The 144,179-nt window shown below is 44.6% G+C and overlaps 1 protein-coding gene across 1 annotated transcript; it reads right to left on the bottom strand.

Annotated features, from left to right (window-relative positions):
• Window positions 1-56,079: 56,079 nt before the first annotated feature.
• LOC134575708 (pulmonary surfactant-associated protein D-like) lies at window positions 56,080-119,442 on the bottom strand. Its single transcript, XM_063435080.1, has 2 exons — window positions 118,992-119,442; window positions 56,080-56,645 (listed from the first exon to the last, which is right to left on the bottom strand). The coding sequence occupies exons 1-2, from the start codon at window positions 119,089-119,091 to the stop codon at window positions 56,266-56,268; spliced, it is 480 nt and encodes a 159-aa protein (XP_063291150.1). The 5' UTR covers window positions 119,092-119,442; the 3' UTR covers window positions 56,080-56,265.
• Window positions 119,443-144,179: the final 24,737 nt, after the last annotated feature.

Genomic DNA, 144,179 nt, shown 5'->3' with positions numbered 1-144,179 from the left:
GGGGCTTTTGGGTCTTGATAGTGAAATATAATATAGGTGGCGCTTAGGGATGTACAAATGTGGTGCTGCTAAATCACCCAAGTATATAGTCACTTCAAACAAAGATAGAGTCAAAAAAATATAAGGTGAAAGCGCACACAAAATAAAGGAAAATTATTACCTGAAATGTATAATACACTTGGTAAATGATAGTAGATTTTCCTTATATATATATATATGGAGAATACACTTGGTAACAGATGGTACAATTTACCTATACAGAGATATAAACAAAACACAACATAGTGTAATCTGTATGTATTTTTTTTTTTTTTAAAAAGGGGGAGATTGTGAGCTTGAAACACTAACAATTTTTTGAGCAGATTAAAGTCTGCTCTGAATTTATAGAGCATGTATGTCTCCTTTAAGGACAGCCTTTCCCTATTGGATGAGTCCCCCAATCGGTATTTTTTCCAGATAGTGGAAAGTTGGAATCAGGAACCAGGAGTTGGAGATATTTTAAAAGTAATGTTATTACTAAATTGTTAAAAACAAATAAAAAATGCACAACGCGTTTCAACCATGAGCATATGGTCTTCCTCAGGTGCTGCTGAACATTGTAATGCAGATAAAGCTGTTTATATATGCTGCAACATCAATAAAACATAATTACATAATTAATCACACATGTTAAAAACAACGGATTGTTTTCCTGGCACTGGAGAGTCCTTTTAACCCCTTAAGGACTGGACTGTTTTTGCGATGTTGTACATTTGCGACCAGGCCTCTTTTTACACTTTTGTGGTGTTTGTGTTTAGCTGTAATTTTCCGCTCTCTCATTTACTGTTCCTATACAAATTATATATTGTTTTTTTAAGGACAAAAAAGGCTTTCTTTACTTACCATTATTTATATAATCTCATGTAATTTAATTTAAAAAAAATAAAAAAATATGATGAAAAAAATACATGTTTTTTGACTTTTACTTGAAAAATCTTTTACTCATCTACAAAAGCGAATAAAAAAAACTGCTAAATAGATTCGAAATTTTGTCCTGAGTTTTAAAATACCCAGTGTTTACATGCTTTTTTGCTTTTTTTTGCACGTTATAGGGCTATAGGTACAAGTAGGATATTGTGGTTTCAAAACATACATTTTTTCAAATTTATCAATAGTGACATTGTAATTATAACACTATTATCTGTCAAAATTCTCTGAATAACACCCCACATGTACATATTTTTTTTAAAGTAGACAACCCAGGGTATTCAATATGGGGTATGTCCAGTCTTTTTTAGTAGCCACCTAGTTGCAAACACTGGCCAAAGTTAGCGTTCATATTTGTTTGTGTGTGAAAAAGCAAAAAACTAAATTGAACGCTAATTTTGGCCAGTGTTTGTGACTAAGTGGCTACTAAAAAAGACTGGACATACCCCATTTGCAATACCTTGGGTTGTCTTCTTTTGCAAATGGTATGCCATCATGGGGGTAATTCTCATTCCTGGGCTACCATACGCTCTCAAAGGCAACGTAACCAACCTGGCCATTTTCAATGTAAAAATATTTGACCCATATATTTGACCCTGTAACTTTCAAAATGCTATAAAATCTGTACATGGGGGTACTGTTAAACTCGGGAGACTTTGCTGAACACAAATATTAGTGTTTCAAAACAGGAAAACGTATCACAACAATTATATCATCAGTAAAAGTGCTGTTTGTGTGTGAAAAATTGGAAAAAAGTCACTTTCACTGACAATATCATCGCTGTGATAGGTTTTACTGTTTGGAATCACTAATATTTGTGTTCAGCAAAGTCTCCCGAGTAAAACGGTACCCCCCATGTACAGGTTTTAGGGTGTCATAGAAAGTTACAGGGTAAAATACAGTGCTAGCAAATTAAATTTTCTGCAATTTCGGCCTGGGTTGGCAGGCAGGTCCCTCAAATTGCAATTAATAAAATTATTTAATTATGTAAAAATATTACATAAATACGCACGTAGAATTTAAATATATATGCACATTTATATATTTGAAGTCTACGTGTATATTTATATAATTATTTATGTAATTTTGTATTTAAACAAATGTATATTTCGTATTATTTTTATTTATTTATATATACATAGATATATATACAATTTCATTCTAAGTGTACAGGGAGTGCAGAATTATTAGGCAAGTTGTATTTTTGAGGATTAATTTTATTATTGAACAACAACCATTTTCTCAATGAACCCAAAAAACTCATTAATATCAAAGCTGAATATTTTTGGAAGTAGTTTTTAGTTTGTTTTTAGTTTTAGCTATTTTAGGGGGATATCTGTGTGTGCAGGTGACTATTACTGTGCATAATTATTAGGCAACTTAACAAAAAACAAATATATACCCATTTCAATTATTTATTTTTACCAGTGAAACCAATATAACATCTCAACATTCACAAATATACATTTCTGACATTCAAAAACAAAACAAAAACAAATCAGTGACCAATATAGCCACCTTTCTTTGCAAGGACACTCAAAAGCCTGCCATCCATGGATTCTGTCAGTGTTTTGATCTGTTCACCATCAACATTGCGTGCAGCAGCAAACACAGCCTCCCAGACACTGTTCAGAGAGGTGTACTGTTTTCCCTCCTTGTAAATCTCACATTTGATGATGGACCACAGGTTCTCAATGGGGTTCAGATCAGGTGAACAAGGAGGCCATGTCATTAGATTTTCTTCTTTTATACCCTTTCTTGCCAGCCCCGCTGTGGAGTACTTGGACGTGTGTGATGGAGCATTGTCCTGCATGAAAATCATGTTTTTCTTGAAGGATGCAGACTTCTTCCTGTACCACTGCTTGAAGAAGGTGTCTTCCAGAAACTGGCAGTAGGACTGGGAGTTGATCTTGACTCCATCCTCAACCCGAAAAGGCCCCACAAGCTCATCTTTGATGATACCAGCCCAAACCAGTACTCCACCTCCACCTTGCTGGCGTCTGAGTCGGACTGGAGCTCTCTGCCCTTTACCAATCCAGCCACAGGCCCATCCATCTGGCCCATCAAGACTCACTCTCATTTCATCAGTCCATAAAACCTTAGAAAAATCAGTCTTGAGATATTTCTTGGCCCAGTCTTGACGTTTCAGCTTGTGTGTCTTGTTCAGTGGTGGTCGTCTTTCAGCCTTTCTTACCTTGGCCATGTCTCTGAGTATTGCACACCTTGTGCTTTTGGGCACTCCAGTGATGTTGCAGCTCTGAAATATGGCCAAACTGGTGGCAAGTGGCATCTTGGCAGCTGCACGCTTGACTTTTCTCAGTTCATGGGCAGTTATTTTGCGCCTTGGTTTTTCCACACGCTTCTTGCGACCCTGTTGATTATTTTGAATGAAACGCTTGATTGTTCGATGATCACGCTTCAGAAGCTTTGCAATTTTAAGAGTGCTGCATCCCTCTGCAAGATATCTCACTATTTTTGACTTTTCTGAGCCTGTCAAGTCCTTCTTTTGACCCATTTTGCCAAAGGAAAGGAAGTTGCCTAATAATTATGCACACCTGATATAGGGTGTTGATGTCATTAGACCACACCCCTTCTCATTACAGAGATGCACATCACCTAATATGCTTAATTGGTAGTAGGCTTTCGAGCCTATACAGCTTGGAGTAAGACAACATGCATAAAGAGGATGATGTGGTCAAAATACTCATTTACCTAATAATTCTGCACTCCTTGTATTTTGATATAAATGTATATATTTTAATATCAAAATACAGTTGGAATAAAATTTCATATAGATATAATTTTTTTTAAATTATTTATTATTTGAAAAAAAATTCATTTCATTTACTTATTATTTGTATTTTATAATAATAATAATATATATATATATATATATATATATATATATATATATACACACATACATATATATATATATATATATATATATATATACACAATATATATAGTTATTATATATATTATATATTGTGGCAGGATGGCCAGGCTCTTCACAATAAACTTCAAATGCAACAGTCAGGATAAAATAGTACTGCAGTTTATTGTCACTTTCCACAATTTATACAAGGTTGTGCTCTCCCACAAAATAAAACAAAAAAGAAAATAAATCCTACTCCAACTTGGAGACTTACTAAACTAACTATCCAACTGGCCAGCTAATCTGGTTGCCAGTTTTAAACAAAATGAAATACAGCACTTTAAGCAGGTTTCACACAGTACCTTTGTCTCAGAGTCTCAGGCTTAACTACTTCCTCTCTCCCAGCTGTTAGACTCCTGATGTCCTCAGAGGCTAACCTTTTAAAACCCTAGTGCTGGTTAATTACATTCACCTGGTTGATAACATTCAAGGGGTGACTCCCCCCAATTAACCCCATCATGCTGGGAATAGAGAGCGCTCCCATCTATTACTAACATAGAAAGCATCTCTGACCTTGCCACATTCGGCCTTAGCCGAAAAGTCATGCACTCTAGATAATGCATCCGCATTAGCATGCAGTAGACCAGCCCTGTGCTTTACAAATAATTTAAACGGTTGCAGAGAGAGGAACCAATGGGTGACCTTAGCATTCTTGTCTTTATTGTTCTGCATCCACCGTAGTGGAGCATGGTCCGTGATAAGGGTGAAAGATCTGCCCAACAGATAATATTTCAATGTTTCTTTTGCCCATTTAATGGCTAGACACTCTTTTTCTACTGTCGCATAGTTTTGCTCTCTTGGCAGTAACTTGCGACTTAGAAATAGCACTGGGTGTTCTTCATCACCAATCATCTGAGATAGTACCGCCCCCAGGCCTACATCGGAAGCATCGGTTTGCAAAAAGAAATGCTTCTTAAAATCTGGGGCTTCCAAAACGGGGTGCATGCATAGAGCTGTACGCAAATCTGTAAAAGACGTTTCTGCATTATCATTCCATTTTACTGTATCTGGCGCCTTTGCTTTAACAAATCAGTGAGAGGGGCAGCTCGGGTTGCAAAGTGGGGAATGAAGCGTCTATAATAGCCAACTAATCCTAAGAAAGCTTTAACCTGTTTCTTTCTTAGAGGGCGTGGCCAATTTTCAATTGCCTCAACTTTAGTCATTTGCGGCTTTACCAGTCCTCTCCCTACAGTATAGCCAAGATATTTGGCTTCCATACAACCAATGGAACATTTGGAGGGATTAGCAGTAAGACCAGCTTTCCTTATGCTGTTTAATACTGCTTCTACCTTTTCCAAATGGGAGACCCAGTCTTGGCTATAGATGACTACTGTCAGGATCGGGACAGGGATCCAACACGCAGAGTACAAAGAGGTACAGGGTACGTATACCGGACCTTAGAATGGCCGGACTAACGTAAGGAGTAAGCAAAGAATGGTCTAGAGACAAGCCGAGGTCGAGGGAACGAGAGAGCAGGTAAGCGAGAGACAAGCCGGGTCAAAAGGAGTAATAGAGGTAAACAGAGTAGACAAAATACAAGCCGGGTCAAAACCAAAGAGACAAATAGAAATAAAGCGCTGAGTGACTAGACTAGCTAGAACCACGACAGGGCAATGAACCAATAGACAGAATCCTGTTATATACCCTGGTTCTAACTAGATGATCCTGCCTCCGACGAGTCCTGATTCGAGCTCAGAACTGATTGATAGGTCGAGCGGCCAGTCGTCATGACGTCGGCTACTAGAGCCGCGTCATAAAAGAAGGCGGATCAGGAGCGTCCGGCGTGTAAACGATCGGAAGGACTCAGAGGAACGAGCGATTCAACCCGTCTGGGAGGACGAAGTTCTAAATGTCTCACCTCCTCTGAGGTAGAGACAACAGGTACCCTGACAGTACCCCCCCTCTCAGAAACGCCCACCGGGCGGAAGGAGCCGGGACGGGACGGAAAACGGGAATGAAAAGCCCTGCGCAGGCGAGGAGCATGCACCTCCTCCTGAACCACCCAAGACCTTTCCTCAGGACCATAACCCTTCCAGTCCACAAGATATTGTAACTTCCCCCGAGAAATTCGGGAATCGAGGATGGAGTTGATCTCATACTCCTCCTGGCCCTCAACCTGAACTGAGCGAGGGAGGGACGCACTGGTGGAAAACCTGTTACAAACTAGAGGTTTTAACAAGGACACGTGAAAGGAGTTAGGAATGCGCAAGCTAGGCGGAAGAGCAAGACGATACGCCACTTCGTTAATTCGAGTCAGCACCCTGTAAGGACCAATGTAACGAGGCTCAAATTTCATAGAAGGAACCTTCAAGCGAATGTTCCTGGTACTCAACCATACCCTGTCCCCAGGAACAAAAACCGGAGCCGCCCTTCTACGTTTGTCTGCGTGTTGTTTGACCAACGTGGAATTATGAAGGAGGATTTGTCGAGTCTGATCCCACAACTTCCTCAAATTGGCAACATGAGCATCAACCGACGGTAACCCTTGGGAGGGGGAAACCGAGGGAAGAATAGGAGGATGAAAGCCATAATTCATGAAAAAGGGGCTAGAGCGAGTAGAATCGCAAACGAGATTGTTGTGTGCAAACTCCGCCCAAGGAATCAGACCGACCCAATCGTCCTGGTGTTCGGAAACAAAACAACGCAAATATTGTTCAATTTTTTGGTTGGTGCGTTCAGCAGCTCCGTTAGACTGAGGATGGTAAGCAGAAGAGAAATTCAATTTGATACCCAATTGAGAACAAAAGGATTTCCAAAAACGGGAAACAAATTGGGAACCTCTATCAGAAACAATTTCGGAGGGTATACCGTGTAAACGAAAAATTTCTCTCGCGAATATCTCAGCTAGTTCGGGAGAAGATGGAAGTTTAGGTAAGGGTACGAAATGAGCCATTTTAGTAAACCTGTCGACCACCGTGAGAATAACAGTCTGTTTTTTTAGAAACAGGCAAATCGACAATGAAGTCCATAGCCAAACAGGACCATGGTCTCTCAGGAATTTCCAAGGGGTGCAAGAGTCCACATGGAAGCGTATGAGGTAGCTTAGTCTTCATACAGATCTCACATGCCCCGACGAAATCCCTAACATCTTTACGTAATGAAGGCCACCAGAAATCCTTAGAAATCAAGGAATACGTTTTGCGTATGCCCGGATGTCCGGCCACCTTGCTGTTATGAAAACACTGCAAGAGTTCCAGTTGGAGTGCAGGAGGAACGAAGTGCCGTGCCCCGGGTCCCTGTGTAGGAGCCAGATGCTGTGCTTTCATGATCTCGGCAAGTAACGGAGAGTGTATCCTGATATTAGTGTTGGCGACAATCTTGCTTTTGGGAACTATAGAGGACAAAACCGTATCAGATACAGTAGAGGGTTCATGTTGGCGAGACAAAGCATCGGCCTTAGAATTCTTAGACCCAGGCCTATAAGTAAGCACGTAATTGAAATGAGTGAGGAATAGGGACCAACGAGCCTGCCTGGCGGACAAGCGCTTGGCGTCCCCAATATAGGACAAGTTCTTGTGATCTGTCAAAATGGTGACAGGATGTAGGGTCCCCTCCAATAAGTGTCTCCACTCCTTTAAAGCCATAATAACCGCTAGTAGTTCTCTGTCACCAATATCATATCTGCTTTCAGGCCCAGACAATTTCTTGGAAAAAAACCCACATGGATGTAACGGTTTATCCACACCTAATCTTTGAGACAAGATGGCACCTATACCCGTCTCCGAGGCATCTACCTCGAGTAGAAAAGGCAAGGACGTATCAGGATGGACTAAAATCGGTGCTGAAGCAAAAAGATCTTTGAGTGTTCTGAAAGCCACGAGAGCTTCAGTAGACCAAGTCTTAGTGTCAGCCCCCTGTCTAGTCATATTGGTGATAGGCGCAATAATGGATGAGTAACCTTTAATGAAGCGCCTATAATAATTGGAGAATCCAATAAACCTCTGAATGGCCTTGAGTCCCCTGGGTAATGGCCACTCTAATATAGACTGAAGTTTAACCGGATCCATCTTAAACCCGTCTCCAGAAATAACGTACCCCAGAAAATTTATCTGAGATTGGTCAAAACTACATTTCTCCAATTTGCAGTATAATCCATGTTGTAGAAGTTTGCGCAATACCATTCTAACTTGTCTGTGGTGAGTCTCAATCTCTCTAGAGTGTATAAGTATATCATCTAGATAAACAATAATGCAATCATGTTAAAACTCCCTAACAACCTCATTTATCAGATCCTGAAATACAGCTGGTGCATTACAGAGACCAAAAGGCATTACCGTGTACTCATAGTGCCCATAACGGGTATTGAAAGCTGTTTTCCACTCATCTCCCTGTTGAATTCTCACCAAGTTATACGCCCCTCTGAGATCTAACTTGGTGAAAATTTTGGAGCCTTTTAAACGATCAAAGAGCTCAGTAATCAAAGGAATCGGGTAGGCGTTTCTAATAGTTATCTTATTCAATCCCCGATAATCAATACAAGGCCTTAGTGTACCGTCCTTCTTATTTACAAAAAAGAACCCGGCCCCGTCAGGAGAGGAGGACCTCCTAATGAATCCCTTGTCCAGGTTCTCACGAATATATTCCTCTAAGACTAAGTTCTCCTTAGTAGATAGAGGGTATACCGTACCCCTAGGAGGCATGGTACCAGGCAAGAGTCTGATCTTGCAGTCAAAGGGCCTGTGTGAAGGTAAAGTGTCAGCATTCTTCTTGTCAAAGACTGCCTTTAAATCCAGGTATAGGGGCGGTATTTGTAGGTCTGTGGATTGGGTAGCATTAACCAGTGTGTCAATTAAGCAAACCGGTGAGACTTTCTGTAAGCACTTGCTCTGACAAGACTGACCCCAAGAAACTATTTCACCCAGTTCCCAATCAATAATAGGGTTATGTTTTTTAAGCCAAGGATACCCTAGGATTATAGGAACAGAAGGGGATGAAATAAGCAAAAAATATGTACTCTCCTCGTGTAAGATACCCACAGTGAGTTTAACAGGTAAGGTTTCACGAAGGATGACAGGTTCAGATAAAGGTCTACCATCTATGGCCTCAACGGCCAAGGGTGTATCCCTTAGCTGGGATGGGATAGATTGTTTATTGACGAATACTTGGTCAATAAAGCTCTCAGCAGCTCCGGAGTCTATCAACGCCATAGTATTCAATACTCCCTTCTCCCAAGCTAAAGAAATAGGTAGTAGAAGCCTATGATCTTTATAGTCATGTATAGAGGACAAGATAGAAACACCCAAGGCCTGTCCTCTGGAGGGACTTAGGTGCGAGCATTTCCCGGGCGGTTAGGACAGTTTAGGCGTAGGTGGCCTCTTGTTCCACAATACATGCACAGCCCTTCCCTTCTCCTGAACTGTCTCTCCTCTTCTGAGAGACGAGTATTGCCTATCTGCATAGGTTCTGGAAGAGTTAAAGTTGTAGATTCAGGGCTTTGGAATGAGGGGGCTAGTCTCAAGGAAGGTCTACGGGTTCTATCACGAGTGTTCTGTCTCTGTCTTAAACGTTCATCAATTCGAGAAATAAAATAAATTAAATCCTCTAAATTTTCAGGAAGCTCTCTAGTGGCAATCTCATCTAGAATTTCGTCTGATAGTCCGTTTAGAAATACGTCCATATATGCCTGTTCATTCCACTTAACTTCTGCTGCCAAGGACCTGAACTCTAAGGCATAATCAACAAGAGTTTGGTTATGTTGTCTAAGACGTAACAGTAGTCTAGCAGCATTAACTTTTCTACCTGGGGGATCAAAAGTCCTTCTAAAAGCAGTGACAAAGGCATTATAATTATAGACTAACGGATTATCATTCTCCCATAGAGGATTAGCCCATCTCAAAGCTTTATCAATGAGTAGAGTTATTATGAATCCAACCTTCGCCCTATCTGTAGGGTAGGAGCGGGGTTGTAATTCGAAATGAATACCTATCTGGTTTAAAAAACCTCGACACGTATCCAGAGAGCCACCATAACGTACAGGGGGAGTAATACGAGATGAAGCACCTACTGTGGCTACCTCTAGGCCTGAGCCTACAGGAGAGATGGAAGCAGTACGCATCTCCTCCGACTGGTTATTAGAACGAGACAGTAAAGCTTGGAACGCTAGAGCCATCTGGTCCATTCTATGGTCCATGGCCTCAAATCTAGAGTCAGGAGAACCGACCAAAGTGTTTGTACCTGCAGGATCCATGGCCCTGTCGTAATGTCAGGATCGGGACAGGGATCCAACACGCAGAGTACAAAGAGGTACAGGGTACGTATACCGGACCTTAGAATGGCCGGACTAACGTAAGGAGTAAGCAAAGAATGGTCTAGAGACAAGCCGAGGTCGAGGGAACGAGAGAGCAGGTAAGCGAGAGACAAGCCGGGTCAAAAGGAGTAATAGAGGTAAACAGAGTAGACAAAATACAAGCCGGGTCAAAACCAAAGAGACAAATAGAAATAAAGCGCTGAGTGACTAGACTAGCTAGAACCACGACAGGGCAATGAACCAATAGACAGAATCCTGTTATATACCCTGGTTCTAACTAGATGATCCTGCCTCCGACGAGTCCTGATTCGAGCTCAGAACTGATTGATAGGTCGAGCGGCCAGTCGTCATGACGTCGGCTACTAGAGCCGCGTCATAAAAGAAGGCGGATCAGGAGCGTCCGGCGTGTAAACGATCGGAAGGACTCAGAGGAACGAGCAATTCAACCCGTCTGGGAGGACGAAGTTCTAAATGTCTCACCTCCTCTGAGGTAGAGACAACAGGTACCCTGACAACTACATCATCTAAGTATGCTGAAGCATACTTGGAGTGAGGTCTTAGCAGTTTGTTCATTAACCTCTGAAAGGTTGCTGGGGCTCCATGAAGCCCGAATGGTAAGACCGTATACTGGTATAGACCCTCAGGGGTCACAAACGCAGTTTTCTCTTTAGCTGATTTTGTCAGCGGGATCTGCCAATATCCTTTTGTTAGGTCTAGAACACTTAGAAACCTGGCCTGTGCCAGTTTCTCAATAAGCTCGTCCACTCGGGGCATAGGATAGGCATCAAATTTAGAGTGTTCATTAAGTTTTCTAAAATCATTACAAAAACGTACTGACCCATCTGGTTTAGGTACTAAAACTATGGGGCTAGACCACTGGCTATGTGACTCCTCAATGACTCCTAGTTCAAGCATTTTTGCTACTTCCGTTTGTATCGCTCCCCTTGTTGCCTCAGGAATTCTATAGGGCTTTAATTTTACTCTAATTCCTGGTTCTGTGATAATGTCATGGCAGATTTCGCTAGTTCTGCCAGGAATGCTAGAAAATACATCTTTATTTCTGGATATCATTTCTTTGGCTTCCATCTGCTGTTCAGGGGTGAGATCAGCGCATATACTAACGTCAACAATTGGGGATTCATCTACAGCAATCATACAGCTTTCCCTATCCTTCAAGGGCTTTAATAAGTTTATATGGTAAACTTGTTCAACTTTCCTACGATTAGGCTGTCTAATTTTATAGTTTACTGGCCCTACTTGTTCAATAACCTCGTACGGGCCTTGCCAATGAGACAGGAGTTTGCTCTCAGCTGTGGGAACAAGTACCATCACTCGGTCCCCAGGTTGGAAGGACCTTACTACTGCCTGACGGTTGTAGATAACCTGTTGGCTCCTTTGAGCTTCTTCCAGGTATTGCCTGACTATTGGAGAAATTTGTGTAATGCGCTCTTTGAGTTGATCTACATAGTGAATCACATTCTTTCCAGGTACTGTTTGTTCTTCCCATTCTTCCTTTGCTATATCTAATAGACCCCTTGGGTGTCTACCATAAAGGAGCTCAAAAGGGGAAAACCCTACAGAAGATTGGGGAACCTCCCGAATAGCAAACAGCAAGTATGGTAAGAGAGTGTCCCAATTTTTCCCATCTCGACCTACAACCTTGCGCAACATATGTTTTAGGGTTCTATTGAATCTTTCTACTAAGCCATCGGTTTGAGGATGGTACACTGATGTCCTCAAGGCTTTTATTTGCAATAATTGGCATAGCTCTTTCATTAGTCGGGACATAAAAGGGGTACCTTGGTCAGTTAAAATCTCTTTTGGTAACCCTACCCGAGAAAATACCTGGAGCAATTCCTTTGCTATGGTTTTGGAAGCAGTATTGCGAAGCGGAATAGCTTCTGGATAGCGTGTGGCATAATCCAATACAACCAGAATGTACTGATTACCCTTAGCTGACTTTTCCAATGGTCCCACCAAATCCATAGCAATTCGCTCAAAAGGGGTTTCAATTATAGGCAATGGGATTAGGGGTGCTCTTAATTGAGGTTTTGGGGCTGCTAGTTGGCAGTCTGGGCATGAGGCACAGTACCTCTTGACCTCTTCATATACCCCAGGCCAGAAAAATCTCCTTAGAATCCTTTCCTGAGTTTTTTCAACCCCCAGGTGCCCCCCAAATAAGTGAGAATGAGCCAGATCTAACACCTTCCTTCTGAAAGATCTGGGTACCAAAAGCTGTTCAATCTCTAGCCCCTCATCTTTGATCACTCTATAAAGCAAGTCATTTCTAAGAATGAAACGGGGATACATCTCTCTGGATTTCCCATCAACCATAGTACCATTAATTTCTATAACTTGGTTACGGGCATTTTGCAATGTTAAGTCATTAACTTGTTCCCTTCCAAATTTACCTGAACCAATGCCCAAGTCCTCAATATCAACCTGTTGTAGGGTTTGGACATGGGGTTCAATCAATATTTCAGTTGAAGGTGTGAAATTAGTACTTGGACTAGGTAAGACCACACCTTCATTACTCTTAGCTTCATTAATCAAAGCCATTTGTAAATTCATAGTTCCCCTATGCTTATCTTCCCTTCGTTCACGCCTTGACTTGCGCCTTTTACATTGATCATAAAACAAGTCAGGGTGTGTAAATGGAAAAATACATAGAGGGCTCTCACTTATGGATTCACACTGGGTCTGAATAAGGCTTTCAAAGCCTGGGAAATTGCGCCCGAGAATAAGAGCATGTGGCAATTTAGGCACAACTGCTGCCAATACTGGGTATGTTTGGCCAAGACAGACTATTTTTATAGAGGTAGTAGGGTATGATACAGTACAGCCATGCACACAAAGTACCTTAACCTTCTTTTCTGGGATCAATTGAGAAGGCTGAATCAAACTGCTTGTCACTAGGGTAATGTCACTACCTGAATCCACAAGAGCCATGGTTGCCTTCCCATTTAACAAAACAGTTTTATTATATATGCATGTTTCAGTATGTTTCCCCACCAAAACAGATCAGTCCACAAAAGTCCTCATTTACAGAATTATACCCACATTCCATAGGTTCTTGCAAATGTGGACACACAGCCTTTATGTGTCCTAGCTCCCCACACTCAAAGCAGGTAACTGGGGTTCTCCTGGTCTGTATCAAAGGCTTTTGAATTGTGCCATAGTTCAAGGTCTTTGAGCCTGGAATCAGTCCTTGGTTATGTTGTACTGCAGGTGGTGCTGTAGATTTTAACTCTCTCACTGCTGTATATCTTTCAACCAGCGCCACCATTGAATCATAAGTGGTAGGGCTACCCTGTCCTGCCCACTGTCGCAGACCATGGGGTAATCCTCGCAAGAACCGATCCAAAACTAATGTCTCAATTATTTGTGCAGGTGTTGAACTCTCTGGTTTTAACCATCTCGTTGCCAGATGAATCAAGTCAAACATTTGTGACCTGGGTGCCTTCTGTTCGTGGAATTTCCAATTGTAGAACCTTTGGGCCCGGATCACTGGAGTCACGCCAGTCCTTGCAAGAATCTCTGCTTTAAGAACCTCATAGCTTGCAGCTGCCTCTTCCTCTAGGTCAAAGTAAGCTTTTTGAGCATCACCAAGCAGAAAAGGTGCAACTATGCCAGCCCATTGAGCATGAGGCCATTGCTCTCTGATAGCAGTTCACTCAAAAGCAATGAGATATGCTTCCACATCATCTTGCGGCGTCATCTTTTGCAGATACTGATTTGCACGTATTGGCTTTGAACCGCTTCTTTGCTCCTCTCTGGTAGTTTTTGAGAGTTGCTGCACAATCTCCTTCAGGACAGTCCTGTCCTCTTGCTGTGCCTGCAACACAGCCCCCGTTTGAGCAGTTATCAGCCGGTTAGCTTCCTGTTGCACTGTGGTAGCATGCAGCAAGGCCTTTAACATATCCTCCATGTTAATACAGGGTTCAAACAGCTAATCCCACTTCTGACACCACTTGTGGCAGGATGGCCAGGCTCTTCACAATAAACTTCAAATGCAACAGTCAGGATAAAATAGTACTGCAGTTTATTGTCACTTTCCACACTTTATACAAGGTTGTGCTCTCCCACAAAATAAAACAAAAAAGAAAATAAATCCTACTCCAACTTGGAGACTTACTAAACAACAGTGTTACTAACTATCCAACTGGCCAGCTAATCTGGTTCCCAGTTTTAAACAAAATGAAATACAGCACTTTAAGCAGGTTTCACACAGTACCTTTGTCTCAGAGTCTCAGGCTTAACTACCTCCTCTCTCCCAGCTGTTAGACTCCTGATGTCCTCAGAGGCTAACCTTTTAAAACCCTAGTGCTGGTTAATTACATTCACCTGGTTGATAACATACAAGGGGTGACTCCCCCCAATTAACCCCATCATGCTGGGAATAGAGAGCGCTCCAATCTATTACTAACATAGAAAGCCTCTCTGACCTTGCCACAATATATATGTGTGTAATTTAATTATAAGTGTATTTTTATATTAATATATGTACATATTAATATAAAAATACACTTAGCATGACATTATATATGATATATAGACATATATTATATAAATATAATATATAATTATTATTTTTTTTTTATTAACATTAATTTTATTTTATTTTTAGATTTTACACTAGCAGGGAGACTGCCTGTCAGCACAGACAGTCCCCCTGCAGGCAGACACATGGACACCTATTGTGACCATGTGGTCACCCTGTTGAGCGACCACATGGCCCCAGGGTCCTAATTCGCCATGGGGAGACTGTCTGGGTAAGTACATCTTAAAGTTAGGACGGTTCCGGACCGTCATCGGTCGGCAACGCAAAAATGCCGATGACGGTCCTGAACCGTCCTAAGTCCTTAAGGGGTTAAATAAAACTAAAAACCCACTAATATAAAAGATACAAATATATAAAAGGTACCTTCATAAAAAAAAAAAAAAAAAAAAATTATAAAATATTATTAATCTCGAAATCGTTATTCAATCCTTTGGCTGTTAATGTGTGCAGCTCAAATATCCATTTGGCTTATTTTATACTAAGGGCCTTGGCAATGTCCCCTCCTCTCCAATTTATGCTTTTGGGTCTTACTGGGGTTACATGTTAATGTTGAATTAGGCCATTTATATAAGCTGTTTATAGGGATTTCAACAATAACCTTGTATTAACTATTAGAGCATGGATTAGTGCTCTCTGTCAGGACTGTGGCCTGCCCTCAAGGGGTGAGCCCCCTACTATTTTTACTGCACCGTGCTGCTGAATGGAGACATGATGTTGCAGCCTCTGTTAACCCCCATAACCTTGTATTAACTATTAGAGCATGGATTAGTGCTCTCTGTCAGGGCTGTGGCCTACACTCAAGGGGTAAACACCGTGATGGAGACATGCTGCTGCACCCTCTGTTAACTGCTGGACAGGATTTCCAGGCCACACTGCTTAACTCCTTAAGGACCAAACTTCTGGAATAAAAGGGAATCATAACATGTCACATATGTCATGTGTCCTTAAGGGGTTAAAGGACAGAGTTTTACTCTTCTCCATTAATTTATATTTATATTGCCTTTTTTTGGGATTCTATTTTAATAGGTATTGCTTTTTATTTTGCTGTACTTCTATGGGAATCTGGGGGGTCTTTCTTTATTATTAATTTACTTTTGCCTTATTCACCCTTGAACTTCTGCATGGACCTCCCTTCGTCTCGGCGCCACTGGTCTGTTGTCCAGGAGATCATCGACCTCTACGTAGTAAGTGCTGGGGTGTCCCTGTCGATGAGTGTGAACTCAGGTTCAGGAACGAGGAGGTAAGACGACTACTGTTTTAGACGGTGGACCAACTAGGGGTATTGGATACCGATTGTGCGGTAGGCCCATAAGGGGTTATTTGTGTATGGAATCTGCCCCCTCCAGTGGAGGGAAGGAGCGAAGGCGCACCGCTCAATTAAACGCCCTGTAGTCAGCCCGTTTAATTTGGTTTGGAGTTAGGCTGGGTTCTGTGTAAATAGCCCAAGCCGGACACCGGTGTCTTGTCTAGACTAGCGTTCTAGGGTGTATATTACGTTCGCTAGGTCGGAGGGACCGGGAGACTAAGCAGACTCTGGTGTACATTATCGTTTGCTAGATCTCAACCTATCTTGGCTAAGTGGGAAGGCGTGTAAATTTGGAACCCACTAGACTTTTGATAGAGTATATAGACTAAAAGGGTGCTGTTGTAAATTCCGCCCTCTAGTTCGCTATATGTGGTGCTTGGGCAGTGTGGCTAACCAAAACAGATGTAAATAGTTTTAGGTAGTCCATCAAGGTACTGGCCAATAGATTAGTTGGGAATTGTAAATGTGTTAAAGATTGTTGTAGTAGCGTGTATATCTTGCTAGATAGCGTGAGCTCTGCCGTCTAGCGAGAGTGTGAATAGTGTGTAACTGTATTATAGCGCATGGTACCATAACCATGTATAATAACTACTGATATTGTAAATAACTACTAATAACTGTCGTCTATGTTGTATGTTTAATACCATAACCACTACTAATTGAACTGTGACTTTAAATTGTACTCTAACCAATGCTAACCGTACTATAACTGCTGTTTGTAAAGATGATGTTACTGGGGTGTGTTATAGACGGGTAATTCAGATATAGGGAATTATAGCGTGGGTGACTGTATAGTTTCGCCAAAAGGCACAGTATTAGTTATTTAGTGACTGGTGTAACAGCTGTGTGCGTACGGGAATTGCCTGAGTGTTTTGTTGTGTGCCTTTCGCCTAGTAACTGTACCACGTGGTGCTGTTGCCAAGGGAACGGGTGTGACCGTTGGAAGTGTGTTTGTTTAGTTTCTGTTGGAGACGACGCTTCATTGTTAGTATGGGTGCGTCAGATTCAACGGTTATGGATCCCTTAGGATGTATGTTGAAAAACTTTCAAAAGGGATACAATGTATATGATTAGTGATGTACCGAACTGTCCGCTGGCGAACAGTTCCCGGCGAACTTAGCGTGTTCGCGTTCGCCGCTGCGGGCGGACACATGCGCAGTTCGATCCGCCCCCTATTCGTCATCATTGGGCAAACTTTGACCCTGTGCCTCTCGGTCAGCAGACACATTCCAGCCAATCAGCAGCACTCCCTCCCTTCCACACCCTCCAACCTCCCTCCCAGCATCCATTTTCGATTCATTCGGAAGATGCATGCTTAGTGAGAGGAGGGAAAGTTTAGCTGCTGCTGATTAGATAGGGAAATTGATAGCTAGGCTAGGGTATTCAGTGTCCACTACAATCCTGAAGGACTCATCTGATCTCTGCTGTAAGGACAGCACCCCAAAAAGCCCTTTTTAGGGCTATAACATCAGGCTGCTTTTTTTTTTTTTTTTCCTGTGTAATGTAATTGCAGGTGCCTGCCTGCCAGCTTCTGTGTGAGGTTCACATTGGATACTGTGCCTATTTGCCCAGTGCCACCACTCATATCTGTTTTAACAATAGGTTAAGCTTTACATTTAAAATAAATATATTTTTTTCACTGTAATAGAAGAGCAGTTGCCTGCCTGCCAGCTTCTGTGTGAGGTTCACATTGGATACTGTGCCTATTTGCCCAGTGCCACCACTCATATCTGTTTTAACAATAGGTTAAGCTTTACATTTAAAATAAATATTTTTTTTTCACTGTAATAGAAGAAGAGCAGTTAGTTGTCTGCAAGCGTCTGTGTTTCAGGCCTACTTCAGCGTGTGCTCTGCAGACCTGTGTCAGCGTGCTTTGACAGTTGCCACTCATATTTTGTGTCTCTATAGCGTGCTTTTACAACCAAAATTTTGTTTCCACTGTAATAGAAGAGCAGTTGCCTGCCTGCCAGCTTCTGTGTGAGGTTCACATTGGATACTGTGCCTATTTGCCCAGTGCCACCACTCATATCTGTTTTAACAATAGGTTAAGCTTTACATTTAAAATAATTTTTTTTTTCACTGTAATAGAAGAAGAGCAGTTAGTTGTCTGCAAGCGTCTGTGTTTCAGGCCTACTTCAGCGTGTGCTCTGCAGACCTGTGCCAGCGTGCTTTGACAGTTGCCACTCATATCTTGTGTCTCTATAGCGTGCTTTTACAACCAAAATTTTGTTTCCACTGTAATAGAAGAGCAGTTGCCTGCCTTCCAGCTTCTGTGTGAGGTTCACATTGGATACTGTGCCTATTTGCCCAGTGCCACCACTCATATCTGTTTTAACAATAGGTTAAGCTTTACATTTAAAATAAATATTTTTTTTTCACTGTAATAGAAGAAGAGCAGTTAGTTGTCTGCAAGCGTCTGTGTTTCAGGCCTACTTCAGCGTGTGCTCTGCAGACCTGTGCCAGCGTGCTTTGACAGTTGCCACTCATATCTTGTGTCTCTATAGCGTGCTTTTACAACCAAAATTTTGTTTCCACTGTAATAGAAGAGCAGTTGCCTGCCTGCCAGCTTCTGTGTGAGGTTCACATTGGATACTGTGCCTATTTGCCCAGTGCCACCACTCATATCTGTTTTAACAATAGGTTAAGCTTTACATTTAAAATAAATATTTTTTTTTCACTGTAATAGAAGAAGAGCAGTTAGTTGTCTGCAAGCGTCTGGGTGTCAGGCCTACTTCAGCGTGTGCTCTGTAGACCTGTTCCAGCGTGCTTTGACAGTTGCCAATCATATTTGGTGTCTCTATAGCGTGCTTTTAAAACCAAAATTTGTTTTTCACTGTTATAGATTGAATAGCAGTTACTTGTCTTCAAGCGGGTGTCTCAGGCCTACAGTGTGTGCTCTGCAGAACTGTTCCAGTGCACATTGCCAATCATATCTGGTGTCTCTATAGCGTGCTTTTAAAAGCAAAATTTGTTTTTCACTGTTATAGATTGAATAGCAGTTACTTGTCTTCAAGCGGCTCTGTCAGTCCTTCCTTCAGCGTGTGCTCTGCAGAACTGTTCCAGTGCACATTGCCAATCATATCTGGTCTCACAGTAGCTTGCACGCATAGTACCACTAATCCCCCAAAAAATGACAGGCAGAGGCAGGCCACCCCGCAGGGGCCGTCGTGGTCGTGGTGCTGTGATTCCCTTTTGCCCTAGAATAATGCCCAGTTTTCAGAAGCCACGTACCCTGAACTTGAAAAGTTCTGAGGACTTAGTTGACTGGCTAACACAGGACACCCAATCTTGTACATCCTCCGCTCGGAACCTTGACGCACCATCCTCCTCCAGCTTAGCTTCAGGCACCTCTCAAGATAGCACTCACCCGCCTGCCGCCACCACCAAAACTAGCACCACAGCCGCTTTACTTGGTATGTCAGAGGAGTTATTCACACACCCGTTTGAAGAAATGAGTGATGCGCAACCATTATTGCTAGAGGATGTAGATAACAGGGATATGTCTCAGGCAGGCAGCATTAAACACATGGAGGTACGGTGTGATGATGATGATGTTGTACCCGCTGCTGCTTCCTTTTCTGAGTTGTCAGATACAAGCGAAGCGGTTGATGATGACGATGCGTCCGTGGATGTCACGTGGGTGCCCGCTAGAAGAGAAGAAGAACAGGGGGAAAGTTCAGATGGGGAGACAGAGAGGAGGAGGAGACGAGTTGGAAGCAGGGGGAGGTCGTCGCAAGGAGCTAGTGGCACAGTCAGACAGCATGCATCGGCACCCGGGGTCAGTCAGACAGCACGCCAATCAACGCATGCTGTTGCCACCACCAGAATGCCGTCATTGCAGAGCTCAGCAGTGTGGCATTTTTTGTGTGTGTCTGCTTCTGACAACAGCGATGCCATTTGCAACCTGTGCCAAAGGAAACTGAGTGGTGGGAGGTCCAACACCCACCTAGGTACAACTGCTTTGCGTAGGCACATGATCTCACATCACAAACACCTATGGGATCAACACATGAGTACAAGCAGCACGCCTACTCTAAGCCGCCATCCTCCTCCTGGTCCAGCATCTTCAGCCACGTCAACCACTGCTGTCCTTCTTGCCCCCTCTCAACCATCCGCCACTCCGTCTCCCGCCTTGAGCAGTTCCCGCTCATCTGCCCACAGTCATGTGTCTGTCAAGGACATGTCTGAGCGTAAGAAGCCAATGTCACCAAGTCACCCCCTTGCCCAGCGTCTGACAGCTGGCTTGTCCGAACTATTAGCCCGCCAGCTTTTACCATACAATCTGGTTGAGTCTGAGGCGTTCAAAAAATTTGTAGCTATTGGGACACCGCAGTGGAAGGTACCCGGCCGGAATTTCTTTTCACAAAAGGCAATCCCCAACTTGTACTCGATTGTGCAAAAGGAAGTCATGGCATGTCTGGCACACAGTGTTGGGGCAAGGGTCCATCTGACCACTGATACCTGGTCTGCAAAGCATGGTCAGGGCAGGTATATCACCTACACTGCGCATTGGGTAAACCTGCTGACGGCTGACAAGCAAGGAATGCGTGGCATTGCAGAGGAGTTGGTGACACCGCCACGAATTGCAGGCAGTCCTGCTGCCACCTCCTCTACTCCTCCTACTCCATCCTCTTCCATAACCTCCTCGGCTGAGTCCTCTTGTGCCGCTGCTTCTTGCTCCACATCAACGGCACCCCCCCAGCTCCCCAGGTACTATTCCACATCCCGGATACGGCAGTGTCACGCCATCTTGGGTTTGACTTGCTTGAAAGCAGAGAGTCACACCGGGCAAGCACTCCTGTCCGCCCTGAATGCACAGGTGGAAAAGTGGCTGACTCCGCAGCAACTGGATATCGGCAAAGTGGTGTGTGACAACGGAAAAAATTTGATAGCGGCATTGAAGTTGGGCAAGTTGACACATGTGCCGTGCATGGCACATGTGTGTAATCTGATCGTACAACGCTTTGTACATAAGTACACAGGCTTACAGGACGTCCTGAAGCAGGCCAGGAAGGTGTGTGGCCATTTCAGGCGTTCCTACACGGCCATGGCTCACTTTGCCGATATCCAGCGGCGAAACAACATGCCAGTGAGGCGCTTGATTTGCGACAGCCCTACACGTTGGAATTAAACACTCCTAATGTTCGACCGCCTGCTCCAACAAGAAATAGCTGTTAATGAATATTTGTATGACCGGGGTGCTAGGACAGCCTCTGGGGAGCTGGGAATTTTTTTGCCACGTTACTGGATGCTCATGCGCAATGCCTGTAGGCTCATGCGTCCTTTTGAGGAGGTGACAAACCTAGTCAGTCGCACCGAAGGCACCATCAGCGACATCATACCATTTGTTTTCTTCCTGGAGCGTGCCCTGCGAAGAGTGCTGGATCAGGCTGTAGATGAGCGTGAAGAGGAAGAGGAAGAGTTGTGGTCACCATCACCACCAGAAACAGCCTTATCAGCATCGCTTGCTGGACCTGCGGCAACGCTGGAAGAGGATTGTGAGGAAGAGGAGTCAGAGGAGGATTGTAGCTTTGAGGAGGAGGAGGAGGAGCAAGACCAAACACAACAGACATCCCAGGGTGCTCGTTGTCACCTATCTGGTACCCGTGGTGTTGTACGTGGCTGGGTGGAAGAACATACCTTCAATGACATCAGTGAGGAGGAGGAACGGGAAATGAGTAGCTCGGCATCCAACCTTGTGCAAATGGGGTCTTTCATGCTGTCCTGCCTGTTGAGGGACCCTCGTATAAAAAGGCTGAAGGAGAACGACCTGTACTGGGTGTCCACGCTACTAGACCCCCGGTATAAGCAGAAAGTGGCGGAAATGTTACCCAATTACAACAAGTCGGAAAGGATGCAGCATTTGCAAAATAAATTAAAAAGTATGCTTTACACAGCGTATAAGGGTGATGTCACAGCACAACGGGAATCTAACAGGGGGAGAGGTGGAAGTCATCCCCCTCCTCCTCCTCCCACGACCACGCCGGCAAGGACAGGACGCTTTAAAGACGTGTTGTTGATGGAGGACATGCGGACCTTTTTAAGTCCTATGCATCGCCACAGCCCTTCGGGATCCACCCTCAGAGAGCGACTCGACCGACAGGTAGCAGACTACCTCGCCTTAACTGCAGATATCGACACTCTGAGGAGCGATGAACCCCTTGACTACTGGGTGTGCAGGCTTGACCTGTGGCCTGAGCTATCCCAATTTGCGATAGAACTTCTGGCCTGCCCCGCTTCAAGTGTCCTGTCATAAAGGACCTTCAGTGCAGCAGGAGGTATTGTCACTGAGAAGAGAAGTCGCCTAGGTCAAAAAAGTCTAGATTACCTCACCTTTATTAAGATGAATGAGGGATGGATCCCGAAGGGACTGACACTGGGCGATACATTCGATTAAAAAAGGCCTGATGAGATGAGCTGCCTTGGGCTAAAAATGGTCCACACGCTGCTGTATTTTAGCTCTGAATGACGTTTGACTTGCGTGACTTATCCGCCACCAACTAGGGTTCAAGCCGCCATGTTTTAGGGCACTTTCTGCCTGTGAAACAAACATCAATTTTTCTGGCCGCTGCTACAGCAGCGGCTGCAACAATACCACATTTTTCAGGCATGTGTACATGCCTAATTTTTAGGCCCACTGGTGCAGCACTGTGGCTTCAAAAACCAAACCAAAAATTAAAATCCTCCAAGATGGCACCAATATACCAGTGGTCTAAGCATCTTCCCACCTTGGCCTAAAAAGGGGAGGTGATTCAACAATTAAAAATCTCTGCCATTTACACGTCCACTGATAGGAGACGCGGAAGGTATTAAACTGATATGAACAATACTCCACTCCTATCAGTAGGTCCGTCCCATTGTGATTTATGCCCCCCACCCACCGCGCAGGGATGGGGGCCGGGGGGGAGGAAAGTAGGTCACCCCATTGTGATTTATGGCCCCCACCCACCGCGCAGGGGTTGGGGAGGACAGTAGCTCCCCCCAGTGTGTATCAGGGGCTTTGAGGACAGGTGTCAATCCATACCTGCCAAGTGACCCTATGTAGGGGGAACAGTCTCTATTCTGCTCTGTTTCAGTGTGTATCATGGTCTCTGTGGATGGTGAACAGTCTCTATTCTGCTCTGTGTCAGTGTGTATCAGGGGTTTTGAGGACAGGTGTCAATCCATATCTGCCAAGTGACCCTATGTAGGGGTAACAGTCCCTATTCTGCTCTGTGTCAGTGTGTATCAGGGGTTTTGAGGACAGGTGTCAATCCATATCTGCCAAGTGACCCTATGTAGGGGTAACAGTCCCTATTCTGCTCTGTGTCAGTGTGTATCAGGGGTTTTGAGGACAGGTGTCAATCCATATCTGCCAAGTGACCCTATGTAGGGGGAACAGTCTCTATTCTGCTCTGTGTCAGTGTGTATCAGGGATCATTAGGATAGGTGTCAATCCATATCTGCCAAGTGTCCCTATGTAGGGGGAACAGTCCCTATTCTGCTCTGTGTCAGTGTGTATCATGGTCTCTGTGGACGGTGAACAGTCCCTATTCTGCTCTGTGTCAGTGTGTATCAGGGGTTTTGAGGACAGGTGTCAATCCATATCTGCCAAGTGACCCTATGTAGGGGGAACAGTCTCTATTCTGCTCTGTGTCAGTGTGTATCAGGGATCATTAGGATAGGTGTCAATCCATATCTGCCAAGTGACCCTATGTAGGGGGAACAGTCCCTAATCTGCTCTGTGTCAGTGTGTATCATGGTCTCTGTGGACGGTGAACAGTCCCTATTCTGCTCTGTGTCAGTGTGTATCAGGGGTTTTGAGGACAGGTGTCAATCCATATCTGCCAAGTGACCCTATGTAGGGGGAACAGTCTCTATTCTGCTCTGTGTCAGTGTGTATCAGGGATCATTAGGATAGGTGTCAATCCATATCTGCCAAGTGACCCTATGTAGGGGGAACAGTCCCTATTCTGCTCTGTGTCAGTGTGTATCATGGTCTCTGTGGACGGTGAACAGTCCCTATTCTGCTCTGTGTCAGTGTGTATCAGGGGTTTTGAGGACAGGTGTCAATCCATATCTGCCAAGTGACCCTATGTAGGGGGAACAGTCTCTATTCTGCTCTGTGTCAGTGTGTATCAGGGGTTTTGAGGACAGGTGTCAATCCATATCTGCCAAGTGACCCTATGTCGGGGTAATAGTACCTATTCTGCTCTGTGTCAGTGTGTATCATGGGTTTTGAGGACAGGTGTCAATCCATATCTGCCAAGTGACCCTATGTAGGGGGAACAGTCTCTATTCTGCTCTGTGTCAGTGTGTATCAGGGCTGGGCTTTGAGGACAGGTGTCAATGTTAGGAAATTTCTGCCCTTTATGGATTAAAAGCAGACTCTGCATCAACTGTGCAATTTTCCATGGGAGTTTTGCCATGGATCCCCCTCTGGCATGCCACAGTCCAGGTGTTAGTCCCCTTGAAACAACTTTTCCATCACTATTGTGGCCAGAAAGAGTCCCTGTTGTTTTTAAAATTCGCCTGCCCATTGAAGTCAATGGCGGTTTGCGCGGTTCGCCGGTTCGCGAACATTTGCGGAAGTTCGCGTTCGCCGTTCGCGAACCGAAAATTCCGGGTTCGCGACAACACTATATATGATTTTGGGGTAAAGATGTCTCCAACACGCCTGACTACTTTATGTAGTAGGGAATGGCCTACTTTGGTTGCCGCATGGCCACCACGTGGCAGTTTGGATCCTAATCTGGTACAGCGTGTACACGTGGCTGTATCAGGTAGGCCTGAACTTTACGGCCAGTTTCCATATATTGATTGTTGGAAGCAGGCCGTAAATTACTTGCCAAAATGGATCCGGGTATGCCACGAGGAACAATGTCGCCTCATGGTGGCCAGAACTCGCTTGTCCTCTAAGCCGTAATTACGCCCATTTTGGACACGCCTCCTGAGTCCGATATCCCCATGCCGCCCCCATACTCCTCCACTGGAAGAGGAAGAGGAGGTGCTGTTGGTAACGCTAATCCCCTTGCCCCGTTGTCCCCTCCTACCCCCTCCTCTAGCTCAGAGCCCAACCCACTTGATTTAAACCCTCCCCTTCCGATACCTACCTCTGTTAACTCCACCTACCCAGATTTGGCACCATTTCTAGTTCCTGGTCAGGCTCCTCCTAGCCCGGCCCGGAATATTTTACTCACTGACCTCCCCCTCAGTAAAGCGTCCCCTTCCCCTCGTCTTACTACCCCTCGACCGGAACCCCTAACTGACATTTCTAAACGAAGCCCCATACTAACCTGACAACTGACAGGTACCCTCCAACCCCGACATTATCAAATGCTTCTCCAATTGACACCTGGCCCGACACACATAAATGGTGAAGGCTAATTACAACACGCAGATCCAGTATTCGTCTATGTTCCCTTCACTACTACTGATCTATTTAACAAGGAAGACCCATAACTCCTCATACACCGATAAGCCTCAAGCCATGACGGATTTGTTTACCTCCATAGTCCAGACACATAATCCCACTTGGGCTGATTGCCAGAAATTGCTTATGACATTGTTTAACAACGAGGAAAGGACACGGATAAACCAAGCGGCAATTAAAGCGCTGGAAGAAGTGGCCCGTACACAAAACCAGGCCAACCCGGCAGCATGGGCCGCAGCCCATTATCCAAATACTGATCCGGAGTGGAATGTCAATGGAGCAGATATGGCCCATTTAAAAGCATACAGGGACGCTATTATTGCTGGCATGAAAGCCGGAGGGAAAAAGGCGATTAATATGTCTAAGACGGCTGAGGTATTGCAGAAATGTGATGAATCGCCCAGTGCCTTTTATGACCGATTATTGGAGGCATACCGATTGTATACCCCCTTTAATCCAGAGACTCCTGAGAATTCCCGGATGGTTAACTCTGCCTTTGTCAGCCAAGCCTACGGAGATATAAAGCGCAAGCTACAGAAGTTAGAACGGTTCGTAGGGATGTCTATAACCCAACTAATGGAGACAGCAAATAAGGTCTATATGAATAGGGAGACAGAGACGAAAAAGGAGGAAGAGCGCAAGATGCGAAGGAAAGCAGATATGCTAGCGGTAGCTATCGCAGGCGTAGATAGAAGGGAAAAGGAAGTGTATAGGGGAACGGATAAAGGCGAGAGTAAGTGGAATAGGGAGCCTTTAAGTAGGAACCAATGCGCGTATTGTAGGGAAGAAGGGCATTGGAGAAGTGAGTGTCCACGGAGGGAACTAAATGAGAGAGATAGACCTGGGGCAGGATATAGCAATAATTATAGAGGTAGAGCAAGAGGTAGAGGAGGTCCTGGAGGAAATAGTGGGAATAATAGCGGAAGTGTTAGTGGAGATAGATATTACCCAGCAGCGCAGAGACCCCGCGAGAGAGAGGATAGGGACTTTGTGGGTTTGGCTGACACTGTCATGGAAGACTATTGATACCAACCGGGCTCTATCCCCCTTGGCCGAGCGGAGCCTATGGTCGATGTAGCAATAGGGGGAAAAAGGAGTTCCTTCATGATTGACACTGGTGCTGAACATTCGGTGGTGACTGACCTAGTCGCTCCTCCTTCAGGAAGAACTATTACCGTAATAGGAGCAACTGGAAGGAGTGACGCTAAACCGGTTCTTAAAAGTCGACTCTGTACATTGGGAGGCCATGTAGTAAAACACCAGTTCCTTTATATGCCTGAATGTCCAGTCCAACTGTTAGGACGTGATTTGTTGTCGAAATTACAAGCACAGAAAACATTTCTGCCTAACGGAACAACATCTTTGAAGTTCAATGGACCTTCAGGTATAATGACAATATCTGTACCAAAGGAAGAAGAGTGGCGACTTTGTACAGTGTTGACCAGCCAAAACCCTAAGAGTGATGAATTCTTGTTCAATATACCAGGAGTGTGGGCAGAGAATAACCCACCAGGACTTGCTCGCAATATCCCACCAATTCGTATTGAACTAAAGCTTGGGGTTTATCCAGTGAGCCTGAGACAATATCACATTTCACAAAAGGCCAAGAAGAATATACAATCTTATTTGGATAAGTTCATAAGGTATGGTATCCTAAAATTCTGTACTTCCCACTGGAACACCCCATTGCTGCCTGTTCAAAAGCCCGGTACAGATGAGTTTCGCCCTGTGCAGGACTTGAGAGCAGTCAATGATGCAGTAATAAGTATACACCCAGTTGTGCCCAATCCATATAACCTGCTTGCTTTAATTCCGGGCGGGGCTACCTACTTCACAGTTTTGGATCTCAAAGATGCCTTCTTTTGCCTATGAATTGCTGCGGAAAGTCAGTGTATCTTTGCATTCCAATGGGAAAATGCTGTAACGGGCTCGAAACGCCAGATGACTTGACAAGACTGCCCCAAGGGTTTAAAAATTCACCTACCCTATTTGGATCAGCTTTAAGTCAAGATATACTGGATTTCAAGTCCATCCCAGGAGAATGTGTACTACTACAATATGTAGATGATTTGTTGATAGCGGCAGTTACAAGAGAGATATGTCAGCAAGCAACACATGATTTACTGCACATTCTTTGGAAGGCAGGATACAAGGTGGAAGAAAGCCCAGTTGTGTCAGCCAACTGTCAAGTATCTGGGATTCCATATCTCTGAAGGTCAAAGGATAATGGGGCCAGAAAGAAAAGAAGCTGTATGCCAAATACCAACACCCAAGAATAGAAGACAAGTGCGTTCTTGGGGGCAGCAGGCTTCTGTAGGATATGGATTCCCAGTTATGCGATATTGGCGAAACCCCTTTATGCAGCTATAAAAGGCACAGAACACGATCCCTTCCTGTGGACTATCGAACAGCAGAAAGCATTTGAAGATGTTAAGAAGGCATTGATGAGCGCCCCAGCATTAGGTCTACCTGATCATACACGTCCATTCTACTTATATGTACACAAGCAAAGAAGAATGGCTGTGGGAGTATTGACACAGTACTTGGGATCATGGCAACGACCTGTTGCATATATGTCCAAACAACTGGATGCAGTGGCCAGTGGTCTTCCACCATGTCTAAGAGCCGTAGCTGCCGCAGCCCTGCTGGTAGCCGAAGCTGATAAGCTCACTCTGGGTCAGGAACTCTACGTACGAGTCCCGCACGCAGTACAGACGTTGCTAGACTATAAAGGCAATCATTGGTTTAGTTAAAAGAAAATAATACACTCTGTGGGAAAGATAAAAGGTAAGCAGCTCTAAACACCTAATATGTGGTATCCCCTACACCACCATAAAAACAATAACATACATACAAAGCAATAGGTGGAACCGCTTGAGTCTTTGGTAATCTGTAAAACAGAGATTTGTGCAAAATAGCGTAGTATGTCTATACAATAAAATATAATGGGAGAAGTAAATAGTAGTTGCACTCACAAGGTTGGAGTCATACCCTCATATGACTCTCTTTGTATGCTCCTTTGGACCATTCAAAGGTTGTCCAGACCTTATGCAGCCAGAATCCTGGTTATCCTTCTGTACTTGTACTTAGTGTCTCGAAATGAAGTAGTAGGATATCCAGATATATTCTCAAAGGTAGGTTTATTCTTAAAAAATTTTTTAAAAAACAAATATACTTTACCAGAAACAGCTGGTTAAAGTGCAAAAGTGTCCAAGACTAATCCAAAATAAGAGTCTTTATTGAAGGACACTTTTTAAAGACTCTTACTTTGGATTAGTCTTGGTCCGACCCCCCATATAATGTGGTCATTATCTGTATCCTTTTGTCTTTTATAAATTGCCAGCACGCCTAAATTGTGCCACGGCGTCGCTCCCGGCGCAGGTTCATAAGTTAATGTAGGTAGTGTAACACTTTACTTACTCTTATATTTCATATTGTATTGCTCTGTACTTCACATGTCGACCTTCCTCACTGCCGCACACCGAAAGAACACCCTGGTGATACGCACGCTGCGCCCAATACCCTAGTCTCTATGCACCCGGCGCAGGTTGCGAGGTCACTGTAGGTAGTGTGACACATTGCTTGATATAGGTAGTATTACTTTGTACTTAAACTGTCGACTTTTCTCATTGCCTCTTACCATATGTTCACCCGGGAGAAACATGCAATGGGCTCGTTATTCTTGTATATATAACTGTTTGGGGTGCCCGAATTATGAATGTGTTTTGTCGATGTCGTGGGTTGCAATGTTAACGTAAAGAGTATAGCGTTTTAATTGGAATATGTTGCTTTAACCTGCACTTAAAATGCCGACAACTCCGACTGCGCTGACACATAGCCATACCCCTGCCTAGTAAGATAGCGCACGCACAGGTCATGGTAACGGGGACCGACCCCCCCATATAATGATAATAATGACCACTATCTATATTCTTTCGCCTTTTATAAGTTGCTGACACGCCTAAATTATGCCAAGGCGTCGCCCCCGGCGTAGGTTCATACGTTAATGTAGGTAGTACTACACTTTACTTATTATTATATTGCATATTGTATTGCTCGGTACTTAACATGTCGACTCTCCCCACTGCCGCACACCGAATGAACACCCTGGTGATACGCACGCTGAGCCCAATACCCTAGTTTCTGCTATGCATCCAGCGCAAGTAGCGAGGCTACTGTAGGTAGTGTGACACATTGCTTGATATAGGTAGTATAAATTTGTACTTAAACTGTCAAATTTTCTCATTGCCCTTACCAAATGCTCACCCGGGAGAAACATGCACTGAACTCGTTATACTTGTGTATATAATTGTTTGGGGTGCCTGAATTATGACTGAGTTTTGCCAATGTCGTAGGTTGCAATGTTAACGTAAAGAGTATAGCATTTTAATTGGAATGTGTTGTATTAACCTGTACTTAAAATGCCGACAACTCCGACTGCCACCCGCCGCAGGTTTGTCCTGTGGGCCCACCCCCACCCCCCACCCACCCATGACGGACTCACACCCATCGCGCAAACAGGCGCCCTTACGCACCTGACTGACTCTGGCCCCCTTTCCCTTCTCCCCCCCCTCCTCCCCCGAACTTGCAAGGACCACGACAGCCATCCCTCAGGGCAGGTCGGGTGCCGAGGGACACAGGTGCTGACGACATCCCTTCCTGTGACACAAACTTCGTAGGCGGCCCTCCCCGCACCTCACACAACTGACCTCCCTTGTACATAGGACTGGAGTTCGACGAGACTTTCCTGACCCACAGTCTCCTGAACGTTGTCAACCGGTCTAGGTTCAAATGTTGCATTGACCTTCCCCCCCACCCTCCCCACTCCATGATGGACCCCCCCTTCAGGCATCCGCCGTGCGGTGGTCGGGACGGGATTCGACCCGGCCTTGCTTACATACTGGTCCAATAACACTGGGGGCCTTAACCAGCCGGAGAAGCGCTCCCACCTACTCCGCCGTCTTTGGGCGGAGAGGGTGTCCGTGGCGTTCCTGCAGGAGACGCACTTCCGGGGCCCAAACGCTCCTAAACTGGAGAACAAACGCTTCCCTCTGGCTTACTACGCCAATCATCCAGATTCTAAGAGAGCAGGTGTAGCAATACTGTTCGCGCACTTCACACCCTTCAGCCATACCGAGACCCACATAGACCCAGGAGGGAGATACCTCTTTGTCAAGGGTCAGATAGCCGATCACACATACACGTTTGCATGCATATACAGTCCTAACCGTGGCCAACACACCTTTCTCTCTCGCACCTTAAGCAGGCTTAATAAATTCAGAGAGGGCCTTCTGACCTGAACATGCCACTTGACCCACTCCTGGACACGTCTCGCGGAACTAGCACACACCCGCCACACTGCTTACGAACAGCCACCAGGGCACTAAACAACCTGGGTCTTGTGGACTGCTGGAGAACCGCACACCCAGATGACAGAGATTATACACACTTCTCCCATGTCCACCGCCACTATAGCTGTATTGACTACATATTCATGCCCCAGGAGTACCTCTCCCTATTACACAACGCACATATTGGACTCACGACCCACTCTGACCACGCCCTGGTTAAAGTCCGCACAAGCTCACCCCTCTACAAACCCAAGGACAGACAATGGAAGCTTAACGTGTCCTTGCTGAACGACCCGGTTACCCGCGCATCCACACATCAGACGCTCACACAATATTTCGACACCAATGACAGTCCGGACACGCCCCCCCCTGATGGTCTGGGAGGCACATAAATGTGTCGTGAGGGGCCACTACATCGCCATTTGCACTCAGCGAAAAAGAGACAGACACAGACACTTCACCGACCTCACCACCAAAGTAGCCACCTTGGAAACCGCACACAAACAAACTCTAGACGACAACACCTACCTGCAACTGACCGAAGCTCGGAGAGAACTCAGAGACCACCTCTCTCAAGGACTGTTACACACCCTGACAAAATCGGCCAGGTATTTCTACGAACACTAACAAGAGTGGTCGACTCCTAGCAAAGATGCTCCAGGCAAAGAGACGGACACAACATATTCACAAAATAAACACACCAAACCACCATAGCACTAGACACCCGGAAGGAATTCTCGATGCCTTTCAGACTTATTACACCGACCTATACAACCAAACACAGGCCGCACACAGGTCGACCCCTCAGACACACCAACGGAAAATCACAGACTACCTATCTCAGCACATAGCCAAAACACTCTCCCAGGAACAATCGGAGGACCTGGAGCTACCCCTGACCCTTGACGAACTCAAAGGTGCTCTGAAGAGCATGAAACCACACAAGGCACCCGGCCCTGACAGGCTGCCGGTCTCATACCTTCACGCATTCAGCGACACCCTCTTGCCCAAACTTCTATCAGGACTGAACTCGATTCGCAAGGGGGGGCAGTTCACAACAGACACATTAGCCGCCACCATCACAATAATCCCCAAAGAAGGTAAAGACCCGACTAATTGCTCGAGCTACCGCCCGATTTCGCTCCTGAACTCAGATCTCAAGCTCTTTCCTAAAGCCCTGGCCCGGAGGATCTCCCCGATCCTCCCGGACCTAATCCACCCAGACCAGGTCGGGTTTATCCCGGGTAGGGAGGCCCGAGATGACACGATCCGGGCACTCAACATCATACATACTGCGAAATCCAAGAAACGCGAGGCCGTCCTACTATCGACGGACGCCGAAAAAGCGTTCGACCGAGTGGATTGGACGTACCTCGCGTCCACTCTCCACCACTACAGATTTGGCCCACAGCTGTGCACCTGGGTGGCGGCTCTGTACACGACGCCGACAGCACGTATCCGCGTCAATGGAACACTTACACAATCTTTCCCCATCAGCAACGGCACACGCCAGGGATGTCCCCTGTCCCCCCTCCTGTTTGCCCTCTCCCTAGAACCATTTCTGGAGGCGGTCAGACAGGACGGGGGCATTACGGGGGTGACCCTAGGTGCAGAAGTGCACAAACTTGCTGCTTATGTGGATGACATGTTGTTCTTCCTGGAACAACCCCTAATCTCAATCCCTAACCTCCTCAAGGCGTTTAACGACTACCACCAAGTTTCCAATCTGAAACTGAATATGAACAAATCGGAGGCCATGCCTCTACTAGAAAACGCAGAGTTGGCTGACCACCTGAGCACAAAGTTCACCTTCTCCTGGCGACCGGACAGGTTACGGTACCTGGGCACGTGGTTACCACAAGATCTCACACAACTCTATCAAATGAATTTTCCCCCCCTCCTCGCGAATATCCAAAAAGACCTCCTCCGTTGGTCCCCGCAACACCTCACCTGGTTCGGCCGTATACAAGCCCTGAAGATGAACGTCCTCCCCAGACTATTGTACCTATTCGCAACACTGCCCGTTATGATCCCGCAATCATTTTTCCGTACCCTGACAAGAGACATCCGTAGCTTTGTATGGAACCGCTCCGCTTCCCGCATACGCAGGACCACCCTGGAACACCCAAAGACGGCGGGGGGTGCCGGACTACCCTCCGTACAACAATACTACCAGGCCACACATCTGCAAAGGGTGGTGGACTGGCATACACGCACGGGTGCCAGACGTTGGGTGTCCATGGAGGTCCAGCAGTCACGCGGGGCGATCCCAGCCAGACTTTGGCTTGGCTCCCTCACCTACTCGGAGCTCCGAACCCAAAATCCACTTATCGACGCCACCCTTAGGGTATGGTGCTCACTACGCTTCGCGTGCCGGCTCACCACATCACCTAACCCGCTCACCCCGATCACACATAACCCGAACCTAGCAGGAGGCCTCCCCCCTGCGGCATTTCGGAACTTCCACCAGACGGACTGGCTCTACCTGCATCAATGGACTGCCGACAGAGCCCTCAAACCACTACCTGACGTCGTATCGACTCAGCGACCGACCCCACTAGACATGTACCATTACCACCAGGTGAAAACATACTACACAAACATACTAAGAGTATAATTATTGTCCATATTGGTCTTGTGTAGGGTGGGCAACTTGGGGACAGACAGTAGATAAGGATATGATTGTTACTAAGTTGCCTACCAAACCATATTGTAAGTCTATGGCGTGTAACCCAGTCCATATACTTATTAATAACCCAGAACAGTTTATAGATAGGTTCGGAAACTTATTTGGGTTTCAGATATATGGGACAGGTTTGGATCCTGGGACAATATTATTTATAGGGATAGAGACCGATACTGTAGCAGCCCAAACTCATCAGGTTTTCCATTCTTTCTACGAGGAGATAAGTGTAGAAAATAAGATCCCCAATAATGCTAAGAACTTGTTTATTGATCTAGCCGAGAGTATTGCTGGTAGTCTTAATGTAACCAACTGCTATGTGTGTGGAGGTACTAATATGGGAGACCAATGGCCCTGGGAAGCAAAGGAGGTAATGTATCCCGGTTCTGAGACAATTGAACAGATAACATCTTCTCAAGCTGATTATCAAATGAGTGTTAGAGGTAAATCTGAGTGGCGATTAAAGACCTCCATTATAGGTTATGTTTGCATAGCAAGGAAAGGAATAATGTCTAATACATCTGCAGGAGAATTGACTTGTCTAGGGCAAAAAGCTTATGATGATGATACAAAGAATACAACTTGGTGGTCAGCTTCAAATGTCTCAGAACCACCTAACCCTTTTGCAAGTTATACCAATTTAAAGGATGTGTGGTTTGACTTATCTGTTACATCTAGTTGGAAAGCCCCAGCAAATTTGTACTGGATCTGTGGTAAGAAAGCCTATTCGGAGTTACCACAGGACTGGGAAGGGGCATGTGTGTTAGGTATGCTCAAACCATCCTTCTTCTTGTTGCCTATTGAAACAGGAGAGACTTTGGGAGTTAAGGTATATGATGTGAATCATAGAAAGAAAAGAGGACCCCTAGAGATAGGTACCTGGGAAGATAATGAGTGGCCTCCCCAGCGTATTATAGATTATTATGGGCCAGCTACGTGGGCAGAGATTGGTCCTTTTGGATATAGAACCCCAATATATATGCTCAACCGTATTATAAGGTTACAGGCAGTGGTTGAGATAATTACCAATGAGACATTGCAAGCGCTCAATCTCCTAGCGAAACATAATACTAGGATGAGGACAGCCGTTTACCAAAATAGATTAGCCTTGGATTATTTATTGGCAGTAGAGGGAGGTGTATGTGGGAAGTTTAACCTAAGCAATTGTTGTCTTCAAATAGATGATGAAGGGCAAGCAATAGCTGAGCTTACTAGCCATATGGTTAAATTAGTGCATGTGCCTACTCAGGTATGGAAAGGGTATAATCCAAGTAGTTGGTTTGGTAATTGGTATGAGCAGTTTGGAGGAATCAAGGCATTGGTAGGTGGAGTCATGCTAATCTTGATGCTGTGCCTTCTCCTACCATGTCTTATTCCTTTGGTAGTTAGGTCTGTGCAGAGCATTATAGAGAATATAGCAGAGAGAAAGGCTGCTGCACTGATAATGGCTATTTATAGACATGAGGCTCTAAATCAAGGAGAACTAGTACAGGAAGAGGAATGTTGAGGGATTCATATCTTAGGGAGTCGCAAAGTCTGGTCTGGTTCATGGCAACTTGAGGTGTAAGCAAACTATGGTTAAGTGATGCATCTGGAATTGTGAAATATCAGAAGCATCACAGGGGGGAATGTGGTGGAATCTCGGTAAAAATAAATTTAGTAGGCCGAGATTGCCACGTGGTACGTGTACGTGCATATACTGATGTATCGGTCGGTTGGTTGCACGTGGCAAAGATACAATCAGTAGTGTACGGAGCATGTGCAAGGATACAGGATATAGTATTCCCCTCCTCCATTGTGCTGGGCAAGCCATGTGGTCAAACAGGAAGTTAGTCTTTGTTCGGTTGATTGGGTAAGAATATGTGTGGGTGGAGCTTATTATGGGTGGAGTTATATGCCTATATAAGGGACCAACACTGTTGTTCGGGGCTCAGATCTTGTTGTATTTTGGTGACATTAGTCCCTCTGAGTCCGGGTCGGTGAATCGAATAAAGAATCTCTTCCTTCCTGAAGAAACCTGTGTCCATCGCTCTGTGCTCGGCTTCCGTCAGTTTCTCTGGTATCACTAGGGCTTTATCCCTACCCTCCCGCTGGTTCCGCCGGCTCCCAGGCATTTGTTCCCCTTCCCTCTGGTCCCCTTCCCCCAGTATATCCCGATATGACTGCAACCTTTTTTCCACAGCCACGCCGCACTCTCCAGTTTGGCGCCGACCGGACTTGCGGCCCCTCGGCCTTTAATCTCGCAAGATTTCGAACGGTCATCTTTCTTCACCCACGAACTGCAGCGGCCATCTTTAATCTCACATCTCGCAAGATTGAAGGTGGCCATCTTGCTGCACCCACACACCGCGATTTCCGCGTTTGGGAAATCCCATGGTCCCAAGTTTGAATTCAGGTACAAGTGTAGTATTCTAATCTGTTCTATTAATACATGTTAATGTTGTATTACTTCAGTTGCATTTGAGGTTTAAAGGGATCACCCTTAACCTCAGATTAACTGTTAGAGCATGGTTCTGTGCTCTATATCAGGAAGGTGCTACACCTTATGTGGAATTACTTCATTACTGTTTAAGGGATACCTCCCATTAACCTCAGATTACTGTTAGAACATGAATTAGTGCTCTCTATCAGGACAGTGACATGCACACTCTAAAGTTCATATGTTGTACACCTGCGTTTACCCTGGCTAGGTCATTCTACTTAGTCCTACTGTATGGAGTCAGGCTATTGCAACAGGATTCCCAGGTCATACGTCTGTTTGCACACAGATTGTTGCACTCTATAGGGCCGTACCCCACACTTGAAGGATTCATACTTTGTGCACCCTGTTATGTATATGCTACTCTATACTGCTGAATGGAGGCAGGCTATGATAACCTCTTTTAGCTACTGGACAGAAATTTCAACATTTACGGCTTAGCAGGACATCTCCCATGACAGCACATTAATTATTGGAAGAGCTGAGGGAGGCTCTCTATGAGGCTGATGGCCAGCACTTAAGGGTTCATATCATGTGCACCCGGGGTGAGGCCCCTATTAGATGTACACTGCACTGCTGCAGGGAGGCATGCTGTTACAGACTATGTCAACTGCTGGGCAGGATTTTCAGCACTCTCTGCTTACAGGAATTTCTACCTCGACAACAAATTTAATTGATTGATGCACTGTAATGAAAATATACCCCAACTCGCAGGATTCAACTCAACAAAAGACAACAGAGGAGAGATACGTCTACCGGACCTTAGAATGGCCGGACTCGACGTATATGAGAGGAAACAGAGTCAGGAACGATCCGAGGTCAAGGGCACAAAGTGACAGCGTAAACTAGGACTAGCCGGGGTCTGGTATACAGTAAACAGCTAGCCGGCAAACAGAACAGATAAGGATAAAGAGATAACGTAGTCAGAAACAAAGCCAAGGTCAATACGAAGGAGCACAACTGAACACAACAAGCGCTAAAGGGAACTGCAACAGAAACCACGATAGGGCAAGGACTAAGGGAAAAAGGTGAGTATAAGTACCTTCTAAATTAATGTGATTGGCTCCTGTCATATCCACACCCCCAAAAGGTAAGTGTATGGGGAGTGTGGCATGACAGGGGCCAATGGGAGCCTTTTGCCAATGTAGGCTCCCACTGTTTCTTTAAGAGCGCGCCCGAGACCCACGGCGCACTCTTAGATTCAGGCGGGACATGTGACCGCTTCTCGCGGTCACTGCCCGCCTTCCTGTTGCAGCTGTCAGATGAGCCGCGCGCGGCTCGTGCAGCAGCAGGACCGCGCGCGGCTCGAAGAGAGGACCGTGTCCGGCCCCTGGATAAGGTAAGTAACGCTACAGTACCCCCCCTGAGGACACGCCCTCCGGGCGGGCAGGGCCAGGTCTGAAAGGGAAAACGAGAGTGGAAAGAACGCACAAGGCGAGGAGCGCGATCAGCATCAGCTGAAATCCAACTTCGCTCCTCAGGCCCATAGCCCTTCCAATGCACCAAGTACTGAAGTCGACCCCTAAGGAAACGAGAGTCAAGAACAGCAGAAACTTTGAATTCCTCATGACCCTCCACAGAGACAGGAGGGGGAGGAGGAGCATGCCGGGTATAGCGGTTGCGTACGAAAGGCTTCAACAATGAGGTGTGAAAGACATTAGGAATACGCAAATTCTTAGGAAGGCTTAAGGCATACGAAACAGGATTAACCTTATGTAGAATATGATAAGGACCAATGAAGCGGGGAGCCAGTTTCATATAAGGCACCCGGAGGCGAATATTCCGCGTGGAAAGCACAACCCTGTCCCCCACAACATAAGAAGGAGCCGCCCTGTGATGCTTGTCAGCCTGAGCCTTCTGGCGAGCAGCGGAATCCACCAAAGAACGCTGAACCTGCTCCCAAGTATTACGTAAACCAGCCAAATGCTCATCCAGAACTGGCATGCCCTGTGAGGAGAATGCAGCCGGAAGAACAACGGGATGCTGGCCATAGACAACGTAAAAAGAGCTTTTGCCGGAAGAATCATGAGTGGCATTATTTCGAGCAAACTCAGCCCAAGGAAGAAGGTCAGACCAATTGTCCTGATGGTGGGACACAAAACAACGAAGGTACTGCTCCAGAGACTGGTTGGCACGTTCTGCAGCTCCATTAGACTGGGGATGGTAAGCGGAAGAAAATGAGAGAGAAATACCCATTTCTGAACAAAAGGCTTTCCAGAACCTGGGAATAAATTGGCTACAGCTATCGGACACAATAGATACGGGAATCCATGTAACCGGAATACCTCTCTAGCGAAGATAAGAGCTAGTTCCCTGGATGTGGGCAACTTGTGAAGAGGCACAAAGTGAGCCATTTTGGAAAACCGATCTACTATCATCAGGATAACTGTGTAACCATTCGAAGGGGGTAATTCAACAATAAAATCCATGGATAGGTTAGACCGATCTACTATCATCAGGATAACTGTGTAACCATTCGAAGGGGGTAATTCAACAATAAAATCCATGGATAGGTTAGACCAAGGTCTCTCGGGAACGGGTAACGGATGCAGAAGCCCACAAGGAACTCTACGAGAAGATTTCATACAGGCACAAGTAGTACAAGCACCTATATAGTCAGTGACATCCTTGCGTAAGGAATCCCACCAAAAATACAGAGAAACAGCTGACATCGTTTTGGAAATACCAGGATGTCCAGCAGTCTTAGTATCATGATATAACGACAGAATATCCCATCTCTCGGGAACATCAACGAACAATTTATCAATAGGCCTCTCGCTAGGTGCCATGCTTTGTTTCGCCTGTATGGCCTGCAAGAGGGATGAAGAAATAGACAAAATAGTAGTAGCTATTATGCTGTCTGGGGGAATGACAGGAGTAACATCAATCTCCTGTTTGTCAGCAGTTTCGAACTGTCTGGACAGAGCGTCTGCTTTAGTGTTGCGATCACCTGGTCTATAGGTGATAATATAATTGAAACGGAAAAAAAACAGTGACCACCTAACCTGCCTAGAAGATAATCTTTTAGCGTCACCAAGGTAGGATAGGTTCTTGTGATCCGTAAAAATGAGGATAGGATCCTTAGTTCCTTCTAACAAGTGTCTCCATTCTTTAAGAGCTAAGATAATAGCAAGGAGTTCGCGATTACCCACATCATAATTCTTTTCAGCTTTGGACATTTGTCTAGAAAAGAATCCACAAGGATGCAATGGCTTTTCAGGCGACTCTCTTTGGGACAAAACAGCACCTACCCAGATATCAGAAGCATCAACTACAAGAATATAAGGCAGTGAGGGGATAGGATGCTGTAAAATAGGTTCAGAGGCGAATGTAGTTTTAAGAAATTCAAAAGCCTGAAGTGCCTTGGGAGACCAGACACGAGTATTACCACCTTTTGTCATACGGGTGATAGGCTCTACAATAGAAGAAAAACCCTTAATAAAGCATCTATAATAGTTTGAGAAACCAAGAAAAAGCTGAATGGCTTTCAAACCTTGTGGTAGAGGCCACTCTATGAAAGCAGAAAGCTTCTGGGGATCCATACGAAAACCTTTAGCGGAAATCAAATACCCCAAAAACTGGACTTCGGATTGGTCAAATAAACATTTTTCTAGTTTACAATAAAGACCATTAGCAAGAAGGGTCTTCCGGACTGTTGTAACATGTCTGTGATGAGTGTGTAAATCTGTAGAATATATTAGTATGTTGTCCAAGTACACGATTACGAATGTGTGAATAAAGTCTCTTAAGACGTCATTAATAAATTCTTGAAATACTGCTGGGGCATTGCAAAGACCAAATGGCATAACAGTATACTCATAATGACCGGATCTAGTGTTGAATGCCGTCTTCCATTCGTGGTCTTTCTTAATACGTATTAAATTGTATGCACCTGTGGCTTTTTAGCCTCTAGATCAAATGTCCGTAAATTCTTGGGGTCGGATGACCCATGCCCTCCCCTCCCAGACGGAGTGGCACAGACGGCTGCGTTTGACAAGTGGATGATGTCCTTCATGGCTCTGGGCGATCGCAACTCCGCAAGGGAGCCAGGAGAGGTATCAGAGACACCCAAGACTAACTGCTGGACCCTATCATGGGTATAATACCAGAAAACGCCAACATAGGAATGGGCTCCCAATGTTCGTGAATGAACTCAGATGTGTCCGTTCGTCAGAAACCCCAGTGTTCGCCTCTCCTATGGGAAGCGCAAAGCAGCACTCCTCCGTATTGACGGATGGTTGGCGGATCTGGGCGCCAAATCATTGGGGACCTGACGGGGTTCTGTACTTCGTGCCTCCTTCCTATCTGCAGCCCCATCACTTGAGTAATTGGGCAACCAGGCCGCTCTAACATGTGACCTCATGCACGCAGTGCCGCTCGAGGGTGAGCCTCCTGTCTTTCCAAGTGTTTCAGGCACTCTGAGAACATAGTCCCACCCTCCGCTCTCATGGCACTTGTAGCCGCAGTCCCGTCGCTTGTATATTGATGCGAGCAAGCTGCATAAGACCAGGGCTTGGTAGAAGGGCGGGAAGGTGCTGGGAGACTCTGTGGGTAGACAGGGCATCTAAATAGGCTGTGGAGATGGCAGAGAGGAGGGAGAGTGGGCCTGCATGCTTTACTAACTCCTGTAGAAAACTTCTCCAATTCCTTCATTAAAGGCACAGTTATTTTTTTTTTTTTTATCTCTGCATAATGAGCAGAGTTTCTTAAAGCTGTATTAAAGTTCCAAATTGTTAGATTAAAGCCATAAATTGTAATTCTGGGTCATTTAAGTCTTGATGTCCCCAGAGTCTCTTTAAAAGGTGGCCATCTAAGATGGTGGACAAGACACGCCTCACCTTTTTGTCATTGGCTGCAGTCTTATAAACCTTAGACATAGAGTATGGTGGTTTCTCAAACTGTATAAAAAAAGTTTTTGACTGTAATATAATAGCAGTCAGTGTCCTTCATAAGTGTGTGTCAGGCCTACAGCGTGTACTCTGCCAACCTCTGCCAGTGCACAGTGCCACTCTTATCTGGTGTCGCAATAGATTGCATTTAAAAACCCAAAAACTTTTTTCACTGTAATAGATTGAATAGCAGTTAGTTGTCTGCAAGCGTCTGTGTGTCAGGCCTATACGTGTACTCTGCCAATCTCTGCCAGTGCACATTGCCACTCATATCTGGTGTCACAAAAGCGTGCATTTAAAAACAATTTTTTTTTTCACTGTTATATATTGAATAGCAGTTAGTTGTCTTCAAGCGTGTGTGTCAGGCCTACAGTGTCTACTCTGCCAACCTCTGCCAGTTCACAGTGCCACTCATATCTGGTGTTACAATAGCGTGCATTTAAAAACAAAAAAAATGTTTTCACTGTAATAGATTGAATAGCAGTTAGTTGTCTGCAAGCGTCTGTGTGTCAGGCCTTCAGCATCTACTCTGCCAACCTCTGCCAGTGCACAGTACCACTCATATCTGATGTCACAATAGCGTGCATTTAAAAACAAAAAAAGTTTTTGACTGTAATATAATAGCAGTCAGTGTCCTTCAAGCGGGTGTGAGGCCTACACCGTGTACTCTGCCAACCTCTGCCAGTGCACAGTGTCACTCATATCTGGTGTCACAATAGAGTGCATTTAAAAACAAAAAAAGTTTTTGACTGTAATATAATAGCAGTCAGTGTCCTTCATAAGTGTGTGTCAGGCCTACAGCGTGTACTCTGCCACCTTGGTCAGTGCACAATGCCACTCTTATCTGGTGTCGCAATAGATTGCATTTAAAAACCCAAAAACTTTTTTCACTGTAATAGATTGAATAGCAGTTAGTTGTCTGCAAGCGTCTGTGTGTCAGGCCTACAGCGTGTACTCAGCCAACCTCTGACAGTGCACAGTGCCACTCATATTTGGTGTCACAAGAGCGTGCATTTAAAAACCAAAAAAAGTTTTTCACTGTAATATAATAGCAGTCAGTGTCCTTCATAAGTGTATGTCAGGCCTACAGCGTGTACTCTGCCAACCTCTGCCAGTGCACAATGCCACTCATATCTGGTGTCACAATAGCATGCATTTAAAAACAAAAAAGTTTTTGACTGTAATATAATAGCAGTCAGTGTCCTTCATAAGTGTGTGTCAGGCCTACAGCGTGTACTCTGCCAACCTCTGCCAGTGCACAATGCCACTCATGTCTGGTGTCACAATAGCTTGCATTTAAAAACAAAAAACATTTTTGACTGTAATATAATAGCAGTCAGTGTCCTTCATAAGTGTGTGTCAGGCGTACAGCGTGTAGTCTGCCAACCTCTGCCAGTGCACAGTGCCACTCATATCTGGTGTCACAATAGCGTGCATTTAAAAACCAAAAAGGTTTTTGACTGTAATCTAATAGCAGTCAGTGTTCTTCAAGCGGGTGTCAGGCCTACAGCGTGTACTCTGCCAACCTCTGCCAGTGCACAGTGCCACTCATATCTGGTGTCGCAATAGATTGCATTTAAAAACCAAAAAAGTTTTTGACTGTAATATAATAGAAGTTAGTTGTCTTCAAGTGGGTGTCAGGCCTACAGCGTCTACTCTGCCAACCTCTGCCAATGCACAGTGCCACTCTTATCTGGTGTCACAATAGCGTGCATTTAAAAACAAAAAACCTTTTTTCACTGTTATAGATTGAATAGCAGATAGTTGTCTTCAAGCGGGTATGTCAGGCCTACAGCGTCTACTCTGCCAACCTCTGCCAGTGCCCAGTGCCACTCATATCTGGTGTCACAATAGCGTGTATTTAAAAACCCAAAACTTTTTTCACTGTTATAGATTGAATAGCAGTTAGTTGTCTTCAAGCGGGTGTGTCAGGCCTACAGCGTCTACTCTGGCCACCTCTGCCAGTGCACATTGCCACTCATATCTAGTGTCACAATAACGTGCATTTACAAACAAATTTATTTTTTTCACTGTTATAGATTGAATAGCAGTTAGTTGTCTGCAAGCGTGTGTCAGGCCTACAGCGTGTACTCAGCCAACCTCTGACAGTGCACAGTGCCACTCATATTTGGTGTCACAAGAGCGTGCATTTAAAAACCAAAAAAAGTTTTTCACTGTAATATAATAGCAGTCAGTGTCCTTCATAAGTGTATGTCAGGCCTACAGCGTGTACTCTGCCAACCTCTGCCAGTGCACAATGCCACTCATATCTGGTGTCACAATAGCATGCATTTAAAAACAAAAAAAGTTTTTAACTGTTATATAATAGCAGTCAGTGTCCTTCATAAGTGTGTGTCAGGCCTACAGCGTGTACTCTGCCAACCTTTGCCATTGCACAGTGCCACTCATATCTGGTGTCACAATAGCGTGCATTTAAAAACAAAAACGTTTTTGACTTTAATCTAATAGCAGTCAGTGTCCTTCAAGCGGGTGTCAGGCCTACAGCGTGTACTCTGCCAACCTCTGCCAGTGCACAGTGCCACTCATATCTGGTGTCACAATAGCGTGCATTTAAAAACAAAAAAGTTTTTGACTGTAATCTAATAGCAGTCAGTGTCCTTCATAAGTGTGTGTCAGGCCTACAGCGTGTACTCAGCCAACCTCTGACAGTGCACAGTGCCACTCATATTTGGTGTCACAAGAGCGTGCATTTAAAAACCCAAAACTTTTTTCACTGTTATAGATTGAATAGCAGTTAGTTGTCTTCAAGCGGGTGTGTCAGGCCTACAGCGTCTACTCTGGCCACCTCTGCCAGTGCACATTGCCACTCGTATCTGGTGTCACAATAGCGTGCATTTAAAAACCCAAAAACTTTTTTCACTGTTATAGATTGAATAGCAGTTAGTTGTCTGCAAGCGGGTGTCAGGCCTACAGCGTGTACTCTGCCAAACTCTGCCAGTGCACAGTGCCACTCTTATCTGGTGTCGCAATAGATTGCATTTAAAAACCAAAAAACTTTTTTCACTGTTATAGATTGAATAGCATTTAGTTTTCTGCAAGCGTCTGTGTGTCAGGCCTACAGCGCGTACTCTGCCAACCTCTGACAGTGCACAGTGCCACTCATATCTGGTGTCACAATAGCTTGCATTTAAAAACAAAAAAAGTTTTTGACTGTAATATAATAGCAGTCAGTGTCCTTCATAAGTGTGTGTCAGGCATACAGCGTGTACTCTGCCAACCTCTGCCAGTGCACAGTGCCACTCTTATCTGGTGTCGCAATAGATTGCATTTAAAAACCAAAAAACTTTTTTCACTGTTATAGATTGAATAGCAGTTAATTGTCTGCAAGCGGGTGTCAGGCCTACAGCGTGTACTCTGCCAACCTCTGCCAGTGCACAATGACATTCTTATCTGGTGTCACAGTAGCTTGCACGCATAGTACCACTAATCCAAAAAAAAATGACAGGCAGAGGCAGGCCACCCTGCAGGGGCCGTCGTGATCGTGATGCTATGATTCCCTTTTGCCCTAGAATAATGCCCAGTTTTCAGAGGCCAAGTACCCTGAACTTGAAACGTTCTGAGGACATAGTTGACTGGCTAACACAGGACACCCAATCTTCTACAGCTTCCGCTTGGAAATTTGACGCAACATCCTCCTCCAGCTTAGCTTCGGGAACCTCTCAAGTTACCACTCACCCGCCTGCCGCCACCACCAACACTAGCACCACAGCCGCTTCACTTTATCTGTCAGAGGAGTTATTTACACATCCGTTTGAAGAAATGAGTGATGCGCAAGGGATATGTCTCAGTCAAGCAGCATTACGCACATGGACATACGGTGTGATGATGATGTTGTACCAGCTGCTGCTTCCTTTGCTGAGTTGTCAGATACAAGTGAAGCGGTTGATGATGACGATGCGTCCATGGATGTCACGTGGGTGCCCGCTCGGCAAGAAGAACAGGGCGAAAGTTCAGATTGGGAGACAGAGAGGAGGAGGAGACGAGTTGGAAGCAGGGGGAGGTCGTCGCAAGGAGCTAGTGGCACAGTCAGACAGCATGCATCGGCACCCGGGGTCAGCCCGACAGCGCGCCAATCAACGCATGCTGTTTGTAGCTATTGGGACATCGCAGTGGAAGGTACTCGGACAAAATTTCTTTTCACAAAAGGCAATCCCCAACCTGTACTCGATTGTGCAAAAGGAAGTAATGGCATGTCTGGCACACAGTGTTGGGGCAAGGGTCCATCTGACCACTGATACCTGGTCTGCAAAGCATGGTCAGGGCAAGTATATCACCTACACTGCGCATTGGGTAAACCTGCTGACGGCTGCCAAGCATGGAATGCGTGGCTCTGCAGAGGAGTTGGTGACACCGCCACAACTTGCAGGCAGGCCTGCTGCCACCTCCTCTACTCCTCCTACTCCATCCTCTTCCATAACCTCCTCGGCTGAGTCCTCTTCTGCTGCTGCGTCTTGCTCCACATCAACGGCACCCCCCAGCTCCCCAGGTACTATTCCACATCCTGGATACGGCAGTGTCACGCCGTCTTGGGTTTGACTTGCTTGAAAGCAGAGAGTCACACCGGACCAGCACTCCTGTCCACCCTGAACGCACAGGTGGGAAAGTGGCTGACTCCGCACCAACTGGAGATCGACAGCCCGACACGTTGGAATTCAACACTCCTAATGTTCGACCGCCTAGTCCAACAAGAAAAAGCCATAAATGAATATTTGTATGACCGGGGTGCTAGGACAGCCTCTGGGGAGCTGGGATTTTTTTTGCCACGTTACTGGACGCTCATGCGCAATGCCTGTAGGCTCATGCGTCCTTTTGAGGAGCTGACAAACCTAGTCAGTCGCACCGAAGGCACCATCAGCAACATCATACCATTTGTTTTCTTCCTGGAGCGTGCCCTGCAAAGAGTGCTGGATCAGGTTGTAGATGAGCGTGAAGAGGAAGAGTTGTGGTCACCATCACCACCAGAAACAGCCTTATCAGCATCGCTTGCTGGACCTGCGGCAACGCTGGAAGAGGATTGTGAGGAAGAGGAGTCAGAGGAGGAATGTGGCTTTGAGGAGGAGGAGGAAGACCAACCACAACAGGCATCCCAGGGTGCTTGTTGTCACCTATCTGGTACCCGTGGTGTTGTACGTGGCTGGGGGGAAGAACATACCTTCATTGAGATCACTGAGGAGGAGGAATGGGAAATGAGTAGCTCGGCATCCAACCTTGTGCAAATGGGGTATTTCATGCTGTCGTGCCTGTTGAGGGACCCTCGTATAAAAAGGCTGAAGGAGAACGACCTGTACTGGGTGTCCACGCTACTAGACCCCTGATATAAGCAGAAAGTGGCTGAAATGTTACCAAATTACAACAAGTCGGAAAGGATGCAGCATTTGCAAAATAAATTAACAAGTATGCTTTACACAGCGTATAAGACTGATGTCACAGCACAACGGGAATATAACAGGGGAAGAGGTGAAAGTAATCCTCCTCCTCCCACGACCACGCCAGCAAGGACAGGACGCTTTACAGACGTGTTGTTGATGGAGGACATGCAGAGCTTTTTAAGTCCTACGAATCGCCACAGCCCTACCCGATCCACCCTCAGAGAACGACTCGACCGACAGGTAGCAGGCTACCTCGCCTTAACTGCAGATATCGACACTCTGAGGAGCGATGAACCCCTTCACTACTGGGTGTGCAGGCTTGACCTGTGGCCTGAGCTATCCCAATTTGCGATAGAACTTCTGGCCTGCCCCGCTTCAAGTGTCCTGTCAGAAAGGACCTTCAGTTCAGCAGGAGGTATTGTCACTGAGAAGAGAAGTCGCCTAGGTCAAAAAATTCTAGATTACCTCACCTTTATTAAGATGAATGAGGGATGGATCCCGAAGGGACTGACAGTGGGCAATACATTCGACTAAAAAAGGCCTGATGAGATGAGCTGCCTTGGGCTAAAAATGGTCCACACGCTGCTGTATTTTAGCTCTGAATGCCGGTTGACTTGCGTGACTTATCCGCCACCAACTAGGGTTCAAGCCGCAATGTTTTAGGGCACTTTCTGCCTGGGAAACAAACATCAATTTTTATGGCAACAATACCTAATTTTTCAGGCATGTGTACATGCCTTATTTTTCGGGCCTCTGGTGCTGCACTGTGGCTTCAAAAACCAAACCAAAAAAAAGGCACAAGGATTAAACTGCTAGGAATAGTACTACTTAACACACCACTCCTATCTGGTGGCACATTAGATTGCACGCGCAGTGCCCCAAATTTGAAGTAGGAGGACCGACCAAGCATCTTTTTCCATCTCCCGGTTCCTAAAATCGATGCCATATACACGTCCCCTGATAGTGCGACTGCTTGTTATTCTCTTGGGCGTCAGCTCGTTATTCTATTTTTCACTTCATTAGGGACACTTTACTGCACTATGGGCACTTAGACCCACTCTTTGTCTTGCACAGTGTTATTCCTAGCCAGCATCTGTGATGGGAAATCAGGCAGTCATCTAAATGTTTAGATTGAGCTTTAGCTTAGAACACCCTTGAAGGTGTTTAAGGAGATTCGGGCTAGTTTAGAGGATTCTTCTTAGACCTCTCTGAGTCTTTATAGCCCTTCTACCTATCCAGCATTTCTGGAAACTAGCTAAGAGAAAGGGTGACTGTGTGTCTGTGATACATTTAACTTTATATCACCTTATTGACACTTTTTGACAGCATCACTCCGGTCTCCATACTCTCTGCCTATACCCATCTATTTAGAGGGAATTTCCTTGCCCCTGGCAATATTATATAATAGGTAATAGTATTACCATTATTACACAATTAGCCACTATAGGAGAATGAGTATAGTATCCCTTTGTTATTTATAAATGATACAATAAAGACTTTTGTCCATTACTCAATTTACTTTAACAAAGGGTACTAACCACGGTATTAGGAAGCATTACTCTGCTTTCCCTTTCTCCCTCTATTATACACTTATGCTCACTAGGATTTGTAGGTATCACTTTATTATGGTTGTCTAACCTTTTCCTATGCCAGTTTTAGATTTCCTTCTTGGGAGATTTTTTCTTTTTTCAGTTTATTAGCATATCTGGGTACAAGCCCTCGGTGGGGCTGGCACCACCACCTGACCACATTTTCTCGTTTCTTCCACTCATACCGCTTTTTCCATCTTTAAAGGGGTTTGGCGAAATAAGGAAATAGTCCTCTACTCGTAACAGGGATTAAACTGATAAGAATAGTATTACTTAACACACCTTATAATAACGCAGAGAGAGGTAACGCAGAGAGAGGAGTCTGAAGAAGAGGAGTCAGAGGAGGAAGGTGGCTTTGAGGAGGTGGAAGACCAAACACAGCAGGCGTCCCAGGGGGCTTGTTGTCACCTTTCGGGGACCCTTGGTGTTGTACATGGCTGGGTGGAGGAAGAGACCTTCAATGACATCAGTGAGGACAAGGAACGGGACATGGCTAGCTTGGTATCCAACCTTGTACAAATGAGGAATTTGCGGTTGTGCAAATGGACTGTTTGCAGTTGTTTGCGGTGCGTTAAACGGGGAGTTTGGTCTGTCACTGTGAAGCGGGCGTAACCCTTACACTACCTGATCGATACAACATCATACAGTAGGTACCCCCCTCATTATTTTTATGGCCCCAACCCTGCTCACGGGTGGGGGTGGGGGGGAGGACAGAAGGTCCCCCCATTGTGATTTATGGCCCCCACCCACCGTGCAGGGGTGGGGGCCGGGTGGGAGGACAGTAGCCCCCCCCCCCCCCTTATCCTTATTTACTGAATATTCCCCTGTATAACAATGTTTGGCATTTAGTGAATATTCCCTATTCTGCTCTGTGTCAGTGTGTATCAGGGTCTCTGAGGACAGGTGCCAATCCACATATGCCAAGTGACCCTATGTAGGAGGAACAGTCCCTATTCTGCTCTGTGTCAGTGTGTATCAGGGTCTTTGAGGACATGTGTCAATCCAAATCTGCCAAGTGACCCTATGTAGGGGGAACAGTCCCTATTCTGCTCTGTGTCAGTGTGTATCAGGGTCTCCGAGGACAGGTGTCAATACATATCTGCCAAGTGACCCTATGTAGGGGAACAGTCCCTATTCTGCTCTGTGTCAGTGTGTATCACGGTCCCTGAGGACAGGTGTCAATCCATATCTGCCAAGTGACCCTATGTAGGGGGGAACAGTCCCTATTCTGCTCTGTGTCAGTGTATCAGGGTCTCTGAGGACAGGTGTCAATCCATATGTCAAGGTGTCAATATTTCATATGTCAGGTGTCAATCCATATCCATTGTGATTTAGGAATGTTAGGTGATTTATGCCCTTTATGGATTAAAACCAGACTCTGCATCAACTGTGTAATTTTCCATTGGAGTTTTGCCATGGATCCCCCTCTGGAATGCCACAGTCCAGGTGTTAGTCCCCTTGAAACAACTTTTCCATCACTATTGTGGGCAGAAAGAGTCCCTGTGGGTTTTAAAATTTGCCTGCCCATTGAAGTCTATGGCGGTTCGCCCGGTTCGCCGGTTCGTGAACATTTGCATTAGTTCGCGTTCGCCATTCGCGAACCGAAAATGTTATGTTCGCGACATCTCTATCCATAACACTCTGAAAGCACTGAAAATGTATTATGTACAGACACATTATGTGCAATATGCCTTTTATCCACAACTTTAAGTCTACCAGATTCTACAGTTATCCATCTGCCATTCTTAGCAAGCTGCAGTGGCTTTGCAACAGTCCCAGCCTGAGTTTGTTTAACAGAGAATTTACAAATCTCAGACTTCAAAAATATAATCTCCTTCAGCAATATAGAGAACTGTCTAAAGATTAGACAGCTTCCAAAACTCCAAAATAGTGGAACATATGCATAACCACTATTACACTGACCAAAGTCTGCCATTTTAACGAGGTAAATAACTTAAACAAATCTTACTGATTACCTCAGACTACCTCCAGAGTATTTCCAGGTATTGTCCAGAATACTCACACAGGAAAAACAGTAGATAGCAGTAAGTATTACCAGACCTTAGAGTGGCTGGGCCTAACATACAAAGAACAAAAGATATAAATGTTCAATCATGGGGCAAGGGCAATTGTCCAATCCAATCGAAGACCAGGGATAGAGAACAGAATAGTCGAGAAAGGCCAAGATCAACAACCAGGAATCGGAGTATAGAAAAAATGTGCACTGAGATAACCATTCTGGAAACCACAACAGTGCACTGAGCAGATGTAAAGCTCAAGTGTAGTTGGAAGACCTTTGTTGTTTTGTATATATTTAATCAATTTTATAAATGTGAGTGGGCATCGGCAATGGAGAGATGCGGTTATGACGTAGTTGCGACTCAATGACATCATAAAAAGTGGAAGGCTATAGTGTCTGGCTTTTGAATTGCTGGCAAAGGTGTCTGAGGGTGTGAAACTGATGTGGTGCCTACATGGGCAGGTAAGGGAACCAGGTGAGTGCCATAGCGCAAGGGTATGTAATCATTGCATAATTCCATTGTTATAAAAATCACACAGCCCAGACAAACACAGCTTTTATAGATGCTTAGGCTGTGCCACTTGCAGCCACATGGACCCTTCTAAAAACTTCCAACATCCCCATATTGGAAAAAAGATTTTTAATAAAACATATGATTACATGTACTATGCAATTTGTAGTTTACAATTTTACTTGCCCATGTGGCTTGGTCTACATTGTCCAACAGATTCTACTTTAAGAGATCAGATCAGAGGATATTGCTCTTTGACTAGAACAGCATACTGTGATGGAAATTGCGATAGACCAGCGACCAAACACTTTTTGGAACATAACCACCAACTACCTATGCTCAAATTTGTGGCCATTGACCACATTTCCCCTTAAAAAGAGGAGTTAACCATTCAAATGTCCTATTGCAATGTAAAGCATTCTAGATAAGAAAATTGGAAACTATAGCCCCCAGTGGCTTGAATGATATAATGTGTTTTGTACTCTTTATTTCATAAATATAGGAGGGGGACTCTGAGTTGGAATTTGTGGCCTTTTCCTACATTTTCCTGTATCACAATGTTAAAAATGGTTGTCTGGTCATGGTCTACATATATTTATTGTGGATTTTCTTTTGTGTTGGGGACATCCACCGATGATCTCTTTACTTTTTTGCTTTTAGGAATTGGTTTTCCAACCTCCTACCTAGTACTGTTAGCACACTAGACAGGAATAATTTTTCCTTATTTATTTTCTTTGTAAATATTTTTGTGGAAAAAAACTTTCCTTGTTACAAATTTTGCCTGGGGAGTCACACTTTTTTTTTTTATGGGCACATTGGACTTTTCCCAATGGTCAGCAAAAAGTATACTCCTTAGTGGATGAACCCCATTTTTATAAAGGCACTAGTGCAGGGGTAGGCAACCTACGGCACTAGTGCCATGCACGGCACTCGAGGTGTCTTTGTAGGCACTCAAGGCTGCTAGAGCCAAACGCACTATGGCCTATCAGGAGTCCCAGTAAAACTTCAGATATTTGCTAATACGAAGAGGTGGTGAAGGACAATCCTCAATTTATGCATTGCAGCACATAGAGTAACTGATCTCAGATCACTGCCTCCCAGCACTTGTGAATGGGAATCCACACTTTAGTAGAGCAGCCCTCGACAGCTATCGCAGCTCCTGTCCTTGACCTGTACCTAGCCAGCCTGGTCCCCACTGGAACCCAGGGAGCCCACCCACACTGCTAGATATACACAGAAATGCAGAATAATCCTCCCCTCATACAAATAATATGAACAGCCCACAAACAAACATACACACAATCCACACAAACGCAACACCACTAACAATACACATACATGCACACAACCCCACATGCAGCCTCTCACATGCAATACCCCAAACAGCCCTCACACACTACCAAACACACAATGTGACATATCCATCCACACACAATTCTACAAGCAGCCATACACAGCCCACATTCATATGTATCATACACGATACCATAAACTACTAATGAACATATACAATATAATAGCTCATATACGCACAAATACAACGAAACAAAGTAATTACAGTAAAAATAACATAAGCAGAAAACGGCAGCATACACACCTCAATTTTAAAAAATAGGATCGGCACTCTACGGGACATCACAATCCTATATCGGCACAGTGCTGCTAAAAGGTTGCCTACCCCTGCACTAGTGTTTCTTTGAGATTGTATTCTAATACACACTGGGGCTTGTCCAATGGGCCCCTCCCACTTTTTTACTTGCTCCTTGCCTTCTGGTAGCTTGTTAGTAGACAGTTCTGTGGTGTAGGTGGCAAACCCAGGCTTAGGAAATGTAGTTTTTTTCAGTTAAGTTTTAATTTATATTTATAGTTTGGGAATGGAGGTATATTGGCTATAACTCACTGATGATGCCTAACAAGGTTGAAACAATCATCTGGGGTTGCTGTATCTCTTGTGCAGAGAGAGCAGACCTGTATTTGGGATCTGTTCTGCCCTTTTGGGTGAAATCAGTCTGAGATGCATGGCTTAGTTCTCTCTGTAATGGCACAAGATAATCTAAAATCAGATTGAGAACTGAGTGGGGACCCACCGAAGAGCCGACTAATTGAGCTGTTGTGCGTTTTCAGCAATCTCTGGTGACTTGTTTTTTGCTCTTTATATATATATATATATATATATATATACATACAGGGCCGGACTGGGAACTAAAATCAGCCCTGGAAAAAAATTCTATACCAGCCCAATAATGCGTCGCGCCAGCATAGTGTGCTGATATAGAGGGTGAAAAAATAACTTAAAATTGAAAACTCTTACTCCAACGAAGGAACGCATATAGGGCTTCAAAATAAACAAAAGAGCGCCTTTATTTTAAGTAGACGTACATTTGCATGTAATCAATGTTTCAGTACAACTACTTTGGCCTATTAAGGACATTTTAGTAATGATACTGAAATGCTGAATGTCTGCAGTTGCACAACTAAAAAAAATGAAGTGATCTGGTTAATTTTGAAGTTCTATGGGTGCGCTCTTCACTTTGAATATGTTATTGTGCATCATTATGCAACTAGCAACAAGACAGGGCCAATACGTGCTCATTACACACATACACACATACATACATATATGACATTTATGTGTGTATTATGCATATATAAATGTATATTACTATATGTGTAAATATTATAGGCTTAATTATATGTTACTAATACACACATCAATATACATGCATATATATATATGTGTGTGTGTGTGTGTGTATTACTGTCAGGATCACATCAATTTACGTCTATTACCTTTACCTTGTTTAGTGTATCTTGTCTCCAATTGTCTCCTTTTTTTTCCTCTTACAGCAACCCTTGTGCATCTTTTACTTCATCCTAGTCCCTGTGTGTTTCATTTTACCCTTCTCCAGCCTCTGTATTTCTCTTTCCCCCAGCCCCTTTTATGTTGTTTTTAGCCCCAGCCACTTTGTCTCTTTCTCCCCTTCCAAATCTCATCTGTGTGTCTCTTTCTAACTCCAGACTCTGTGTGCCTCTTTCTCTTCTCCCAGCCACTCTCGGTCTCTTTTTCCCCAGCCCAGCGTTGCCTCCCACAAATCTTGTGTCACTTTGTTCCCCTTCCCTACTGTATGTCTCTTCGTCCCCCCAACAAACCTCCAGTGTGTCTCTCTTCCCCATCTCATCCCTGTGTCTCTCTTCCCCATCTCCTCTCTGTGTCTCTCTCTTACCCATCTGTCTCTTTGTACCCCCATCCCCTGTGTCTCTCTATTACCCCATATGTCTCTTTGTCCCCCCAACCCCTATGTCTCTCTATTACCCCTCTGTCTCTATTACCCCTCTTTGACCCCCCCCATCCCCTGTCTCTCTATTACCCCTCTGTCTCTTTGTCGTCATCCCCCAACCTGGTGTCTTTCTATTACCCCTCAGTCTCTGTGTCCCCCCTTTCCCTGTGTTTCTATTACCCCTCTATTTGTCTCTCCCCTTCCCCTCTATTTGTCTCCCGCCCTTCCCCTCTATTTGCCCCCCTTTCCCCTCTATTTGTCCCCCTCCTTCCCCTCTATTATTTGCCCCCCCTTCCTCTTTATTTGCCCCCTTTCCCCTCTATTTGTCTCCCCCCATCCCCTCTATTTGTCTCCCCCCTTCCCCTCTATTTGCCTCCCCCTTCCCCTCTATTTGCCTCCCCCTTCCCCTTTATTTGCTCCCCCTTCCCCTCTATTTGTCCCCCCCCATTCCCTCTATTTGTCTCCCCCCTTCCCCTCTATTTGCCTCCCCCTTCCCCTCTATTTGCCCCCCTTCCCTTCTATTTGTCCCCCCGTCCCCTCTATTTGCCCCCTTCCCCTCTATTTGCCCCCCTTTCCCTCTATTTGTCTCTCCCACCTTCCCCTCTATTTGTTTTCCCCCCCTTCCCCTCTATTTGTCTCTCCCCCATCCCCTCTATTTGCCTCCCCCTCCCCTCTATTTGCCCCTCCTTCCCCTCTATTTGTCTCTCCCCTTCCCCTCTATTTGTCTTCCCCCCTCCCCCCTATTTGCCCCCCTCCCCTCTATTTGTCCCCCCCTTCCCCTCTATTTGCCTCCCCCTTCCCCTCTATTTGCCTCCCCCTTCCCCTCTATTTGCCTCCCCTTTCCCCTCTTTGTCCCCCCATCCCCCTCTAATTGCCCCCCTCCTCTCTATTTGTCCCCCCCCCTTCCCCTTCTGACCTTTTTACAAGAGGACTGAGGGAGGGGGCGGAGCTAACTACCAAGCTCCCTCGCGGTTCCCATAATTCCCAGCATCTACACATCATAGAGTAATCCCTACTCTATGATGTGTAGATGCTGGGAATTATGGGAACCGCGAGGGAGCTTGGTAGTTAGCTCCGCCCCCTCCCTCATTCCTCCTGTACTGATAGCTGTACGGCTGTCAGTATCAGTGAGTGTGCCGCCGGACCGGTTAGGCGGCCGCCCGGCACACTCACTGATACTGACAGCAGCATAGCTGTCAGCAGAGGAGATGGGGCCGCCGGCCGCAAGTAATCACCTCATAGTGTGCCGCCGGACCGGCCACCCGGCGGCACCGACATGCGGCTGGCGGCCGCGATATTCTTGTGCAGCAGGGCTCCCTCTCTATCTCCAGCCCCCCAGGTGCCGCGGCCCACCAGGAAATTTCCCGGTATCCCGGTGGGCCAGTCCGGCCCTGTATATATATATATATCTATATATATATATATATATATATATATATATATATATATAGAGCGAGAGAGGTTTGTCTTGCCAAGGAACCTCCTCTTTTTCTGCATCCTCTACCTGTTGAAGTCTCCCTTAGCAGTTCATCTTCGTGATGTACATGTGGATGCTCTGTGTTTCATCCACTTTGGCCTTGAGTGCAAGGGTTTTATATATATAGCACTTCTCTAGTCCAAACCACATTCCGATGTCCTTGCTGTATATGGATCAGTGAGTCAATGTCCTACCCATTCTTGAACGACATTTTTACATTGCAGCTCTAAGTCTGCCCTCTGTGGCTGTCTAACAGACAGCCACAGAATCCAAACTGACTTTTAGTCCGTTATCTGACGCTGCACATCCTCACGGACCTCCAGCATCCGATTTTCCCTTTAGGAAAGCATTGAATAATGGTTTTCCTATGGGGAGGTCTAATGCGCGCGTGGCCATTACTGCGCATGCGCAGTAGGTCTCCCCTGCCGGCTGAGGCAGGGGAGGAGCGTGGGCTGAGCCTGAGACAGGTTTTAACCCCTTCAGCTCTGCAGGAGTGCAGCCCCGAGGGAGGGGGGGACCTACACATGTTTTCCTGGCACTATAGGATCCCTTTAATAAAACGGAACTCCTGTGTGCGTGCAATTGCTTACTGCAGTGAAACTGATTTTCTTTTGCTTACCCAAGGGACTGACACACTAGCCACAAATGTGATATGTCACTTCGCAGTAAGTGATATTATCTAGTGGAGATTCCTGACCTGTAAGATCGTTAAATGAACCTTATCTGTTTTATAAATATAAGAGACCTTAATGGACATCCCAATGTAACTGGATCAAGACAAAGTAGCAGTGTTGTATAACTTTAATAATATCAGCTGTAGCAGAAAATAGAAAATTTAAATTAAAAAAAAATCACTCTCAATAAAAGTTAAAACCCATTGATGTATTTGAAATATATGTAAAAATATTCATATTATATTACTATGGATACAATATGGAGCAGAGCAACTCTACCACTGTTCACAAATTATTGTTTAAATATAGATGCTTTAAATGTATTTATTCGAAAGGCTGGTAACATTAGTCAAAGGGCAAATGACAAACCATATTTCCTTGGAATTTATTTTAACCAGGGTATGATTCAAGCGCACCAGTTTGATTTCCATTATGATTATATTTCTACATCCTAAAAATGTAAATGTTTATAAACAAAAGAAAAAAATAAAATTTTAAAAAAATTCACAAATGACAAGTCGTTTTTCTGTACAGATCGTATCATTCCATAATCCTGAGTCATGCATTTCCACACAGTCCTCAATCCCGTATAGATCATTGGGTTCACGAACTTTCCAGTTTGAGTAGCTGATTCTCTCTCCATTTGGGTATCTAAACGTTCCCTCAGTCTGAATGTCATTAATACCAAAAAATGGAATCTTCTTATTTTGTTGAGCTACGGCTAGTATAACTCGGTTCTCTTCTGCATTAGTTGGTGAAGCAAGCTGTCCTCCAGCTGAAGAGCAAATTGCTTTTCCTTCATTGTACGTTGCTTCCTGGCCATTTGTAATATAGATTTTGTCATGACTGTTTGCTCCTTTAGAGAACACCAGGGCTTAAAACAAATAAAACATCAGCTTAAATTTTTAGCTTTATAAAATAATATTATACAGCAATAAAAATGTTTCTAGTGTTCTGTGACATTATTTAGAAAACTATTAAATTTCAAATAAGAAATTAAATACTGAAGAAATTAAGCCTTCTGGCACATATTGCAGGTATTTCCAATATTTCTGTTACTTTTGCTAAAAAATGTCATGGGAAATGTCAAATCTATCGGTGACTACATATCTGAAATTGTAATTTGATAATTAATTTTAAAATATAAATAAACAATATGTCACGAGCATGAAGTGACACTTAGTTATCTCTTCCCTCTTTCTAGATAAGGTGATGAGATATCAAAAGCAAGCACCACTTGAAACACCGGAAAGGGACAGGAAAAAGGTCATGATGATGAGTTGCATTAACAATGAAGCAGCTGTCCGGGAGTTGTTCACTGTCTTTGCTCATCTTGCTGAGTTGTGTTTCAAAGCCATTGTATACAGCAGACACATACTCCAAGGAACATACTCCATACGCCAGCAACATTACCAATCTGACAAATTTCAATGAAAAAAATTAAACCTTATATTTGACCCTGTAACTTTCAAAAGCACTATAAAACCTCTACATGTGGGGTACTGTTATACTCAGGAGACTTCGCTGAACACAAAAAAATAGTGTTTCAGAACAGTAAAACCTATCACAGCAATAATATCATCGGTGAAAGAGCGGTTTGTGTGTGCAAAATGCAAAAAACTTCACTTTCACTGACCATATCATCGCTGTGATATGTTTTACTGTTTTGACAGACTCATTTTTGTGTTAAGCAAAGTCTCCCAAGTAAAACCGTACCCCCATGTACAGGTTTTAGGGTATCATAGAAAGTTACAGAGTTAAACATAGTGCTAGCAAATTAAATTCTCTGGACTTTCGGCCTGGGTTCTCAGGCATGTCCCTCAAATTACAATCATTAAAATTACTTAATTATGTAATAATATTACATAAATATGCAAGTAGAATTTAAATATATATACATTTGAAGTCTACGTGTATATTTATTAAATAATTTATGTAATTATGTATATGGACATATGTATATTTCGTATTATTTGTATTTATTTTTTTATACATAGATATATATATATATATATATAATTTTATTCTAAGTGTATTTTGATATATATATATATATATATATATATATATATATGTTAATATAAAAATACAGTTAGAATAAAATTACATGTATATATATATATATATATTTTTTTTTTTTTTTGAAATTATTAAAAAAAAATTTTTAAATTTTTTAATTTATTTTTATATACGTATAATTTATATTTTATAATAATAATGTATATATACAATATATATATATATAATTATATATATATATATATTGTATATATACGTATGTAATTTAATTATACATGTATTTTTATATTAATATATGTATATATAAATATAAAAATACACTTAGTATGACATTTTATATATATATATATATGATATATATACATGTATTATATATAGATATAAAAAATAAAGAAGAGACTGGAACGGGTTAACTAAACAAGTGCTCCCAAATCCAGTCTCTATACCCAAGATGTAAACTGCTCCACCAGTATACAACGAAACGTTGCTAATTAGAGAGCCTTATTGGAACTACCAAAATAATAAATCTTTATTAGTCCCTCTTGAGGGTTAAATGACTCATGGAAAAGGGGTGTGTGGCAAACCTAGCCACTTCAGACTACGAGAATAGTTCCCTAAAGGTTGTCCTACAAACTGCTAGTATATTGTAATTACACGTATTGTGTATTCTGCCTGTAAATGTATGATTGCATGTTGTCTATGGTATTCCCATGTTAGCAGCCGAAAGCCGCTAGCATTTGAATGGTCATTTCACGAACCGCCACTTTACCGGCTGTTCGTGAAACGAATTATGTACCGAACGCAAGCCCACACACTTAGAGGCGTGTGGCACCAATTACCCGGTTGCAACATTGTTGCAATCGGTAATTAAGTGGATTCTTAGGTGGCCGTCATTCGGCTACCGACCACTGCTTGACCCTCAACACGGAGCCTTGTCTCGTTCTTGGGGGATTCACTGTATGCTGATAGGGACTGACTGCCAGGAGTGTAAGCCGCTTGGGAGCTTTTCCTGTTCGTCTGCTAGCAGCTATTCGTGAGGTTCCAGTTCGGGAGTTTGGAGTGCTACCTTATTCCTTTGTATGCAGTTCGGGAGTTTGGTGCATTCAGTTATATCCAATTCGTGAGTTTTGGTGATTTTACAGTAGCTGTGCCTGTCTGTGAAAAGGGGATTATCGCCTAAATGATTTTAACCCCTTGTCTGCTGAAACGGTCCGTTACAATTGGTGGCAAGCGACGGGATCCAACCTTACAGCCGAAAAGCGTTGTTCGTATAAATTGAAACTACCGAACAAGGAAAGTGAAGGCAATTCGTATGGAACAAAGAACCGAACAACGAGGTGAATGGAGATTGATTATGCTGCATTGAAACGGCAGACATTAAAGGAGCTACTGGAAGCCAGGGGTAAAGTAGCCAGCAATAAATCCAAGGCTGTGCTGATCGCTGAACTGATGGAGGGAGACAGAGCCGCAGCGCTACACCTCCACCAGCCATGGAAGAGACCCCATACCAGAGAGAGCTGAGAACCAGGATGGAGTTTTTGCCACAGCCAGTATCCATGGAAATAATGACTGTGCTGATGTCAGATGTGCATGATTATCTGATGGCAAACCACACACCGGAGACACCGTCCAGGGCAGAATCCATTGCTGCCTCCATTTACGGACAGGTAAAGCCCCAAATCCCATATCACGCATTTAAAGTGTTTTGTGAAGAAAAGGATGAGATTGACGGGTATTTGCAAGATTTTGAAAGGCCATGTGATTTACATGACTTGGAACCAGCAGTATGGGTACCACTACTGGCAGGCAAACTGTCGGGTAGGGCAGCGGAAGCCTACTGCGCTGTACCTCGAGAGGACAGCAAGGATTATACAAAAGTAAAGAGAGCGATTCTAGAAAGGTATGCCATTACCCCAGAGGCATACCGGCGCAAGTTCAGAGGCTTATGCAAACCAGACAAAGATTCTCATGCAGAGTGGGCGCAGAAGCTGGACCAAGCATCACAAGGATGGATACAAGCCAGCCACGCCACCACTATGGAGGAACTGAGACAGCTAGAACAATTCTTTAATGGCTTGTCCCCAGAAACACAAGAATGGGTAAGGGATCGAAAGCCCCTCACCCTAACCGAAGCGGCCCGACTAACCGATCAGCATTTCGATGCCAGGAGACATCACGGGCCCTCAACCAGGACTTATCCTCGACCCGCCGTACAACCGAGTACCTTCACACCGACCGGCCCAACAGCACCTCCGTATAGACCAGCTCAGGGTAATCAGCCACCTCCCTCCCGGTATAATGGCCGGGCTAACATCCAGTGTCACACATGCAAACAGTGGGGACATATTTCTCAAGAGTGCACTCAGAACCGGAGCCGACAAGCATGGAACCAAGTCCGCCAGAATCTGGCACCCAGGGCCGCTGCGCATCACTATCAAGTAGCCCCAGTCACCCAAGAAATATTGAGCGCTCAAGCAGAGGAACCTCTAGGGATTCTACACGAGGTGATGTCAGTTCGAGCCACCGACAACAGGCAGCATCATCGCCAGCTAGTGACTCTGGAGGGGAAAGAAGTACAAGGGCTCCGAGATTCAGGAGCCACTCTCACCTTGATCGCACCCCATCTAGTTCCAGATTCCGCACACACTGGCGGATCAGTGGCAGTACGAGTAGCAGGGGGAGCAGTGTACCGACTGCCAACTGCTAAAGTGCATTTGGATTGGGGTGTGGGGGAGGGGGTTGTAGAAGTGGGCCTCATGCAAAACTTACCGGCAGATGTTGTGCTGGGGAATGACTTGGGCCAGATGACCTCTGCTTTTATACCCCAGGCTCCACACCAGGAAGCCCATCCAGTGACCACACGGCAACAGGCTCGCACCACAGCTCCACAAGCACACTCTAAGGCTCAGGTAAGAGACCATGACCCCCACACGACACGTATGTCCTGGAATACCCCAACTAAATTTGTGGCAGAGGTTAAGTTAGACCCCACCCTACAGGTATATAGGGACAGAGTACACACCGACCAGGCTGGGTTAGAGGGGGAGCGGTACACATGGGAGAAGGGGCTACTATACCGCATTGCTGAAAGAGGAGTGGGAGGGTCAGTCACAGTGACAACCAAACAGTTAGTGGTTCCCCAGAAGTATCGGCAAGAGCTACTTAGGATTGCTCACGATATTCCCTTGTCTGGGCATCTAGGGATGACCCGTACCCGATACAGGTTAACCCATGCATTTTTCTGGCCTGGGATTTCTAAAGATGTGAGACAGTACTGCACCTCCTGTGACATCTGCCAACGAGTAGGCAAGCGAGGTGACCGCCACAAAGCCGAATTATGTCCCCTCCCTATTATTGCAGAACCTTTCAGTAGGGTGGCCGTAGACATAGTAGGACCCTTACCCAAACCCAGTCCCTCTGGGAAAAGATATATCCTAACTGTAGTGGACTATGCCACCCGGTACCCCGAGGCCGTAGCCCTCACTAATATTCATGCCGAAACTGTGGCCGAGGCTTTAATGAAGATATTTTCCCGGGTGGGGTTTCCTCAAGAAATAATATCCGATAGGGGCACCCAATTCACCGCCGAGGTCACCCAACAATTGTGGAAGATATGTGGCATTAAGCCAATAGTAAATTCTGCGTACCACCCCCAGTCCAATGGTCTATGTGAAAGATATAATGGTACGCTGATGCAGATGCTCCGTACGTTTGGAGAAGCGAATAAAGACTGGGAGTGGTTTTTACCCCATCTGCTCTTCGCATATAGGGAGGTACCCCAAGAATCGACAGGGTTTTCCCCTTTTGAATTACTGTTCGGAAGGAGGGTACGAGGGCCGTTAGATCTAATTAGGGAGCATTGGAAGGGAGAGAGTAGCCCAGATGGAACCCCTATTGTATCTTACGTACTGGAGTTCCGGGACCGTCTGGAGGCGCTGACTCAGACTGTGCGCACCAACCTCCAGGCAGCCCAGGGACGCCAGTGCCGCTGGTACGATAAGGGAGCCAGAGACCGCAGCTTTCAAGTGGGACAGAAGGTTTTGATTTTAAAACCCGTCCGCACAGACAAGCTGCAGGCCATCTGGCAAGGCCCATACCAGGTGGTGGAACAGAGATGTGACACCACCTATGTAATTGGCCCCTGCTCAGGGGTTGGGAAGAGACGGATGCTCCATGTGAACATGCTCAAACCTTACCATGAGAGGATAGAGGACGTGGCGGTGATATGCGCCTCAGCCTCGGAGGATCAGGAGAATCTGCCACTACCTGACCTATTAGAGCCAGAAGAACAGATAGAGCCATCCCGGGGGGTTCAGCTGGGGGAGCGGCTAAGCCCTCAGGAGCGTGCTCAGGTACAAGAGCTGATCGTAGCTAAAGGGGCTACCTTCTCCAATTTGCCTGGGTACACTCCGCTAGCCACCCACCGAGTCGAAAGCCCGGGACAGCTACCTATGCGACAGGCTCCATATCGTGTCCCTGAATCAGTCAGGACTCATATGAAGACTGAGCTGGATGAAATGTTGCAGCTAGGGGTTATCGAGCCTTCCGATAGCCCCTGGGCATCGCCGGTAGTGCTGGTACCTAAGAAGGACGGCACGACACGGTTCTGTGTCGACTACCGGAGGCTAAACGACAAAACAGTGTCAGATGCCTACCCGATGCCCCGGATAGACGAGCTGCTGGATAAGATGGCACGTGGCCAGTATCTCACTACCATAGATTTGTGTAAGGGATACTGGCAGATTCCACTAGCCGAAGATGCCATCCCCAAGTCGCCCTTTGTCACCCCGTTTGGCCTGTACCAATTTTGGGTCATGCCCTTCGGGATGAAAAACGCCCCGGCTACCTTTCAGCGGATGGTAGATCGGCTACTGGACGGTTTCCAAGGTTATGCATGTGCGTACTTAGACGACATTGCCATATTTAGCCAGACCTGGGAAGAGCACCTACAACATATAGGGGCCATTCTAGATCGTATTGGAGAGGCAGGGTTAACGCTGAAACCCAGCAAGTGTCATATAGGGATGGCAGAAGTGCAGTACTTGGGCCACCGGGTGGGGTGTGGGCAACAGAAACCGGAACCAGCCAAAATCGAAGCCGTAGCCAAATGGCCCACCCCGCGGACAAAAACCCAAGTGCTAGCCTTTCTGGGTACTGCGGGGTATTATAGAAAATTCGTGCCCAATTACAGTGCCCTGGCCAAACCCCTGACTGACTTGACCCGCAAGAACCTTCCTCGACAGGTTGTCTGGGCCCCAGAGTGTGAACAGGCATTTAAACAACTAAAGACTGCTTTAACTAATGCTCCTGTACTTGCCGCTCCTGATCCAACTAAAAGATTTCTTGTCCACACAGACGCTTCAATGTTTGGATTGGGAGCAGTGCTGAGCCAAGTAGGAGCAGATGGCGGAGAACATCCCGTAGCTTACTTGAGATGAAAGTTGTTGCCCCGTGAAGTAAGCTACGCCGCCATTGAGAAAGAATGCCTGGCCGTGGTGTGGGCCCTCAAAAAGTTACAGCCGTATTTGTATGGACAACCTTTTTCCCTACTCACAGATCACAACCCGTTGGTGTGGCTGAAGCTTGTGGCCGGGGACAACGCCAGGCTGCTGCGCTGGAGTTTGGCGCTGCAGCCCTTTGACTTTACTATTCATTACCGGCCAGGGAAGCAAAATGGTAACGCCGACGGGTTATCCAGACAGACTGAACTTGAGAAGTGATCTGTGGGTACTCCTCCGGACATCCCCAAGCCGATCCGTTGGGATCAGACTGTGTATGCCGGCTTGGTTCTGGGGGAGCATTGTGGCAAACCTAGCCACTTCAGACTACGAGAATAGTTCCCTAAAGGTTGTCCTACAAACTGCTAGTATATTGTAATTACATGTATTGTGTATTCTGCCTGTAAATGTAAGATTGCATGTTGTCTATGGTATTCCCATGCTAGCAGCCGAAAGCCGCTAGCATTTGAATGGTCGTTTCACGAACCGCCACTTTACCGGCTGTTCGTGAAACAAATTATGTACCGAACGCAAGCCCACACACTTAGAGGCATGTGGCACCAATTACCCGGTTGCAACATTGTTGCAATCGGTAATTAAGTGGATTCTTAGGTGGCCATCGTTCGGCTACCGACCACTGCTTGACCCTCAACACGGAGCCTTGTCTCGTTCTTCGGGGGATTCACTGTATGCTGATAGGGACTGACTGCCAGGAGTGTAAGCCGCTTGGGAGCTTTTTCCTGTTCGTCTGCTAGCAGCTATTTGTGAGGTTCCAGTTCGGGAGTTTGGAGTGCTACCTTATTCCCTTGTATGCAGTTCGGAAGTTTGGTGCATTCACTTATATCCAATTCGTGTGTTTTGGTGATTTTACAGTAGCTGTGCCTGTCTGTGAAAAGGGGATTATCGCCTAAACGATTTTAACCCCTTGTCTGCTGAAACGGTCCGTTACAGGGTGTATATACAATGTAAAGTGAAAAGTACAAAAAGGTAGTTAAAAAAATATATAAATAAAGACCTACAGCTATCGTGCTAACTATATATATTACACATCATCTCGGCTAAACACTGAGACGATGTTGTTAATATTTTCAGCAACAGTGTATCAATGTATCAGTAGCCGATATTAGTGAGGTGTAAAGTTAGGAATTAGAGGATATCCTATTACAATAGATAATTACAAAGAATATTTATGACCCACATATGATTACAACAAGTGTATTTCAGTAAAGGTGGGAAAAATAGAGAAATTAAATATCTTTGAAATAAAATAAAAAGGGAGTATAAAGTCGTCAGGAGAATATGGAGATATAACAGAGTATTGGGGAGAGAAAACAGCAGCGTTTTTCAAACCAAAAAGTATGGTTGAGATGCTAGCCTATCTCTGATCATCATAGCCACTATGGCAGGATTTCTGGCAAACAAACCAGATAGTTCCCTTTGGTGTAGGGATGCTGAAAATGTTTTTTCTAACAAACAATTAAACATTACAGATACACCGTCAGATATTAACCAAACATTCAATATGTTAAACAAATTATATAGACAACAGATAAGAGCTAGTTGCGAAATTTCCTCACTTGACAACTATATAAAAAAAGAAATGATCCCAAGAGCTTTGAGGGTTAATAATATTCCCTCCTCCCATGCCGACAATTCTGAGCTGGTTAAAGAGTGGGAAGCAGCAGCAGGAACCTGTTCTAACACTTTTATGAAAATAATATGTAAATTTGAAAAAATTAAGCTTGAGGAGATTGATAAAAAGTTGGAACAAGAAATTGATAAAACTAATTTGTTCCAATCAGATCCTTTATTCAATCAACTTGAGATTAAACATAAACAAAACTTAAACAAATTTCAACAGTCCATCAAGTTTAGGAAACATTATAAATGTATTCGCGATCTGAAGGATTATGAAACAGGCCACATTTATGGCTCTTTTTCACATAGAATTAGAACCAATTCAGATAACACAATGACTTCAGACTATGATTCGTCTGAAACAGACAACGAGAACAGACAATCCAACCGACCATTATCGACTCCCACTACTTCAAACCAGGCCAACACCAGAGGAATTCTTAAAAAGGGTGTTAATTTTTTAGAATTGGATCAGGTGAACGACCCACCCCGACAAACATACCAGACTCGAAACAGGGGGAGAGGGGGAGGAAGATACACAAGGAGGAAACGATACTAACCAATGAGACTCAAATTATTAACCTCTCTGACCGTATTTTAAATCCCCATCAAACGAAGGTACTCAAAAAAGGTTTATCTTTTGTGCCAGTTCCTGCATACAATAAATGTGTATGGATCAAAGATCTACATTTGTTTGTCAGGAAACTGGCACTTTGTAAATATCACCAACTTCAGGCTGAAAAGAAAATTAAAGATCTTGGACTTTCTGACAGAGATTACGAGGGCTTAATGGCTTTAGTATCTCTTTTGGAAGAAAATGACCCTACTATTATTCCTATTCAGACTAACCTAAGACCAAAGAGTCGATTTACACCTCATATAGGCAGCTTCAGGAACATTGAATTGTTCCTAGAGGCAGTCAAATTTGAAATAGAGAGCATTAGTAATGTGGATCTTGACTTACATCCAAATAATAATTTAACTAAACATGAGTCCAAAGCCCTGCACTCCCTTAAAGATGACATGACTATTACCATCAAGCCGGCAGATAAGGGAGGCAACATAGTTATCATGAATTCAACTAACTTTGTAAGAATGGCCCTGAAGATTCTGGATGACAGAAACACGTATTGTGTTCTCCAGGCAGACCCTACTAATGCATTCCTGAAGGAGTTGCAACAGATTTTGGACAAAGGTTGCAGTGGAGGGTTGCTATCCAAGAATGAATATGAATTCATCCGTAATAAGAATCCTAGGATAGCAACCTTCTACTGCTTACCAAAGATTCATAAAAATAAACTTGACCCTTCTGGACGCCCGATTGTATCGGGAGTCAATAACCTTACACAAAATGGTAGTATTTATTTAGATAAAATTTTACGCCCTTTTGTGGAATCATTACCGTCCTTTATTCAGGACACTAAGCAAACCCTGGCACTCCTTTCGAACCTCAAACTCCCTGCACCTGTGAGTTTATGTAGTCTTGATGTGGAAGCTCTTTATTCCTTCATACCACATGAGGGAGGTATCCAACACATCAAACACTATTTGGACAAAAGAGGAACTAATTACTCAAAACACTCTGAGTTCACGTTGGAATTGTTGAGATTCGTCTTAAAACACAACTATTTCCTCTTTAATGACAGGTTCTACCACCAGGTGCAGGGAACAGCGATGGGGACAGCTTGTGCCCCGTCCTATGTCAATCTGCACCTGGGGTGGTGGGAGGAAACTGTCATTGGATCAGCCATTTTTTCATCTTTTACTTCTATGATACATCTATGGACAAGATACATAGATGATATCTTAATAGTATGGACTGGCAAATCCAATGACTTTGATTTATTCGTGACTCTTCTTAATGATAATAATCTCAACTTAAGGTTTACTGCAGAATTTGGTGGGAAATCTCTTAATTTCCTAGATTTGACTGTCTCAATTGACAGTCAAAAGTCCATCCAGACTACACTCTTTAAAAAGCCTACAGCATCCAACAGCCTCTTGACCTGGGATAGCTTTCACCCCAAATCCTTGAAACAAGGTATACCCATTGGTCAATACCTAAGGGCCCGCAGGAATTGCAGCACTATTCAGGAATTTAAAACCCATGCTGACATTCTGCGACAACAATTCAAGGATAAAGGCTATCCCAATCGATGCATTAAAAAAGCATACAGGGGGCGGGGCCGGACCGCCGAGCTGGACGGTCGCACTCGACACCAGCTCCTGCAAACTAGGCCCAAAAGAGCACCAAAACTGCAATTTTGGGCAGAAAACTATCCAGCACTGGTGACCCTCAGCGGGCAGAGAGCCCTGGATCTAGGGAGAGGCTGGCCAAACAGGCTTCAGTCCCCAGGAGGAGGGTTCCTCATCGGCACCTCAAGGCCTACTCAGACGGGTGTGGGGTGGACGGCCGCTGCCCCACTGCCTGCCGATCAGCGCTTAGCCATGAGTCGGACCCGCGGGGAACTGGCCCCAAACCCCCCCCCCTTGGACCGGGGGGGTGATCCCGGTCCTCACACTCGGGACCCGAGCACCACGAAGCACCTGAGGCGCAGTAACTGGGCCGCCAAAACCCGCTACCCAAGCACTGCAATCAAAATGGCGGAGGCCATGTGCGAGGACATGAAGACCATAAGCAAACCGAGACCGCATGCACACACCACCGAACCCAAACATGTTACCGCTATGGCCGGAATCTCGGTGGCCTCCTTCCTCCTCTGGGCAAAGCACAGAACGACTCACTGATTTGCCGACTGCCCGCAACCGCTACTACGCCACGGGGCCCACCGACACCTGGTGAAGCAGCAGTCAGGCAATCACCTAAACCCCTGCTGCCAGGGAGTGTCTCACATGCTGCAAACACCCACCAGAATACCAGCCTAGTGAATAACACCCAGCGACTGGAAGCAGACCCTGGTGCGCCAAACCCATGGCTGACAGAGATCTACTCACCATAGGCTCCAAACGGCACCGGCTACACGGGGCACCTCTTGAGCGGAGACTCTCCATCGGCAGGGGACTCCGAATCGCGAGACGCGCACCTCTACCCCCGAAACAGCATTAGATGAATCAACTCAAGTCGCATTCATCTCCGCACAGCATGACTGCAAACCGGAGAGCTGACTCGCAGACCAACGTACTCCTATGAGACCCAGGGATGTCAGGCGCCCGCACACCAGGGAGACCGTGCCAACTGCACCGACCGACGCAGAGGGCACACGCTCAGCCCCAACACGGCATCGGCTGATCCAACAGGGACTTGGACTCAATAGCAGGCATAGTACTCACTGTAAACCCAACAGTGTACATTCACCTGTGTGTAGATAGCAAACACACTTAATGGGTATTGGGTGAAACACACACACAAATTACCCTTAAATTAACTGTATTGTAGACAAAGGATTCCTCTTATATCCTCAAGGCAATAACAACAAAGTACCAAAGAAATGGCAATCTACAATACAGAAATAATAGAGAAGGACATAGCGCAATATTGTTGCAAAAAAATAATAAAATTGTGGTTTAAAGGATTGCACTCACAAAAGGCAGTTTGATTGAAGGCACATCAAATATACTGCTCTGACGAGTTCAGGACTTGTAGACCATCAAAATCATGCATAGGAGGGAAGAAATAAGAAATATAGTGCAGAGTATCCAAGTAAAAAAAGACACAATTTATTCACAAACGCACTTACAGAATTGCAGTGTCAAATAGGCACATCAAGGTTTCAGATGAAATGATACATCCCAGTGGAGAAATCCAAAGGAGCAAAAAAACCAGGTGCATAAATAAAATCAACAATATAATAAAAATTAAAAAACTCTAGCACTAAAGGAAAAAGCCCTACGCGTTTCGTTCATAGAATGAACTTCCTCAGGGGCATCAGATATGAAGTCCTCCAAATGCAGGCATGAAAACAAGTCCAGGGACCTTCCTTTTAAATCCGTCCGGTTTGGCGCGAAAACAGCCGACTCCGCCGCTTACTTCCGGGTTCGGACTACTTCCGGTTGCATCATGCGTTCCGGAAATGCTGTCCAAGCCTCAGTTTCGTTCCGTTAATCAGTTCGGAGTTAGGACAAAGGGAAAGTCCCATTATACTTAGGCATTTAAACCCACAAATCCATAATAGAAGAAACATATATATTAGATAAAATAGCAGCATATCCTCTTATACCAGGAACAATAGACAATGAAAATACAAAGCTGATACTAATGTAAGGAACCATTGTGGAACCCATAATTGGTGTAAAAAACCTTTGGGGGAGAAAGTAAAAATAATAATAAAGTATAAAAGAGTATCTAATAAAAATAATAAAAAAAATAATAAAATATATATAAATTAATGGTTCCTTACATTAGTATCAGCTTTGTATTTTCATTGTCTTAACGGAACGAAACTGAGGCTTGGACAGCATTTCCGGAACGCATGATGCAACCGGAAGTAGTCCGAACCCGGAAGTAAGCGGCGGAGTCGGCTGTTTTCGCGCCAAACCGGACGGATTTAAAAGGAAGGTCCCTGGACTTGTTTTCATGCCTGCATTTGGAGGACTTCATATCTGATGCCCCTGAGGAAGTTCATTCTATGAACGAAACGCGTAGGGCTTTTTCCTTTAGTGCTAGAGTTTTTTAATTTTTATTATATTGTTGATTTTATTTATGCACCTGGTTTTTTTGCTCCTTTGGATTTCTCCACTGGGATGTATCATTTCATCTGAAACCTTGATGTGCCTATTTGACACTGCAATTCTGTAAGTGCGTTTGTGAATAAATTGTGTCTTTTTTTACTTGGATACTCTGCACTATATTTCTTATTTCTTCCCTCCTATGCATGATTTTGATGGTCTACAAGTCCTGAACTCGTCAGAGCAGTATATTTGATGTGCCTTCAATCAAACTGCCTTTTGTGAGTGCAATCCTTTAAACCACAATTTTATTATTTTTTTGCAACAATATTGCGCTATGTCCTTCTCTATTATTTCTGTATTGTAGATTGCCATTTCTTTGGTACTTTGTTGTCACTGTAAACCCAGTCTCATATACCCCAAATGAACTCCCACGAATCTTAGCCGACAACGTTATTATTGTGTTTCCACCACTGTTTGTTTTTCTGTTACTGCCGGCACTGCTATAAGTCCATGGTCAAACCACCTATATCACTGTACCATTTGAAGAGATTGTTTTAAGCTAAGTATCTGCCAGCTAGCTATACCAGCACAACCAGTAACACTAATATAATGCTATAACGTAGGAAAGCTTCAGCACTGTTAAGCCTTATACGATGCCTTATAGCCTGTATACTCCTAGCATAATGTTAATATGTAATATCGCACAACTAGAATCTGCTATGCCATGAAACATGCCCACACTATATTATCTTTGCATAGACGAACTAGCGAGACAATGTAGCCAGCACCTTTATCATCCTTTGTTTTTTACTTAATTTTTATCCTACTTGTATACCCAGCGTAAAGTTTGAACGTGGACAGTCTTGACATAAATAACTAAAAAATGTGCACGGATTTATGGTAACCCCATTGTTAAAATGTTAATTCTAAGCGTGAGGAATGCTATTGGGGCACCACACGCCTGCTGTTATGTTTCTTCTTTGCACTGCAAAAATAAAGAAATTAAAAAAAAAAAAAAAAGCATACAAGAGAGCTCTTGAATCAGATAGCGAGACCCTTCTGACTAATAAATGATCTCTGCCTACCAACCCTCCTCCATGAATGATCGCAACATTCGATGCAGGATGGGATAAAGTGAAGTTTGGCATTCAGAGATTTTTGGCCTCTCTTGACTGGTGACATCCATCTTAAAAAGTTTCTAGGTCCTAAAGTGGAAATGATGGCACGAAGGGGAAAAAACCTTAGAGATCTCCTAGTCCCTAGTCACTTCCAATCAAAATGTACTAATATTAAGACCTGGTTGAATAGACCTATTTTTGGCTCCTTTCAATGCGGACGCTGTGTCGCCTGTAAATACATTAAACGGGATTCTAAAATAGTATCTGATAGTGAAAGCAAACAAACTTTTACAATCACTTCATTATTTAATTGCAACACCACAGGTTTAGTGTATTTGCTCACTTGTGAATGTGATTGTAAATATGTGGGCAAAACTTTTTGCCCTTTCAAAGAAAGGATTAAGGAACACGTAAGGTCGCCCAAACTTAGTATCGAAACTCCAATTGCTCGCCACTTGAAGGAACATCACTCAGGCAAATCACATGGCCTACGATTCTGTGGCCTAGAATTGGTGAAACGAGATAAAAGAAGAGGTGACTATGACAGGTTCCTAAGACAGCGCGAAAGCTTTTGGATTTATCGCCTCAAAACACTACAACCCAATGGGTTGAATGAAGGCTTCTCATTTGCACCATTTATTTAAATCTAAATATGTATATACCTTATCATTTTTGTAATTGGAAAGGTTCTAATTGAAGGATCTTTTAAATCCTTGGACAGCTCAGACTTTTAATTTATTATTATTTAATTATTTTTTATTATAGCTTGTATATATGTATCACTATTGTTGTGTTAGGATCATACTTTATATTCTACATCATAATTTATCACACTTTAAAGCTGAACTTCTCCTTCAATTTTATTTATCATGGGGGTTCCCATAATATGGCGGAGAATGATAGGCTTTATTCATCTATTCATATTTCTAGCCAACAGCTATCTAATTATGTATTTATTTATATTTTTTCTGTCTTATTCCAATTTAGTCTTCTTCTTTGGTTTGAAGATCACCACTTGATTATTCTGTCCTAATATTGACCTTCAGTTTTTTTTCCTTCATATCTACTTTATAACTATCTTTTTTGGTATATACTTCCTTTAATGTATGATCAGTTCAATTTAATTTAATTTAATTTCATAGATGAACTACATACATTCTATTCATCTCTTGTCAGGGATATTTTCTGGCATTATAGGGATTAATTTCCCCATGGTGTAATCTCATTATCGTCACTTCCTTAGTCCCGTCCTTTTACAGTGCGTTCGTAATACACTTATGACGTCACAAAATAGGCGGTTACATTTGGGTTTAAAATGTGGCGCTATTTCCACATTCGGTTAGCTCTTGACAAAGGTGCCTGTGTGCACCGAAACACGCTTTGGGCATACCGACATATTAATGTAGGCTTTCTGCATTCTAACTAATTAGAGGACAAGGGGGGTTAGATCTTAGATTTCTTTATCGATCAGGTCTCTGATCTTTAGCGGGGACCTGGGAGGTCCGTTGTTATATCGGACAGATATTTTTAGATAGCCTATCATTTATTATTTATTTTAGGGAGTACGCTCTAGATAAATAGCATTTAGCTAGCTGGGCTGTGCTGTGCTCTATCGTTACTAGATGAGCTCTGTCTATACATGAGGAGCGATCTCTCTGTATGTTTAGGTCCGGGCTATCTCTCACTACCGCCTGTTCTAAGACCACTGTGTGAAGGGGGGGATTAACTGAGTGTTGTCATTGGGGTTTGGTCTATATCGGCTAGCATCTCAACCATACTTTTTGGTTTGAAAAACGCTGCTGTTTTCTCTCCCCAATACTCTGTTATATCTCCATATTCTCCTGACGACTTTATACTCCCTTTTTATTTTATTTCAAAGATATTCGATTTCTCTATTTTTCCCACCTTTACTGAAATACACTTGTTGTAATCATATGTGGGTCATAAATATTCTTTGTAATTATCTATTGTAATAGGATATCCTCTAATTCCTAACTTTACACCTCACTAATATCGGCTACTGATACATTGATACACTGTTGCTGAAAATATTAACAACAGTTTACAAGTACACTGTCTCAGTGTTTAGCCGAGATGATGTGTAATATATATATATATATATATATATATATATATATAGTTAGCACGATAGCTGTAGGTCTTTATTTATATATTTTTTTAACTACCTTTTTGTACATTTCACTTTACATTGTATATACACCCCTTTACCATGAGTCATTTAACCCTCAAGAGGGACCAATAAAGATTTATGATTTTGGTAGTTCCAATAAGGCTCTCTAATTAGCAATGTTTCGTTGTATACTGGTGGAGCAGTTTACATCTTGGGTATAGAGACTGGATTTGGGAGCACTTGTTTAGTTAACCCGTTCCAGTCTCTTCTTTATTTGTTAACAATACAACTTGGTATGTGCACAATATGGAAGTTAATAAGAGAAAGTGCTCAAACACATAAAAAGTGGTATCCCCTACACCACTTAAAAATACATAGTTATACATACATATAAAAAGGTGGAGCTTTTAAATGTTCAGTCAATGTTCTGTAAAACAAAATAGTACAACAAATAGTGCAACACAGTAAATATAAAGGTTCAAGGGTAAATAATAAGGTATTATAACTCACAAGCCTAGAGTCATACCCTCATATGACTCAGGTGGTATGCGTTTCTGGACCATTCAAGGATGTCCAAATCCTTTTTCTTTCTTTTAGGGCTTGGTGCTTTCTTTAAGAAGTGCTTTCCTCTTTAAAGTGCTCAGTGCTCCCTTCCTCCCTTTGGCCGGTTTAAAGCATACAAAAATGCCAGGTCCAGAGGGATGGGTTCCAAAAAGGTGCTTTATTAGTAAAAATCTACACATCAAATCAAAATTAAAAGAATGTTACCAGATAGATGTCTGGATAGACTTATAGTCCTTAACAGTAGTCCAATACGCGTTTCGCCCTTTCAATAGGCTTCCTCAGTTGGCTGTCATCGGTTTTCCATCTTCTTGCTTCAGATTTAAATCACCCGCTCGTCGGAATCAATCTGAATCTCTTCCGCTTCCGGGTTGCGTTCCGGAACGTGACGTGCGTTCCAGCGTGCGCGTAGACTTCCGCGTTCCAGCATGCATGGGGATTTACGCATTCGTCACTTCGTTGGAACGCACCGTGCGTTCCACCGTCGTAGCATTTCATTTAGTGGACATGCTAAACTTTATTGGCAAAATACAAGTCATTAAAAAACAGCCACATAATACAAGTGAATATCTTGATGAATAACATCAAAGAGCAGGCTATATTGGTCCTGCATATTGCATTTATTTAAGTCCTCTTAAAATTGGGGTATTCCCTCATAAAATTAGAATATTAAAACCAATTAATTAATACACAGCTCAATGTAGCCTCATTTAAAGTTCCATTTACACAATAACATATAAGTAAAAAAGGGACCAAGGCTCATAATCTAAAAGGCAAAGTGAGAGTAAAAAATAGCAGAATTTAAGACATCTTTTTGATAATAAATAAATATGGTTAATCAATAAAGGGAGGTATCATTAAAAAAGGGAATGATGTTAATTCATAAAATGGCATAATTCGAAATCATTATTTAATCCATGTGGTGACATTGTGTTGAAATTATAAATACATTTCATCTCCTCCCTTCCTATTTTTTTGATATAATCTCCCCCTCTCCAATCTTTTTTTACTAACTGAGAGACAAATCCCAAATACAGCGACTAGCATAGCGTTACACGGGACATCAGCTCGCAAAAGCACCCCAGTCATCGAGGGTACACCCCGACATTATGGCACAAAGATCTACAACAACAAAAAAAAACGAGAGAAACACCTACGCTCCAGATAGCAGCGATGACATCGCCGCCGCGAGGCACTAAAGATGGCGCGGATAGGCCGCACTCACCGGCCTCGAGTTCCGGCAGGAGCGACATCACTACTAGAGAAAATCTAGCCACAGAAGCATCAATACAAAAAATGCTAATACATTTACAACTATCAATGCAGGCAGATTTTGCCAATCTGGCCAAAGAAATCAGAGCAGACGTCAGAGCACTGGGAGAAAGAACGGATTACCTAGAATGCAAGACAGAAGAGATTATCACAGCTCACAACAATATGGTGGCGTCCTATGAAAACATAGATGCAAAAATATCCTCCATCCTTACCAAGCTCACGGATCATGAGGATAGAGATAGAAGAAACAATGTCCGCATCCGCGGCATCCCTGAGGACGTCGGCCCTGCCGACCTTAACGCATATGTCACCACTCTATTCCATCACTTGGTGCCAGACCTCCCAGAGTCGCAGCTCTTGTTAGACAGAACACATCGCTTGCCCAGGCCCAGACATCTGCCGGCAACCGCGCCTAGGGATACCATCACCAGACTGCACTACTATACTGCCAAATAACTGATCATGGTGGCCTCAAGAAAGCGACCAATCCTTCCTGAAAGGTACAATAAAGTTCAATTATATGTGGACCTGTCGGCAACGACGCTGGCGGCGAGAAGAACCTTCACTCCCATCACCCGAGCACTAAGAGCGACGGAAATACCATATAAGTGGGGATTCCCGACCCGGCTTATTGTCAAAAAGAACGGCATAGAAAAGCATCTCACCACCCCAGCCGAGGGGAAGTCCGCCATGGAAGAATGGAATATTCCGATATTAGAAGATCTATCTGAGCCCTCGGGGGGGAAGACCGACGGCTAAGTCTCCATTGCAGATCACACATGGATGGGAAAAAAGCCCAAACGCCACATGAACTGGTAACAACTTCTGTCGCGGAGCTTTGATACCCCCATAGACGATCACAGATGTGAACACAGAGTCTTTTATCAGTGGTGACATGCAAGTAGACAAAATGTGATATTGTTATTATTTGGTTAAAAGTATATTATTTTGCCAATAGTTTATTGATATAGGCCTGGGAAGTGGCTAGACCGCGGGACAAATGACTTAGATCCCATATATTTCAGGTATTGCATGTCGGAATGTGATAGGCCTGGGGAATACCATAATACCCGCTTTATAGATCAAGGGAAGGCCGAACTACCCTGCCCAAAAGTAAAAAGATGACTGCGTCTAGTGAGTTACATTAACCATATCAGTAGGACAAAGGGGACATACAGACCACACATAGGTGGATTGCTTATATCTCTCCCAAGCAAGAGAGCGTAAGGGAAACCGAGTGCAACCACACATACCCCGCCCCCTATGACGATTACAGTAACATGCACTTAGACACGATACAAAACTGACCAGGCATACCTCGCCCCAAACTGGAAACCTAATGATAGGTGCTCTCCCCTCCACAACTGGGATCTCTCTACCCCCAAAAGGGCTCTAGTGCCCGAGTAATCCCGTTAACACGGGCCTCACCTAGGGACCTGTACCCATATATAGAGTTGGTACGAGCCAACTTATGACCAAGTCTCACGTTAGAGACATTTTGGTCGTTGTACATAGTTTGTTCTTGGTTGTATACTTTCCCACCCCCCCTCCTTCCTTTCCCGCAGGACTGCAATTCAACTGGATAGACAACGCTCGGCTCTTATTACCTAATCAGTGCACTTACGCAACCACCCCCACTACAGGAAAACACTTGGGGGCCGTTAAAGAAGTCAACGTATACACTAAACATATTGACACCACCCACTCACATAAGAAGACAATAGGCAACCCATATATGAACGATCATATGAAGCTAGGCAACCCTAGGACCACACAAGGATATGATGGCACTTAACATTTTATCATTGAATGCGAAAGGGTTAAATACACCCCACAAACGGAGACTAGCTCTCCAAGAGGCAAAAAAGTATAAAGCGCATGTCGCATTTTATCAGGAGACCCACTTTCAAACCGGACATCATCCAAAATTTGCCTCTAAAAACTTCCCCTTGGGATTTCATAGTACATTTAAGTCGAAAAAACGGGGAGTCACCATTCTAATCAGTAGGGAAGTTTCCTTCCAACTTGTAAAGCAGCTAAATGACAAAGAGGGCACATACCTCCTCTTACAGTGCATCATAAATAACACACAGATTACCCTGGTTAACATATATGGGCCACATAATGACCAACATTCCTTTCTAGATAAAATCTTCACTCTTACAGAGGCCCATAAATATGAGGACGCAATTATAGGAGGGGACACCAACTGCCTGCTTGATGCTAATTTAGACACTACATCTACTCACACTGTCAATCAAAGAACCATACGTAACAGAATACGATCCACTAAACTCCTGGACAAAACACTTACAGATCACGAGTTCTTAGATGCCTGGAGGACAACTAATCCCATTCATAAGGACTATACTTACCATTCAGTAAGCCATACATCATATTCGAGAATAGACAGATTTCTAATCCCCAAAACACTAATAATGAAAATAGCCAACACACACATTGGAGACATCACATGGTCGGACCATGCCCCAATCACTTTAGCGTTTACAATGCAACACCCCACACAAGGCAGGAGACCGTGGCGCCTCAATGAAACACTGCTATCGGACCATAATCTGGTCACACAAATTAAGGAAGAACTTGAAACATATTTCTCACTTAATAACAATGGTGAGATTAGTACAGAAAGTCTATGGCAGGCGCATAAAGCAGTCCTTAGAGGGCAATTCATTAAACACTCTAGCTACAATAAGAAACAGAGGCTTTTGAAATACACAAATATACTTACAGAACTCAACACCCTCTCCACCAAAAACAAACACACGCCATCTCACGAAACCACATCGACCATCCTTCGACTCCAGGCACGACTAAATGATCTAGAAACGGCAAAGACGACTTATCTACTCACAAAAATGAAACATAATTTTTTCAAAGAAGGCAATAGGGCTGGAAAGATCCTAAACGAAAGAACTTAAAATGAGAATGGCGGCCTCCAAGATAGCATACCTTCAATCGGAAGGGGGTAGCAAGATCACAAACCCGCAAAACATAGTAAATGAGTTTAGTAAATACTACAGCAAATTATATAACCTAGCTGATGACGCCTCCTCTCCTACCCCCAAACAAGAAGACATTGATGACTTTTTACGAGATGTCGACCTCCCACAAATCTCCAGAGAAGAATTTCAGCTTCTAACTCAACCTATTTCAATAGAAGAAACGCTGCAAACCATAGCCCAACTGCCGGCCCACAAATCACCGTTCCCGGATGGTTTCTCGAATCTATATTACCGCACCTTTGGCACTATACTCGCCCCCCATATCACAAACCTATACAATCACTGCTTTCGGACGGGAAGAATGCCCACTGAAATGTTACAAGCGCACATCTCTACACTTCCGAAACCAGGGAAACCCCCCATCCATTGCTCCAATTTTAGACCCATATCTTTGCACAATTGTGATACGAAAATCTATGCCAAAATTATAGCTAACAGATTGGCTTCGATACTTCCTAGAATAGTTCATAATGACCAATCAGGCTTTATCCGCGGCAGACAGGGCTGTGACAACACCAGAAAAATCTTAAACATCCTGACACATATAGAGAAGCAGGGTACGGAAAGCCTCCTACTGGCCTTAGACGCAGAGAAGGCCTTCGACCGACTCAATTGGAAGTACATGTCAACAGTTCTAACCAAATTCAATTTTCCCTCAGAATTCATTCAGGGAATCATGGCACTTTATGGCAATCCCTCAGCACAAGTGTCAAATTCGGGCTTCATCTCCACCCCCTTCAATCTTACTAATGGCACGAGGCAGGGCTGCCCGCTGTCTCCCCTCCTATTCATTTTATCATTAGAACCATTGGCGCATAAAATTAGGCGAGACCCGCTGATCACGGGCATACAGATCCAACCACACAATTACCGTCTGGCGATGTTCGCAGATGACATCTTTCTCTCCTTGAGCAAACCAGACTCTTCGCTACCACAACTATTACACCTGTTGAACACCTACGGACAAATATCCTATTATAAACTAAACACATCGAAAACCCAAGCGTTACCAATTCATCTGAAACCACGTCAACTGCAAACCCTGCAAAACTCCTACCAATTTGAATGGAGACAAGATCATATTACATATCTCGCAGTCAAACTAGCTCTACACAAACAGAAGATGATATCCCTAAACTATACACCATTTGTTAACGTGTGCAGTTCAAGCTTTCAAAAGTGGAAGGATGTCCGAATTTCTTGGATGGGGCGACTACAAGCTATCAAAATGATGATACTCCCGAAAGCCCTTTACATATTTAGGATGTTGCCGCTTCCAATCTCAATATTATGGTTTAAGAACATTCAACGCACATTGAATAAGTTTGTGTGGGGTAAAATGAAACCACGCTTGCCCCTCTCTCTCCTACAGATGAACCCGAAGGAAGGCGGACTGGGCTTGCCTAAGCTCATAACGTATTACAAAGCAGCTCTACTTGAGGCGGCAGTTCGGCTTCACGCACCTAGCAACACCTTCCAATGGGTAGATATGGAAAGAGCAGCCACGGAGACGAAATCATTGACAAATGACCTATGGACAACAAAACATTACAGAAAACAGGGGACTACACTATACCCTACAACTACTCTTACCATGAGAATCTGGGACAGCCTCCATGCAAGACACCCATTAGATAAACGCTTCAGCTTACAAGCCCCTCTGACAGCATTAGAGGCAATCTCACCGTGGCTATCACTCAAACCATGGACAGACTTCGGTGCCCATCGCATTAAAGACCTATGCTATCGTTCAAAAATATTACCGTTTCCTGATCTACAAAAGAAATTTAACCTACCACACTCCTTCATCTTTCCATATCTCCAATTGAAAAGCATCATCAACACTAAAGTCGATCTCTCAACCAATACGCTTGTCCACGGACAGATGTACCAGAAACGAATCATTAATAGATGTTTTTCAGCACCGACAAAACCAAAAACGTTAACTCTATGTTACCAAACCCTACTAGATAGACATCCACCACGCCACTTTAAATATGTTCCACAATGGGAACTAGAAGGAATGCCTGAGCTCACAGATGAGCAGTGGCTGGGGTCCTTGAATGCATTACGAGGCACCACATCCTGCTTCTCCCATATAGAAGCCCACAAAAAATTAGTGTATCGCTGGTACCTCACACCACATAGACTGCATAAGATATATCCAACGGTGGGACCCAATTGTTTGAGATGCAACGCCAAGATTGGACATATGACACATATATGGTGGGATTGCGAACGGATCAAGCCATTGTGGTCCCGAGTTAAAACCCTGATAGCACTAGGTACGGGAGATAACGCTTCCCTCACCCCCACAATTGCCCTACTACTGCTGTTTCCAGACACATGGTCACGGAAAGATAGACAGTTAGCTACTATAAAAATCCTAGCGGCCAGGAACCTTCTAGCACTCCACTGGAAGTCTGCATATTGTCCGACAAATAAAGAGTTGAAAGAAAAAGTGTATCAATACTATCGATATGAAATCCTCTCCTCAGATTCTCATATTAAAGTAAAGAAACTAGAAGAGATATGGAGACCTTGGCTGGAAGCCACACATCTAATCAATCCCACAAGGACACTAAGATCTTTATGAATTTCCATTTACACAACAGTGAGAGCAGCCGGGAGGCTATGTCTCAAGATGCTGCTTCTCCAGACCTCTCAGTATGCATACCTGTCCAAAATACACAACACTGTGCAATCACAGCTTTAGTGATAGGTTGTTAATATATTGGGGGAAGGGAAGACTGAGGACATAACATGAGGACTACATATCAATATACTCCGTATCACATATATTAATATCGAACAGGCCATACTTTATACACCTTGCAAGATATACCTTCGCGGCTATAGCTCATAAGGGATATCATCTCATACAGACCGTGGCTTAGGCAATCATGCTCGCCCCAACGAAATTTTAAATTTTTTTAACAACTTAGTTGACCCGCTTAAACGCAGTGGTCCCAATTGCTGCACTACAAAACAGGAGACCATATACTGACAAGGACAGTGCATTAGCGGGAGGAAGACTTGGAGATACATTGTGCTACATTGTACTATTATCTGTAATTCATGTAATGATGCCTACTATTTTTGTCTGAATTATTGCAGTGTTCCCCCCCCCTCCCTGTTTCCTTTCTGTACCCCATTATTTTCCGAAAAATAAAACAATTTATGGAAAAAAAATAAATGCCTTCTAAGATGTATAAAACCTGTTCCTCTTTAAAATTATGTTTGTTTAAAAAATATTGCACTGCCTCTAGTCCTTTTATGTGCGGTATGATGCTGTAAAGTGAAGTTACATCGCATGTTACTAAAAAAATTACCTTCTTTCCAGACAATCTTTTCAATTAGCTGTAGAATGTGGATGGTATCTTTCAGATACAACCCTTAGTGGTTCAAAATCCAGCGTAACAGGTGGTCAAGATACACTTTTGCTGATATAGAATCTATCCCAGATATAATGGGTCTCCCTGGTGGGTTTTCTTTATTCTTATGTATTTTTGGGAGATGATAATATACTGGTGTTTTGGGATATGGTGTAGATAAATATTTGGCTTCCTTACTGGTTAAGATTCCCTTTTCTAATCCTTTCTCGATGTAATCATCAAATTTCTTCTTTATATTATCAATTGGATTTTTATCCAATTTTTGTGTGTGGATCTGAAAGGATCCGTTCTGCTTCCTATAAGTACTTACTATTTGGCATGACTACTACACCTCCCCCTTTGTCTGCCGGTTTTATCACAATTTCTTTATTTTGTTTTAATTCTTTTACTGATCTTTTCTCCTTATTTGACATATTTTGTTGGTAATTATTTAATGGTTTAATTCTCTTTATCTCATTCATTACCATTATTTCAAAAGCTTTTATTTCGTCTGAAATAAGGTGTTTGGGGAAGAAATCTGATTTTAATTTGAGATCCATATGTACATATTCTAGTGTTGATCCATCCTCTGGTCTATCTTCCTTGTCATAAACATTTTTTTTTAAGACAGAGATTCCTAGAGATTTTTAAGACAGAGATTCCTAATAAACTTATTAATGTCTATAAAAAAATCAAACTTATTAAGGTCTGAAGTTGACGCTTAAAATTCGCTCCAACTTCAGACCTTAATAAGTTTGATTTTTTTATAGACATTAATAAGTTTATTAGGAATCTCTGTCTTAAAAAAAAATTATGACAAGGAAGATAGACCAGAGGATGGATGAGACTTTTTATCTACAAACTAGAGGAACGGCGATGGGCACCAAGTTTGCCCCTAGCTATGCCAACCTATTTATGGCCTATTGGGAGGAACAATTTGTATACCAAGGGCACCCATGGGGGGCGAACTTGGTGAGCTACCGCCGTTTTATAGATGATATATTTTTTATTTGGACAGGTACTAATTCAGACCTTAATGATTTTATTACACATTTGAACAACAACCAATGGAACATTGTTTTAACTGCACAGATCAGCATGGACACCATAAATGTTTTAGACTTGGAGATCAATATAGAAAATAACAAGATGGTCACAAAGAACCATTTTAAGGAAGTCGATGCAAATGGATACATCAGCAAGGAAAGCTGCCATCACGCCCCCTGGCTATTAAATGCCCCGAGGGGCCAGTTCCTAAGAATTAGACGCAACTGCACAAACGACCAGGACTACATAACACAGGCTAATAAAATTAAAATGCAGTTCTTACAAAAGGGATATGAAGAAACAAAACTCCAAACAGCCCTAGAAGATGTTCTTAAGATCCCCAGAGAAAATACTTTGATTTATAAGGATAAAAAGAAGAACCAAAAATGGGATAGCAAGAATATTCCATTTATATGCAGTTTTAACGGAAATAATAAAAGAATAAACAAAATCATTAACAGACATTGGCACATTTTGAAAGATGACCCTGTCCTGAGAAATATCTTACCAGACAAACCCAAAATAGTTTACAGAGGGGCTAGGAATTTAAAAAGCACCTTAGTACAGAGCTGTAACAGAAATAAAACTTCAACTACTAAATCTTTTCTTAATATGAGTAAAGGTTTCTACGGATGTGGACAATGCCTGGCATGTAAAAACACTAAAAGTAAGAAAAGACACATCGTAGATATGGAACCTATTATAAATAAAAAATTCCAAATAAGAGACCACTTAACTTGTCACTCAAAGGGAGTTATCTATATTCTAAAATGCCCATGCTACCTCCTATATGTAGGTCGAACAATCCGCAGCCTAAACATAAGAGTGGCAGAACATGTAAGAAATATCAGAAATGGTGTAGAGACACATAGTGTCTCAAACCACTTTAAGAGGGTCCACAACTCAAACCCTGAGGGAATGTTCTTCAGTGCGATTAAGTTAGTAAAAAAAAGATTGGAGAGGGGGAGATTATATCAAAAAAATAGGAAGGGAGGAGATGAAATTTATTTATAATTTTAACACAATGTCACCACATGGATTAAATAATGATTTTGAATTATGCCATTTTATGAATTAACCTCATTCCCTTTTTTAATGATACCTCCTGTGAAGGACTTTTATGCAATTGCCTGTATGCTTCAGTTTAATTCTCTCCCTGCTATTTTAAGGTCTATATTGTTCAGTTCCAAATGTCTGTGTGTTATGTGTAAAAGGGTACTTTATGTATTTTAAAGTGTTTTATGTCTTTTTGCAACCATGCGCTCAATGGAGTCTGCCTCTAGCCCTGCATAATTTGATTACTTTCCCCTTTGTCTCCAGGATAGAGGCCTCTGTAAAACCTGCTTAAACCAGATTGCCATGCTACCAGCCAGGGACCAAAATATACTTTTACTAGTTATGAATGTTAGGTAAAAAGTATGTTAAACTGTAAATGTTCTGGCCAGCAGATAATTGAGCTATGTATATTGCTAAAACTCAATTATCTAGCCTGGTCCAGAGGAGGAGTTTTGTGTTGCATAAATTGTGAGTTCTGTGTGCCAGTAAATCCGTCTTGTTCCAGCATTAAACCTTGGATCATGTGTGGATTATTTGGCGATACCAGCAAGTTATTACTCTGTGGATTACTTGGTGATTTTATTTTATGGGAAGAAGGGAATGCTTGACGGAGTAACGGATTGTACCGTCACAACTGGTTGGCAGCGGCGGGATTTTCCCTTCTACTTTCCTTTACACCAGGATTCCAAGCAGACACTGGGAACAGTGAATGGAAGGCTGGTACACCCTGCTTAAAAGAAATACACTGAAAGAACTACTGGAAGTCCGTGGAAGGATTGCTAGCAACAAAACCAAGCGGGTCATCATAGCAGAGTTAATGGAGCTAGACCAGGAGAACTTGGCTGCAGCAACGCCAGCAGTACAAGAGATGGAGACACCAGTGATTCAGGAGGAGGAATCACCAGCCAACAAGGCAATGAGAGAGAAGCTAGCATGGTTCGGTCCAAACCCAACGGCGGATGTGGTGCTGAAAGTGATGAACCTGTTAGCGGAGGAGGCTAAACAAATAAGAGACGCAAAGCTACAGTTAAAACTGGCAGCAGTCCAAAAAGCAGCCACACATTCTCCAAACAGTGAGTACAGCACAGCAGACACAAGGAAGATTCCGTTTAGCGCTTTTAAAGCTTTTGATGAAAAAGACTGTGAAATTGATAATTACCTAGCAGATTCTGAGCGACAATGTAACCTGCACCGAATAGATAGAGGAGAGTGGGTTTCAATATTGTCCGGCAAACTGTCAGGCAAAGCTTCTGATGCTTTCCGGACCGTGCCAGAACAGGAGATCCATAGCTACGCCAGGGTTAAAGAAGTGCTCCTGGCTCGTTATGCAGTAACCCCAGAGTCCTACCGACAAAAGTTCAGGGACTCACGCAAAACCACAAAAGACTCTTACGTGGAATGGGCATGCCAGTTATCCCTGTCGGCCTCTAACTGGGTTAACAGCAGCCAGGCCACCACCGCAGAGGACATTTTGCAACTAATGCTCCTGGAGCAATTTTACGATAACATCCAGACGGATGTCAAAGACTGGGTGAGAGATCGCAGGCCCATGACTCTACCAGAGGCCGCTAAGTTGGCGGATGAATATGCGGATACCCGCAAGACAAACCCAGTCACACCACGGGTACAACCTCCACGACCAACGGTGCCCTCCCACCCACCAGCCGCTAGATACCAACCTCCTAACAGACCGGTGACATCTAACCCTCGCTATCCACGCCAGGAGGACAAGGAACAACGCTGCTTCCGGTGCAAACAGCTGGGTCACATCAAGCAGAATTGCTCCATGGACAACAACACCAGGTCAAATTGGTCTCGACATGGGTACCGCCCACCAGCAGCAGCCCATTGTGTTGACTCTGCTTGGGATCCCCAGGAGCTGGGTCAGGAAGAACCATTGGGCACCCTTTACGAAGCCCTCATGGTACAATCTGTTATCACGGACAACAGGAAACACCATTGTCAGCTGGTCATGGTTAACGGAAAAACCGCCCGGGAGACAGTGGGGCGACCATCACGTTGGTACAAAGACACCTTATTAAGGCATCAGAGAGACCGGGGAAATCAATTGCTGTGAGAGTGGCAGGGGGGGCAGTATACCGTATTCCTACTGCACAGGTACACCTAGACTGGGGTGCAGGAGCTGGCAATGTTCATGTGGGCGTCATGAAAGACTTACCTTCTGAAGTCATCTTGGGCAACGACATTGGCCCCCTGACTTCGGCGTTCGCCTCTACCCCCACTCAGGATGCCCATGCAGTAACCACCAGAGCACAAAATTGCACTGCCGAGAGCCATCCGCTTCCTACTGAGACCCAGGTAAGCCAACCCAACCTACCCTTAACTGTAGAACCCCTACCCACCCTGGGACACCCCAGAAGACTTTGGGCGGGAGGTGACCAGAGACCCTTCCCTCAGAAAGTATCGAGAGAAAGCCAGGAAGGGCCAAGGGGGGTTAGAGAAGGAGCAATTTATCTGGGAGAAAGGCCGCTTGTACAGGCTCACCGAGACCCGGGGTAATGCACCAGGGCCTAAGCAAAAACGCCAGCTGGTAGTTCCCCGGAAATACCGGCAGGAGTTATTGAGGATTGGGCACGACGTACCCTTGGCAGGCCATTTGGGAATACGCAAGACAGGGTATCGGATAACCCAGAACTTCTTCTGGCCTGGGGTATCCGACGACGTCAGGGCGTATTGTCAAACGTGCGAGGTATGCCAACGTATAGGTAAAAAGGGAGACCACCCAAAGGCCAAACTAGTTTCCATGCCCATTATTGAAGAACCGTTCACAAGGGTAGCCGTGGATATTATAGGGCCCCTGGCCCAACCTAGCCGTTCCGGCAAGCGGTATATACTCACCATAGTAGACTATGCCACCCGTTACCCCAAATCGGTAGCTCTCTCGAACATACAGGCTGAGACCGTAGCAGAGGCCCTAGTAAAAGTATTTTCCCGAGTAGGCTTTCCCAAGGAGGTTCTGTCCGACCAAGGTACCCAATTCACAGCCGAGATAACCCAGCAGATATGGAAAACCTGTGGAGTTAAATCCCTGACTAGCTCCCCATACCACCCCCAGACTAACGGCCTGTGCAAGCGCTTCAACGGAACGCTAAAGCAAATGTTGAAGTCGTTCACGGGGGCGTACAAGGATTGGGAGCGATTCCTGCCACACCTTCTCTTTGCCTACCGAGAGGTGCCGCAGGAATCAACCGGATTCTCACCCTTCGAACTTCTCTATGGGAGGCGGGTGAGGGGGCCCTTAGATCTCATCAAGGATCACTGGGAGGGGCGGACAGAGATTGAGGGGACCCCGGTTGTACCTTATGTCCTGGAGCTGAGGGACCGCATGGAGGAATTAGCCCAGACAGTGCGAGAGAACCTCCAGGCGGCCCAACAGCGCCAGAAGGTATGGTATGACCGACGGGCTAGGCACCGGAGCTTTCAGATAGGCCAAAAGGTCATGGTATTAAGGCCGGTCCGAACAGACAAGCATGTCTCCTGGCAGGGCCCCTATAAAGTTATAGGACAGATATGCGACACTACCTACACGATAGCCAGCTGCTCAAGGCCTATCAGGAACGGGCAGAGGAGGTAGCCGCTATCTGTGCACCAGCAGGAGAAGACAGAGACCCTACCCCTTCCCGACCTATTGGGCAGTAACAAAGGGATGACCCAGATAGAGAAAGTCCAACTAGGTGAACAGCTGGAGCCGCAAGAGCGGGCTCAAGCTGTCCGCTTACTAAAAACAAAACAGGCCACATTCTCTCAGGAGCCTGGATACACACTCCTAGCCATACACAAGGTAGAGACTCCAGGACAGGCACCCCTGAGACAGCCTCCCTACCGTATCCCCGAAGCAGTCCGGGAAGGGATGCGGAAGGAAATAGATGAGATGCTTCGGCTAGGCGTAATCGAACCCTCAGAAAGTCCTTGGGCCTCGCCGGTAGTCTTAGTGCCAAAGAAGGATGGGACAAGCCGCTTCTGTGTAGACTACCGGCGCCTCAACGACAAGACAGTTACGGACGCCTATCCGATGCCACGGATGGACGATTTGCTTGACCGTATCTCTGCAGGGAAGTATCTGACCACAATAGACATATGCAAGGGATATTGGCAGATTCCCCTAGCAGAAGATGCCATACCCAAGTCGGCCTTCATCACCCCGTTCGGTCTATACCAATTCCGGGTTATGCCGTTCGGGATGAAGAACGCCCCAGCCACCTTCCAACGGATGGTGGATCAGTTACTTGGGGGTCTCCAGAGCTTCGCATGCGCTTACCTGGATGACATCGCCATCCACAGCGATACATGGGAAGCGCACCTAGAGCACGTAGGGGTAGTATTAGATAGGATCAGGGGGGGCCGGGCTGACCCTGAAACCCGACAAATGTCATTTGGGTATGGCGGAGGTACAATATTTGGGCCACCGAGTAGGATGTGGTAAGCAACGGCCGGATCCGGCTAAGATCGAGGCCGTTGCCAATTGGCCCACTCCCCACACCAAGACACAAGTCATGGCTTTCTTGGGCACAGCCGGCTATTACAGATGCTTTGTACCTGACTATAGCGCCCTGGCCAAACCTCTGACCGACTTGACCAAAAAGAAGCTACCCCGACAAGTCCTGTGGTCCCCGGAATGCGAGGTGGCTTTCCAAGCACTAAAGGCTGCTCTGGTTAATGCTCCGGTGTTGGTTACCCCGGATCCTAACAAAAGATTTATTGTCCACACAGACGCTTCAATGTTTGGACTGGGGGCAGTACTAAGCCAGATCGGGGAGGATGGAGGAGAGCACCCGGTGGCATACCTGAGTCGGAAGCTGTTACCAAGGGAGGTCAGTTATGCCACCATTGAAAAAGTGTGTTTGGCCTTAGTATAGGCACTCAAAAAACTCACACCTTACCTTTATGGCCGGGCTTTCACTCTCATCACCGATCACAACCCCTTGGTGTGGCTTAACCGGGTTTCAGGGGACAACGCCCGGTTGCTACGCTGGAGCTTGGCCTTACAGCCCTATGACTTTACGATTCATTATCGCCCAGGCAAGCAAAACGGGAATGCCGATGGATTGTCACGCCAAATGGATTTAACTTCGGACTAAAAGCTCTGAACCTGTCAACCCTACTGGACCAGGAAAGGTCCAACCGAGTTGCCGGAGCAGGGAGAAAAAGGGGGGCCATTGTGAAGGACTTTTATGCAATTGCCTATATGCTTCAGTTTAATTCTCTCCCTGCTATTTTAAGGTCTATATTGTTCGGTTACAAATGTCTGTGTGTTATGTGTAAAAGGGTACTTTATGTATTTTAAAGTGTTTTCTGTCTTTCCCCTTTGTCTCCAGGATAGAGGCCTCTGTAAAACCTGCTTAAACCAGATTGCCATGCTACCAGCCAGGGACCAAAATATACTTTTACTAACTTTTTTTTTTTTTTTTAATTCTTTATTTTTGTTGTGCACAATAGTAACAGTAATCCTTGGTGGGCCACAACGGCGACCTCAAGGTATGGTAATAAACATTAGCAATACAGGTTGTGGCAATCGATAGTCAGGCACAATTTTTAAAGCGAAGAGCAAGCACATTTTAAGGTTTTGACAGTATACAAGTGGAAAACATTCGCTTTTGTGTATAGCGTTAAGATTAAATAAGTAGGCTAGATCTGCGCTTTGGCTACGCTCGTGGTAGGCAAGAGCAACATCATTATAACAGACAAAAATTACCATGCGTTTGTCTACGCCGAGGCGTAACTCTATAGAAAGGTATGACAGCAAGTTGTCGAGAACACTAGGAGGGATCAGTGTTACCATAGTAGCGGTGACTATATCCACTATTCTCCGCTGGTGATTAGAAATTGAATGAGGATGGTTTCGTGTGTAGTGGGATTCTAAGGTCCCTTAGGTAGGGGTGTTATGTCATATGGAGGTATGCGCAGGGAGATATGTGCGTGTGTACGATAATAATATAGGTATTTGAAGGGTTAACAGAATGAAAACCGATATCCGTGGTTCCTTGTGCGGTGTCAGTAGTGGTTTGTTTGTTGTCCCCTTCTCTTGTCTCTCTCCCCGTGTTTAATTATACAGTTGTGAAGTCCCATAGCGGTTGTGCCACTATTAAGGTACGTGAGCCTGGGGGGATAGTCTGAGTGCAAAGGTTCAGGATAATGAACTGAGTTAGCTTATTGAGTCCTGTGCCCCGTTTTAAACTTAAAAATAACGGATATAATGACATGCAAGCCATTATACATCTAGTGTATGTCAATTGAGTGCTGTATGAAGCTCATGCCTCTGGGTGATAGGCATTTTAACTGCTTGGGGGGGGGGGTTTCTCGCACGCACATGGTAGGTCAGTTACTAATATGCTGTATGAGACATTAGATGAGGTGTACAAGTTTACCTGAATCTGTTTCATAAGTCCCTCTAGCTTAGGAATTGGCGCTCATATCTGGGGTAACATATTTTTACAATACAGGTTATGGTAGATTGCTGGTAAACGTAACATTAATAGTAATCCTTAAATGTCCCTGTGAGTCTAGTTTCTGTGCCAGAGATAAGAGAGGCACCCATTCGGGAAAAAACAAATAAAACAAATAACCTAAACACAATAAAAATTTGATATCTTAACCAGAGCCTGATGAGGGTTCCCAGCCGGGCTAGGGTATCCTGGGGACCTCAGGCTTTGAAACTGCCCCCTGTACAACTTTTATCGGTGTGTGTCCGATTGTGTATCCGCCAGTCTCTGTTCATGTAGTGACCGCAACATAGGGGTCGGGTGTTAGTCCCTGCGGCACAAATGGGATGGTTCTCGCTGGGTCCCAGGAGTGTGTTGGCGAGGCAGTACCGTGCTGGCCCATCTGGGTAAGGGAGTCCGGAGGAAGGCCCAAAGCCTGCAGTAATTGCGCCGCGTCGGCAGGGTCCTGTATTTTTGTGGTATTCCGTTCCTTGGCGGACCGCGAGCGTGTGTGAGGTCCGCCAGCGGTACTGAAAGTTATGCTGTCGGAGCAGTGAGGTAAGCGGTCGGAAAGAGCGCCGCCACGCCAGGGTTTTATTCGAGAGGTCAGTGAAGAAGCTTAGCATCATGTCTTCAAATCGGAGAGGCGGTTTACCCCTTAAGGCTTTGAGGACAGACATTTTGTCTTGGAAGGTGCGAAAAGTAACTATTAAGTCCCTGGTAGCCATTGCCGGTGCGTTTGGTGGCTTGGGAATTCTGAAGATGCGGTCAGGGCTAATGCCTTTAGCGTGTGAGGGTGTCATAATGGTTACTAGCAGTCGGTCAACTACCTGTGGGAGCTCCGCATCAGGTATTGTGTCTGTAACCCCTCGGATTTTCAGGTTGGTTCTCCGCCTGGCATCTTCGTGTTCTGCGATGCGGTGTTCATAGTAACGTTGTTGTGTTTGTAGATCACACACCGCCCGCTGAAGCTCACCGATCTCTTTGGTGTGGGTCGAGGAGGCTCTTTCAAGGGTGCCCATGCGGGTCGTCAGGCCTTTCAGATCTCCCCGTACTGCTGTTATGTCTTTTTGTAGAGTCGTTTGGAGGTCGGTGAGTAATTGTTTTAGGACCGCTGTAGTTACCGGAGCAGAGTCCGGGTCAGGTCTGTGCTGTTGCGGGGGATGTCCCGTCATAGGAGGTGGTGGAAATTCGTCTTCAGAAAGGTCGGCGGAGAAATCCGAGCAGCCTCCATGGAGCGCCGCCATATTGGAGGCACTTGGGCCTCACGCCTGCCTCCACATGCCTCCGATTGTGAGCCCTGGGGTAGGTTTTGCAGTGATTAGTTTCTTTGTTTTTCGCCCCATAGTGTTGGAAGCGTTTAGAGGGTCTTTGTGAATAGTTGGGGGTCTGTCTTTAGTTTTATCCCGCAGATTTCATCGTTTGTAGCCCGGAGCTCTCGTTTAGTGCGGCCGCTCGCTCCTGCAGGTAGGCCACGCCCCCTACTAACTTTTGAACCCCTGGTCTGATTCATGCCATTTTTTTAATATGTTGTTCCCCTGAATGGATTGATTGTGAATATGTAATTTTTATGTGAATGTGATGTATGGTTTTAGAGTTAAGAATGTTAGGTAAAAAGTATGTTAAACTGTAAATGTTCTGGCCAGCAGATAATTGAGCTATGTATATTGCTAAAACTCAATTATCTAGCCTGGCCCAGAGGAGGATTTTGTGTTGCATAAATTGTGAGTTCTGTGTGCCAGTAAATCAGTCTTGTTCCAGCATTAAGCCTTGGCTCATGTGTGGATTATTTGGCGATACCAGCAAGTTATTACTCTGTGGATTACTTGGTGATTTTATTTTATGGGAAGAAGGGAATGCTTGACGGAGTAACGGATTGTACCGTCACACCTCCCTTTATTGATTAACCATATTTATTTATTATCAAAAAGATGTCTTAAATTCTGCTATTTTTACTCTCACTTTGCCTTTTAGATTATGAGCCTTGGTCCCATTTTTACTTATATGTTATTGTGTAAATGGAACTTTAAATGAGGCTACATTGAGCTGTGTATTAATTAATTGGTTTTAATATTCTAATTTTATGAGGGAATACCCCAATTTTAAGAGGACTTAAATAAATGCAATATGCAGGACCAATATAGCCTGCTCTTTGATGTTATTCATCAAGATATTCACTTGTATTATGTGGCTGTCTTTTAATGACTTGTATTTTGCCAATAAAGTTTAGCATGTCCACTAAATGAAACGCTACGACGGTGGAACGCACGGTGCGTTCCACCGAAGTGACGAATGCGGAAATCCCCATGCATGCTGGAACGCATGTGCGTTCCACCAAAATGACGAACGCGGAAGTCTACGTTCACGCTGGAACGCACGTCACGTTCCGGAACGCAACCCGGAAGCGTAAGAGATTCAGATTGATTCCGACGAGCGGGTGATTTAAATCTGAAGCAAGAAGATGGAAAACAGATGACAGCCAACTGAGGAAGCCTTTTGAAAGGGCGAAACGCGTATTGGACTACTGTTAAGGACTATAAGTCTATCCAGACATCTATCTGGTAAAATTCTTTTAATTTTGATTTTATGTGTAGATTTTTACTAATAAAGCACCTTTTTGGAACCCATCCCTCTGGACCTGGCATTTTTATACTTTAAACCGGCCAAAGGGAGGAAGGGAGCACTGAGCACTTTAAAGAGGAAAGCACAAAGCACTTCTTAAAGAAAGCACCAAGCCCTAAAAGAAAGAAAAAGGATTTGGACATCCTTGAATGGTCCAGAAACGCATACCACCTGAGTCATATGAGGGTATGACTCTAGGCTTGTGAGTTATAATACCTTATTATTTACCCTTGAACCTTTATATTTACTGTGTTGCACTATTTTTTGTACTACTATCTTCTTTGTTATTTTTCTGGGTTATGCCCTAATACCCTTCAACCATCACATTCTCGTGGGTGACTGTTCACTCACTGCGACTGTACAGTTCTATATATATATATATATATATATATATATATATATATATATATATATATATATATATAATACATGTAAATATATCTTATATATAGAAATACAAAGAAAAAAAAAAGAAGAAGAAAAAACACATACAAGAAATACAAATGCACCTGACCAACTAAATGGTAGAAATACGCAGAAGTACTTAACTGAGTGTGAAATAGGTACAGCTTCCCAAGAGATTTCCCCCAAATGGACCTCAAATACAGATATGCGAATGAACAAAAATGGGATACAGCTGAATAACTAAAAAACTAAAGAATACATAGCACATAGTGAAGTACAATAATAGCAATTGGATTTAGCCCACAATGATTGCACTCACGAAATAGTGTAGAGTAATGCGCCTTTAAGCCCACAATGGGGCTGGAGAAGCGTTCACCTTCCACGGATGGGTAACTGTCTTCCAAGAAATGGGAGTATGCCAATTCAAATGTAAAAAGTTTTTTTATTATTATTAAGGCAATACAAAGCCTTGGTAAAAGATAAATGAACAAAATTAACTGCAATCTAACGCGTTTGGTCCATATATACTGGACTTCCTCAGAGATAATTGCACAGTATAAGCAATTAGCACAACAAGAGACCTATTGGATCTATCAATTAGATACTTTAGAACCAAAGGGATTAAATATAGATGTAGATTTGGCCAGCTTCATGGTATAACATATGTTTTCCAACTACATGTGTATAGATGTTTTTCTTTGAAGGGGGAATTTCAACTCCTGCCATGGTGGATTATATTTATATTTCATTTATTATTCTTTTTTTCTATTTATTAATTTTCGTTTATTACTCATAATTTTGTTTTTCAATTTTAATTTTAATTTTATATTTTTTTATTTTTATATTTATTTATTTTTATTTTTATTTTATTTATATCCATTATTTTTTCTTTATTATTTCATTATTATATATCATTTAATTTAAATCTATTTTTATTTTTATTTATATTTTTATTTTATTTCATTTATTTTCATTATTATTTTTCTCTATCTATTTGATAGGATTTTTGATTACACTTGACAGAAGATGGAAATCGAACTTTATTATTAGTTTATGGTCTCTATTGTGTTATATGTGTCTCAATTTGAAATATGAAAGTATGCTGCTGATTTTGTTATTATTTTAAGATTATTTGTAGTTCATCAAGCCAAATAAGTGTCTCGTTACTTGGAACGCATATATCCAAGTCTTGGAACGCTACGTCCTCTGCTATGACCTCTGCTGACACCGAAATCGGGAATACGTATGTGGAACGCAACCGGAAACAGACATTTGGAACGCAAAGCAATGATACACATATGGACTGATAACTGCTGATTTTTTGCTGCGTTTATTTGAATTTTTCTGTGAAGATCAGCTGGAAGTAATACTCCCTTATTGGAAAGGTGTTTCTATGAGAGATTTATCCAATCAACACACGGACTGGTTTTATTTAAAGGGATTCTGTTGGGGGTGGGAATTATGCATGCTTTGTTTTTTATATTACTGCTAATACTGTGCAATTATCTCTGAGGAAGTCCAGTATATATGGACGAAACGCGTTAGATTGCAGTTAATTTTATTCATTTATCTTTTACCAAGGCTTTGTATTGCCTTAATAATAAAAAAAAAAACTTTTTACATTTGAATTGGCATACTACTGATGTAGAATTATTAAAAACCTGTATTGAACCTGTGTTGAAATTTTGCACTAACTCCATTTTAACCCACATTAGCTGACAGATCCTCCATTTTAAACTACATTACATGACAGAATTTCCCAGCAACATTTAGTGTAATGAATAGAGACTGTATTTTCTATAAAGACATAGCTGACTCCGGAATTATTGAATCTCCTGTAACATGCAACAAAGTATAACCAAGGCCAGAGCCAAGGCCATGTGAAGCAGGCCTAATGAAATGTTCTATTCATAAAAGAACCCTGCACCTGACCACGAGTCTGACATCACTAACTGCCCAAAATGACGCTCAAGCCCCCCTTCCCACCGAGTAAGCCTCATGCTGGGAGAGATGGCGCTTGAGCCATCTGTCCACACCCGTGTCCAGAACAATACCACCTCCCGGTGGGAGGACACCTAGCTAACCACTTAGTTCTTGATCCAATTAATAATATTGATGGGTGGACACTGACATAGTCACTTAACATTTAATCCAATTAATGGTGTTTATTTGTTATTATCTGATATTCAATGATGATGGTATTTTGGTCTTATAAGGGCTTGCAAGCCTGTTTTTTGCCAGATGCCATTAAATTTCCTGAAGTTATTTTTAACCTGAACTGCATGTGTCAGTGTGAACTTACTTCTGCGTATACGCAATTTAATCATCTCAGATTTGGACAGGAACAGATAGACATTTGAACATATTTGTTTATTTCTAAATTAATCTACATCAATTTGGCGCCCAGAACGTGGGGCACCGGGCTATGGCCTCTGGCCGGTAAGCCGTCCTAAGGAAAACGCTGTTGGACGGAGGAATCCGGGGGGAAGGAAGGGAGATTGATCACCTCTGATTACACGGTAGAGACTTCTGCAGAGACACCGGTATGTTCCAGCCCCTTTGATTGACCCGTCCACGTGTCTGTGACTGTTTCCCGGGAGGACATCAAAGACAGGTAATATCTTGCCCGGTGTCTTGTTATTACCCATCTGTTTACCTGCATTTAGTCTATCTGTTGCCTGGGTGTGTTGGTATTGGTCTGTCTTTAGCTAAGTGCCCGGGTAGAGTGTTTATCTGTGTACCCCTTTTTGGGATAAAGGGGGGTGGACCTGTGGTAGTTTGCCTGGGGGTCCTCTGTTTGTCTGTTTACCCCTTTTGGGATAAGGGGGGGTGGACCTGGGGGTGTTTGCCTGGGGTCCTCTGTTTGCCTGTTTACTCCTTTTAGGAACCACGTGGCTGTGGTTGTAAGGAAAAAGGGGGGTGGACCTGTGGAAGTTTTCCTGGGGGTCTTCTTTGCCTGTTTACCTCTTTTAGGAGACTCGTGGCTGTGGCTGTAAGGAAAAAGAGGGTGTTGGATCTGTGGAGATTGTGTAGACTCATAGTTTCCTGGGGGTCCTTTTGGTGTCACTTTGATAGCCTAGCTAGCCTCATTGTGCACATAACTCTGCTTGCAGAGAGGTGGTACCCTCCAGCTTCGAGCGCTGAGGCTGGTGGAATTCCAATTTTATTTGTGGCGGGCGGATTCAAGCAGGTATTGCTTGTCTCCAGCACCACGTAGTAGTGAGGATAGAGGTGGCCACACTTAGTGGACTGCTGTAACAAGGGAGGCTATACAGGATTCGGGTCGGAGATGGTTGCTGTTTCCTGTGGCCGCTGGTAGTGAGACTTGAGGAAGTCATTCTCCAAGCGGGGACACTACGAGGTTGAGGGAGGTGACTTAGGTCACACGAGTAAAGGAAAGGGATTACTGTTGATTTTATTTGAACTGTGATGCATTCACTGTATTTCAATTGAATTGTTGTTTTAATTAGGAGTCATTCAAACTCCTGTGTCTGTCTCTAAAATTCCACTTTACTTTTACCTTTTCTATACTTCCTGTGTTATTTACACTATCCACTCCTATTTCTCTTGTGAGAGAAGTGATTGGTCACACACTTCTCACCCCGCTCCAATCCGTGACTACCACCTTGGGTAGGCGGATTTAGTGACTGGTCTACGTTTTGGGAAGACGCACTTGAGGGTGACCCACCCTTCTTGAGTGGCAGTCGAGCATTGTAGACGTTCTGTTTCATTTTTCTTTCCCTATATCTGGGACGCCTGTATAGGGGGATATGGGACAGGAATTGAGTAAGCCCGGTAAGGGCTGGCTAGCGTGTGATTTAGTTGAAGATAGAGAGGGAGAAGAAATGGTTAAAGGAGTTGAAAAGATTGCTAAAGTGTGTAAAATTGCTCTACCTTCATGTGGTAGATTGCAGCCAGAAAGCTGGCGTAGATTACTGACAGAGAAGAAAGGCAAGCTTACAGATAATGATTTATTGCGTACTGCTGAAGCATGGTACAGAGTAGCGAAGGCTATTCAGCAGGAAGGTTGGGTTGAGGAAGAAATAAATCACAAAGGTGTGAAATTGTTTGTGTATCATAATAATTGTGTTGCTGGGGCATTCCCTCAGCCAGCGCCCCAAAATGGCGCCCAGGGGATGTCTATCCCCAAGGTTCAGTCAGCAATAAGTGACAGCCAGCTGACCATGTTCCCCTCTCCCAATCCTCCCATCACCCATCCCGTCATTTCCCCTGTTTGTCCGGTCCTGAATTCTGATGGATCATTATTCTCCCCATCATCATCCCTAACATTCCCATCATCCTCATCCATCCCTGCACTACCTTCTCTACCTAATCCAAGCATTTCATCTGCCATTCCTTCTCTACACTCTCTCTCCGTCAATAATCCTACCCTCCCGTCTGCATCCACCCAGTTCACTAACCCCTCCTCTCTTGCTACTGTCAATCCTACTACACCCACTCTGGCTCCTCCTACTACACCTGCCTCTGCTAATCCCTCTCCGCTCTCTCCCCTTCCCACTCCTCCCACAGCCCAGGTTCCCACCCCTTCAATTTCATATCCATATCCCGGATGTCCCACCTCCTTCCCTAATCCCTGCCCAACTAACCCACCCTCCCCAGGTTCCGCCCAAAACCCTGCCCAGCTGTCTTGGCCCTACCCCTTCCCTTACCCCTTGGCCCTGCCCTATCCAAACCAAGCCTACTTCCTTTCCCAAGCCACTCCCCAGACCCCGGTCATGCCCAGTCCGGCACAGTCTGCCCCGGATGTGCCCACATCCAACATGGCCGCCACTTCTTCCCTTAACCCTAACGCAGCTTCCTTTCACGCCTCCAATATGGCGGCCCCCAGTCATCCAGCACCCCTAATGCCGGTGCTTCCCGGTGATTACTCACCCCAAGCTCATAATCCACTGGCCACTCCAGCTTCTGGGATTCCCTCATTTCCCCCGGTTCTAACACCTCAAATAGCCCCTTTACTCAGAGGGGTCCAGGTCACAGGTGAAGATGAGTATGAGGAGGGATCCCAGAGCTCACAGGATGCCACAGGGCCCCCACCCCGCCGTTCCCTCGATGATCCTTTCGGACATACAGGCCGGGGGGATCGGGCCCCTCCTAAATATGTAGCTTTTAATCCTACTCAGGCTAGTGCCCTGATGAAATCACTCCATGACCCAGAAAAGCAGCCTATGCCTTTTTACCGAGGAATAGTTCAGATTCAAAAGACTTATTCTGCAGCATGGCGTGATTTACTGAGCATTTGTGCTATTAAAGCCGGGGATGCATATTGGCCCAGCATGGCCCGCCACCTCAGTACAGATCTGCTTATAAGTGACATTGATTACCCCTCCGGAGTAACTTTTTGTAACCAGCTAAAAGAATGGGCTAAGGACAAACTTGCAGATCAGGCTGCTGGCCTTACTGATATTGTACAAGACAAAGGAGAATCAGTGGAAAGGTTTCATGCAAGACTGTTTCAAATGTTTACAGATTTAGGATTTGATCTTACAGACAAGATCCATTCTCAAATGCTGTCTGGTGCATTTGTCCAAGGTGTTAAAGACTCCATACGCAAGGGAATCATTGCTGCACGCCCTGAATATAAGGTGGTCCCTCTGGACACCTTGCTCTTAATTGCTAGGGGTCTGGAATCTGCCCAGACTCCTAGAAGGCCCAGTTCAGCTCCCCTCATGGTGTCCCGCACCGGACCTGTCCCAAAAGGCAACAAACCCGAGGATGGACATTGCTTTAATTGTGGTGCTAAAGGACATTTCAGAGGTGAATGCCCAGAGCCCAAGAAAGAGACCAAGAAAGTGACAAAGGCTGCACCTGTCCCCAAAGCCCCAAAAACAGTTCCAATTGTTGAGGAACCAGATGATTAGGAAGTTGGCAAGCCTGTGTCATTAACCCCTGTCATGGCAGTGTCTTCAGGGGAGAAGGGGGGGCCACTTGCCACTGTGAAGGACAACCTACCACATTTCTTGTTGACACAGGTGCAGCCCGAAGTGTTCTACGAGAACAAGACCTGCCAGACCCATCTTTTCTGTCAAATATTGATGTCTCTTGTGTTGGAGTGGATGGCCAACCAAGACACAGTCCTCTAACAACTCCATTACGAGTTGGCAACTACCCTAGCTTGCTTGCTCGTTTTGTGGTATCCTCCACATGCCCAATTAACCTGTTAGGCGCTGATGTCCTCTCACGCCTGCAGGCATCTATCATCTTCACTCCAGATGGACAAGTAGAACTGTCTACTCCTCTATCTGAATCAGACACCTCAGCCTTGTGCTCCCTGCCTCTGATGCTGCATTTAGAAGAACCCCGTGGGGAAGCAAAGGAACAGAGGTCCAATTTTCCAGATGAACTAAAGACAAAGGTACCTGCAAAATTATGGTCCTCGGGCCCAGAGGACATAGGTCACCTAAAAGTTCCACCTGTGGTGGTAAAGCTCATTCCAGGAGCAAAGTTACCAAGACAACCACAATATCCTTTAAAACCAGCTCAAGCTGCAGCTATTTCAATTCAAATCAAAGCACTCTTGGAGAAGGGTGCTCTTGTGAAATGTGAATCAAAATGCAACACCCCATTATTTCCTGTGAAGAAGAAAACTCCAAAAGGTGAACCAGAGAAGTATAGAATGGTTCAGGACCTCCGTGCAGTCAATGAAGCAACAGTCCTGGACACCCCTATTGTGCCTAACCCACACACTCTGCTCTCTGGGGTCCAACCTTCAGCAAAATACTTCACAGTCATTGATTTGGCTAATGCCTTCTTCAGTGTACCACTGGATCCAATTTGCCAATACCTGTTTGATTTTACACATGAAATGCAACAGTACACATGGACTGTCATGCCCCAAGGGGCACAAAACTCTCCAAGCCAGTTTGCAAAGGCCATGTGCTCTATCCTTGATCCATGGCAAGCAGACCACCCAGAAGTTGTCCTGCTCCAGTATGTGGATGATTTACTGCTCTGTGGAGATGACATATCAACAACTGAAGAATGTTCAATTAGTCTCCTTTGCTATTTGGCAGAACAAGGATGCAAAGCATCACTTCTCAAGCTGCAATTCTGTCAACCTACAGTAATCTTCCTTGGACATTGCCTATCCCAAGGCACCAGACATCTCACTCGGGACCGAGTTAGAGCAGTACTGGATATTCCACCTCCAAGGACTTCAAAATCTCTACATGCCTTCTTAGGCCTCATTTCCTACTGCCGAGCATGGATCCCAGAAGCCTCTCTGCTCATGCAACCTCTCTATGATGCACTCAAGTCAGACCCATTCTGCCTGACCAATGAAGCACTGGATAATTTCAATACACTAAATCGTGCAATTGCACCTGCTCCTGCTCTGGGCCTACCAGACTACACCAAACCCTTTAAATTGTTTGTCTCTGAAAGACAAGGCCATGCTACAGGAGTCCTTACCCAAACAAATGACTTAAGAGGCCGTCAAAGGCCTATTGGCTTTTTCTCCTGCCAGCTGGATATCGTGGCCAGAGGGACCCCTTCTTGCCTTAGGGCAGTTTTTGCAGCAAGAGAACTCATTGAAAGAACTGCAGACCTGGTCCGTGGCCACCCTCTAGTTGTCTTGGCCCCTCATGACATTTCTGCCATCATCAACCAAGTACAACTCAAGCATGTGTCTCCTGCAAGACACCTACGCCTCCAATGTCATCTCCTGTTACCTGACAACATTACCATACAAAGATGTCAAGTTCTTAATCCGTCCACTCTTCTCCCACTGCCTGAGGGAGGTATCCACTATGGGTTTATCATGGATGAAACCTATATCTACCTTCTTGCTGGTTCAATCAAGAGAATGCATCCTGATTTATCCTTTCATGATGGACAGGCTCCTCTCTGCGAGGGACCAGGATATGCCTTCTGTACCATGTGGTATAAGCCAAATAGCACTCCTGAGCCTTGCTACGAAGATGAGCTTTATCATCTAGTGGAGGTGAAACTCACTGCCCAAGACTTTTACTGTGACTCTGAAGGCAACAGCATGGCCTTGATTCAATTACCTTCAGAGCTCAAATACTTGTACCGTCATTGGGATACTGCCATTCCACATGTCCATGTGTCAGGATCGGGACAGGGATCCAACACGCAGAGTACAAAGAGGTACAGGGTACGTATACCGGACCTTAGAATGGCCGGACTAACGTAAGGAGTAAGCAAAGAATGGTCTAGAGACAAGCCGAGGTCGAGGGAACGAGAGAGCAGGTAAGCGAGAGACAAGCCGGGTCAAAAGGAGTAATAGAGGTAAACAGAGTAGACAAAATACAAGCCGGGTCAAAACCAAAGAGACAAATAGAAATAAAGCGCTGAGTGACTAGACTAGCTAGAACCACGACAGGGCAATGAACCAATAGACAGAATCCTGTTATATACCCTGGTTCTAACTAGATGATCCTGCCTCCGACGAGTCCTGATTCGAGCTCAGAACTGATTGATAGGTCGAGCGGCCAGTCGTCATGACGTCGGCTACTAGAGCCGCGTCATAAAAGAAGGCGGATCAGGAGCGTCCGGCGTGTAAACGATCGGAAGGACTCAGAGGAACGAGCGATTCAACCCGTCTGGGAGGACAAAGTTCTAAATGTCTCACCTCCTCTGAGGTAGAGACAACAGGTACCCTGACAGTACCCCCCCCTCTCAGAAACGCCCACCGGGCGGAAGGAGCCGGGACGGGACGGAAAACGGGAATGAAAAGCCCTGCGCAGGCGAGGAGCATGCACCTCCTCCTGAACCACCCAAGACCTTTCCTCAGGACCATAACCCTTCCAGTCCACAAGATATTGTAACTTCCCCCGAGAAATTCGGGAATCGAGGATGGAGTTGATCTCATACTCCTCCTGGCCCTCAACCTGAACTGAGCGAGGGAGGGACGCACTGGTGGAAAACCTGTTACAAACTAGAGGTTTTAACAAGGACACGTGAAAGGAGTTAGGAATGCGCAAGCTAGGCGGAAGAGCAAGACGATACGCCACTTGGTTAATTCGAGTCAGCACCCTGTAAGGACCAATGTAACGAGGCGCAAATTTCATAGAAGGAACCTTCAAGCGAATGTTCCTGGTACTCAACCATACCCTGTCCCCAGGAACAAAAACCGGAGCCGCCCTTCTACGTTTGTCTGCGTGTTGTTTGACCAACGTGGAATTATGAAGGAGGATTTGTCGAGTCTGATCCCACAACTTCCTCAAATTGGGAACATGAGCATCAACCGACGGTAACCCTTGGGAGGGGGAAACCGAGGGAAGAATAGGAGGATGAAAGCCATAATTCATGAAAAAGGGGCTAGAGCGAGTAGAATCGCAAACGAGATTGTTGTGTGCAAACTCCGCCCAAGGAATCAGACCGACCCAATCGTCCTGGTGTTCGGAAACAAAACAACGCAAATATTGTTCAATTTTTTGGTTGGTGCGTTCAGCAGCTCCGTTAGACTGAGGATGGTAAGCAGAAGAGAAATTCAATTTGATACCCAATTGAGAACAAAAGGATTTCCAAAAACGGGAAACAAATTGGGAACCTCTATCAGAAACAATTTCGGAGGGTATACCGTGTAAACGAAAAATTTCTCTCGCGAATATCTCAGCTAGTTCGGGAGAAGATGGAAGTTTAGGTAAGGGTACGAAATGAGCCATTTTAGTAAACCTGTCGACCACTGTGAGAATAACAGTCTGTTTTTTAGAAACAGGCAAATCGACAATGAAGTCCATAGCCAAACAGGACCATGGTCTCTCAGGAATTTCCAAGGGGTGCAAGAGTCCACATGGAAGCGTATGAGGTAGCTTAGTCTTCATACAGATCTCACATGCCCCGACGAAATCCCTAACATCTTTACGTAATGAAGGCCACCAGAAATCCTTAGAAATCAAGGAATACGTTTTGCGTATGCCCGGATGTCCGGCCACCTTGCTGTTATGAAAACACTGCAAGAGTTCCAGTTGGAGTGCAGGAGGAACGAAGTGCCGTGCCCCGGGTCCCTGTGTAGGAGCCAGATGCTGTGCTTTCATGATCTCGGCAAGTAACGGAGAGTGTATCCTGATATTAGTGTTGGCGACAATCTTGCTTTTGGGAACTATAGAGGACAAAACCGTATCAGATACAGTAGAGGGTTCATGTCGGCGAGACAAAGCATCGGCCTTAGAATTCTTAGACCCAGGCCTATAAGTAAGCACGTAATTGAAATGAGTGAGGAATAGGGACCAACGAGCCTGCCTGGCGGACAAGCGCTTGGCCTCCCCAATATAGGACAAGTTCTTGTGATCTGTCAAAATGGTGACAGGATGTAGGGTCCCCTCCAATAAGTGTCTCCACTCCTTTAAAGCCATAATAACCGCTAGTAGTTCTCTGTCACCAATATCATATCTGCTTTCAGGCCCAGACAATTTCTTGGAAAAAAACCCACATGGATGTAACGGTTTATCCACACCTAATCTTTGAGACAAGATGGCACCTATACCCGTCTCCGAGGCATCTACCTCGAGTAGAAAAGGCAAGGACGTATCAGGATGGACTAAAATCGGTGCTGAAGCAAAAAGATCTTTGAGTGTTCTGAAAGCCACGAGAGCTTCAGTAGACCAAGTCTTAGTGTCAGCCCCCTGTCTAGTCATATTGGTGATAGGCGCAATAATGGATGAGTAACCTTTAATGAAGCGCCTATAATAATTGGAGAATCCAATAAACCTCTGAATGGCCTTGAGTCCCCTGGGTAATGGCCACTCTAATATAGACTGAAGTTTAACCGGATCCATCTTAAACCCGTCTCCAGAAATAACGTACCCCAGAAAATTTATCTGAGATTGGTCAAAACTACATTTCTCCAATTTGCAGTATAATCCATGTTGTAGAAGTTTGCGCAATACCATTCTAACTTGTCTGTGGTGAGTCTCAATCTCTCTAGAGTGTATAAGTATATCATCTAGATAAACAATAACGCAATCATGTTGAAACTCCCTAAGAACCTCATTTATCAGATCCTGAAATACAGCTGGTGCATTACAGAGACCAAAAGGCATTACCGTGTACTCATAGTGCCTGTTACATTACTGTTGTCCCCTGTTATAAAAGATTTATTCGGTCCCATACTTTTGGTGCTTTGGACACTGTTCTGACGGATTTACAGTCCTCGTATGGTCCAGCCCGAACCCGCTATGTACGCCTAGAGGTGGCCGCCATTTCGGGACTTTTGCACGTGGTCGCGGCCATCTTACCTACAATCAGCGGTGGTCGCCCAGAATCATCTGGAACCAAAAACGGAGACCCACCCAGGCGAACACCGCTGAGACCTCCAGGATCACAGAACTCAGTGTTGGACATACCGAACTATTCACCGTTCAGTAAAGCACTTGCCCTGCACCTGGGGATTACAGCGACCCCAGGAAGGACTACGGAAGACAAAGGGTTGTGGGGTTTTTACCGTCCGAACGAAGACCGACCGCAAGGCCTAAACGTATGGAACTATTTTCGGCTGAAAAGTCCGTGCGGTCGGTCTAAACTTTAGAAGCCCCTAACTCCCGAACCGCTCATTCGATCCGACCAGTTTTTGGATATGTTGGCCTCCAGAACAAGATCTATCTAGCGATGCAGGGTGTATGGGTGTACCCCCTGGTTTTGGGGTACATCCAGAATATGGACAAAAGTATGTGTAATATAATTGTGTTACTTGGTTATCTGAGGGGAGGGGACATGTGGGTTGAACCCAATATATGATTGGGTATTTTATGCCTCCCCTTGGGAGTGTCCTCTTTGTATGTATTGCCAATAAAAAGCAGGCTGGGCATCCCAGTCCTCAGTTCTCATTTTGACCCTCAATTCGCAGCCTCGACTCGTTTTGTGGGGGGAAAGAATATCCTAGCTGCACCATAGCTAGGGGGAGATTCTACACTTACAGGTCTCTACCGAGTATCGCTCCATTCTACTCTTCAAGCCGGGAACCAGGACATCCAAGCGATCAACCCTCCTACTAGACTGGGGGCAATCGTAACAATTGGTGGCAGCGGCGGGATCATCCTGGAATTCCTAGAAGAGGTACAGAACGGATGGAGAGGAACTACGACAAATTGAAACGCACCACGTTAAAGGACTTACTGGAGAGCCGAGGGGGACACGCGAACAGCCGCCCAAGGAGAGAGCTAATCGCGGAACTAACAGAAATGGACCAGAGCCTTACCATGGCCGAAGCCACTGCCACTTGCACCGATGAGAAAACCCGGTTGGTCCGGGAGAGGCTGCCCCTGTATGGGCCAAACCCCTCCCTGGAACTCATACGGCAATTAATGGCCGAGGCTGAGGCAGATGTCGAAAAGGCCAGAGCCCACGAACACAAAATGAAACTCGCCGGCCGAACCCCCCCGGAGACAACGGAAATCCCAAAGATTCCTTTTGCAGCATTTAAGCCGTTTGTGGAGAGTGAAATGGGGGTTGACGAGTTCTTGGCCGATTTTGAACGGCAATGTGCACTGCACCAAATCCCCACAACAGCTTGGCCAAAGATACTAGCCGGGAAACTGGCGGGTCGAGCTATGGAAGCTTTTCGGACTCTCAGCCCCGAGGAAGCGGAGCAATATCAGACGGTAAAAGACACCCTACTTAAGAGATATGCCGTAACCCCCGACACTTATCGCAGACAATTCCGCAACACCAGTAAGAAAGTAAATGACACCCATGCTGAATGGGCTCACCGCATGCGGAGGGCGGCTACCCACTGGATGAATGGGTGCCGTGCCGTTACCGCAGCCGAAGTGTTGGAACTGTTTTTATTAGAGCATTTTTATGACGGGTTGGCCCCAAAGGACAGAGAGTGGGTAAAGGATCGGCGTCCGAGCGATCTCAATGCGGCAGCCCGACTAGCTGACGAACATCGGGACGCTCAAGTTCACGAATACTCCCACTCTCGAATAGCCACCCGGCCCGAACTCCGAGAAAACCCTAGACCAAACCCCCGACCCGAGTTTCGTACCCCAGTGCCGGCCGGACCTACTCGATATGCCGGGCCACCCAGCCAGTACCCCCAAGAGCGTACCCGCCCCACTTGCCACAAATGCAAGCAGCCGGGGCACTTCATTTCCAACTGCCCCCTAAACAACAACCTCCCGGGTAACAACCGCCCCGCCCGTGCTTTTTGTGTAGACCAAGCAAATACTATGGAAGAGTATCTGGGACCATTACATGAAGCTAACCCTGTGTATGCCGCAACCGACAACCGACAGCACCATCGACAGGAGGTACTGTTGGAAGGCCGCCCGGCACAAGGATTGAGAGACACCGGGGCCACCATCACCCTAGTCCAGGGGAAGCTCGTACCACCACATAAACGCTCCACAGACACGGTGGCAGTCCGAGTGGCTGGAGGGGACATATACAAATTACCCACAGCAAAAGTACATCTTGATTGGGGTGCGGGAAAAGGACTTGTGAGGGTGGGGATCATGGACAGTTTACCCGCTGAGGTCTTACTGGGCAACGACCTGGGCCCTATGACTTCGGCATTTGCCCCCTCCTATAACTCAGAGGCATATCCGGTTACCACCCGGTCCCAGGCAGGACGGGCTCGAGAGGCTTCACCGGTGCGGGAGACTCAGGTAAGACCGATCCCGACTGTACCTACCTTCCCCGACCCATTACCCTGGGATACCCCTACCGCCTTCGAGGCTGAGACTAAAACTGACCCCACTCTCCAGAAATACAGAGAGCGGGCCGACACTGGGACGGGGGGATCCGACCAAGAGATATTTGTATGGGAACAGGGGAGACTGTACCGACAGACGGAAAAGAAAGGGAACCGTAGGAGGCAGTTAGTAATCCCTCACAAATATCGACGAGATATCCTCCGGATAGGCCACGACATTCCCCTAGCCGGACATTTGGCCGTAACCCGGACCCTTAAACGTATCACCCATACCTTCTTTTGGCCAGGGGTACATACCGATGTGCGTACATACTGTAATACGTGCGAAGTGTGCCAGAGGGTCGGCAAAAGAGGAGACCACCCCAAGGTACACCTCATAAACATGCCCCTCATCGAAGAACCGTTCAGTAGAGTGGCCATTGACCTGATAGGACCCCTCGCCACTCCCAGCCCCTCCGGGAAACGATATATCCTTACTATTGTGGATTACGCTACCCGCTACCCGGAGGCGGTGGCACTATCTAATATCCAAGCAGACACGGTAGCCAATGCGCTGGTCCAAGTCTTCTCTCGTGTAGGATTTCCCCGAGAAATCCTGTCCGACCGGGGCACCCAGTTCACGGCGGAACTAACGCAACAACTATGGCAGGTCTGTAAAATAAAATCCCTACTCAGTTCCCCATATCACCCCCAAACCAACGGACTATGCGAAAGGTTTAACGGGACCCTTAAGCAAATGTTAAAGACGTTTACCCAGGAATATAGGGACTGGGAACGTTTCTTGCCACACCTCCTATTCGCTTATCGGGAGGTGCCGCAGGAAACTACCGGATTCTCCCCGTTCGAACTGCTGTATGGGCGCAAGGTCCGGGGCCCCCTAGACCTGATCCGAGAGCATTGGGAGGGGGAGACGGAGAACACCGGAGTCCCCATCATACCATATGTCCTAGAGCTTAGGGACCGCATGGAGCAGCTAGCCAGGTCGGTCCGGGCTAACCTCCAGGCGGCCCAAAGGCGACAGAAAGTCTGGTATGATAGGGGAGCACGGAAAAGGAGCTTTGAGATAGGGCAAAAAGTAATGGTTCTTAAACCCGTTAAAACAGACAAATTACAGGCAGCCTGGCAAGGCCCCTACCAAATAATAGAAAAGAAAGGAGATACCACGTACGTGATTGCCAGCTGCCACGACCCAAGCTTAAAGAAACTGTTCCATATTAACATGTTGAAAGCATATCTCCAACGCCCCGAAGATGTGCTGGCCATATGTAGTCCCGCAGCCGAAGACCCCGATAATTTACCCATTCCCGACTTACTTACCCAGGACCAACCGGCCGATATAGTGGGCCAGGTACAGATAGGCGAGCGGCTTAACCCAGTAGAGAGGGAGCAATTGCAGCAATTGCTCCGAGAAAAACAAGCAATGTTCTCCCAAAAGCCAGGGTTCACCAATCTAACCACCCACCAGGTAGATACCCCTGGACAGCAACCCTTGAGACAGGCCCCCTACCGCATCCCCGAGGCGGTCAGAGCGGGTATGAAACAAGAAATCACGGAAATGCTGAACCTAGGAGTCATTGAGTCCTCCGATAGTCCCTGGGCATCCCCGGTAGTACTCGTACCCAAAAAGGACGGTACTACCAGATTCTGTGTGGACTATCGGAAACTTAATGATAAAACCGTGACAGACGCCTACCCCATGCCCAGGGTAGACGAGTTACTGGATCGCATAGCCCAGGGGAACTACCTAACCACCATTGACCTGTGTAAAGGTTACTGGCAGATTCCCCTGGCCAGGGAGGCTATCCCCAAGTCGGCATTCGTCACCCCGTTTGGCCTATATCACTTCAAGGTTATGCCATTCGGGATGAAGAATGCCCCGGCCACGTTCCAGCGCTTGGTGGATAGACTCCTTGATGGCTTCCAGGGTTTCGCCTGTGCGTACCTGGACGACATAGCGATCCATAGCGCGTCCTGGGAGGAACACCTAACCCATGTAGGGATGGTCCTAGATCAGATTCGGGCCGCCGGCTTGACTCTGAAACCAGAGAAGTGCCATTTTGGCATGGCTGAAGTGCAGTATCTGGGGCATAGGGTGGGATGCGGGAAACAACGACCAGAACCTGCCAAGGTAGAGGCAGTTGCCAATTGGCCCACCCCCACCACCAAGACACAAGTACTAGCCTTTTTAGGTACCGCAGGATACTATCGGAAGTTTGTGCCTGACTATAGTGCCATTGCCAAACCCCTGACCGACTTGACAAAGAAAAACCTTCCTCGACAGGTCCTGTGGTCTCCCCACTGTGAAATAGCGTTTCAAACTTTAAAAACTGCTCTTGTGAATGCTCCCGTGTTGGCCGCCCCAGCCCCTAACAAACGTTTTATCGTCCACACAGACGCTTCCATGTTCGGGCTGGGAGCCGTCCTCAGCCAAGTAGGCGAAGACGGAGGGGAACACCCTATTGCCTACATCAGTCGTAAGCTCCTGCCACGCGAAGTTAGCTATGCCGCCGTGGAAAAGGAGTGCTTGGCACTGGTGTGGGCACTAAAGAAACTGACTCCTTATCTGTACGGGCAAGAATTCACTCTGGTAACGGACCACAATCCCTTGGTATGGTTAAACCGGGTCTCTGGAGATAATGGCCGATTGTTACGATGGAGCTTGGCTCTACAACCCTTCAATTTTACCATCACTTATCGACCCGGGAAACAGAATGGCAATGCCGATGGATTGTCCAGGCAAACCGATATCAGCCCAGCCTAACCAGAAGTCTGGACAGCCTTAGTCTACCCCGAAAAGGGGTCAGACGGTGTCTGCCAGAGTGTTCCACAAGGAGGGAGCACTGTTACATTACTGTTGTCCCCTGTTATAAAAGATTTATTCGGTCCCATACTTTTGGTGCTTTGGACACTGTTCTGACGGATTTACAGTCCTCGTATGGTCCAGCCCGAACCCGCTATGTACGCCTAGAGGTGGCCGCCATTTCGGGACTTTTGCACGTGGTCGCGGCCATCTTACCTACAATCAGCGGTGGTCGCCCAGAATCATCTGGAACCAAAAACGGAGACCCACCCAGGCGAACACCGCTGAGACCTCCAGGATCACAGAACTCAGTGTTGGACATACCGAACTATTCACCGTTCAGTAAAGCACTTGCCCTGCACCTGGGGATTACAGCGACCCCAGGAAGGACTACGGAAGACAAAGGGTTGTGGGGTTTTTACCGTCCGAACGAAGACCGACCGCAAGGCCTAAACGTATGGAACTATTTTCGGCTGAAAAGTCCGTGCGGTCGGTCTAAACTTTAGAAGCCCCTAACTCCCGAACCGCTCATTCGATCCGACCAGTTTTTGGATATGTTGGCCTCCAGAACAAGATCTATCTAGCGATGCAGGGTGTATGGGTGTACCCCCTGGTTTTGGGGTACATCCAGAATATGGACAAAAGTATGTGTAATATAATTGTGTTACTTGGTTATCTGAGGGGAGGGGACATGTGGGTTGAACCCAATATATGATTGGGTATTTTATGCCTCCCCTTGGGAGTGTCCTCTTTGTATGTATTGCCAATAAAAAGCAGGCTGGGCATCCCAGTCCTCAGTTCTCATTTTGACCCTCAATTCGCAGCCTCGACTCGTTTTGTGGGGGGAAAGAATATCCTAGCTGCACCATAGCTAGGGGGAGATTCTACACTTACAGGTCTCTACCGAGTATCGCTCCATTCTACTCTTCAAGCCGGGAACCAGGACATCCAAGCGATCAACCCTCCTACTAGACTGGGGGCAATCGTAACAGTGCCCATAACGGGTATTGAAAGATGTTTTCCACTCATCTCCCTGTTGAATTCTCACCAAGTTATACGCCCCTCTGAGATCTAACTTGGTGAAAATTTTGGAGCCTTTTAAACGATCAAAGAGCTCAGTAATCAAAGGAATCGGGTAGGCGTTTCTAATAGTTATCTTATTCAATCCCCGATAATCAATACAAGGCCTTAGTGTACCGTCCTTCTTATTTACAAAAAAGAACCCGGCCCCGGCAGGAGAGGAGGACCTCCTAATGAATCCCTTGTCCAGGTTCTCACGAATATATTCCTCTAAGACTAAGTTCTCCTTAGTAGATAGAGGGTATACCGTACCCCTAGGAGGCATGGTACCAGGCAAGAGTCTGATCTTGCAGTCAAAGGGCCTGTGTGAAGGTAAAGTGTCAGCATTCTTCTTGTCAAAGACTGCCTTTAAATCCAGGTATAGGGGCGGTATTTGTAGGTCTGTGGATTGGGTAGCATTAACCAGTGTGTCAATTAAGCAAACCGGTGAGACTTTCTGTAAGCACTTGCTCTGACAAGACTGACCCCAAGAAACTATTTCACCCAGTTCCCAATCAATAATAGGGTTATGTTTTTTAAGCCAAGGATACCCTAGGATTATAGGAACAGAAGGGGATGAAATAAGCAAAAAAGATATACTCTCCTCGTGTAAGATACCCACAGTGAGTTTAACAGGTAAGGTTTCACAAAGGATGACAGGTTCAGATAAAGGTCTACCATCTATGGCCTCAACGGCCAAGGGTGTATCCCTTAGCTGGGATGGGATAGATTGTTTAGTGACGAATACTTGGTCAATAAAGCTCTCAGCAGCTCCATAGCTTCAACGCCATAGTATTCAATACTCCCTTCTCCCAAGCTAAATAAATAGATAGTAGAGGCCTATGATCTTTATAGTCATGTATAGAGGACAAGATAGAAACACCCAAGGCCTGTCCTCTGGAGGGACTTAGGTGCGAGCGTTTCCCGGGAGGTTAGGACAGTTTAGGCGTAGGTGGCCTCTTGTTCCACAATACATGCACAGCCCTTCCCTTCTCCTGAACTGTCTCTCCTCTTCTGAGAGACGAGTATTGCCTATCTGCATAGGTTCTGGAAGAGTTAAAGTTGTAGATTCAGGGCTTTGGAATGAGGGGGCTAGTCTCAAGGAAGGTCTACGGGTTCTATCACGAGTGTTCTGTCTCTGTCTTAAACGTTCAGCAATTCGAGAAATAAAAGAAATTAAATCCTCTAAATTTTCAGGAAGCTCTCTAGTGGCACTCTCATCTAGAATTTCGTCTGATAGTCCGTTTAGAAATACGTCCATATATGCCTGTTCATTCCACTTAACTTCTGCTGCCAAGGACCTGAACTCTAAGGCATAATCAACAAGAGTTTGGTTATGTTGTCTAAGACGTAACAGTAGTCTAGCAGCATTAACTTTTCTACCTGGGGGATCAAAAGTCCTTCTAAAAGCAGTGACAAAGGCATTATAATTATAGACTAACGGATTATCATTCTCCCATAGAGGATTAGCCCATCTCAAAGCTTTATCAATGAGTAGAGTTATTATGAATCCAACCTTCGCCCTATCTGTAGGGTAGGAGCGGGGTTGTAATTCGAATTGAATACCTATCTGGTTTAAAAAACCTCGACACGTATCCGGAGAGCCACCATAACGTACAGGGGGAGTAATACGAGATGAAGCACCTACTGTGGCTACCTCTAGGCCTGAGCCTACAGGAGAGATGGAAGCAGTACGCATCTCCTCCGACTGGTTATTAGAACGAGACAGTAAAGCTTGCAACGCTAGAGCCATCTGGTCCATTCTATGGTCCATGGCCTCAAATCTAGAGTCAGGAGAACCGACCAAAGTGTTTGTACCTGCAGGATCCATGGCCCTGTCGTAATGTCAGGATCGGGACAGGGATCCAACACGCAGAGTACAAAGAGGTACAGGGTACGTATACCGGACCTTAGAATGGCCGGACTAACGTAAGGAGTAAGCAAAGAATGGTCTAGAGACAAGCCGAGGTCGAGGGAACAAGAGAGCAGGTAAGTGAGAGACAAGCCGGGTCAAAAGGAGTAATAGAGGTAAACAGAGTAGACAAAATACAAGCCGGGTCAAAACCAAAGAGACAAATAGAAATAAAGCGCTGAGTGACTAGACTAGCTAGAACCACGACAGGGCAATGAACCAATAGACAGAATCCTGTTATATACCCTGGTTCTAACTAGATGATCCTGCCTCCGACGAGTCCTGATTCGAGCTCAGAACTGATTGATAGGTCGAGCGGCCAGTCGTCATGACGTCGGCTACTAGAGCCGCGTCATAAAAGAAGGCGGATCAGGAGCGTCCGGCGTGTAAACGATCGGAAGGACTCAGAGGAACGAGCGATTCAACCCGTCTGGGAGGACGAAGTTCTAAATGTCTCACCTCCTCTGAGGTAGAGACAACAGGTACCCTGACACCCTGCCACCAAGTTGAAAACAAAATCATGGAATGATCTTGGGCCCATGGCAAAATTATGGGCCACCATGGATGAATCACAGCTACAGGAAAATGGCATTGTCAAATACCCAACAACTGACCATCTTGAAGCATGGCCACGCCACTTCCTGGAAAATGAATTTCAAGATCTGGTCATAGTGAATGATTATGACCCAGAGACACCTCATGACTGTTTTGAACAAATGAAAATGGAGACAATACACTTACCAACTGTACATGAGAATCCATTAACAAATCCTGATTTTACCCTGTTTGTGGACGGTTCAAGGTATGCTGATGAAGAAGGAAAATACCACATAGGATATGCCGTAACCACAACAGATGAAGTTATCAAATCATCATCTTTACCACCAGCAATGTCTGCACAAGAAGCTGAATTACAAGCCCTGACTTCAGCATGCAAAATCTCCGAAGGAAAACGTGCCAACATCTACACGGATTCAAGATACGCTCTGGGTGTGGCACATGACTTCGGCCTGATTTTTAAAACAAGAGGATTTCTTACCACTGCCGGTACACCAGTCAAACACAGCTCTGCAATCAAGGAACTAATGGATGCCCTCCTACTCCCTGAAGAAGTGGCCATCTTGAAAGTGAAGGCACATGGGAAGTTGGATACAGATGAAGCAAGGGGCAACCATTTGGCTGATCAGGCTGCTAAGCAAGCAGCAAGAAAATTGCAGGAAATGGATGAAGAAGTGTCCGGACAAGAAGAAATTCCTATTTTTGCCTTGCAGACCCTTCCTACTGACCTAAGAATCTTGCGGGAACAGCAAGCTGCAACTACCCCCGAAGAAATACAGAAGTGGAAGAAGAAAGGAGCAGTCCTAAAGGATGGAGTATATTACAACAACTTTAGATTCTGCCTCCCTAAGAATTTATATCCAGCAGTTGTCCAATGGGCACATGGACCTGCACATCTGTCAAAAGACTTAATGGCCACCCTCATACAAAAGTATTATGAAGCACCTGGAATCACAACATTGATCAACAGCTTCTGTAGGGCCTGTGTCATTTGTGCAAAATGCAACCCAGGGAAACCAACCAAGGTGCCCTTGAAACACCTGGCTAAGCCCATGTACCCATTCCAGAGAATTCAGATTGATCACATACAAATGCCCAAGAGTGGGCCTCATGAATATGCACTAGTAATAGTGGACATGTTCTCAGGTTGGCCAGAAGCCTACCCAGTGGCCAATATCACTGCAAAAACAACTGCAAGACGCCTATTTACAGATATTGTATGTAGATTTGGACTTCCAGAAGTCATTGAAAGCGACCAGGGCCCAGCCTTTACAGCAACAGTGACTAAAGAAATTTGGGCTGCTCTGGGGGTGACCCTAGCCTTTCACACCCCTTACCACCCACAAAGTAGTGGCAAAGTGGAACGCATGAATGGCACCCTAAAAGCCAGAATGCTAAAAATGTCACAGGAAACAAAGATGCCCTGGCCAGAAAGCCTGTCAATAGCTGTATTCAGCATTAGGCACACACCTAGAGGGAAGCACTCATTATCCCCATATGAGATTCTATTTGGGACTGCACCCAGACTAGGTTGTTATTACCCGCAACAGTTGCAGCTTCAAACTGATGTTTTAGTAGACTATGTAACTGAACTTGCAAATGCCTTAAACAAAATACATGCCCAAGTTTTCTCTTCAATTCCAGATCCCGAATCTGATACGGGTACCCACAACCTGCTTCCCGGAGATTGGGTTCTAGTCAAGAAATTTGTGCGGAAACACACCCTGGAACCAAGATTTGACGGGCCATTCCAAGTTCTCCTGATCACTGCAACCTCCGTCAAATTGGCCGGCAGGCCACATTGGATCCACGCTTCCCATTGCAAAAAGGCTCCTGCCCCAGAGGAAGCAGATACCGCACAACCATGTACTTCTGGTACATCCTCTCCTTAATTAGCTTAATTAAGGCCCAGCAAGTAGCCATCACCAAAGATGCCAGTGGGTATACCTTCTGGTACAATTCTTCATGTACCCGTGTGGCTACTTATACTTTTGATTACTGTGACATTGTAGAATGCCCATTCCCTACATCACAGATTCAAAATATCTATAGAGATATTCCTCATTCAAAGGACCCCTATGTTTGTGTAGTTGACAAACAATGGGGGCACAATTGTAACCATTGGGGGGCGGCGGGATGGAATGCCGGGCCTGCCTGGGGTTACAAACCAAAAAGTGCCTTATCTAAAGTAGATGAACATGGTAGATCTCTCCTCCAAAGAATGACCCTAAGGAAGCCTGGAGGAGGCACACCCATGAAATTAATCCTAAATATTGAGCATCCCAGTCCAACAGATGCAGATCAGTATGTAATGGGAATGTATTGGAAGAAAGGTTCCTATAACAAGTTAGGGCACTTCTACCTTAAAGATATGTGCCACTCTCCAGAGTGGCAAGGGGCCACTCATATGGTCTCAAATCCATTAAAACCACACATCCAGGCCTTTAAAGACATGATGGCCATTGCAAACCCCACCTTTGAAGATACCATGGCCGCTGAAACAGGTTTTAATGATGTTAATCTATGGTTGGAATGGATGAAATATAATGCCAACAAACATAACAGAACCGCATGCTATGTGTGTGGTGGTGCCCGGCCTCACCTCGGCACCGTACCTTTAACCTTGCCAGTAGATTTAGAAGAATGTGTTTTGAGTCTTTTTGCCTACCACTACAATTTCAAAAGGTCCCTCTGCAAAGCATGGACAGTGGAATATCCTCTTTTAACCAAGGATGTCAAACCCCCAGATGGTGTTATAAAGGTAACTACACTTGTTATGCTAATTATGATGGAATTGGTAAATTCTTGGGTAACTTCTCTAAAGGGTATTGTGCCACCTACAGAAATGTCTCCATGAACTTGTTGCAATTCCATACTAGGTCATTGGGGGATATTTACTGGTTGTGTGGGGGTTTACAGCTAAGATCCAGGATGGACAAGGAATGGTGGGGGGAGTGTACTCTGGCTAAAGCCATTATGCCTATACATATTATCTCTGACACACACCCTGACACACATGAGTCCAAACACACACCAGCCAAGGTTAAGCGTGAAGCCCCAGTAAAAGGCAGTTTTGACCCTCACATTTATATTAATGCCATTGGGGTGCCTAGGGGGGTGCCCAGTGAATTTAAAGCAAGAGATGAAGTTGCTGCAGGATTTGAATCACTTTTTACCATAGTTACTGCAAATAAGAATTTGAATTGGATAAATTACATTTATTACAACCAACAGCGCTTTGTTAATTACACCAGGGATGCCCTCCAGGGATTAGCCGAACAGCTGCAGGCTACATCCCAAATGTCCTTCCAGAATAGAATGGCCTTAGATATGATTCTAGCCGAAAAAGGGGGTGTATGTAAAATTTTGCCCGACACCATGACATGTTGTACTTACATCCCAGAAAACACAGGCCCTAATGGTAAAGTCACCTTAGCCATAGAAAAATTAAATGAGCTCTCTGAAGAGTTAAAAAGAAATTCTGGGATAAAAGATCCCTGGGAAAGATGGTTTGGTTGGATGACAGGATGGCAAAAAGCTTTAATGCATATTGGTATAGCAATACTAATTTCTCTTTTTATCTTTGCTCTTCTCGTTTGTTGTGTCCTCCCTTGTCTGAGAAAATTCCTACAGAAGACTGTAGACCAAGCAACACCAACTTTTGCACATCTGGCAGTTGATGACCAAGATTTTCAAGATCTCAACTCACCCTGTATACCGCTGCAAACTATCCCTTTTGTTGATAAAGTGCAAGAGTTCTAGGAAGGGACCAGTTTAGGGACAGCATCCGTCTGTGATGGGTAAAGCCTCCGTGCGGAGAAGTGGTGGACAAGCCACCATGGGCCACCCATGGGAGTGAAGCGTTCGAGAGCCATGCTGACGGATGAGTTAGCCTACTAGGGTCAGATTAAGGGACAGAATTGCACTTTGCATTAACACCTAGCTAGCGGCCACGGGGTTTATGTGCCTTTGGGCTAACACGTCTTCTGGTATTAACAAATAAAGTTTATCTTTTAGAATCTAACATTTCATAGGGGGGACTGATGTAGAATTATTAAAAACCTGTATTGAACCTGTGTTGAAATTTTGCACTAACTCCATTTTAACCCACATTACCTGACAGATCCTCCATTTTAAACTACATTACATGACAGAATTTCCCAGCAACATTTAGTGTAATGAATAGAGACTGTATTTTCTATAAAGACATAGCTGACTCCGGAATTATTGAATCTCCTGTAACATGCAACAAAGTATAACCAAGGCCAGAGCCAAGGACATGTGAAGCAGGCCTAATGAAATGTTCTATTCATAAAAGAACCCTGCACCTGACCACGAGTCTGACATCACTAACTGCCCAAAATGACGCTCAAGCCCCCCTTCCCACCGAGTAAGCCTCATGCTGGGAGAGATGGCGCTTGAGCCATCTGTCCACACCCGTGTCCAGAACAATACCACCTCCCGGTGGGAGGACACCTAGCTAACCACTTAGTTCTTGATCCAATTAATAATATTGATGGGTGGACACTGACATAGTCACTTAACATTTAATCCAATTAATGATGTTTATTTGTTATTATCTGATATTCAATGATGATGTCATTTTGGTCTTATAAGGGCTTGCAAGCCTGTTTTTTGCCAGATGCCATTAAATTTCCTGAAGTTATTTTTAACCTGAACTGCATGTGTCAGTGTGAACTTACTTCTGCGTATACGCAATTTAATCATCTCAGATTTGGACAGGAACAGATAGACATTTGAACATTTTTGTTTATTTCTAAATTAATCTACATCAATTCCATTTCTTGGAAGACAGAGTTACCCATCCGTGGAAGGTGAACGCTACGTCAGCCCCATTGTGGGCTTAAAGGCGCATTACTCTACACTATTTCGTGAGTGCAATCATTGTGGGCTAAATCCAATTGCTATTATTGTACTTCACTATGTGCTATTTATTCTTTTGTTTTTTAGTTATTCAGCTGTATCCCATTTTTGTTCATTCGCATATCTTATATATAGAGCAAAAAAACGGGGCGCAAGAGACTACTGAGAACGGGCAGCAGCTAAAATAGCCTGCCCTTCGGTGGGTCCCCGCTCAGATCTTAAGCTGACTTTAGCTCATCTTGTGCCATTACAGAGAGAACATCTCTGAAATATATCAGACTGATCCCACTCATATGGGCAGTCCACATCCGAAATGCCAGCACATTCCCTCTGCACGAGAGATACAGCAACCCCAGACGATCGTTTCAGCCTTGTTAGGCATCATCAGTGAGGCATAGCTGATATCTCTCTAGGCACCATGAGCAAGGGGTCCACGACTGGATTACCCTTTAAACTTGTGGAAAGCAAAAAAACGGGGCGCAAGAGACTACTGAGACCCCTTGCTCACGGTGCCTAGAGAGCAGCTATGCTTCACTGATGATGCCTAACAAGGCTGAAATGATCGCCTGGGGTTGCTGTGTCTCTCGTGCAGAGAGAGCCGGCATGTATTTTGGATCTGTTCTGCCCTTTTGGGTGCAATCGGTCTGAGATGCATGGTCTGGTTCTCTTTGTAATGGCACAAGATGAGCTAAAACCAGCTTGAGAACTGAGCGGGGATCCACCGAAGGGCAGGCTAATTGAGCTGTTGTCCGTCCTCAGCACTCTCTTGCGACTTGTTTTTTGCTCTCCATATCTTATGTATATACACATATATTTATTTTTACACAGATTTTTTTTTTTTTAACTTTATTTCTGGGCAGACAGGCAGTCCCCCTGGACCGGGAGGAGTGTTGATCGCCGCCGGGGGACCGACGGCAATCAGGTAAGTACCCCAAGACGTTATGACGGTTCAAGACTGTCATCGGTCCTCAAGGGGATGTTTCCGATGACGGTTCTGAACCGTCATCAGTCGTCAAGGGGTTAAAAAAATCCTATGTTGTTTATACTTTATATATAGATATGGTATACTGACTGTATTTTCCTCAAGATCTCTAAGGCAATACATCTATCTGAAATGACTACTATGAGTTACACTTTGTTGTATCATCTCGATCTCAACTATTGTCCATTGTACGTATAATGTATATGTATGCTCTACAGTGCTTTTATTTCTATGGCATTTGCTGGTTGACTTGAAACAATTTGAATGGTACTAATGTATGTCTGACACTATTTAAAAAAATAAATAAATAAAATTAATGCAATACAAATGTGTATTTGGGCATCAGCTAAAACATCCTGTTATGGCTGTAAGAGCATTATGGGAGATGTAGTCCACAATATCTTCAGTGGCAAAGGTTGCCTACTCCTGAGTTAAATCAAGAACCCTTCTATAAGGTAATCACAATCACTGTATGTTTAATCAATATACTGAGAATGCACATACAATACAATGTACAATAAATTTGTTGACATATTAGATTTGTTCTACTAACCTTTCTTCTGAGCCTCTAACTTGGACTGAACAGATTGAAGCTCTTTTTCAATTAAGGTTATTTTATGATTCAGTGCTAAAACGAAAACAAATATCAACATGGGATTAATTCACATTACGACAAACATCTGAACACTGTAAAACACTATAAGGTTTGTAGCCCTTGAGTTGAGATAAGTCCCAATGTCTTTTTAGTGCGTTCCCACTGGTTGGAACAGGCAGATCGTAATTATCAGGATACAAACAGCTTTGTGATCCAAGTTGTTTACATGTACAGTAGTGGTATCACTTTCCAGAGTTAAAATGAGAACACTTTTATACTGGGAAGAGTCTGATATAGTGTTGCAGCACATGTATTTAATTTTAATGCTATTGTACTTAATTCTACTGTTAGATTTGATATTATGTTAAGGACAGTAAATAGGACAAATCCAGAGCATTGATTATTTGTAATAATTCATATGAAGAGTATAAAAATGACTTTTATTTACTTTTTAAAACAATTTTTGCATACTAGAGAACAGTAACTATCAATGTTATGGATAGAGCTAAAAGTAAGTTTCATTGTATTCCTATCTGTATCATTTGTTATGGTTTTCAAAAATTTTATTTTGTTTGCTTCTTTTACATTTTGCTTAGGAGTTTCCCCTCCTCCCCATTTTTTTCTCCATTTGATGGGTGCAAGTAGCTCTAAGGATTGATTACTATTGCCTTATATCATTTGCCAGTTGTACGAAACATGGTCGATAACAACACAAAAAAGAAAATAGAAAAAGCTTGCTACCACAGAAATACATCTTACATGTTTGCACTAATGGGAATCAGTAGGAGAACACACATGACCAAAATCATTGCATTGAAAAGGATATATGTCTATATATTTAGACAGATATGTTACTCCAAGTCAGTATTTCAGCCACTAAGCAAAGGGACCCAATGTGCCACACAAAAATGTGGTTGTGTAACCCCCATCTATAGATAATCTGATGGTTGCGTAGTACTATGTGAATATTATCAATGATCAAATTATCTGATCTCTGATCAATTAGGCTTTCGTCAAAATCGCTCAACTTCGACTGCCCTCTTAAAAGTTTGCAATGACATCCAAATTGGCAGGGAACAATGAGACGTAACTGGAGTCATTTTCATTGATTTTGCCAAGTCCTTTTGACACAGTAGACCATGGCATTCTTTAGCAAAAACTTAAAAACTCAGGCATTGGTGATCGTCCGCTAACCTGGTTTTGATTGTATGTTTCAGACCAATTGCAATATGTGGCCATTAGTGATGTCGCGAACATAAAATTTTCAGTTCGCGAATGGCGAACGCGAACTAATGCAAATGTTCACGAACCGGCGAACCGGGCGAACCGCCATAGACTTCAATGGGCAGGCGAATTTTAAAACCCACAGGGACTCTTTCTGGCCACAATAGTGATGGAAAAGTTGTTTCAAGGGGACTAACACCTGGACTGTGGCATTCCAGAGGGGGATCCATGGCAAAACTCCCATGGAAAATTACACAGTTGATGCAGTCTGGTTTTAATCCATAAAGGGCATAAATCACCTAACATTCCTAAATCACAATGGATATGGATTGACACCTGACATATGACATATTGACACCTTGACATATGGATTGACACCTGTCCTCAGAGACCCTGATACACACTGACACAGAGCAGAAAAGGGACTGCTCTCCCTACATAGGGTCACTTGGCAGATATGGATTGACACCTATCCTAAGGATCCCTGATACACACTGACACAGAGCAGAATAGGGACTGTTCCCCCTACATAGGGTCACTTGGCAGGTATGGATTGACACCTGTCCTCAGGGACCCTGATACACACTGACACAGAGCAGAATAGGGACTGTTCCCCCTACATAGGGTCACTTTGCAGATATGTATTGACACCTGTCCTCAGAGACCCTGATACACACTGACACAGAGCAGAATAGGGACTGTTCCTCCTACATATTGTCACTTGGCAAATATGGATTGACACCTGTCCTCAGAGACCCTGATACACACTGACACAGAGCAGAATAGGGAATATTCACTAAATGCCAAACATTGTTATACAGGGGAATATTCAGTAAATAAGGATAGGGGGGGACCTACTGTCCTCCCCCCCGGCCCCCACCCCTGCGCAGTAGGTGGGGGCCATAAATCACAATGGGGGGGACCTACTGTCTTCCCCCCGCCCCCACCCGTGAGCGGTGGGTGGGGACCATAAAAATAATGAGGGGGAGACCTACTGTATGATGTTGTATCGATCAGGTAGTGTAAGGGTTACGCCCGCTTCACAGTGACAGACCAAACTCCCCATTTAACGCACCGCAAACAACCGCAAACAGTCCATTTGCACAACCGCAAACTCCCCATTTGCACAAGGTTGGATACCAAGCTAGCCATGTCCCGTTCCTTGTCCTCCCTGATGTCATTGAAGGTCTCTTCCTCCACCCAGCCATGTACAACACCAAGGGTCCCCAAAAGGTGACAACAAGCCGCATGGGACGCCTGCTGTGTTTTGTCTTCCACCTCCAACAAAGCCACCTTCCTCCTCTGACTCCTCTTCTTCAGACTCCGCTCTCTGCGTTGCCACTCTCTGCGTTATTATAAGGTGTGTTAAGTAGTACTATTCTTATCAGTTTAATCCCTGTTACGAGTAGAGGACTATTTCCTTGTTTCGCCAAACAAGATGGAAGAAGCGGTATGAGTGGAAGAAACGTGGAAATGTGGTCAGGTGGTGGTGCCAGCCCCACCGAGGGCTTGTACCCAGGCAGTGGCGTCTCCAGGATTCAAACTTAGGGGGGGCACATAAGGGGCCAGGGACAAAATAAGGGGGGCACATACATACACACACAGAGGGCTCGACAAATTCCAGGCGCCAGGTCGCCATGACGACTAGACATTTCACCCTGGCACCTGGCATTTGTCAGCCCTTTGCTAAGCCGCGCAGGAAACATTAGAGCCGGCCACCGCAGGGAGCATGGAGATGGTGCGTGAGGGATCAGTAACCTTCCTGAAGTTCCTCTCTGCTCCCTTGTGCGCTGTTTAGTAACATGACGTCACTCCGCCCCCAGCATCACTTCAGAGAGCGCACAGAGGAGCAGAGAGAAACTGCAGGAAGACTGGGAGTAGACACACTGGACGCCAGGGAAAGATCCACTCAGCTCTCCCAAAGGCTGGGTGGATTTAAATTGAAACAAAAATATTAAATTGTGATTGTGTGAGAAAATGTGTGTGTGTGTGCTGGAAGGGCCTGTAAAGTGTGTGCATGTGCATTTAGGGGCTGTATTGTGAGTATATGTGTATTGGGGTTGCACTGTGTGCTTATTAAGGAGTTGTAGTTATATATAAATATATATATATATATATATATATATATATATATTTAAAGGGCCACTATAGTGCCAGGAAAACAAACTCGTTTTCCTGGCACTATAGGGTCTTTAGGTCCCCTCCACCCTCAGGGTCCCACTCCCGCTGGGCTGAAGGGGTTAGAAACACTTACCTTTCTTCAGCGCCGGGCTCCCCCCAACTGCTATGTTTACAGCTGCAGGGTTAACACTAGAGTGACCTGGCACCCAGACCACTTCATTAAGATGAAGTGGTGAAGATGTCTGGGTGCCTATAATTAATATATATATATATATATTTTTTATTTTTTATATTTTTTATATATATATTTTTTTATTTATTTATTTATTTATTTTTTATTTTTTTTTATTATTTTTTTATTTTATTTTTTTATTATTATTTTTTTTTTTATATTTTATTTTTTTTGTATATTTTTTTTATATTTTATTTATTTTTTATTATTTTTTTATATTTTTTTAATATTTTTTATCTTTTATTCTTTATTTGTATTTTTATTCATTTTGTTCACTCCACATATTTAGATTCATTTTCTTTATGCACTTTCCTTACTTATATCCTTATTTTTTACATGACATATGGGGTAACCATCGGATACATTATTTAGGTTTATTGAGTAATACTGTTTTAATATGGTCCTATCCTGTTGGTCCGCTTTGTATAGCGGATTATATTTGGTCCTATCACTCTATTTCCAACAACTAAGGGTTCTCCTTGTAGAGCATGCACGGAGGTGTGGGTGTTGCTATGGCTACGATACACTTGGTTTCGAGACGCACAATTATCACGTCAGCACGTTGGGTTTACCGGACGCACTATTATTACGTCATCACGCACCGGACCACGTTTTTGCACATGCGCACTGACACCCAACACGGAATCGGATAGAAATCAGTTTACACAGATGGGGTAAGTTACTTATTTATTGACACTGTATATAAATGATATGTTTGGACACTATGATTATCTTGATAAAGACCCTGAAGGGTCGAAACGTTGATGTGGAGGAGATTTATTGAAATACATTTTTTTGAAAATCCAAGTGAGTGCTCCTGTCTCCTTTCTCGTCTATATTTATATATATATATATATATATATATATATATATATATATATATATATATAGAAACAACACAGGTGTAGGCGCTCTCTAGAATGTATGGATGAACGGCAGCAGTAAACCAGCAGGACTTCCCAATACCTGCTATTAACCAGAAAGTGCAGAAAACAAAGTGGTAAACCGCGCCACAAGATAAAAAATAGTTCAAACAAAATTGTACATACATACAAGTAGTCCCAGTATTGAGGTAGTAAATATGAACCTTAAAGGATAAAAATAGAAACAATAGTGCAATATGCCAATGTATAAAAATACAATAGTGCAATAATATAAAGAATCAGTAGAAGGATCAAGTCACACTTTTCAGAGCTGATAAGAGCTCTGCTGATTAGCGCCTGGACGGTATAATCCCCGTCTAAGGATATGGTGGTGGTATCTGGTATCCAAGGCTCCACAGGCATGTATAAAAGAGAAACACAAAGAAAATCCAATAGTGTATTATGTATAAATATTGGGGTAGAAAACAAGGGGTAAATACCCTACTTACAATTTCCAGAACACTAAACTTGCTCTGGTGGTGAGTGCTTGTGGTGGTATAATCCCCACCAAGGGATATAAGCAGGATCCAAGGTGCACAGGAATGAGAGGTAGATCAAAAAGCTGGAAACAAACTGCAACTTTATTGTAAAATAAAATAAAATAAAAAACCTTTGTATATAAAATCTCCAGTAAAAATACAAGGTCCAAAATTCAAAGTCCAGACTTCTTGATCCACTTTACGCGTTTCGCCCAAATAGGGGCTTCTTCAGAAGTGTAGATAGTGGGGAATGACAGTTCCGCCCTTATATAGGGCATCTGTCTTCTAATCCCAGTGTGTGCACTCTTCCTGTTTCCGGCCGGTCGCATGCGCCAACCGGAAGTGACGTCACGCAACCTGCAGGGGCTGATGGGACGTGTAGTCCTAATGTTGTTACTAATTCCGGTAGTCGCGTGCGTCGCCCGGAAATGACGTCACGCGACTAGCGGTGCATTGTGGGGGGAGTAGTTTTAACACTACCCTTTACAGCATCCTCAAACAAAGGAGAAATAAAGAGCAATTATATATACATAATGACTATGGAGAGCTGTCCAATCTTAGTGTATTTACATGACCGCCTATATAGTAAAGATTATAAGTTAAACATATAGTAGTCAGGGTATTATGAATGAACAAATTCTTAAAGGGCCAGTATATATGGCCATAGAGGTATACACTTACACATATAGTAATCTGGGTTTTTATAGATGTATAACAAATTCTTAAAGGGCCAATATATATGGCCATAGAGGTATACACTTAAACATATAGTAATCACGATTTTACAAATGTATAACAAATTATATATATATATATATGAGATATGGTGTGTAATGGGGTAAAGCATGTATGTATGTATGTATGTGTTTGTGGGGGTAAAGGTATGTGGGTGAAGAGATGATGTGTGAGGTGTGCACTGTGTGTGTATGCAAAGGTGTACTCTGTGTTGGTGGGAGTGTACTGTATGTGGGGGGGGGGGTCACTGTCTGTGAGGGTGTACTGTGTTCAGGGGGTGTAGAGAGTGGGACAGTGAACAGCTTTACAATTTTTACTTTAATAATTGTTTACAAAAAAAAAGAAGAATACTGTATTCCACTTTCCCTCATCTTACCTTGCAGGGAGGGGGTGTCACAATCAGATCAATGGTGGTTGAGAAGGCTGCCTATCCATCGGGTACAGGGGGGGTCACAAGATGAGAGTTCTGTCTCTTGGAGCTCAAGCCCTTACAGAGACTGACCCATACAAACCCACAGACTGACCCATACACATACACAGACAGACCCATACACATACACAGACATACCCATACACAGATAGACCCATACACACACACTCTGCCCCCCACACACAGACTGCTCCCTTACACACACTAACCCATACATACACAGACACCCATACACAGACACCCACACCCATACACTCACAGACTGACCCATACATACACAGACTGACCCCCCCCCCCACACCCATACACTCACTGGCTGACCCATACACTCACAGACTGCCCCCCCCCCCCAGACTAACCCATACATACGCAGACTGATCCATACATATACAGACTGCCCCCCCTACACACAGACTGATCCATACACACACAGACTGATCATCCATACACACACAGACTGATCATCCATACACACACAGACTGATCCATACACATACAGACTGATCCATACACATACAGACTGACCCATACATACACAGGCTGATCCATACATACACAGACTGATCCATACACACACAGACTGACCCCCTACACACAGACTGATCCATACACACACAGACTGATCCATACACACACAGACTGATTGATTCATACACACACAGACTGATCAATGCACACACAGACTGATCAATGCACACACAGACTGATCAATGCACACACAGACTGATCCATGCACACACAGACTGATCCATATATACACAGACTGATCCATACATACACAGACTGACCCCCCCTACACACAGACTGATCCATACACACACAGAGTGATCCATACATACACACACAGAGTGATCCATACATACACACACAGACTGATCATCCATACACACACAGACTGATCATCCATACACACACAGACTGATCATCCATACACACACAGACTGATCATCCATACACACAGAGACTGATCATCCATACACACACATACTGCTCATCCATACACACACAGATTGATCCATACATACACAGACTGATCCATACATACACAGACTGCCCCCTCTACACGCAGACTGATCCATACACACACAGACTGATCATCCATACACACACAGACTGATCCATACATACACACACACAGACTGATCCATATATACACACAGACTGATCCATACACACAGACTGATCCATACACACAGACTGATCCATACACACACATACTGATCCATACACACACAGACTGATCCATACACACACAGACTGATCCATACACACACAGACTGACCCCCACACACACAGACTGATCCATACACACACACAGACTGACCCACACACACACAGACTGATCCATACACACACAGACTGACCCCCCTACACACAGACTGATCCATACACACACAGACTGACCCATACATACAGACTGATCCATACACACACAGACTGATCCATACACACACAGACTGACCCATACATACACAGACTGATCCATACACACACATAGACTGACCCATACATACACAGACTGACCCATACACACACAGACTGACCCATACACACACAGACTGACCCATACACACACAGACTGACCCATACACACACAGACTGATCCATACATACACAGACTGACCCCCCCTACACACAGACTGATCCACACACACACACACATACACACAGACTGATCCATACATACACACACAGACTGATCATCCATACACACACAGACTGATCATCCATACACACACAGACTGATCATCCATACACACACAGACTGATCATCCATACACACACAGACTGATCATCCATACACACACAGACTGATAATCCATACACACACAGACTGATCATCCATACACACACAGACTGATCCATACATACACACACAGACTGATCCATACATACACACACAGATTGATCCATACATACACAGACTGATCCATACATACACAGACTGATCCATACACACACAGACTGATCCATACATACACACAGACTGATCCATATATACACAGACTGATCCATACATACACACAGACTGACCCATACATACACACAGACTGATCCATACACACACAGACTGATCCATACACACACAGACTGATCCATACACACACAGACTGACCCCCCTACACACAGACTGATCCATACACACACAGACTGACCCATACATACAGACTGATCCATACACACACAGACTGATCCATACACACACAGACTGACCCATACATACACAGACTGACCCATACACACACAGACTGACCCATACACACACAGACTGACCCCCCTACACACAGACTGATCCATACACACACACACACACACACACACACACACACACACAGACTGATCCATACATACACACACAGACTGATCATCCATACATACACAGACTGATCATCCATACACACACAGACTGATCATCCATACACACACAGACTGATCATCCATACACACACAGACTGATCATCCATACACACACAGACTGATAATCCATACACACACAGACTGATCCATACATACACAGACTGATCCATACACACACAGACTGATCCATACACACAGACTGACCCCCCCTACACACAGACTGATCATCCATACACACACAGACTGATCCATACACACTCAGACTGATCCATACACACACAGACTGATCCATACACACACAGACTGATCCATACACACACAGACTGATCCATACACACACAGACTGACCCCCCCTACACACAAACTGATCCATACACACACAGACTGACCCATACATACACAGACTGATCCATACACACACACAGACTGACCCATATATACACAGACTGATCCATACACACACAGACTGATCCATACACACACAGACTGATCCACACACACACAGACTTATCCATACACACACAGACTGATCCATACACACACAGACTAATCCATACACACACAGACTAATCCATACACACACAGACTGACCCATACACACACAGACTGATCCATACACACACAGACTGACCCCCCTTACACACAGACTGACCCATACACACACAGACTGATCCATACAAACACAGACTGATCCATACACACATACAGACTGACCCATACATACACAGACTGATCCATACACACACAGACTGATCCATACACACACAGACTGACCCCCCTACACACAGACTGATCCATACACACACAGACTGACCCATACATACAGACTGATCCATACACACACAGACTGACCCCCCTACACACAGACTGACCCCCCATACACACACAGACTGATCCATACACACACAGACTGACTCATACATACAGACTGATCCATACACACACAGACTGATCCATACACACACAGACTGATCCATACACACACAGACTGACCCCCCCTACACACAGACTGATCATCCATACACACACAGACTGATCCATACACACGCAGACTGACCCCCCCTACACACAGACTGATCATCCATACACACACAGACTGATCCATACACACACAGACTGACCCATACATACACAGACTGACCCATACATACACAGACTGACCCATACACACACACAGACTGACCCATACATACACAGACTGATCCATACACACACAGACTGATCCATACAAACACAGACTGACCCCCCTACACACAGACTGATCCATACACACACAGACTGAACAACCCCCCCCCCCTCCACACACAGACTGAGTAACACTTACCAGCAGCTGCCTGGATGCCTCTGTGCAGAGCTGAGCTTCCTCTCCCTGTCTCTCCCCTGCGCTGCTCTCTGAGATCCTGGAGGAAGTCCTCCCAGCACACAGCACCCCCTCTGGCCGCAGGCAGGAAAAGTCCACCAGTTACAGTGCTGCTGCAGCGTGAGAAGGGAGACGCAGAGCTCCCGACTTTAATTTGAATTAGGGGGGCACAAGGGGGGGCACTGCATAATGTAGGGGGGCCATGGCCCCCTCTGCCCCCCCCCCCCCTAGTGATGCCACTGTACCCAGGTATGCTAATAAACTGAAAAAAGAAAAAATCTCCCAAGAAGGAAATCTAAAACTGGCATAGGAAAAGGTTAGACAACCATAATAAAGTGATACCTACAAATCCTAGTGAGCATAAGTGTATAATAGAGAGAGAAAGGGAAAGTAGAGTAATGCTTCCTAATACCGTGGTTAGTACCCTTTGTTAAAGTAAATTGAGTAATGGACAAAAGTCTTTATTGTATCATTTATAAGTAACAAAGGGATACTATACTCATTCCCCTACAGTGGATAATTGTGTAATAATGGTAATACTATTACCTATTATATAATATTGCCAGGGGCAAGGAAATTCCCTCTAATAGATGGGTATAGGCAGAGAGTATGGAGACCGAAGTGATAAAGTGTCAATAAGGTGATATAAAGTTAAATGTATCACAAACACACAGCCACCCGTTCTCTTAGCTAGTTTCCAGAAATTCTGGATAGGTAGAAGGGCTATAAAGACTCAGAGAGGTCTAAGAAGAATCCTCTAAACTAGCCCTAATCTCCTTAAACACCTTCAAGGGTGTTGTAAGCTAAAGCTCAATCTAAACGTTTAGATGACTGCCTGATTTCCCATCACAGATGCTGGCTAGGAATAACACTGTGCAAGACAAAGAGTGGGTCTAAGTGCCCATAGTGCAGTAAAGTGTCCCTAGTGAAGTGAAAAAGAGAATAACGAGCTGGTGCCCAAGAGAATAACGAGCTGGTGCCCAAGAGAATAACGAGCTGGCGCCCTATCAGGGGACGTGTATATGGCATCGATTTTAGGAACCGGGAAATGGAAAAAGATGCTTGGTCGGTCCTCCTACTTCAAATTTGGGGCACTGCGCGTGCAATCTAATGTGCCACCAGATAGGAGTGGTGTGATAAGTAGTACTATTCCTAGCAGTTTAATCCCTGTTATGTGCCTTTTTTTGGTTTGGTTTTTGAAGCCACAGTGCAGCACCAGAAGCCCGAAAAATTAGGCATGTACACATGCCTAAAAATTAGGTATTGTTGCAGCCGCCAGAAAAATTGATGTTTGTTTCCCAGGCAGAAAGTGCCCTAAAAAATTGCAGCTTGAACCCTAGTTGGTGGCGGATAAGTCACGCAAGTCAACCGGCATTCAGAGCTAAAATACAGCAGCGTGTGGACCATTTTTAGCCCAAGGCAGCTCATCTCATCAGGCCTTTTTTAGTCAAATGTATCGCCCACTGTCAGTCCCTTCGGGATCCATCCCTCATTCATCTTAATGAAGGTGAGGTAATCTAGACTTTTTTGACTAGGCGACTTCTCTTCTCAGTGACAATACCTCCTGCTGCACTGGAGGTCCTTTCTGACAGGACACTTGAAGCGGGGCAGGCCAGAAGTTCTATCGCAAATTGTAATAGCTCAGGCCACAGGTCAAGCCTGCACACCCAGTAGTGAAGGGGTTCATCGCTCCTCAGAGTGTCGATATCTGCAGTTAAGGCGAGGTAGTCTGCTACCTGTCGGTCGAGTCGTTCTCTGAGGGTGGATCCCGAAGGGCTGTGGCGATGCGTAGGACTTAAAAAGCTCTGCATGTCCTCCATCAACCACACGTCTGTAAAGCATCCTGTCCTTGCCGGCGTGGTCGTGGGAGGAGGAGGATGACTTTCACCTCTTCCTCGTTGTGCTGTGACATCACCCTTATACGCTGTGTAAAGCATACTTTTTAATTTATTTTATAAATGCTGCATCCTTTTCGACTTGTTGTAATTCGGTAACATTTCAGCCTCTTTATGCTTATACCGGGGGTCTAGTAGCGTGGACACCCAGTACAGGTCGTTCTCCTTCAGCCTTTTTATACGAGGGTCCCTCAACAGGCACGACAGCATGAAAGACCCCATTTGTACAAGGTAGGATGCCGAGCTACTCATTTCCCGTTCCTCCTCCTCAGTGATCTCAATGAAGGGATGTTCTTCCCTCCAGCCACGTACAACACCACGGGTACCAGATAGGCGACAATGAGCACCCTGGGATGCCGGTTGTGGTTGGTCTTCCTCCTCGTCCTCAAAGCCACATTCCTCATCTGACTCCTCTTCCTCACAATCCTCTTCCAGCGTTGCCGCAGGTCCAGCAAGCGATGCTGATAAGGCTGTTTCTGGTGGTGATGGTGACCACAACTCTTCCTCTTCACGCTCATCTACGGCCTGATCTAGCACTCTTCGCAGGGTACGCTCCAGGAAGAAAACAAATGATATGATGTCGCTGATGGTGCCTTCGGTGCGACTGACTAGGCTTGTCAGCTCCTCAAAAGGACGCATGAGCCTACAGGCATTGTGCATGAGCGTCCAGTAACATGGCAAAAAAATTCCCAGCTCCCCAGAGGCTGTCCTAGCACCCCGGTCATACAAATATTCATTAACGGCTTTTTCTTCTAGGAGCAGGCGGTCGAACATTAGGAGTGTTGAATTCCAACGTGTCGGCTGTCGCAAATCAAGCGCCTCCCTGGCATGTTGTTTCACCGCTGGATATCTGCAAAGTGCGCCATGGCCGTGTAGGAATGCCTGAAATGGCCACACACCTTCCTGGCCTGCTTCAGGACGTCCTGTAAGCCTGTGTACTTATGCACAAAGCGTTGTACGATCAGATTACACACATGTGCCATACACGGCACATGTGTCAACTTGCCCAACTTCAATGCCGCCAACAAATTTGTTCCGTTGTCACAAACCACTTTGCCAATCTCCAGTTGGTGCGGAGTCAGCCACTTTTCCACCTGTGCGTTCAGGGTGGACAGGAGTGCTGCTCCGGTGACTCTCTGCTTTCAAGCAAGTCAAACCCAAGACGGCGTGACACTGCCGTATCCGGGATGTGGAATAGTACCTGGGGAGCTGGGGGTGCCATTGATGCGGAGCAAGATGCAGCAGCAGAAGAGGACTCAGCCGAGGAGGTTATGGAAGAGGATGTAGTAGGAGGAGTAGGGGAGGTGGCAGCAGGCCTGCCTGCAAGTCGTGGCGGTGTCACCAACTCCTCTGCAGAGCCACGCATTCCATGCTTGGCAGCCGTCAGCAAGTTTACCCAATGCGCAGTGTAGGTGATATACCTGCCCTGACAATGCTTTGCAGACAAGGTATCAGTGGTCAGATGTACCCTTGCCCCAACACCGTGTGCCAGACATGCCATTACTTCCTTTTGCACAATCGAGTACAGGTTGGGGATTGCCTTTTGTGAAAATAAATTTTGTCCGGGTACCTTCCACTGCGGTAACCCAATATCTACACATTTTTTTAACGCCTCAGACTCCACCAGCTTGTATGGTAAAAGCTGTCGGGCTAAGAGTTCAGACAAGCCAGCTGTCAGATGCCGGGCAAGGGGGTGACTTTGTGACATTGGCTTGACTGTGGGCAGATAAGCAGGAACTGCTCAAGGCGAGAGACGGAGTGGCGGATGGTTGAGAGGGGGCAGGGAGGACAGCAGTGGTTGCTGAAGATGCTGGACCAGGATGAGGATGTCAGCTTTGATTTTTTTGTGCTGCTTGTACTCATGTGTTGATCCCATAGATGTTTGTGATGTGCGATCATGTGCCTACGCAAAGCAGTTGTACCTAGGTGGGTGTTGGACTTCCCATGACTCAGTTTCTTTTGGCACAGGTTGCAAATGGCATCGCTGTTGTCAGAGGCAGACACCCTCAAAAAAATCCACACTGCTGAGCTCTGCAATGACAGCATTCTGGTGGTGGCAACAGCATGTGTTGATTGGCGTGCTGTCGGGCTGACCACGGGTGCCGATGCATGCGGTCTGACTGTGCCACTAGCTCCTTGCGACGACCTCCCCCTGCTTCCAACTCGTCTCCTCCTCCTCCTCTCTGTCTCCCCATCTGAACTTTCGCCCTGTTCTTCTTCTTGCCGAGCGGGCACCCACGTGACATCCAGGGACGCATCGTCATCACCAACTGCTTCACTTGTATCTGACAACTCAGCAAAGGAAGCAGCAGCGGGTACAACATCATCATCATCACACCGTACTCATCTGACAGATAAAGTGAAGCGGCTGTGGTGCTAGTGTTGGTGGTGGCGGAAGGAGGGTGAGTGGTAACTTGAGAGGTGCCCGAAGCTAAGCTGGAGGAGGATGGTGCGTCAAGGTTCCGAGCGGAAGCTGTAGAAGATTGGGTGTTAGCCAGTCAACTATGTCCTCAGAACTTTTCAAGTTCAGGGTACATGGCCTCTTAAAACTGGGCATTATTCTAGGGCAAAAGGGAAGCACAGCACCACGACCACGATGGCCTGCGTTGGCCTGTCATTTTTTGGGGGATTAGTGGTACTATGCGTGCAAGCTACTGTGACACCAGATATGAGTGGCAAAGTGCAGTGGCAGAGGTTGGCAGAGTATACGCTGTAGGTCTGACACACCCGCTTGAAGTCAACTAACTGTTATTCAACATATAACAGTGAAAAAAATATTTTGCTTTTAAATGCACGCTATTGTGACACCAGATATGAGTGGCAAAGTACAGTGACAGAGGTTGGCAGAGTACACGCTGAAGGCCTGACACACCCGCTTAAATGACAACTAACTGCTATTCAAAGTATAACAGTGAAAACAATATTTAGTTTTTAAATGCATGCTATTGTGACACCAGATATGAATGGCACTGTGCACTGGCTGAGGTTGGCAGAGTACACGCTGTAGGCCTGACACCCGCTTGAAGGACACTGACTGCTAATAGATTACACTCAAAAACGTTTTTTGTTTTTAAATGCAAGCTATTGTGACACCTGATATGAGTGGCAATGTGCACTGGCAGAGGTTGGCAGAATACACGCTGAAGGCCTGACACCCGCTTGAAGGACACTGACTGCTATTAGAGTACAGTCAAAAAGTTTTTTGTTTTTAAATGTAAGCTATTGTGACACCTGATATGAGTGGCAATGTGCACTGGCAGAGGTTGGCAGAGTACACGCTGAAGGCCTGACACCCGCTTGAAGGACACTGACTGCTATTAGATTACATTCAAAAACGTTTTTTCTTTTTAAATGCACGCTATTGTGACACCAGATATGAGTGGCAAAGTGCAGTGGCAGAGGTTGGCAGAGTACACACTGAAGGCCTGACACACCCGCTTGAAGACAACTAACTGCTATTCAATCTATAACAGTGAAAAAAATATTTTGTTTTTAAATGCACGCTATTGTGACACCAGATATGAGTGGCAAAGTGCAGTGGCAGAGATTGGCAGAGTACACGCTGAAGGCCTAACACCCGCTTGAAGGACACTGACTGCTATTAGATTACACTCAAAAACTTTTTTGTTTTTAAATGCACGCTATTGTGACAACAGAAATGAGTGGCAAAGTGCAGTGGCAGAGGTTGGCAGAGTACACTCTGTAGGCCTGACACACAGACGCTTGCAGACAACTAACTGCTATTCAATCTATAACAGTGAAAAACATGTTTTTGTTTTTAAATGCACGCTATTGTGACACCAGATATGAGTGGCAAAGTGCAGTGGCAGAGGTTGACAGAGTACACGCTGTAGGCCTGACATACAGACGCTTGCAGACAACTAACTGCTATTCAATCTATTACAGTGAAAAATGTTTTTTTGTTTTTAAATGCAAGCTATTGTGACACCAGATATGAGAGGTGGCACTGGGCAAGTGGACACAGTATCCACTGTGAGCCTGACACAGAAGCTGGCAGGCAGGCAACTGCAATTAGATTACACAGGAAAAAAAAGCAGACTGATGTTCTAGCCCTAAAAAGGGCTTTTTGGGGGTGCTGATCTTACAGCAGAGATCAGATGAGTCCTTCAGGACTGTAGTGGACACTGAATACACTAGCCTAGCTATCCATTTCCCTATCAAATCAGCAGCAGCTACACTGTCCCTCCTCTCAGTAAGAATGCAGCTTCAGAATGAATCTAAAATGGATGCTGTACAGGAGGTGGGAGGGTCTGGAAGGGAGGGTCTGCTGCTAATTGGCTGGAATGTGTCTGCTGACTGTGAGGCACAGGGTCAAAGTTTACTCAATGATGACGAATAGGGGGCGGATCGAACTGCGCATATGTTCACCCGCCGTGGCGAACGCAAACACGCTATATTCTCCAGGAACTATTCGCCAGCGAACCGTTCGGTACATCACTAGTGGCCATTTCTGACTACGCTTCCCTCCCTCTTCCAGTCTCATGTGGTATTCCCCAAGGCTCCACACTCACCCTCCTACTATTCACATTATTTATAAATGATCAGCCTAATGTCTGCAAATCCTCAACTATACACATGTATGCAGACGACACTGTAATCTACGCTATTAAACCCAATCTACCGCAGCTTGAGGCTGTGCTCCAAAACCAATTCACAGAGGTAGAAAAGCGGATAGCGGATAACAAACTCTTCCTAAATACTGACAAAACTGTTACTATGATCTTTGGAACTGTACCTAAATTACGTAAACTACAAAATCAACAACTGTGTATCAGAACAAATTCAAATAGCACACTGAAAGCAGTCTGCTCTTTTAAATATCTTGGTATGTTTCTAGACCCCAATCTATCTTTTGGCCTTCACATTGAAAAAATCTCTTCAAAACTTTACCCAAAACTAGGTGTCCTGCACAGAAATAAATCCTGACAAAGCCCTACAGTAAGGAAACGGATAGTGCAACAAATGCTAATGCTGGTCATTGATTATGGGGATGTAGTGTATGCACCCGCACCGCAAACCCACCTTAATAAACTTAATACGTTATATAATTTGTTCTGCCGCTTTGCACTAAAATTTAATTACTTTACCCACCACTGTGACATGTCAAAAGAGCTAAACTGGCTATATATCCTGACACACTCTTCATCATTTCAGCCATGTGCATAAGAGCATTTCTGGGAAGCTCCCACCCTACCTGAGTAGAATGCTCTCCCCAGCTGTTCCCACCTCCTATAAACTCCAATCCAGTACTAGCACGATATTTAGAATACCGCAATACAAAAATAAAGTGGCTCGATCCTCATTTTCCTACAGAGCATCGCAATTATGGAATAACTTCAGGGACACAATCAATTCTTCATTCAATCTAAAATCGTTTAAGAGATCTATGGCAATATACCTCAATACAGAATGCACCTGTCATGGTTGAATATGTTTATTACCTATTATGTATTAAATTTATATATGTGTGTATATATAGTTTGTATATTGTATTTTTGTAATATTGTACCCTACTGTAACAATGCAATGTTTTGTGGACCCAGGACATACTTGAAAATTAGAGAAATCTTCATGTATCCATCCTGGTAAAATATTTTATAACTAAATAAATATAGAAACATACAGAATGGGGCAGCAGATAAGAACCATCCGGCCCATCTAATCTGCCCAATTTTCTAAATATTTTCATTAGTCCCTGGCCTTATCTTAAGTCTAGGATAGCCTTATGCCTATCCCACGTATGCTTAAACTCCTTCACTATGTTAACCTCTACCACTTTAGCTGGAAGGCTACTCCATGCATCCACTCCTCTCAGAAAAGTAATACTTCCTGATATTATTTGTAAACCTCTGCCCCTCTAATTTAAGACTAGGTCCTCTTGTTGTGGTAGCTTTCTTCTTTCAAATATAGTCTCCTCCTCTACTGTGTTGATTCGGTTTATGTATTTTAACTGCTTTTATCATATCCCCCCTGTCTCATCTTTCCTCCAAGCTATACATATTAAAATCCTTTAACCTTTCCTTGTAAGTGTTATCCTGTAATCCATGAACCAGTTTAGTAGCCCTTCTCTGAACTTTCTCCAAAGTATCAATATCCTTCTGGAGATATGGTCTCCAGTACTGCGTACAACACTCCAAGTGAGGTCTCACCAGTGTTCTGTACCATGGCATGAGCACTTTCCTCTTTCTACTACTGATGTAGAATTATTAAAAATCTTTATTGAACTTGTACTGAATTATTGTACTAACTCCATTTTAACCTCACACTGTGACAAACCCTCCATTTTGTCCTCATTACCTGACAGATTCTCCATCTTAAACTACATTACATGACAGAATTTCCCAGTACATTTAATACAATGAACAGAGACTGTATTTTCTATAAAGACATAGCTGACTCCGGAATTATTGAATCTCCTGTAACATGCAACAAAGTATAACCAAGGCCAGAGCCAAGGCCATGAGAACACTGTACTAATGTTCTATTCATAAAAGAACCTTGCACCTGACCACAAGACCTGACATCACTGACTGTGTAAAATGACGCTCAAGCCCCCCTTTCCACCGAGTAAACCTCATGCTGGGAAAGATGGCGCCTGAGCCTTCTGTCCACACCCTTGTCCAGAACAATACCACCTCCCGGTGGGAGGACACCTAGCTAGTCACTCAAACCCCTGAGCCAATTAATAAAATTGATGGGTGGACACTGATATAGTCACATAACATTTAATCCAATTAATGATGTTTATTTGTTATTATCTGATATTCAATGATGATGTCATTTTGCCTTTAAAAAGGTCTGCATAACTGTTTTCCAACGCGATGCCATTAAATTTTCTGAAGTGCTTTTAACCTGAACTCCATGTGTCAGTGTGAGCTTACTTCTGCGTATACGCAATTTAATCATCTCAGATTTGGACAGGAACAGATAGACATTTAAACATATTTGTTTATTTCTAAATTAATCTACATCAATTTGGCGCCCAGAAACGTGAGGCATCGGGCTATGTCTGGCCGGTGAGCCGTCCTAAGGAAGATGCTGTTGGACGGGGGAATCCTGGGGGTAGGAAAGGAGACTGATCACCTCCAGGTACACGGTAGAGACTTCTGCAGAGCCACCGGTATGTTCCGGCCCCTTTGATTGACCCGTCCACGTGTCTGTGACTGCTTCCCGGGAGGACATCAAAGACAGGTAATATCTTGCCCGGTGTCTCGTTACTCACTTGTTTACCTGCATTTAGTCTATCTGTTGCCTGGGTGTGTTTGAATTGGCCTGTTTTAGTTAAGTGCCCGGGTTGAGTGTTTATTTGTTTCCCTTTTTGGGATAAAAGGGGGGTGGACCTGTGGTAGTTTGCCTGGGGGTCCTGTGTTTGTCTGTTGCCCCTTTTGGGATAAAGGGGGGTGGACCCGGGGGATTTGCCTGGAGTCCTGTTGCCTGTTTTACTCCTTTTAGGAGCCACGTGTCTGTGGCTGTAGGGAAAAAGGGGGGTTGACCTGTGGAAGTTTTCCTGGGGGTCTTCTTTGCCTGTTTACTTCTTTTAGGAGCCTCGTGGCTGTGGCTGTATGGAAAAAGAGTTTTGTTGGAACTGTGGGAACTGTGTAGACTCATAGTTTCCTGTGATCCTTCTTGTGTCACTTTGATAGCCTTGCTAGCTTCACTGTGCGCTTCCGGACCCTCCAGCTCTAAGTGTTGAGTTGGGGGCTTCCTGACCCGGACCCTCCAGCTCTAAGTGTTGAGTTGGGGGCTTCCTGACCCGGACCCTCCAGCTCTAAGTGTTGAGTTGGGGGCTTCCTGATTATTAATTGTGGTAGGGGACTCAGTCTTGTGGTAGAGGACTCAGTCTCCTGGGGGGATTCAAGTAGGCATTGCTTGTTTTCCGCATCACGTGGTAGTGAGACTTATAAGTGGGTTTTATAGGGGCACTACGGGAGTGAGGATAGAGGTGGCCACACTTTGTGGACTGCTGTAACGAGGGAGGCTAGACAGGATTCGGGTCGGAGATGATTGCTGTTTCCTGTGGCCGCTGGTAGTGAGACTTACGAAAGTCGTTCTCCGAGCGGGGACACTACGAGGTTGAGGGAGGTGACTTTGGTCACATGAGTAAAGGAAAGGGATTACTGTTGATTTTATTTGAACTGTGATGCATGCACGGTATTTCAATTGTATTGTTGTCTTGTTTGTGTAATTAGGAATCATTCAAACTCCTGTGTCTGTCTCTAAGGATTTCTCCTTACCTTTTTACCTTTTCTACACTTCCTGTATTATTACACTATCCTCTACTATTTCTCTTGTGAGAGAAGTGATTGGTCACACACTTCTCACCCCGCTCCAATCCGTGGCTACCACCTCGGGTACACGGAATTAGTGACTAGTCTGCGTTTTGGGAAGATGCACTTGGAGGGACCCACCCTTTCTGAGTGGCAGCCCACCATTGTAGATAATCTGTTTCATCTTCTTTCCCCTATATCCGGGACGCCTGTATAGGAGGGGAATGGAACAGGGTTAGAAAAGCCCAATAAGGGCTGGCTAGCGCGTGTGATCTAGTTGAAGATAGAGATTGCTAATGTGTGTAAAATTGCTGTGCCTTCATGTGGTAGATTGCAGCCAGAAAGCTGGCGTAGATTACTGACAGAGTAGCAATGCTATTCAGCAGGAAGGTTGGGCTGAGGAAGAACTAGATCACAAAGGGTTAAGAATATATGTATATTATAATAATTGTTTTTGTATTTTGTGTTAGCCATTACCCTGGTAGAGGGTGGGGGTTTTGTATTGAGTTTCACTGAGAGTATTATTAAATGTTGTGTTTTTGTGTCTCTTTGCTTTTGCAATAATTGTAACGTAACTGTCTTTCCAGCACTGACATGGTTAAAATGTCATGCTTGCAGTCCCTCTTGTTTCTCTCCCTCTCTCCTCCTACCCCTCCCTTTTTGCCTTCTGTGAGACAAGGGAGGGAGGAGGAGGGGGGGGCGTGGTTGCGACTCAGTGTGATTCAGATTTGTGTTCCGTAGAATTATTCAGAACTTAGCAATGGAATTTTTGCTAGAAAATATTCTAATTGTGTATTTTGTTATTTCAATTGAAGTTGATAGGATCGTGTGGGAGACTAGCTCACAAGATTACATTCCACCTTTCTGAGGCTGTATTTCCTTTCGCGGTGCAAAGTATTTTCTCCAAGACTGGTGTATAAGATAGGGAGTCGGGGATGTAGCTCAGTGTTGATTACGAAGGTTAGGAAAGTGAATCTGATGCAGGAATAGAGAATTATTTGGACGAGTTAAAAATGTAAAGGCAAGTGTGATTTGTTGCAATACTATGCAATGTGGATAGAGGGAATATGCAAAGTTGTTAAGTGAGATTGTGAAGAGGAAAAGTGATTAATGGCTGTAGGTAAATTGTTTGAATCCCGTGAGTTTATTTTTATTTATTTTTTTACACCATGTTATTTCAAAGCTTCACGGGCTGTTAAATGTATAATGCTTTCATTTGTCAGCTGAAATGCCCTAAAAGAAAATGGCCCCTAGAACAAAAGAAGGTTGTCCTTAAAGAGACACGTCAGTCCTGGCTCCTGCCCTCACTCTGCCCTTAGTGAGGTCATATCCGCCCATATATCGTGAATCCTACTATTAGTTTCCCTATACCAGGAAAGTGTCTGTGACATGTAATGGTTAATATATATATATATATATATATATATATATATATATATATATATATATATATATATAGATAGATAGATAGAATATATATATGTCTATCGATTTACGTATAAGTAACAAGTGTGTTTTAACTTTGTATACAAAATTGATAACATGCTGGAAGAGGGGTTATCTTAAAGAACATTTACTAAAAGAAAGTTCTAATGAACAAAGACTTCATGAACAAATGGTAATACAATTAGGGATTGGTTTCAAAATGTTTTGATCTAATTGAAAAGGAACCAGTTAACATTCTAAGCATAACTATTAACAAATTAATAAGGTGGGAGTGTGTTCCAATCTTTTTTTTTTTTTTTTTTACTGGATAATGTTTGCCTCCAGATTAAAAGACTGACTAACATAATTTTTGTTGTAAGTCCAGATATTTTATTATTGCATATGCATAGGAATTGAGACTTTGGGAATTATAGTATATTAATTCTAGATCTGTTACTAGCAGCAAGTGCTTAGCCTTATGCCTATCCCACGCATGCTTAAACACTTCTACTGAGTTAACCTCTACCACTACAGTTGGAAGGCTATTCCATGCATCCACTACCCTCTCAATAATGTAATACTGCCTGATATTATTTTTAAACCTTTGTCCCTCTATTTTTGAGACTATGTCCTCTTGTTATGGTAGTTTTCCTTCTTTTAAATATAGTCTCCACTTTTACTGTGTTGTTTCCCTGTATGTATTTAAAATACTTTTATCATATTTCCCCTGTCTCGTTTTTTTTACCAAGCTATTCCTGTCAAGATCCTTTAACCTTTCCTGGTGAATTTTACCCTGCAATCCATGAACCAGTTTAGTAGCCCTTCTTTGAACTCTCTCTAAGGTATCCATATCCTTCTGAAGATATGGTCTCCAGTACTGTATCCAGTACTCTAAGTGAGGTCTCACCAGTGTTCTGTACAATGGCATGAGCATTTCCCTCTTCCTACTGCTAATACCTCTCCCTATGCAACCAAGCATTCTGCTAGCATTTTCTGCTGCTCTATTACATTGTACATTGCCATTAACAGCCAGAAACTGGAGAACAAGAAATGTGGATTAATGTATAGCCATTTATAAGCTTAACAAAATCTCCATTTTCTTTTCCATTTATTTGGCAGAAAACAATGTTATTTGTCTATTTTGTATGTTTTAAAAATACATTATCAGTAAAGCGTAGAATAAATTTTATCCCGTTTGCGAGACATAAAAATTGTGATAATGTATATTTGTGATATAAGTAGGAATTACATTTTGAGATGTTAGATATAAATTAATAAAATAAAGAACGAGAGTCAGGGATAGCGTCTGTCTCCACGGGCACAAGTCTGGTGTGGGAGATGTGGTGGGCTAGCCGCTGCGGGACACCCACGGAGTGAAACGTTCGAGGCTTGTGGAGACAAGATGAGCATGTTAGCCTTTTATTATTTTTCTCTAGGGAAAGCATAGGGCCAGTTAATAGTTGTTGTACATGGGCTATTTGCAGCCTCCATTGCATTTCTACCTAGTCTTGATTTCAGATGTATCCTCCATTGCTACATCACCTGTCTGCTCCCTTACCTGCCCACCCCCGCTTACTCCTCCCACCGATCCCTCCCCTTCATCTACAGTCCCCCACTTTCTCCTACTACTCCTCCCTCTACTCCACCTTCTCCTCTCTCCTCCTACTTCTCCTCTTCTCCTCCTCCTACTCCTCCCTCTACTCCACCTTCTCCTCCTCTTACTCCTCCCTTTATTCCACCTTCTCCTCCTCCTAATCCTTCTTCCTGCTCTTACTCCCCCCTCCTCTTCCTACTCCTCCCTCTACTCCACTTTCTCCTCCTACTCCTCCCTCTACTCCACCTTCTCCTCTCTCCTCCTACTTCTCCTCTACTCCTCCTCCTACTCCTCCCTCTACTCCACCTTCTCCTCTTTCCCCCTACTTCTCCTCTACTCCTCCTACTCCTTCCTCCTGCTCTTACTCCTCCCTCTATTTCTCCTCCTCCTCCTCCTACTCCTCCCTCTACTCCACTTTCTCCTTCTACTCCACCTTCTCCTCTCTCCTCCTACTTCTCCTCTATTCCTCCTTCTCCTCCTCCTACTCCTCCCTCTACTCCACCTTCTCCTCCTCCTACTCCTTCTTCCTGCTCTTACTCCTCTCTCCTCTTTCTACTCCTCCCTCTACTCCACCTTCTCCTTCTCCTCCTCCTACTCCACCTTCTTCCCCTCTCACTCTATCCACTTCTCATTCTTCCATCTCCCCACCACCATATCTATATCCTTTATATGCTTCCTCCCTTCTTATTCCTTACCAATTTCCTCCGCTCATAGACAACTCTGCCTCTACCTGACAACATTATATTTTGAAGAAAAAATTATATTTTGCTCTGGCCACTCTTCCGCCACTTCCCAGGGGGGAATACCACACTAACGAAAAATTATTCAGATATGAAAGAACTGTTTTGGGCACTCTCAAGGAAATAGTGCGGTCCTGACCCAGATTCCCATGGAAGTAAGACACCTGTAAGGGAGGTGGCTGTCCCTCATGTTCTTTCTTCACTAAGTCCCCAGAAATCTCATGAAAGGAACCTGACTCATTAGAACAAAACATGAACAATCAATTCACAACTCTCTACAGAGGGGGGTCAGCAAGAGAACTGTAAATAGAAAGACAAATACCCCCCAATCTCACACAGAAATAGGTGAGGAAACCTCTTCTACTGCTCCTCATGGTTGCTTTGAACAGATGAAAGAAGAAACAAGACACCTTTCAACAGAGCATGCAGTAGCTTTACCAGATCCTGACTCCACTCTGTTTGCGGATAAAGAGGAAAGGTACCATACTGGATTTGCTGTTGCTACAGAAGATCAGGTACGTCAAGCATCTTCACTTTCCTCACTCACATCTGCTCAAGACGCTGAATTGACAGCCTTCTCAGTGGCATACAAAATGCCTGAAGGAAGACATGCCAATACCTACACTGACTCAAGATATGCCCTGGGTGCAGCACATTATTTTGGATCAATCTGGAAGATAAGAAGCACCACTCAGCTGACTAAAAGCTGCCAACCAAGCCACAAGTGCACCAAGGGAAGTGGACAGAATGGTGTCCGCTAAAGAAACTTCTATACTCACCATGTAGATCCTACCTACAGATCTCAAGCTTCTGGAAGAATGACAAGCAGCTGCTGACCCTGAAGAAATACAAAGCTGGAAAAACAGAAAGGGGCAACCCTTGAAGACGGGCTGTACTCCAACACTCTCAAGCTCTGTTTACCCAAAAACATGTACTGGGCAGTGAGCCCATGGAACTTTATACCTATCCAAGACCCTCATGAACTCTTTGATCTCTAAATACTCCTAAGCACCTAGCTAACTCTCAATATCCCTTTCAAGAATCCAGGTGACAAAGAGCTACTGGGTCAAATATGCACTAGTTATAATAGACATTTTGTCAGGATGGCCAGAAGCCTAGCCGGTCATCAATGTGACAACCAAGACCATATACCCAATAGTGCATTGTGAAAGTTGCAGAGATCACTCAGTGGATTCATTGTTCCAGATTCAAGACTCTCTCTCTCTCTGCAACATGAGAAGTAACATTTGTTGATTTTGACACACTTTTGACTCTAAAGAAAAAATGACTTGTTAAATAAAAAAAAAAAAATAAAAAGATACCAACAAGTAGGTGTTTGATG

This window comes from Pelobates fuscus, chromosome 10 (assembly GCF_036172605.1).
Source record: "Pelobates fuscus isolate aPelFus1 chromosome 10, aPelFus1.pri, whole genome shotgun sequence".
Lineage (NCBI taxonomy): Eukaryota > Metazoa > Chordata > Amphibia > Anura > Pelobatidae > Pelobates > Pelobates fuscus.
This window is presented reverse-complemented; position numbering and strand designations above follow the sequence as displayed.

What these genes read in the sequence shown, in the direction of transcription:
- LOC134575708 (XM_063435080.1), bottom strand. Translation starts at nt 119,091, where the DNA reads ATGTTGATATTTGTTTTCGTTTTAGCACTGAATCATAAAATAACCTTA. An exon ending in GTTAGAGGCTCAGAAGAAAG is followed by an intron (nt 56,646 to 118,991) that starts GTTAGTAGAACA and finishes ATTTGTTTTAAG; the next exon opens with CCCTGGTGTTCTCTAAAGGA.